Source organism: Nomascus leucogenys, chromosome 11, assembly GCF_006542625.1.
Source record: "Nomascus leucogenys isolate Asia chromosome 11, Asia_NLE_v1, whole genome shotgun sequence".
NCBI lineage: Eukaryota > Metazoa > Chordata > Mammalia > Primates > Hylobatidae > Nomascus > Nomascus leucogenys.
The window spans coordinates 72,324,034-72,468,212 of NC_044391.1; the positions used below are offsets into that span (position 1 = coordinate 72,324,034).

The 144,179-nt window shown below is 40.7% G+C and overlaps 2 protein-coding genes and 1 pseudogene across 5 annotated transcripts; 1 reads left to right on the plus strand and 2 right to left on the minus strand.

Annotated features, from left to right (window-relative positions):
* Positions 1-8,468: 8,468 nt before the first annotated feature.
* On the minus strand, positions 8,469-43,406 carry MINDY4B (MINDY family member 4B). The gene is made up of 12 exons (XM_030822718.1): positions 43,294-43,406; positions 43,029-43,056; positions 41,219-41,386; positions 32,223-32,342; positions 31,361-31,452; positions 28,959-29,124; positions 28,345-28,410; positions 23,378-23,448; positions 21,728-21,800; positions 20,925-21,086; positions 11,276-11,456; positions 8,469-9,282 (listed from the first exon to the last, which is right to left on the minus strand). Exons 1-12 carry the CDS (start codon positions 43,404-43,406, stop codon positions 9,140-9,142), a joined length of 1,383 nt encoding a protein of 460 aa, XP_030678578.1. The 3' UTR covers positions 8,469-9,139.
* A 20,258-nt stretch (positions 43,407-63,664) lies between these two features.
* CLRN1 (clarin 1) lies at positions 63,665-112,006 on the minus strand. Of its 3 annotated transcripts, none has more exons than XM_012510575.2 (4): positions 80,057-80,471; positions 77,815-77,994; positions 65,540-65,676; positions 63,665-64,375 (listed from the first exon to the last, which is right to left on the minus strand). In XM_012510575.2, exons 1-4 carry the CDS (start codon positions 80,079-80,081, stop codon positions 64,355-64,357), a joined length of 363 nt encoding a protein of 120 aa, XP_012366029.1. In that variant the 5' UTR covers positions 80,082-80,471; the 3' UTR covers positions 63,665-64,354. The 3 variants fall into 3 exon arrangements, with proteins under 3 accessions (XP_012366029.1, XP_003256342.1, XP_003256341.1); XM_003256294.2 differs by lacking the exon at positions 80,057-80,471 and adding exons at positions 76,693-76,731; positions 111,461-112,006 and having other exon boundaries at positions 64,072-65,676; XM_003256293.2 differs by lacking the exon at positions 80,057-80,471 and adding an exon at positions 111,461-112,006 and having other exon boundaries at positions 64,072-65,676.
* A 30,209-nt stretch (positions 112,007-142,215) lies between these two features.
* On the plus strand, positions 142,216-142,771 carry LOC100607403 (annotated as a pseudogene). Its single transcript, XR_004032329.1, has one exon. The product of XR_004032329.1 is annotated as a glycine cleavage system H protein, mitochondrial pseudogene (transcript).
* Positions 142,772-144,179: the final 1,408 nt, after the last annotated feature.

Consider the following 144,179-nt stretch of genomic DNA (forward strand, 5'->3'; position numbering starts at 1 on the left):
TGCAGGCAATAATGTGGAACAATGGAAAACCCTCACATACTTTCAGGTAGTTTAAATAGGTATAAATAGCCTTTCAACATGTGCTAATTTATGACCACAATATTTCTTCTCTACTCACTTTCACTAGATTGTGCAACCCTTCCCCCGCCCCCATACATATCAAGTATTTCAAGACAAACATCAGAGTGTTAAGTTCTATTCAGGTCTAAAATTGTATCCATGTGAGAGATGTTAATGGGTTAAGGAACTGGGGTTGTGTGGACACCTAGCCACTGGCTGGTGAGCATTCCCTTTTTTTTTTTTCCCTGCTCTGTGATACATTTCTAAGAAAATCAGAGTCTGATTTTAATCCTGAGGCTGTGGTATTTTCTATAGTAGGAGTGAGCAATCTTAAAGCAAGTGGGTCTGCAAGCCAGCTGGGGCAGCACCACAAATCCAGAAACTTCTATGTGTGGCTTCAGACATCTCTATGGTTTCCACCTGGCTGACTTCCTAGCCCTCTGTTTGCATGCGCTCCTGTGCCTTTTACAGCCTGCTGCTGGTTTGGGATTCGGGTGTTGGCTCTTGCAACTAGACTCTCACTTGCGTGCTGCCTGCTCCAGGCTCTGCCTCAGCCTTAGCTCTGCCTTGCAGGCATCATCATCATCTATGCGTAACTCCAAAGTACTGGGCATGGAAAATCAAAGCAGGACTAGGAGTGTTCACATTGAGGTGTGGTCAAATATTTCGTGGGGTAGGAGGGCAGGAGGAGAGCTTAATCAGGGCACAGAGGTCAAGGTAGCTGAAGTGAACATTCTTGTCAGCCCAATATCTGGTCACTTTTCTTGTAACAACACATTGTTTAAAGGAAATGTTGCTTCTGCTCTCTCAGTTAATATGATTTGGATAAAGCTAAATCCATCCCCAGTTCCAGGATGCTGAGGTGACTACAGACTGGCCAAACAGAACATTATGTTTCCCTGGCCACAGAAATGGATGCAGGCATGGCCATGTGACTCAGAGCCTTGGTAATATAGTTTGGGGAGAATTGATTTTTCTGCAGGGAAGTCTGAGAAGAGAGAATCAAAGTGTAGGATTTGGCTAGTAGGCATGGCCACCTTGCTGGTAGGAATGGATACTTGCCTTAGAAAGAAGACAAACTGCAGAACAGAGACAGAAAAGAGACCAGGCCCCAATGACAATGTTGGAACTCCTCAGTCCATCTGTGTGGAAAGGCAGGACTACCCCCAGACTTGTCAATTATGTGAGTCAACTAATGTTCTTTTTGTTTAAGCCAATTCGAATCGGGTTTCTGCTACCAAATAAATCTAATTCCACAGGCAGGACTATCAGGGGTTTTCAAAAATAGTTTCTGTAGGAAGGCACGGATTCAAGGAAGGCATCTGAGGCAGCACCATGAGTGAGAAAGGAGATAAAGTGGCCAGAACCATGGGCCCTGACTCTGCTTTATCCACATCGGCTTTGTGTGTATCTGTTGTGCATGTTGGGATTCCACATGAAATTTCATGTGAAAACTAGATTTTGCTACTAAAAAATTTGCAAACCCACTGGGTGAGATAACTGAGGAACAAGAAGAAACACCAGAATGTGATTTTTTTTTCTCAGAAAGAAGTCTATTTTTCTTATTTACCTGTTGTGTAACATTTTAATGACAGCTTCCCAATACTTAAAGGCTTTTCTGATGTGATTGGTGGTGATAGTAACTACTGTGAGTTTTTTGATATTATACTATAAAATATGATGATTTAATTTTCATAATACATTGAATCAATATACTTCAAATGACTAATGCATGGGGACGATCCATTCAAAGTGTAAGATACACCAATGGATTTTAATGAAACAGATTTGAAAAGTTCACTGATACAGTTTCAGGTTCTACTTTGCGACTAACCCTTAATACATTACCCTTGTAGAGTTTTGGTGTAGTATCAAAGAAGAATAGCCACAAAGCTATCAAAATTCCTCCTCCCTTTTTCAACTAAATATATATATGAAGTTAACTTTTCTTCATATATTTCAGCCTAAACAATGTATCACAACAGATTGAATGCAGAGGCAGATATGAGAATACAGCTGTCTCATATTAAGCTGGCCATTAAACAAATGTACAGAAATGTAAAATAATGCCATTCTTTTTCCTATTTTTTTCTTGGAAAATATAATTGTTTTCCATAAAATACTATTTTAGGTAAATATATAATAGGTTTTGTTGTTATTTTAAATAAATAGATAAATACTTAAACAATTTTTCAGTTTTAATTTCTAATAGGATAAATATTAACAGGTGTGACCCAGATAAACCAAAATGCTTTGAGGTCCTTAAGTTTTAGGTGCATAAAGGGGTCCTGAGATAAAAAAGTTTAAGAACCACTAGACTAGCGGATAGTTAGGTATTTAACACATAAGCATACAAATAGGGATATAATTGTAAACCTGGGTGTATTAGTCCATTTTCATACTACTATGAAGAAATATCTGCGTCTGAGTAATTTATAAAGAAAAAGAGGTATAATGGGTTCAGTTACACATGGCTGGGGAGGTCTCACAATCATGGCATAAGGCGAAGGAGGGGAAATGACACATCTTAAGTGGTGGCAGCAGGCAAGAGAGCGTGTGCAGAAGTGCCCTTTATAAAACCATCAGATTGGCTGGGTGCGTTGGCTCATGCCTGTAATCCCAGCACTTTGGGAGACCGAGGCAGGCAGATCACCTGAGGTCGGGAGTTCGAGACCAGCCTGACCAACATGGAGAAACCCCATCTCAACTAAAAATACAAAATTAGGCAGTTGTGGTGGCGCATGCCTGTAATCCCAGCTACTCAGGAGGCTAAGGCAGGAGAATCGCTTGAACCCGGGAGGCAGAGGTTGCCGTGAGCCAAGATTGCGCCTTTGCACTCCAGCCTGGGAAACAAGAGTGAAACTGCATCCCAAAAAACCGACCAAAAAAACCATCAGATCTTGTGAGACTTATTCACTATCATGAGAACAGCATGGGAAAACCCATCCCCATGATTGAATTACCTCCTGCCGGGTCCCTCCCAAAACGTGGGGATTATGGGAGCTATAACTCATGATGAGATTTGGGGGGACACAGCCAAACCATATCACTCAATGAGTGATATAAAGGAAAAGAACAAGGTGCTAAGAGATGAACCAGGAGACCTAATTTAGATGGGGGATGGTGTCAGAGATGGTACTACTGAAGAAGTGGTTTTTAAGCTGATCTGAAGCAGGAGATGGGGGTAAAGATTGTTGTGGGCAGTGGGAACAGCAGGAAAAAGCCCCCGAAGTGGGGACAAGCTTGGTTTGGGTGGAGCATGGTGGTGAGAGGAGAGTGGCATGAGAGGAGTCTGGCAGGAGATGCAGCAGGGGCTAAACCTTGCAGGCTCTTGTAAATCATGTGAAGATTTTGGCATTTTTGTCCTAAGTGCATAGAAATGATCATAATATGAATTACTCTAATATAATTCATCAGGCTTGAATTTTTTAAAGATAAAATAATCAGGATTCAATTTTTTTTAAAAAAGATAATTGATTGCTGTGTGGTGCTGTGTGGAAAAGGGATTGGAGGGGGACAAGAGAGAAGGTGAGGAGAGCAGTCGGACGGCTATTGTAATAGTCCAGGTGAGAGATAGTGGTACCTGTATCATGGAGACAGCAGTGCAAATAGAGCTATTTCAGAGCTATTAATACCACTTACAGGTTTTGCTGCTGCATTGGAGTGGAAGAGGGGATGACTCCTAGGTCAGAGCAATCCTATACACTATGCTTAGTGACACCAATCCTAAGTATCACCAAAACTAAATACCCATTACATCAATCTGTATAAATATTTTAGGTTTGTAGGCGTGTGTGCCTATGTATATGCATGTGATTAAATTGCCCACGTTTACTTTTATAATTATGTGGTTATGAAATTGAAAAAGTCACTCTCATAGCACCACCTTGTGGACAGTAATAAAAAGAGAGAGAGAGAGAGAGAGAGAGTGTGTGTGTGTGTGTGTGTGCACGCGCGCGTTGTTGGATTCAGTCACTAGGAGAAAACACAATACAAGTTCTCCAGAAAGTTTACCAGTTATCAGCCACCCGAAGTCCTTCTTGGAAGGAGAGGGGATAGGAGTACATTCGGAAGAGTTAAAGTTAAACTGACTATTCTGAAAATAACAGGTTAAATTCATTCAAACTAGATCCTCTCTGGTTGATTTTAACATAGTCATTGACTAAAAGTATCATTTATTCAGATAGCCCCTGACAACCCATAATAATACTTTTTGTTTTTATGCCGAAATGTGTTTTTTCAGTGCATTTACCACTTATCTTCATGAGATTACGGGAAGCATTTTTGTATAAATATCAAGCCTGATGGAAATGGATTTATCTTAATTCCTCACTTAAGTTCTGAACTCACCTAGAATTGTATCCTCTGAGACTGGGCTTTTCTTTTTTCTTTTTTTTTGAGACGGAGTCTCACTCTGTCACCCAGGCTGGAGTGCAGTGGTGCGATCTGGGCTCACTGCAACCTCCGCCTCCCGGGTTCAAGCAATTCTCTGCCTCGGCCTCCCGAGTAGCTGGGATTACAGGTGCCCACCACCACGCCTGGCTAATTTTTGTATTTTTAGCAGAGACGGGGGTTTCACCATCTTGGCCAGGCTGGTCTTGAACTCCTGACCTCATGATCCACCCGCCTCGGCCTCCCAAAGTGCTGGGATTACAGATGTGAGCCACTGCGACCAGCCCTTCTTTTTCCTTTTTTTGAGACTGGGCTTTTCTTGCCGCCATCTTGAATCTGTGGCGCTTTCTTGCTGGCGTCATTTTCCTCACACTTTAGCTCATCATTCTATCCTGTTCTATTGCTCTGGACTTCTCAGGAGCCCTCTTTCCTTCACAAGACTGGCTTATCTAGGTGTTAGAAAGTGCCTCTACATGTGAAGCAGATCCCTCTCTTAATTTCCTAAACAAAGCACAGGGAATATCAGGCTAGAATGTTTAACATCTTAAACACAAAGGAATTACAATGCAGGAAAACCTAAAATGTTACTTCTCCTGATCGTGTCTCTGCTTTAAAAAGCCCCTTGGACTTCTGACAACTTGCGGTTCTCTGCCACTTGGCCGTGTTCCCTAAATGTTGGTCCAGGCCCTGTGCGAGGCTCCCAGCTCTGGCAGCGGTATTGGGGTGGGGAGAGCCTTTCTTCCCTCTCCTTAGGCCTACTCCTTCCTGCTCCCACGATGATTGACAGAAGAAATGCCTGCCCTTACGTACAGGGCATGGTTTCTAGACACAGTTCAATTCTCATTTTTCTCCTCTGTCTCTGGCTGTTTTTTCTGCGCCTGCTTTCCAGGCTCTTCCCATGCTGCCTGACTGCTGACACGGGAATTCCTCAGGGCTCAGCATTAGGCCCAGCTATCTTCTTGCTTCATACTCTCCTTGGGCAGTCTTGCCCCAGGCCACCATGTTACTTACCCTTAGTGACTCCCAGGTGTATTTATTTCTCTGGTCCAAACCTCTCCATTGATTTCCAGATCCTTATTTCTGATCCATTAATCTACCTTTCCACTTGAATGTTTCATGTCTGAGACTAGATGTGTGATTTCTTGCCCTCAAAATCTGGTGTGCTTTGAGTGTTTCCAAGTTCTGTGAAGGCACAGCCTTCCATCCAGTTATGAAATCAGAAACTTAGAAGTCGTCGTTGATCCTTCTTTCTTTCTTCCTCATCTCCCTCCCCATGCAACCTATTTCAGCCTTCTCCATTTTACCTACCAAGAGGTGTCTCCTGAGAGGCCCACTTCGGTCTACTTCAATTGCCTCCACTCTGTTCTGACCATCTCTTGTCCACACCACTGCCTAACTAACTAGTCTCCGCATGCCTAACTAGTCTCCACATGCACTTGGGGCTCTCTCCAATCCACGTTCTACTCTGAGGCATGTGTTCAAAATGCAAATCTTACCAGGCCACTTAAAACCTTCCCAAGGTTTCTCACACCTCATAGTCTACACTGCCTTGCGGCCGCCCCACCTTTTGCTCCAGCTGCTTCACCACCACTCTCCAGCCCCACAGGCTTTTCTGTTCCTCAGGCACATTCACCACAGGGCTTCACATCTGCTCGCCCCTCTTCCCCTTACCCTGTTATCTCTATGCAGCCTTCTTACTTCAGCTAACCATCTCTTCCTCAGAGATGCCTTTTCCTTTTCTTTCGGTTCTTTATTATAAGATTGACACACCCAAAATCTCTTCCCTTAGTTTTCAAGTTTATCTTTATTAAAGTGCTTGTTGATTAATTGCCATCTGCTCAGAAGAGCCTAAGTTTCATAAGAAAAGAGGGTGTGCCACGTCTGATTTTCCTCGCTGTGCTGATTTTCCCCAGCGTCCAGCATAGTGCCTGGCACATGGAGCATGTTAAAAAACATTGAATGGCCAGGCACGGTAGCTCACGCCTGTAATCCCAGCACTTTGGGAGGCCAAGCGGGTGGATCACTTGAGGTCATGAGTTAAAGACCAACCTGGCCAACATGGTGAAACCCCATTTCTACCAAAAAATACAAAAAAATTAGCCAGCTTGGTGGTGTGCACCTGTAGTCCCAGCTACTTGGGAGGCTGAGGCACAAGAATTGCTTGAACCCGGGAGGTGGAGGTTGCAGTGAGCCAAGATCACACCAGTGCACTCCAGCCTGGGCGACAGAGTGAGACTCCATCTCAAAAATAAAAATAAAAATAAAAATAAAATAAAAAACATTGAATGAATGATTATGTCTCTAAGGCCCTGACAAGGGAATTACAACCATTAACAGAAAATGCAGGCCCAGGTGTGGCTGAAGAGTGCCCACAGCCTGGACAGCTCAGGACCAGTCTCAGCCAGTTGCTATTCATGGGTATTTCCACAGTGTGAAGTGAAGGGAATCTCAGGCCTCCCCCACCCTAGCCTGCTCCTACGGGTCTTGCGACATTGGTGAGAATGTTCTTGGAAAAATGATTCACACATCTTGTCTAAGAGCAAACAATAATTTGGGGGAATGTTCCAGTCTAAGTTGATATTCGAAAGAGGAAAATAGTTGCCATCTCCTCAAGGGTTCATTCCCACTAAAGACACAGTCAGTTTAGATGACTATTCAGAAAAATTAATATCCCCATCTTCAAGCAAACAGCTTTCTTCTGCTTTATATTTGAGAAGCTGAAAAAAAGTCATTTTTCTCAAAACAAAGTTTAAAAGTGAACTAATGGCTCTGAGAAACTTCCAGTTATTTTTAAATAACATGTCTCCACTCTGAAGAAAAAAAATCAAGTATTACCGGTTACCCTGTTTATAAGATAAAATAACTTATTTTCACTGAACATTGACATACAAAGTAATTAATAGTTTTATATATCAAAATTATACTTTTACATCTAAAACATAGGTACTTAATCTTTCCTCCATTATTTTACTTATTTATAGACTTGTTCCAGGAATAATTTAACCCAAATTACAACACCATATAAAATATGGCAAACTAACATAAATTATAAACAAATTAAAAATTCAAAGGAGGAATAAGGGAAGGAACATAAAATGGATACAAGAATGAGGTCAATTTAAAAATTGGCTTTTGTAAGGACCGATACCACTACCCAACAGTCATCCTGCTTTTCTTCCTTCTACAAAACCCTGATTTTGTTCTAATATCAAGTGCCCTGTTCTCAGACTCAGAGGATGAACCATGATTGATCTGAGTCATGGATTCCCTAGCTAGACAATTCTTGTTAAAAGGAATATCTTTATTGTTTACGACTTTTAGTGAGATCTCTTACTTGCAGCTGAGCAGTTCCTTACTAATGCACTGGTGTGTTTTTTAATTCGGCTCTAGCAGTCAACTCCAAAAGAGACATTCAGTAAGAAACAATGTGGTGTCCATAAAACAAAAAAACAGGCCCGCACCTCAGGAAAAGCACAATATAAGTAAGATTAAGACCACATAAGCCCAAAGTCTGTAGGGATCCACTTATTTGTCAGGTGTATAAAATCCCCAGTGAAAACACCAATGATAAAGATACTATAATCCGCAATCCAAGCCAAATTGCCTTTCTCTTCTGACATAATTTATTATTCACCTTGAAGTTTCATTTTCTACATGGTCCTTAAGTTAAAACATTATTCTTTGAGCCAAATGCAAATGCATTTAATAAATAAATTTGAATGAATGCAGAAAGATTGTTCTTTGGAAACCTTTGGATTGTGCATACACAGCCCTAAGTCTGTGAGGTGGCAGATTAGCGGGGTGGCTGGTGGTGTCTACATTATTCTCGTGTACTTCTTTTAGAAGGAGTATGTGTTTACTCTGTGCATCTCTTCAGAAAGAACACAGGCATTTAACAGGACAGGGAAAGAGCATATTCTAAAAAGAATTGTTTTCCCCTTTGAATAATGACACAAGAGATTTTATTTTTATATATAATTTTATGTAGAAATCAGAATTTTTCTCAGTTTGTCTGTTTGTGTATTTATATCCGGCATTGAAGAAAAGAAACAAACCTACTGCTAATAAAAAAATGTCTCCTTGTGGCTACTGAAACCCACATGTCAACTGCTATAGCTGCCAGCCTACCAGGAATAGCCCCTGCTTCAAACCCCACGAAGCCCATTTACTATTTTAATGACAAGAACTTGCTAATGTGGGCATATGAACTGTATCCTTGGAAAGGAATGCCGTCCATACCAGGAAGTCCTTGAGAAGGCTTGAGTTCTTGCCATAACTAAAAATCCGATGATGCATTACCAATGACTTCATCCCCAAATGAAAGCTAGCAGCCTGCTTCCATAATCCTCGTGGAGAGTTATACCAAGAAAAGACAACTTTGAAAAACATGCAAGAGAGAGGCTTCATTTTCTCTTTTGAATAGAAGAAAGAAACCAGTCTATGTGACTACAGAGGAGGCACCATGCAGGCCCTGGTGTGGGGGCCTGTGTTTCTCCTACAATGCTGACAGCTAGGGATTTACCAGAGACTTAAAAAATGAAAAAAACTGCTAATGGTATATATATATATATATTTTGGTGGGGCTTGTGACTGAGAAATATGGAAACGAATGGTCTCCCCCACATTAGGCTTTTGCATCCCAGCAGTTCTGACACTTCAGACTTCACTGCACGGCCTAGTTTTCCCTTTAAAAGAAGGGAACGGTCCCATTCCAGTTGATGGTGGCCTCGCTCCACTTGGTTCTGATTGCCATCTCCACTGGCGAAAACCGTCGTCTTGGTCCATGTTTCTCTTCCTGTTGGTCTCTTTCCCAGTGATGGGAGTGAGTATCTGAAGAAGGAACAGCCAGCATTTAGACCCAAGCCTATGAACGCCATTCCAGAGGAAACAACCAAAGAAGGACAGAAGGGTGGGTGGACAGGAGTCAGGCTTGGCAAGTTGCCCTCCTACAACTGGTTGAGCAGATGGGGATTCAAGCAGGTAGTGTGTTGAAATGCCCCATACAGAATGAGTCAATGGTAACCTGGGTTGTGCATATTGGGACGTAGCATGTGTGTTGAAACACCCCATACAGAATGAGTCAGTGGTAACCTGGGTTGTTGTGCATAACTATTGATAAGCTATGCAATACGCCTTCCCGTACCATGATGTGACACCTAGAACCAGGTATAGGTTACTAAATATTGTCAGGAAAAAAAAGAGGCCAGGCATGGTGGCTCACGCCTATGGTCCCAGTACTTTGGGGGGGCGAGGCGGGTGGATCATCTGAGGTCAGGAGTTCGAGACCAGCCTGGCCAGCATGGTGAAACCCTGTCTCTACTAAAAATACAAAAAGTTAGCTGGGTGTGGTGGCGGGCGCCTGTAATCCCAGCGGGAGGCTGAAGCACAAGAATCACTTGAACCCGGGAGGTGGAATTTGCAGTAAACCAGGATCACGCCACTGCACTCCAGCCTGGGCGACAGAGTGAGACTCCATCTCCAAACAACCAACCAATCGACCCCACTTCTCAATGCTTTTTAGAATACATTTGCATTTTTGGACGGAGGGCAAGGCATTCTAGTGGGGTAGGCAAGAACTGGGTTTGGGGCTTGAGTTTATCTCATATTAGCCAGGTGACACTTAAGAAGGTACTTAGCATCTATTGCTAAACTTCATTTATTCAATTAGTAACTACTTGTTGGGCACCACAGTTTCCACTTCATAAAAATAGAAATCTAGTACTTACCTCATGTGACCATTGGGAATGTTACGGGTTAATGCCTTTGAGGCTTTCAACACAATGCACAGAACAGAAAGCGAATGATTCTTGTGAGCTAATGAAAAATGTTGCTTTACACAAAGAAGGAAGTTGAGGTAGAAACAATATATTTTAAGGAACATATTGTCAATGTTATACTAAGTTAAGTGGGTTAATATGTATTTCTCATAATTAAAGAAAAAGAATTAAGAGCTGCACAGATAAAATAGTCACTAGATGCTTTTCCACATGTAATAATGGAAGATTACTTAACGCCAGGCTTGTGGTGCAAAGTCAGACATAGTAATGCTCCATAAATGCAGCGAAGGCTATGGATACAAACTCCCAGTTTGTCCAGTGTTAATACCTCGTCCGGGGGTCAATGTTTAAAGACATTTTAAGGTTGGTCTTTTTCCCTCAGGAGTTTATGACCGAAATGATCTGTTCGGTTGTCTGCTTCTCCTGTTGGATTTGAACATCCCTAAATGTTTGTGGAACTTTTTGGAATAAAAGAAACCAGTCTGTGTGACTACAGAGAAGCCACTATGCAGACCTGTGGAAAAACACATTGTTTTCCAGTGTCTAGCCCCGTGCCTGGCACACAGTAGTCCCTCAAAAATGCGTTTTCTGCTCATTTGAACAGAAATTTACTATCAGTTTGGTTACTTACGTCACCGGATGATCATCTGATGTTTGGTTGTGAGATAGCATCAGCCAATTCTTCCCTGGGTTTTCCCAGTTATTTCCTCAGGTATTAACTACCTCATGCTCCAAGATCAAAGGCCCTGGAGAATGGTTTTTGGAAATCTGGCTCCATACCTTTTGTTTTTCTCTCACCTAAAAGTTATTGGTTCCTCTGTGCTATTTCTAACCCCCCTGCTCCTAGGTAAAGCAGGTTTAGAATTCCCACATTGCAATACTTGGGTTTAGGGCCATGGGATTCATGTGTGGGCTTCATTTCAGAAACTGAGCCTAAGCATTTTCCTGCGGAGCTAGCATGAATGTCCACACGGTTGTTAAACGTCGGCAGCCGCATCTCTTTGAGCACATTAAAGTCCACAACACTTGGAGTCTGAAATGCTCACCTATTGTAAGATGCACAAGCTTTTTCTGTGAGGGTTGGCCACTGTAAAAGTACAGATCAAAGAGATGTTCTATTTTCCAGTCTGATAAGAGCCGCCTGTTTGTGCAAAAAAGGATGCTGTAATTTCCATTGATGTTGCACAGCCAAATAGGTAATTTGGGAGTCTTCAGCATGCTGCCCACCTGAAAGAGGGAGGGGAATGCAGATAAATATATAGATTTTGCCACATTGTGACACATCCCGATACATGATCGCGACCAAAAAGCAGCTCTGAGGTTTCTTGTTGCACTTGTCGCTGTGCAGGGCACTGTACATACAGCAAGATTTGAAACGAAGGCTTCGTCATGAATAAATTTGCATTTATGAATGATCTGGTGTAGTGGTGCTGCCATTTTTATCTTAATGGATTATATTAAAATTTTTTTGGTGGCCTCATAGAGGAGGCAAAACAACTTCAGTTTGGTTTTGAGGCGAGGTAAAGAATAAATGTATAAACTAAAATAGGAACGTAGTGGTGGAATAAGAGAACTAATTCTGTGTTTGTCACTGACTAGCATATCTGCTCCCATTCCCAAGATAAGGCAATAATTCATTCAGCAGGTGGTGGTAAGACTTCTGGCAACATCAACTATTTAGAATATAGAAAAAATGATATTTAAGATATATAAAATAGCTTCTGGAAAATAAGGGAAACACACACATCACACATATACACATATATCTACAGGTTAACATGATCAATTGTGAAGATGTTCCTAGACAGCAGCTTGTTAGCTGTTTTTTTCTAAATACCTGTCAATCAATTTAGCCTTGATTTTTTTTTTTTTTATTTTTAAAGACAGGATCTTGCTCTGTCATCCAGGCTATAATGCAGTGGTGTGATCTTGGCTCACTACAGCCTTGACCTCCTGGGCTCAAGTGATCCTCCCACCTCAGCCCCTGGATTAGCTGGGACTACAGGTGGACACCATCATGCCCGACTAATTTTTGTATTTTTTGTTTAGACGGTGTCTTGCCATGTTGCCCAGGCTGGTCTCAAACTCCTGAACACAAGCAATCTACCTGCCTTGGCCTCTCAAATACTGGAATTAATGTACCTGGCCTGGCCTTGAGTTCTTATAGCTAGTGAATGAGATTTGCAAAAACCAGCACGGGGGGGTAGGAGCGGGGAAGGGGATGTAGTAAAAGGGCCGTGGTCCTGCACACTTCTAGTGCGTTCCTATCAGTGATAGCCATCAGTTTGTTTACACAGGCAGGGAAGCACATATTTTTAAAAGCTTTCCATCAAAATTTATTGAAACTGTTTTTAAAAATTTGTTAAATTTATTTCAACTTAAAGAGATAAACATATACACATATATCTACATGGACAAACCCATGATTTTCCTGTGACGCCAAGGAGAATTCCTGAGCCCCTTAGCTTGGCCTTTCTTCCTGTAACTGAAGAAACCAATGTTGCCATTCTATTTCTTTTCTTCTCAGTCCTCAGAGTTGTACTGTTTGTTCAGGAACAAATTCTGTCTTGTGGAAATCCAGCTTTGAAAAATTATCACGTGCTTTATCAACCCAAGGCTAATAACTTGACATTTTGATTTCTCAATAACTCTATTCAAATCTCTTTGTTTCCTTGAGTTTAAATTCTTCAGCTGTGAGTGAGTGGGTGAATCAGAGATGCTTTTATCTGTAAGCGTTTCACTTTTAGCTACCACAGAAAAATTATATTGCTATGCTGAAAAGAAATGACCTCAACTGGTAGTTTACAAAAGAGTGGAAACCTAGCACCCCAATCAGGACATGTTCATAATGGGTGCAGGATTTGTTGGAGTTAGCTCCTCCGGGCTGAATATATTGTGAGCATTTCACATATCAAACACAGGGACCAGTCTGCCCACCGGTTACATCAGAAATAAAACAGTGAAGATGTGCCATTGAAGCAGTAGCATATGTTTTAGTTCCAGATATCCACCACCAGTTTCCAAGTAACTTTGTAACTATTCATTAGTTATAAAATAAGCACTTTCTTTCTTAGGCCTTCTTGCTATGGCACCCTTCTGTATTAAGATGATATGTAATCAAAATATGTTATGCAGGAAGTCATGGAATTATCAAGGTTGAAAAACGTGAATAAAACTAGGAGATTGAGAGCTGTTTGTAGTAAAAGGTAATTCCATTGGAACTTCAAATGGACATTCTGGTCAGTTTTAATTTAATGATATTCCCTGTAAATTAGTCTGGGTAGGTGTAATAGAATATACACATATATGATATTGTTTCACAGAATATTTGTAATGTAGGTGAAATTCACTTGGCACTCGGATAAACATATTCTGCCAGGTGCTGACTGACACACTATTGTTACTTTATGCAGCAATACAACAGTTTTCTTTCCTGAGCTCAAAGCTACTCAAGATTTTGTTCTAGTAGGAAGAAAATGAAGTAGTCAAAATGCAACCACCTTCAACCCCCCAAAAGTGGCCTTACAGAGCTCTCACAGTGAGCAAGCAGAACTTTGCTTGCCCTGAGAGATTCTGATGAAACGGGAAATGTCATGCATGACTGTTGCTGCACTTTGAGTATTAAGAGGCGAGCCTTAAGATTACAGTTGAGAACACATCTGGTTTAAAGTGTGCAAAAAACAAAACAAAGCACCTTCCAACTGAATCCAGCCAGAGATTACATCCCCCTTTCTTCTTGGCACACCGTATAAGCAGTTTGACTGGCATTTTTCGTTTTAAGCATTTGTATTGCTTTTGGATAAAAACAGTTTACCAGCTACTCCCCAAAAGCAGGATTCTAAATATGTTTTATTGGTGAGATTCCATCAATGCTGAATTTGTGCATGTTGCTTCATGTTGCCATGGTAAAAAGGAAATTAAATTGTGATACAGTGGTGCTATAAATAAAATACCTTTCTCCTTAAGTTCACTCATTGTGTAATCAGCCCAGTATTTTCAGCATCACATGCAGCAATCAAGCTTTTCATAACATATATCATTTAAGCCAATGTAAAATTACAAGGACAGCAGGGAGGATGGACAAATTCTACACATCAGAGTGCAAGAATTGAGTCCATGTAATTCTTTTTTTTTTATGCCGTCTAGGACAGTGGCGCTCAGAACATGCCTTTGCATAATGAGCATGATATTGCAAGTCCCAAGGCCCCAGGCTGGTAATCTGAACAAGAGAAAGGTGTTTGAAACGTTGTGCTTTCTTCGCTGATTTCTGGTGACAATTCCTGTGCATAACTGTTAATGGCCTGGCTCTCATCTCTGCCACCTGGAATACATACTTGATGTAACTTCTCTCACTGAGTTTGCAGGTATGTTGTAGAGACAAATTAGTTCATGTTTGCAGGGCGCTGCCTCAGAGACTTAGTGGCAGGGTGCAGTGGGTACTGCTTCACTGGGTACTTCTATAGTTGGATTTCTTCCTATCAGACTCTCTAAAGGGAAAACGTAAAGGGGGAAGAAGGTATGACTGGGATAGTGATGTGTGCTGCCAGGGCTGCCGTAGGAGTAATTCTGGCAAGACCTAAATGGCTTCAGTCCCTGAAAAATCAGAGTGGATTTTTCTTGTCAGTGGCAGGTGTGAAGATAATGTGAACCTCCCAAGGCTTTCCAGATGGTGTTAGACTCAAACTGCTTTATGTTCTCACTTAGGTATTGGAACCTCACACTCAAATCTGTACCTTCAAATAGAAAAGTGACAGGGAGGCTTCAAAATAGTGCCTCATCTTATGGGTAGCTGGCTGTGTTCTGCAGGAACCATCAGTCTGGTGGGCTCTGGGGGCTTGTCATGTCATCTAATGAGAGTACCATCTTTTTTTTTAAAGTCTCACCCACTGGGCTGTGACATTGGGACTGAAAGGCACATGTTTTTGCAATCTCTGCAATTTTATCACAGGGTAATAAGAGATTTACTTAGGGAAGACGGAGGCAGCATTACAGGATGGGTTTCACCTTGACAGCAGAATCTACCTGTCAGGCAGCACGTTGGTTTTCTTCTGAACTAAGAAATCTTCCTTATATTAGGTTTTTATTATCGGTACATAAAAATAACCTTCAGATTTGTTGCACCTACCATAGGCAGGAGCTACTAAATATCCACAAAGCACTTGTATACCTAGTTGGCATTTTCACGGGTCTCATACGGAATCAGAAAGGAAAGGTAGTGGCTGCAGGGGTCTTCAATCCGGTCATACTTAGAGCACTGTCCCAGAAGCACATCATGTTCTTTCTTGAGTGAACTTCTGTTCTGCACTATGTTTCAGTTCTGTGCTAGGATGTTGTGAAATATTAGACTTCTGGGGATAATATAGTCAAATGGTCTTCTGGTTAGCATGTCTCTGAGCACCACTGAGCTTGGTCTCCTAGGGTTAGGGATTTCCATACACCTGACAAGTGCGATTCGCCAAACCAGGAGGTAAAGTGGAGGCAGTTCACCATCAACACAAGCTCACAACCACTCTAACCTAGAAGTCAGTGGATAGAGTTTAGGCTTGTTGAGCACAACTGTCATGCTGTGATTTGCTACCATTTAAATGTTACCAACATGAGTATACCTATAACAGATATTATAGACCATATATCTATATATAGATATAATAGATGATAAAAGTACTGATGATAGAGTATAATTCTAAGAACTGGCATTTCTATATTTACCACTTTCTCAGAAAATAATCAAAGATGATAATGGCAGGCAGCATGGTCCAGTGGACAGAATGTGATCATTGAATGTAGATAGAACTTGATTCATATCCCTGGTTCTGACACTTGCCTAGCTGCTAGCTTTGGGTAAGTCCCCATATCTTTCTTATCTCCGAAATGAATGACCAAGCAATAGACCTTGGGCTTAAAGTAATACTGATTACAACTTGGAGTGGAAGTGGGGATTCAATAAATAAATGAAATGACCCATAAAGGGCCAGGCACACAATAGGTGCTATATGCACAAGGTTATTAGCACAATGAATAAATAAGCTCCATATATACTTGAATATAAATATACTTAAGTATATAAGTATAAATAAACTTGACTATAAATGTACTTCATACATATTTCCTGTATAATGAGCTGATATAAAAAAGCACCTTCAGGTAAAATCATCTTGATATGTATGTTTCTAACATATTCATACATGCCCGGAGTTCAAGTAAGAAAACTAACTGCCAGCCTGTATTTGCTCTTTAATACCTTTTTTTAAAACCAAACTTCAAGTGCATGACAGAGACAACATAATAAACATCCCCAGGGTTTCAGGCCATTAGTGTACAATTTCAGGCAATTTTCACTGAGGGCAGAATTCATAGGTATCTCTCTGGGGAGAGAACACCGAGTCCAAGAAAGAAGAATGAAAAGCCACATTAGTCACTTTTCAAAAAGATGGAAGCATTATAGATCTAATTTCTATGTAGATTTTTAAGCTAGCCTGGGCAGTTTCCATCCTTTGCCCTACTTCCAGTTTGTGAGCAGGCATTTGGGTGATGGTCCTGTGGTCTGGTAAGTTTTGCCCTCTTCCCAGCAGGAAAGCTCTTATTTTTTTACCTTGTGCTGTGGCCTCTTGACTGACTTTAAGGTCCCAGTAAAAATCCACTTTATCATTGGTGGATATTTTAGGCTTTGCAGGTAATTTTCTTTAGAGTATGATTTAGCAGTTCTATTGGTCTGAGCAGACTTGTGTAGAAAGAAATGTGATCCAGAAAAAACAGCAGTGCTGGATCCCTGTGAATTCTTGACTCTCTTTCTGTGGTGGCATATTCTCTGATATAGTCCCTTTTCTCACAACAACTTAGTAGGTATTTCACAAACACCTGTTTAATTTTAACTTAAGATAAAACCTGAAACTTGTTTCCAAAGCCTTGCAACTGTTAAAAAGGAACCGAAAGCTGTCAACCTTTCTAATACTGATTGAAGAAGATATACTCTTTCTTGTAAGTTCAGTTGAAATAGCTAGTTGGCCAATTCTGCACACCACAGATTTAATCAGCTAAGCCTAAAGAGATTTTTTTTTCCTCCTTCCTCTAAAGCAGAGGTTCTCAACTAGGGTCAATTTTGCTCCCCAGGGGAACATTTTGAAATGTCTGGAGACATTTTTATTGCCACACTGGGGACAGTGCTGCTGGTATCTAGTGAGCAGAGGCCAGGAATGCTGCTCAATAGCCTGCAGTGGACAGGACAGCCCTCCACAACAAACAATTAACCACTTCAAAATTTCAGTACTGCAGATGTTGAGAAGCCCTGCTTTGGAACAGAGGTTTCTAATCCTGGTTGCACTTTAGAATCATCTATGGGCTTTAAAAACTTCAGTTGCCCAGATGCTTCCCAGACCAAATGAAGCAGTCTTTGGGTAGTGTTGGCTACGTAATTTGTGGGGCCCAGTGCAAAATGAAAATGTGGGGGCCCTCGTTCAAACATTAACAATTTCAAGACAGTGACACCAGACACTAGAGCATTAAACAAAGTATGGGGCCTTCCAAGTGTGGGGCCCTGTTTGACTACACATGCTTATAAAGCTAACACTGTTCTGGGGGATGACCTGGGCATTGATAGTTGTAAAAGATTTCCAGGTGACTTCAATGTGCAGTCAAGGTTGACATCACTGCTCTCTAGCATTTATTGCCTGTATCCTTCCTGTAGCAATCAGTGTATGTGTGGTCAAGTATGGCTCATCTTTGTAACTGGACACAGAGCCTCCCAATTAGTATTCAGTTAGCATTTAGCTGTGCTGAACGAACATAGCTGAATAAAGCACTATAACATTATGCCTTGTTATCTTCTATTATAAAGTCTTATATGTCTATAGAATATTCTGGCCTTCCAATGAGCTTCAACATCCATGATTTCCTCTGCTCTTTGCGTCAGTCCTTAATCTGATCAGGTTGCAGGGCAGGTGCATGTGAAATGAATGCACCTGTGTTGTAGGTGAGGAAAACAGGCTCAGAGAGGGTAAAACTGGTACAAGTCACATACCTGTGAGTGGCATGGCAAGGCCTCCAGCCAAGCCTGCTGATTTCCAGGCCAGAGTTATTTTGCACATGCTGTAGGAACTTCCTCACCTTTGTGCCAGGTTCCCGTCTGTGCGTGTGTGTGTGGATGCGCGTGCGCGCCCATTGGTGACATGTGGCATGAAAGTGGATGGCACAAGGAGACTTCTACACAAGCAGACTTGCGTAGGGGAAGAAGTGGATGGCACAAAAAACAAATGTTTAATTAAATGTGTATTAGGAAAAAAAATCAACACATCAAGCCCATGGCATCTATTTCTGCTGCAGAAAAGGTTAGAACCACATCTTAAGTGAGTTGTTTGAAAGAACAACATTAAGCAAATAATAGCAGTGGTAGCACAGAGACATGAAAAAGCTTCTGAATTACCTACTCAGATGACTGAAATATGAGAAACGCTGTTTTAAATCTTTCTAGTTTATAGCGAGGATCCAGTGAAATAATCTTATGAAAGAGCTTTTGTAATAACAGACAAAATACTAAAATCATTATTGCATTTCTATGTTGTCACCACTAGAACTTGTTTCCAGTATATCACCCCATTTTCAAACCAAGTCTTGGCATATTACTGGGTTCTCATAGCTATAGAATGTTAAACCACGGACACCAAGTGACCACACATGGTTGAAAGAACAGAAAAGTATGTAAAATGAAATCTATAAATCCTCTATTTCTGGCTTAGTTTTACTCTTCATTATAGGAGTCAAATTTTAAGATGAATTCCCAAATTATCTGGAAAAAGTAATTAGGAGCTTTATAATGATAAACAATTATCTGTCCAAGGTGTATTCAAAGTATAGTCTTTCACACCCACACAATAGAACTCTTTGCAGCGTCTAAATATAATGAGAGGCCAGGCAGTGGCTCACACCTGTAATCCCAGCACTTTGGGAGGCCGAGATGGGTGGATAAATTGAGATCAGGAGTTTGAGACCAGCCTGGCCAAAATGGCGAAAATTCTATCTCTACTAAAAATACAAAAATTAGCTGGCCATGGTGGTGTACATCTGTAATCCCAGCTACTCGTGAGGCTGAGGCAGGAGAATTGCCTGAACCCAGGAGGCAGAGGTTGCAGTGAGCTGAGATGGCACCATTGCACTCCAGCCTGGGTGACACAGTGAACTCTGTCTCAAAAATAAATAAATAGAGGGTCATATACTCATATTTGATATTAAATGAGATATTTCTGTTAAACGAGAAAAGCAGGTTTCGGAAGAGTAGAATAAGACATATTGATATGGCTGAGCACAGTGCCTCACACACCTGTAATCCCACCACTTTGGGAGGCTGAAGCAGGAGAATTACTTGAACCCAGGAGTTCAAGACCAGCCTGGGCAACACAGTGAGACCCCTGTCTCTGTTAAAAAAAAAAAAAAAAAGACACATTGATGTGAGAAAGAAAGAGTATTTCTGAAAAGCGTTCCTGAAAAGATTGACCCCTAGGTAATGAAATTTGTTTTACTTCTTTTACTTTTACCTTGTCTATCACTTCGCATTTTTCTATGATGAGCAAAGAATACAAACTCAAGGAATAATACGCAAACTTTTAAAGCACACTTGTACACAAAATATGCCAATTCTGCTATAGTCAGACACTATTTTTTTTATGGCATCAGACATATGTATGTGTTGCAAGATGCTGGTTTCATGATAACATAGTAGCTGGAGACAATAGTAGAGGGACAGATGAAGCCCTATATACATGAAAGGCATTTTGAGTGGGAACCAGGAGGGCTGGAGGACAGGACAGACGCTGAGCAGCGAGGCCCTGTTTGCTGCTGGTATTTGGGAGAGGTGGTTGGCAGGCTTGTGGGGGTTTACATCCTCCATCAAATTGAATGACATCCGAACTGGTTTCAAGGCCATTCCAGAAAAGTGTTGTTACAGAGTCTGCCTCATCTTCCCTGGGTTTTAGGATGAAATTTTTGTGAAATATCACAGAAGCAGCTTTGATTTGTGGTTTGATGGGTATATTTGCTTTGTCACTCTTCTTCTGTTTGTTTTCGCAGAATCACATCTTACTTAATTCCCTGGTTGTGCTTTTCAACAGGACATTTTACTTTCTGGTTGTCAGAAGTTATAAATCCCCTGAGCTGGAAAGCTTTTTGACAGGAGTTTCAAACGTAGGGGCCCCCTTTTTTTCCCAGTGTTTTTTTTTAAGCTTTGAGCAATATGTAGGCTGTGTGCATTCATTTGCATAAATGAAGGATTGGGAGGACACCCATCAACTGCTAACAGTATTTATTTCTGTCAAGGGGGTGTGTAGCCACATGGGGATGACACAGGACTTTTCCTTTGTGTGTGTGTGTGTGTGTGTGTGTGTGTGTGTGTGTATATATATTTGTCAACCTCATTAAACAGGGATATCTGTATATTTCAAATATTGCTTTAAAAATGTATGTATTACTTTTATTACCTATTTTTATATACATAAAAATATGTAAAATAAAATATGAAGCAAGTAGACTGGGATATTTCCATCTGTGGAAATTTCCCTGAATGTCTGTGTGTGGCAGGAGGGAGGTACACAGGCAGACAGTAAGGGAGAAAGTAGGCTCAGGTTTGAATTGCCTAAATAGACAGACTTTTAAACTGTTAAAATATTGACATTCTGGTTGTGTGGTTGAGGACTGGAATGCACTCGCCTGTGAGAGTCTGTCATCTTCCGAGGCATCCTTACCCCACTGCAAATAGCCGACGTCACTGCGGGTCAGGACTCCATGTAGTGTTTCCTGAGACTTTCCTTCCTCACAGCCATTGAAGACATTGGGACTTGCTCTTCCAGTTAAAATCATGTTCAGAACTGCCTAGAGAGCATATTTGACAGATATTTATATTTTAGATAGCAATGAAACAATAACTTAATTTTTTCTCTTAAAAATCATTAAAAATTATTTTTAGTGAAAATGAAATCACATGATACATATTTCAGGAAAAGTATGTCCTAAATATTTGGTAGAGTTAAAACAATCATTTATTAGCTTTTTTTCTTAAACCTTACGCCATAACTCCCTCTGTACCCCACTCTGATCTTACTGCCCTTCCTCCTTTAATAGTTCTTTTAAACGTTGTTTTCCATGGTTGTGATTTAAGAAGCATGAAGCTAAGATGTTTTTATAGCACTTCTTTTTTCAGTTATTAGGGATTCCTGGTGGGTCTTGTCAAGATATTTTCTACTGTTGCTAGGATCTCAGAGATGAAGGGCTCTCGGAGGTAAACTAGGGAGGACTGTTATGAAAATTAGATGGTAGATTTTGATGCAACCCAGGGTAGTGTCTTCATACTCCTTCAAAGATAACTGGATTGCTCTTTACTTAAGGAGAGAATATATTTAATTAGAAAACAATCCTAATTCAGATTGTTTTTCTTTTTTTTCTTTTTCAAACTCTACATGTGGCATTCAACTAATTCAGATTCTACAATAGAAAGGCAGAGTCTTCCAGCTCACCTGCCTGCACAGGAAGCCTCCAGCATTTGGTTGTAGCAGCTGAGTGGTGGTGACATCTAGGTCCATTTGAAGCCTGCAGAATGGGAGAAGCCATCAGCATCCAGTCAGAGACAATGAGCGCACCGGGAGCTTGCAGTTTCTTTTCCCCCAAAACACAAAGCAGCAGTAACACGGGCTCTCCTAGTCACTGTTTCTCACTTGCACTTTTCCATCTCTCACAGGGAAAGCCTCTAGGTCTGGGGTTGCAGAGGTGGATGCAATTGGGGGAAGTGAGTAATAAGTGGTAAGGGAGAAGGTGCAGATGTCTCAAATGTTAGAATCCCTGTGTGTGTGCTCTGGGTGGATGCTGGGCTCAGTAGAGAAGCTCTTTGTTCTATGTGACAAGGAATGCACTTGGCTCAGGGTGGTGACACATGACCACACCAGAGAGTGCTGGTTCAAGGCAGATCTCAACAGATTGTCCAAATGGAAAACACCACTGTGGCCATTTCTTGGCTGCAGAAGGGCAGCTTCCACTGTTATGTCAGGGGCCATGGTCTCACCCTTGACAATATAAGGTCAAGGTGGAATGTGGCTCCTGCTGTCACTTAGGGGGAATTGCTGCATACTAGTATATGAACTGTATGTGCTCTTGAACAAATCTATTCATGGAACTGGAGCTTATGTCCTTCTGTGAATGAGACTTAAAGACTTGGGTCAAGCATGGTGAGTACCGTCGTGGCATCAGATACAACTCAGGATAATGCTTCTCAAAGGGTGGTATGATAGACTTGAACATTTTAGAATTTTAATAATGTTGTATTTATTTTAATACATTTATCTTTAGCATAGTACATGATTTAAAGAACATTAACGTTTAGGAAGAGGTTGATATTTAAATGTGTATTGATTTTCTTTGTAATGTTAAGTGAATGATAACATACAGCGTAAAAATGTGATGGTGGTATATGAAAAGACAAGCTTCAGGACCACTGCTGCAGGGCTTGTAATTCTTCCCTCCTGAGAGCCCTCTATTTCTGACTCTCCTTTCTTTCAAGGTTCAGAAGAAAGTCCATTTCTTTCCTGAAGCCTTCCCTGACCACCCTGTCAGCAGAGGCCCCTTCCTCCTCTGGAGCCCACTGAGACTCATTCTCTTTACATCTCATTTGGCACATCAGGTACCTCCTGGGACTTGCCCAGCATCTCTGTGTACACCCCTTGTCTTTTCCAGCCTGGACTCTGCAGGAGGACAGGGCCATATCTTCTCTTCTTTGTACTTTCCACTGTGCCAAGAACAGAGCTTTGCATATCGTAGAGGCAAAATGCATATTTGAGGATATACTTTATCATAGATCTAAATAATAAAATGTATTTATTTATGAAACTTGTACAAACAAGCTTTGGTGTTGTCCACCAATATTTATAGCCACAAGAAGGAGGAACCTACTAGGGTACTATAAGAACAGATTCAAACTTGACTGACGACATCCACTTGCCCATTAAGATGGCCAAACCAACTGTAGGAAAGTACGTGTCAACAAAAGAGAATCTACTAGAAAAAAAACATTGCATTCATGTTTCCAATATGGAGATTTTTCAACACAAAGAGTACATTGTTTATGTGACCCCAATCCTATAGAAATTACCTGTGTAAACATCTGTAGAATTTACCTTTCAAATGTTCTGGAGAAGATCAGGCTGTACAGAAACAGGATGACACCATGGCTTCCTTCCCCTCTGAACTGTTTGGAAAAGAAAAGAAAAGAAAAACATGTTGGTCTAAAAGCAACACAGACGCATATATCTGTGAGTATGAATTCAAAGATTTACAGGCTGAGAGAACTTTTTCCCCCTGGCTGCCAAAAGGAATGAGCTCCTCTGCCTCCCTAAGTCTTCCTACTCTAAAATTTATTCTCTTTCCCTGCTTCATGCCTGTCAATGGTGCAGTCATTCTCTTGGCCCTCACCTTATCTTTTTGTCCTGCACTTCTACCATGTGATTCTCTTCAAACCTTGGCCAAGGTGTAGTATGTCCTTTCTAGCCCACTTCACTGCTGCTCTTTGCTGCCCTTGGCTGCCCTCTCCTTATCCAGCCTCTTCTCTCCTCATGTCCTTCCTCATTGCCCCATTAAACTGAGGGAGAGCAGAGAGGCTTTGTAGAACTCGCTTTGGAGTTATACACCTCGGTTCTACTGCTTTCTAACTTCTACTTACTAACTTCTTTGAGTTTCAATCTAATCCACAATCACAGATAAAAAGAATCTTTCTCCAGGTTTATTGCAAAAGTTAAATGAAGTAATTAATTATTTGAACCTTCCTTGGTTCTTGGAATTTGCTAGATCCACAGCAAAATTAATATGTGTCCCTCTCTAATGCAACTCTCCTCTGCCTTTTCTTTGACAGGTTTCTTTTCTGCTTAGAATTTGCTGAAGGTGACTTGCAATCTCTAGGATCAATTCTAAACTATCTAATAAACATTCAGGGCTTCTCATCAGTTGGCTTTATTTAGCTTGATGTCAACACTCTACTTGCTGACAAGTAGAGTAGCTTCCCTGGCTGGCTTTCTAGGTGCAGAGTTAAAACATCTTTAAAGTCTTCTTTAGGGAGACTTTTGCTAAAATGCATATGCTTTTCCCTTTATGGATTAATTTATCCATTTTGCTATGTGTGACCTGACAGGGGCCAGGGCCCTCAGGTAGCAGAATAAGTTCCAGTGCCATAGGAGCCAGACAGGTACTGAAATGAGTGAGAGAAATGGGGAGGGGTGGGGCCTGATGCAAACAGATGCTTTTATATATAGGTTTCCTATTGCTGCTGCAACAAAGTGCCACAGGCTTGGTGGTTTAAAACAACACGAATTTATTATCTCACAGTTCTGGAAGTTAAAAGTCCAATATGGGTCTCACTGTGCTAAAATCAAAGTGCTCACAAACCTGTGTTCCTTCTGGAAGCTTTTGGGGTAATTCTGTTTCCTTTCCTTTTCCAGCTTCTAGAAGCCATCCTCATTCCTTGGCTAGTGGCCCCACATCACATAACCCTCCTCCTTCTGCTTCACTGGTCACATTTCTCTGACTCTCCTGCCTCCCCCTTTCCCTTATAAAGGCCCTTTCGATTAATTGAGCCCATCTGGATAATCCAGGATAATGTCCCCCATCCCCTCTCAAGATCTTTAACTTGATCATCTGCAAATCCCTTCAATCAGTTAGGTAACATACAGTAGTCTCCCTTATCCATGGGTGATAAGTTCCATTATCCAGTGGATGCCTGAAACTACTGATAGTACCAAATCCTGTATACATGATGTTTCTTCCTATATATACATACCTATGAAAAAGTTTACATTAGGCACAGTAATAGATTAACAACAATAATAATAGTGTGGAACATTTACAGCACTATACCGGGAGCACTATTCTTGTGTTTGGGTGTCATTATTAAGTAAAATAAGGGTTACTGGAACACAGGCATTGAAATACCACAATGTGACTGTCTGATAATAGAGAAGGCTACTGAGTGAGTGACTAATGGGTATGGAGCATCTACAGTGCGGATCCACTGGACAAAGGGATTATTCATGTCCCAGGTGGGATGGAGTGAGATGGTGAGATATTCCATCACACTGCTCAGAATAGCATGCAATTTAAAATGTATGAATTGCTTATTTCTGGAATTTTCTATTTAATATTTTTGGACCATAGTTGACCAGGGTAACGGAACCAGCAGAAAGCAAAACCAAGAATAAAGAGGGACTACTGTATTAATGTGTTTCTGGGATTAGGATGTGGACATCAGTCTATCAAAACTTGTCTAATGAGGGTAGCTGCCTCTTATGTCAGCTAATTGAGGACATGCAAGAATATAGGCCCTGTGTAGCCAGATTTTCTGATTTTTTGATAAAAGCCAAAAATCTAGGTTTTTATGTGGAATTTCCTGAATACTTCTGATTCACTGATTCAAATTTGTAAAAAACAACACTGTAGGCTAATGCTGCAGATCTCATATGACAGGTGTGTTTGTTTCCTGGGGTTGCCATAAAAGATTACAGAAAATCGAATGGTTTAAAACAATAGGAATGTATTATCTCACAGTTGGGGAAGCTAGAAGTCTGAAATCAAGGTGTAAGAGTAGGGCCATGGCCAGGCGCGGTGGCTCACGCCTGTAATCCCAGCACTTTGGGAGGCCGAGGCAGGCGGATCACGAGGTCAGGAGATTGAGACCATCCTGGCTAACATGGTGAAACCCCGTCTCTACTAAAAATACAAAAAATTAGCCGGGCATGGTGGCGGGCACCTGTAGTCCCAGCTACTCGGAGGCTGAGGCAGAAGAATGGCATGAACCCGGAAGGCAGAGGTTGCAGTGAGCCGAGATGGCACCACTGTACTCCAGCCTGGGCGCCGGAGCAAGACTCCGTCTCAAAAAAAAAAAAAAAAAAAAGAGTAGGGCCATGCTCTCTCTGAAGGCCCTCGGGGAGAATCCTTCCTTGCATATTCCTGGTTTCTGGTGGTTGCCGGCATTCCTTGGCTTGGAGAAGCATCACTCTGGTGTCAGCTTCCATTATCACGTGGTGTTCTTCCTGTGTGTCTGTGTTCAAATTTTTCCTTCTCTTATAAAGATACCAGCCACTGGATTAGGGCCCAACCTAACTGAGTATGGCCTCATCTCAACTTGATTACATCTAAAAGACTTTATTTTCAATAAGATTCATATTCACAGGTACCAGGGGAGGGGGTTAGAACTTCAACATATCATTTTAGAGGGACACAGTTCAACCCATAACAAAAGATCTGCTGCTCACATGTAGCCCTCAGACCTCCAGCTTGAGATCTCCGCCAAATGGAATGAGACACAGGATTGATGCATTTTGATAGTTGATGGGGGGTTGGTAAAGTTCTGGATGGGGTGCTGATCACAATGTGCAACCCCATCTCGGGGAGGTCCTTGAGAGGAATATATATACACCATCAAGCTCCCCTCACTCAGGAAATGGCACCAGCCCTTCCCTAGTGTGGCTAAGGTAATGTTTAGCTCTCATGCCAAGCCCACCTGTGTTGCAGAGTCCACTTCTGTGTAGGGCCTTGATTATTCCAGCTTAACCCTTAGTCTTTGACTGGGGAAGCCTGTGTATAGCTTCAGCTCTGATCCTCTGATCTCAACCGTGGCTACATTTAAGAATTTCTTGCAGATATGTGTGGGTGGAGGGGGTTCTTCCTATGGAATCAGACTCTCCCAGATTTGAGTGGAGATGGAAGACAGGGAGGGAGGGGTTTGCCTCTTTTTGCTGAAAGGGTCATTTCTTAAATGGGTCCTCTATATCTGTGTAATCCCATTCAATGTCTCCTGCCCACAACAAAGAATCCCTAAGCAGGCTTCTAGCTCAACATTTCACGTCAGGTACTTAAAATCTATCATACAGATTTTACTAGGTTCATATTGCCGCTGTAACAAATTACCATAAATTTAATAGCTTAAACACTATAGATTTATGATCTTACAGTTCTAGAAGTCAGAAGTCTGAAATGGGTTTTAATGAGCTAAAATCAAGATGTCAGCAGGGCAGCTTTCCTTCTAGCAATGCTGGAAAAGAATCTGTTTCCTAGTCCTTACCAGTTTCTAAAGGCCCTGCCCACATTCCTTGGTTCATGGCTCTTCTTTTCCATCATGGAAGCGGATCCAAGCCCGCAAGGGCAGGGGGGCACTCTTCTCCTATCACTTCTCTCTGACTTCCTCTTTTGCTTCCTCTTCCATATTACTGACCCTTGTGATTCCACTGGGCCCACCTGGGTCATCCAGGATCCTTCCCCTATTTTAAAGTCAGCTGACTAACAACCTTAATATCCCTTTGCCATATAATGTACCATATTCACAAGTTCCAGGTATAGAGTTTGGATTCCTTTGGGGGACTAGTCCTCTGCCTATCACACAAGTTAACAACAGACCTTGTTAACTCATTCAACAGAAATGAGATCACATTTCCCTGCTCCATGCAATTAACAGTCGTATCACTTCACGGTTATCCTGCTAATTTCCCTCTGCTTTCACATTGTAGGTTTCTGATTTTTCGGAAACCAAGCTTTTCTTTCTCCACAAAAGTTTCTTAAAAATGTCTTCCATTTTCTACCATCACCGCACCCTTCTTTGTCCGCTTTCCACCCTGGGGGTAGGGAAGAATCATTGCAGTGGAGGACATTGTCTGGAAGGTGCTGATAGACGAGGTGAAACAGGACCACCTTTTCAAGAAGCCAATTACTTGGAGTCCATGTGAATGGTCATTTTGGCAGCTTAGACAAGAACCTTATTTTATTTTATTTTTTCACTATTTTGTTTTTTATTCATTAATGAGACAGGACTGCTTGCCACAAAAGAAATACTGGTATATACTCTCTAAAGGATTATTCTCTGGTCTTGATTAACCAAAGAAAAAGATGCATTTGTGAGTGGGTCTGTGTGTGATCTGGCCTCTTTCTAGGTTGTGAGGAGGAAGAGGCAGATCTTTTTTGTTCTCTCATTCTGCCCTTCCTTAGCCCTCAAAATGACCTGGTTTTCTTAACAGGCATCATTAGAAATAGACTTTATGAAAGGAAGAAGATCCCTGTAAGATCAGTCAACATAAAGGAATTATCTCAACACTTAAACACTTACACATTGTAAGTGATCATAGATGAATTTCTCAGCGGCTTCTTTCTCTAAAAATTCAAACAGCTGGAGCTATAAATCAGGAACAGAAGATAAAAATGAAAAGGAAGATGAAAGCTACATCTAAGAGATGTCAACTCACTGTTATTACTGCAAGTGGGTTTTTTGTTTCATTGCATAATCACATTACTAAAAACTGACATATTATCTTACGCAAGGCCACGCAAAACATACACAGTGAAACTGGGTAGCTACCAGCTTCTACATTCCTCAGTTTAAAATCATGTAATATCTTGAGCAGTAAAACTAGAAAGAGATTTTTTCCTAATAGGTGAAATTTAACTGTCTTTCAGACAGTGGATATGGAAATATCATTTATGATTATTTCAGATGGGAGATATTCTTGATCCTGGTGAATTCCATAAGCAGGAATTTACAACAGGACTCTCTGTTGTGTCTGCTTGGATCACTTACAGCCCTTGATACCTGCCTCTTTGGAAGGCACCTCCGATCACATCAGGAGCATGGATGCGGCCCCACCTGCATATCCATGCTAAGTCTATTACATGCTCAGGCTTCACTGGCCTTTCGTCTGCCAGGACAGGGAGGACTGCACTTACTCGCTCAGTGAAATTGTCCACAGAGTAGTCCGGAGTCGACGCAACATAAATGTCCTCAGTGACAAGACAGATGGTGGCCTTCTGAGCTGCTCCTGCAGCCCATAGGATGCCAGCAAGCGCCGCAGCCAGGGCTAGCTCCTGCTCCTTCCTGCTTATTTCACGTAAGCTATAATGCAGAAGGCAGGAGTAGGAAACCATTGGAATGAACATCACCTAGCCACAGAGATATGAAGTAATTTGCTCCTGGTCATTCACCTTCAAAGTCAGAGAGCAGCGATTTACACCCAGCTCACCTGGCTCCAAAGTTCCTGCCCTTGACTTTTATACTGCATTGAATACACTGAGGGTCTGTCTAGCCTTCCCAAGAAGTGGGAGCCAGTCTTTACACAGTGGGAGACCTTTACTTTGCTTATTTCCTAAATACTTCACATTGAGAACTGCAGTCTTTATAAAGAAACGCGTGATAAAGATTTATTAATTAACTCAGCAATGATTTATACAATCCCTGTAGCTCTGTGGTGATACAAAAACGAGTAACAAAAGGTCAGGCACCGTGGCTCATGCCTGTAATCTCAGTACTTTGGGATGCTGAGGCAGGTGGATAACTTGAGGTCAGGAGTTCAAGAGCAGCCTGGCCAACATGGCGAAACCCCGTCTCTACTTAAAATACAAAAATTAGCCGGGCATGGTGGCAGGCGCCTGTAGTCCTAGCTACTTGGGAGGCTGAGGCAGGAGAATGGTTTGAACCGGGAGTCAGAGGTTGCAGTGAGCCGAGACCATGCCATTGTACTCCAGCCTGGGTGACAGAGTGAGACTCCATCTCAAAAAAAAGAAAAGAAAAAAAAAGTCAAGGAGCCTAATACTCCAAAACCATATTGCAAGATAGAATGAGAATAACAGAGTGCTATGAGAAAACACGGGAAGTAGAGACACTTTGTGACTGGGGGGCTCAGGAAGGCTTCGTGCAGCGTGTCTACAGACATAGTTACTTGTTCACATTTATTTAATATTTGCCATAGGCCAAGTACAGTGCTGCGCTAAGTGCATTACCTTTATGTGGCAAATGTGTGTGTTCCATTTGAATTCCCTGTGATCCATTTTACTTAGGAGATGGACTCATCCTCCAGCTACTTTGGGTACTGTGGCTCCCATTTTTCTCCTTTCTCCGAAGGATTGAAGCCACCTTGCCCAGAAGTGACCAGGAGTTATGCCTCCTCCCTAAGGATGGCCCACAGCCAGTGCCTCATTGGAGCAAGAGGTACAGAAGGCCTGCTCCCTCATCTGAAGATGGGGCAGGCTCTGCAATGCAATCCATGCACCCGAGCTCCCATGGCATCAGACTGACATTGCTGGAAGCCACAGTCTTCCTCAGCTTCTCCTTCCCTGTCCTGGTTCCCTCACTCCCTTATGGTTTTCTCCTGAGGGCACTCCCTTAATAAATCACTTGCGTCAAGAATCCACATCATGGGCTCTGCTTCTAGGGAAACTGGCAGTTCACAATCCTAGAATATATTATACATTTAGTTCCTCTTTGGGGGTAATAACTTTACCTGCCTGAGGGCAGAAGTATTTATATTTCCTCTAATATTTAGCATAGGGCTTTGCACATGATAGGGGTTTGTTAACTTCTAAGAATAAAGTAATTTGAATAAACTTGAGCTGATCTTTAAAAATAGGCAAAAACCAGATATCATACCTTATCAGCCTGGTTAAATAGGAGGATTGGCCGGGTGCAATGGCTCACGACTGTAATCTCAGCACTTTGGGAGGCCGAGGCAGGCGGATCACCTGAGGTCAGGAGTTCGAGACCAGCCTGGCCAACATGGTGAACCCCTATCTCTACTAAAAAAAAAAAAAAAAAAAAATACAAAAAATTAGCCGGGCGTAATCACAGCAACTCGAGAGGCTGAGGCAGGAGAATCACTTGAACCTGGGAGGTGGAGGTTGCAGTGAGCCGAGATCATGCCATTGCACTCCAACCTGGGGGACAAGAGTGAGACTTCGTTGCAGGAAAAAAAAAAAAAAAAAAAAAATGGAGGATTGATCATTTATCGGGTTTTTATATCACCCCTTTGTTCCTCCCTAATTATTAGGTTAGCGCTTTCCATCAAATATGGACAAGTAGGCCCACCTGAGACCTGGTGCTTAATTCTACCTGACAGAGTGGTCTGCAGTAGAGCATAAAACCTGTCAACATTATCCCTGCAACTGAACATTCAGAATGACTCCAGCAGAGCCCTTCCCAGTGGCAGAATCCAGCCTCTCTGGGACAGACAGGGCCATTTCTGTCTTAGGAGGTGGATTTCCTTTCTGAGACAACCTGAATTTTTCAGTTAAAATTATTTAGCATATCAAGATTCTAGTGACATAGGTAATTCAAGCACTTCTCACAGTCCTCTTACTTGCCAAGGTTACAGTCTTTTCCTTTCCTGGTAAACAACAAGTATTTGATGATGGATCCTTGCACAGCCATCTGAATGCTTCGGGCCCCTCCCTGAAATGAGGAGAATGAATGACGAGGTGAAGAACTCTTGGAAATTAATGTTATCTATTCTTCTCTGCAGGCTTTTCCCTCCTGGTATCCCCCAGAGCTTTGCGAAGGGACACCATGCTATATTTGTGCCACTCCTCCCTGCGGCCGTGGCTGGTGCTGTGGCTGGGCTGGATTCTGCAATGCCTAGCATCTTTGTGGAGACCTGTGGACTGGTGACTGGGGATGTATGGCTTCCTCCATCTTGCCTTCACCATGTCCCTGCTTCATATCAGTTTTTTTTGGAGGGGGCGGTGGGGGGCGTGCAGTCTTGCTCTGTCTCCCAGGCTGGAGTGCAGTGGCCTGCCCTCATCTCACTGCAACTTCTGCCACCTGGGTTCAAGCAATTCTCCTACCTTAGCCTCCTGAGTAGCTAGGATTACAGGTGTGCGCCACCACACCCAGCTAATTTTTGTATTTTTAGAAGAGAGGGTTTCACCATGTTGGCCAGACTGGTCTCGAACTCCTGACTTCAGGTGATCCACCTGCCTCAGCCTCCCAAACAGCAGGGATTACAGGTGTAAGCCACTGCACCCAACCCGTATCAGATTTTTAGATTTGTTACAAAGTAATTTTAAATAGTCTATTATCATTTAAGATTAAACTTTACATTATAAATATATTTCTACATATGATTATAATGAAAACATGCATTTACATGGATGTGGACAGGAAGGATATATGGATAAGGAACATGGGAATAAGGTTTTTTAAAATTATGAACTGGCTATTACCTTTCCCACTTCCAGAGTGAAAGCTAGTTCAGAAGAAGGATCATGGAACCTGAAATAGGCCTTTTTCCAGTTATAGCTGAAGACATGGACTGTGTTTCCAAACAGGATCTGCCGCAGCTTCTGAAAAAAGGGGAAAGAAATGATTCAACCAAAGAGAATTCTTCCTAGACATATTCCTCATGGTGAAGCCAAGGAGGTGGGCCTCATTGCCTTCTACAGTCAGGCTTACATATTACTCTAGTCCCCGATTTTAATTGTCTGAACTCCTGAGCAGAAGATGTCTAGACAACATTTGTCCCTCGTGTCTCTCCTTCCTTTGCCAGGCGTCTACCTTGTAGTTCACCGTGGCTGCTCTGTGTTTACAGCTCTTCCCCCATACCCATGACTTGTAACCCTTGCCTCTCCCATCTTTGGGCTTTTGTCTCTCACTCCAGAAAAAAGGAACAGTCAGGATCTCATGTTTCCAGCCTGGTACAGTAGCAATTTAAACAAGAATTCTCTCTGTCCCAGGGTCTTTGAGGTTTTCCTACACTCTGCAGCACGTTGAGATTCAAGAGGATGTGTTACAGCTTCCCAGAAAAATGGGAACAAAACTTTTTATAAACCAAGTGTATGAAAAAAGGGAATCTATTCAAAATCAAAGACTGATTGATCATTTAGCATGTACTAGGTCTTGTGTGGGATATAGTTATATAAAAAGTCTAATACCCCACAGCTATGTACAAGACAGAACATGTGACTTTCCATAAGATAAGTAAAAAGTACTATGAGAAAACAGAGGGAGGAGAGAGAACTTCTGACTGAAGTACTCAGGAAGGCTTCATGGAAGAACTGGCATTTGAACGAGGCTGGTCAATGGCATCTAGCATTTACTGAGCATTTTCTATGAACCAGGCACTGGGATAAGGGCTTCCCATTTATTCCCTTCATTTAATTTTATGAAGTAGGTGCTATTATCCAGCTTTTATCCAGATGAGGGAACCGAAGCCCAAATAAGTTAGAGTATTTGCCTTTGTTCACCCAGTTAGTAGACTCAGCTGGATTTTTACCCATTCCCTTAATACCTGCCCTACTTTAATCATGTAAGTGTCATCTTTATGATTTCTATCATTTTTGTGTACCAACCATTACCTAATTAATACTTCAGGAGGCTGAAGATAGGGCCCCAATCTGTTCTAGCTTGTAGGATTTCTGCTGAGAAATCTGCTGTTAATATGATAGGTTTTCCTTCATAGGTTACTTGGTACTTTGGTCTCACAGCTCTTTTTTTTGTTTTGTTTTGTTTTGAGACAGAGTCTCGCTCTGCTGCCCAGGCTGGAGTATGGTGTCACGATCTTGGCTCACTGCAACCTCAGCCTCTGGGTTCAAGTGATTCTCCTGCCTCAGTCTCCTGACTGAAACACACCTGGCTCGTTTTGTGTTTTTAGCAGAGACAGGGTTTCACCCTGTTGGCCAGCCTGTTCTTGAACTACTGACCTCAGGTGATCTGCCCGTCTTGGCCTCCCAAAGTGCTGGGATTACAGGCAGGAGCCACGACACCTGACCTTGTCTCACAGCTCTTAAGATTCTTTCCTTCATCTTAACTTTAGATAACCTGATGACAATGTGCCTAGGTGATGATTTTTTTGCAATGAATTTCCCAGGTGTTTGTGCTTCTTGTATTTGGATGTCTAGGTCTCTAGCAAGGCTGGGGAAGTTTTCCCCTATTATTCTCCCAAATACATTTTCCAAACTTTTAGATTCCTCTTCTTGTTGATTATTCTTAGAATAATAGAAGAATGCTGATTATTCTTAGGCTTGGTCATTTAACATAATCCCAGACTTCTTGGAGGCTTTGTTCATATTTTCGGATTCTTTTTTCTTTGTCTTTGTTGAACTGGGTTAATTTGAAGACCTTGTCTTCGAGCGCCTAATTTCTTTCTTCTACTAGTTCAATTCTGTTGCTGAGACTTTCCAGAGCATTTTGCATTTCTAGAAGTGTGTCCATTGTTTCTTGAAGTTTTGATTGTTTTTTATTTATGTTATCTATTTCCTTGAATATTTCTCCCTTCACTTCTTGTATCATTTTTTGGACTTCCTTATATTGGGCTTCGCCTTTTCCTGGTGCCTCCCTGATTAGCTTAATAACCAACTTCCTGAATCCTTTTTCAGGTAAATGAGGGATTTATTCTCAGTTTGGGTCCATTGCTGGTGAGCTAGTGTAATTTTTTTGGCGGGGGCATTAAAAAACCTTGTTTTGCCATATTACCAGAGTTGTTTTTCTTATTCTTTCTCATTTGGGTAGGCTCTGTCAGAAGGAAGGTCTAGGGCCGAAGGCTGTGGTTCAGATTCTTTTGTCCCACAGGGTGTTCCCTTGATACAGTACTCTCCCCTTTTCCTATGGATGTGGCTTCCTGAGAGCTGTAGTGATTGTTATCTCTCTTCTGGATCTAGCCACCCAGCAAGTCTACCAGGCTCCTGGCCAGTATTGAGGGTTGCCTGCACAAAAGTCCTGTGATGTGAACCGTCTGTGAGTGTCTCAGCCATGGATACCAGCACCTGTTCTGGTGGAGGTGGCAGGGGGGTGAAATCTATCTAATTAATACTTTTCACTAGCTTGGGACACATTTTGTAACTTAGAAACTATTTAAGAAGGACACTTTATATAACTTCCTTAAATGGAAATCAAAATCATTTGCCACACATGATAAAAATATAATGAAAATAAAACAATGTTATAAATCACAGCTAGAAACTGCTGCCTGTGAAAGCTCTGACTGGGCCTTGTACTCTTAATAATTTTAAAGGGAGGTAAGAAGTATTAAAGAGGTGTGAATGTGTACTGCCTTTTACTGTACTGTCCTTCTCTCTGACCTGTCAGAGTGGACAAGGGGATCACTTTCTCACTAGGTAACTCAATGATATGTAACACGTTACTTAATGCCATATCCCTAGAAGCACCCCTTGCTCACACTCTGAAACATGCCACACACCAGCCTGTTACCTGTAACAGAGGGGAGACTGGACAGAGAGAAAGACCTACAAACATGCACACATCAGTACCTGGGGTGTCCCTGGATGAGAAGTAAGTGTTCAGTGTGACTGGAACTGTGTGTGTGTGTGTGTGTGTGTGTGTGTGTGTGTGTGTAGGCCAAGGGGTAGGAAGAAGAGTAGAAGCTCAGATTGCAAAGTACCCTGGGCCTGATCCTGGATGACTTTGAATATCATATTCAGGCACTTGCAGCCAGTCAAAGAGTGTGGACAAACGGAGCATGGAGCTCAGTGGGCCTAGAGCTGAGGTACCTCTTCCCAGCTGTGCATGGAGCAGGCCCCGAGAGTAGGCTCTACTGGTTTCTAAAAAGGAAAGACGCGGGAGAAGCATGCATCTGTAACGTTCTTCCTATGTTGGCCCAGGGGCTGGTTTAAGGTTAGAATTTATTTCCCGGCCATCTCTGTACTTCCACCCTCAAAAGAAAAGGTTGTCTCTACTGAGAAAAGGGAGCAGGTGCACTTCAGGGTGAGCAAGGACCCACTTGAAGAAAAACTATGTGTTCTGTGTCTCAATGCAACAGCACTTCAAGGAGAGGCAGCGAACAGGCACAGAGGCTGCTCTGGAAGACACAGACTTGGTGTGTGCTATGGTCAAAGAGAGCCCTAGACCTAGAACATCCCCAGGACAGGCATTGAAAACTAATGGAGAATGTTTCCCTGACATTGAGATTGCACAGCACAGAAAGACTGCTCCTGACTCAAGGGCAAAGAAACCCCAGTTCTGCTCCTTACCGACCATGTGAACTTGGACAAATTACTGAACCTCTCTAAGACTTAATTTACTTATCCAGAAATGGGGTAACCCCTGCTTGGTCCACATCCTGGCTATTATTGAAAGAGAAGCATGGCAAAGGGCTTTGGGAACCGTAAGTGCTAAGTAAATGTAGGGTGTTATTACCTTTGTGAAAACACAGCCTGCTACGCAGGAACATCTTGTGCTGTATGGAAGAAAGTCCCAACACAGATGGGAAAAGACCAGAGACTGGCAGCAATAAGAGAGGAAAAGCTGTGTATAAATGTAGAAGATTAAGACCGTTGAGACTAAGAAGGCTTAGAATTTAAATCCAATTTTAAAAGTTCTGCAAGCCAAACCACACTCTTGTTTCTGTTGCCAGTTCCCACCTCCAACTTAGAAGCTTCTCTCTCCAGCTGTCCCTCTGAGGAGACCTAAAAACAGAGGGCTGCAGGTCTCTCTGGCCAGGCCCCATTGGCCAGTGTGACAAAGATGACCCAACTTACTTGTGTAATATTTACTTTCAAATATCAGATATTATTTATAATGAGATTAACCTAACACATAATTACATGTGCTGTTGGGCTGTCTAGTAACTAGAAACAGATGGTAAATGGTCCTCATAAGTGGCTGCCATGATTATTATTAACATAATCAAGCATGATTTATAGTTTTTCTCTTTGTGCTTTGCTAGTATTCTATATTTGTGAAGAATTCCTTTCTTTCCTGGCACTTTGTTCTGTTTGATTGCTGTGATGACAGTGATGGTGATCATCATTTACACACACATTCAAAGATAGAGGCCCTGAATCATTCTTTCCAACAGGTTTAATGTTCTTACCCTGACTGCCTTGTACTTTGTCCCGGGTTTAGAGCTTCCCTGTGACCACCTGCCCACCCCTAACTTGAGGTAGACTAATCCTCTTTAAAGCTCCTTCCCTTAATCTCTTCTTGCCTTATGAATTACTAGACCATCATGGAATCAGAGATTCCAAGATGTTCTAAGAAGACATTTCTATCCTAGACCAACTAACAGAGTAGTAGACTCTTGGTTCTGTCATGTTCGCCATCAATTTCTTAGCGTCTGGCATAGTGCCTGGTATGTAGTAGGCTCAAAATAGGTATTTGTTGAATTTTTAAAATTCTAATTTGACTCTTTCATTTTACAGTGAAAGGACTAGAGGCCTAGGTCAGCTAAGTGGCACATGCAAGGTCATGTATATAGTAAATGGCAGTGCCAGGACCCAAATGCAAGCCTTTCAACTTGTACCAGCCCAGCGTCCCAGCAGGAAACAGATGGCATTTCTCAAGTCAGATAATTAATTTTGAGGAACATTTAAGACAGAGACTATCTATAAAGATGTGGGCTCGGTGTGGGGACACCAGAATGGCTAATGCAGTGTCCCAGCAACAGTGGGAAGTCCTTATGACCCCTAGACCTGAAGGAGCACACAAAGGAATGGTGACTTGAACCAGAAAGGAGAGAGTCCTGGGGAATGGACTGCCATGAGAGGAGAGGGACTCAGCTAGCCACGAGCAACCCGACTTCACTTCCCTTCCCTCCTTTCAGGGCTTCCCATTGCTCAAACTCAACAGGAAGCCAGAGGAGGAGGGCACCCTGCTGATGGAGGTCAGTCTTGCTACAGGTCAGCCTCTCTACTGGGCAGAGAGTAGGTTGGAGAAGAGTGGACCATGCCTCTGGAGGGGCACACAAAGGACACCTCTACTCTAGCCTGAGGTGCACTAGAGGATTATCCAGAGGCACTGAATTTGTTAACTCACACCTATCAAGACCCATCTATGAGCTAGACCTTATGGGGGGGGCACCAGGCTGTGCTTCCTTCTCCCAAAAAGCACACCTTGCCTATTATCCCATTTCAGAGCTTCATTCATTTGAGTCTCTCCAGAATATTTTGGTCTGTTTGTATTACAATTTTACTATGATTCTTCTGGATAATATTGCAGCTACAGAATTGTGTTCAAGGCTGAGTCCAGAAAAGGGCCTGGGAGTGGGAGAGGATGGGAAACTGCCACTGGAGAGAAGGAAGGTCATTTGGTGGGGCTGGTGGAATAGCCTAGAGGCGATGCTCACCTTTCCCACGATTTCACCTGAGCCAGCAGCCTTGGCCAGGGTTTGTTCCACCACATATGTTCAAAGGTGTCAGGCTGGAGAAAGGAAGAAAGCTGTAGTATTGGAAAGAGGACAGCAAAAGGTGAGAAACAGGAGAGCTAAGGAAAGCGAAGGTGCGTAGGGTGCTTTACCCAACCCCCACTTTCAGAGAAGATTCCCAGCAAAGAGACAGTGTGTGCCAATGTCAGGAAATGCCATGCATCCATAATCCAAACAGAGAAGAGAAAAGAATAGCAGAATGACAACAAAAGGCATTTTGGAGTGGTATTAGGATTCAATAGCTCTGACAATTTGCCAGGTGGCTGCACTGCTGAAACATCGATTAGAATTGGTCAAGCTTCCAAACTGCCTCCCTAGAACAAGCATATTTAGAATCCCAAGCTTGTCATCCTGAATTCCCAGGATGTGTTTAATTAATGCTACTGCTATTTAAAGGACTCACGATCATCTGGCCCATATAATGGGAATAAATCCAAATTTATTTTTTTTAAAGAAAAATGAATTATCTCTATTTCTGGGGCTTTCTTAACACCCCATCAACTTCATTTCTAAATCTTTTGTCTCCCAGCCTTTTCCAAAGGGAGAACATTACCTTGGCATAGTCACAGGGCAGTCCCCAGTTGCATCATGTTTGTGTTTGTAGATAAGTGGGAATATTCAGACTCAGAGTTTTTCGCCTCCCCAATACAGAGAAAGACTAGAAGATTTTGCAAACATCTGTGAATACTTTTTCTATTTTTAAAATTTGTGTGTGTGTTTAAAAAAATAGTATATTCACGTGGTTCAAAATCCAGAGAGACAAAAAGGTATGTGGTGAAGACGCCCTGCCATCCATGTCTCCCTTGTACCCACTGTTGTGTTTTAGGAAGCCTTCTGGAATTACTTCTTTTACAGGCACGTATCAATATAGAATCATAATTGTCTCTCATTTTCACATAAAAGGTAGCCTATTTTTCAGATACGTGTAAATTTTAAAATGACATTCTCCAAAGAAATTTATTGCAGAAGCCAAGAACACATTTTTATTAAAGTTTTTCATTAAAAAATTTCCTTGTCAAGTAAAATGCAGATAGTTGCTCTAACTTCTGGTCTATACCACAGTGTAGGCAGCAGAATCACTGAGGCCTGGGGGCCCTGGCTAGGATTACATATTATCTGTCTTCATTGCTTGAAAGGACAGCGATTAAGTATCTATATAAGATACATTTAAGGCTCCATCCAGAGGCTTCAAGGCCACTGAGCTGAGTGCAGTGTTCCAGGAGCTCTGCATACCTGCCCATCTTCCTGTGACTTCAGGCATTTGAGCAAAAAGAGGGAAGCAAGGTGGATTAAGGCAGATAGATTTTCTTTCTTTTCTTTTCTTTTTCTTTTTTTTTTTTTTTTTTTTTTTTTGACAGAGTCTCACTCTGTTGCCCAGGCTGGAGTACAGTTGCGGGATCCTGGCTAACTGCAACCTCTGCCTCCTGGGTTCAAGCGATTCTCCTGCCTCAGTCTCCTGAGTAGCTGGAACTACAGGCATGTGCCACCATGCCTGGCTAATTTTTGTATTTTTAGTAAAGATGGGGTTTTGCCATGTTGGCCAGGCTGGTCTTGAACTCCTGGCCTCAAGCAATCCCCCTGCCTCAGCCTCCCAAAGTGCTGGGATTCCAGATGTGAGCCACCATGCCCGGCCAAGGCAGATAGATTTTCGACAATGAGAAAGAGCAAGTGAGGCCTCCCAGTGCATCTGTACTGCAAGTGTGATGGTGGAGAAAGTTGTTCAGTGAAGCCTGGGAGGTTTTGTATGATAAAAAGGAATCCAGGGTCTGTGTGGTCCCTGCATTTGATTGTGTCTTGTCTCGGGGAGCTTAAGGAAAAGTTATATCGAAGCTGGAAATACTGCAGTCAGGGTCACCAGCCTTCATGCTCAAAAAGCAGATGGAAACTCTGCGTTAGGCTTCATGTGATTTCCCCGGAGGGGATTTTAGTCCCCACTCATACTTTCAGCTGGAATCTTGTGTGCAGTGCACAAACTGTGCAACTCGATGTACATGGCAGGCCTGACTGCAGGGCCAATGTTGCTGGTCTTTGCCCAGATGCCTAGGCTGGTCCTGGGTTGTTTCTCCAAACGTGTGTGTGACAGCACGTCCTCAGGAAGAAGGTCCCTCTTCCAACTCTCATTCTTAAGGCCCTGAGTAGAGGTCCCTGCCTGAGCTTCTAGGATGTAATGTGGAGGTTTAGGAGATAGGGTGATGATGGGGAAATTGTCTTGAGAAGTCCCGAGTTTCATTATGATTTCAAGGGCCACACTGGAGAGCAATCCAATGGGAGGGGCATCTCAGCCTCTCTGGTACTTTTGCCTTGGCTTGACCCTTGCCTCTGCTTCCCAAGTTTCCAATGGCATCTTTTTGACCGTGACAGCTGGTCCTTTGGACATTTGCCAAGGCATTGCCTCCAGCTTTGGCCTATTTGACCCAATGAGATGCCTTTAGTTTTGACTCCTGGCTGGATCTCTGCCTCAGCCCCTTGCCCCCACCCTGGTGAAGTCTTGATTTGAGTAAATGGTCCCTGGGACCAGCAGCTTACAGATCCTGGTGATTTGGGTCCTGAAATGTCATGTTCTTTTCAAATCTGCATATTAATTGGTAGCCCCAGAAAACTGTTTCTTTCTTGAGATTAGCTACTTGCCCAGGACAGGGCCTCACAAGTTTCCCCAGCTCTCTCCCTCCTGCATGCATACAGGTGGGGTACTTTCTTACATTTCTACATCGTCTTTTGCATTTGCAGCACTCCACAGTCTGCCACTTAGAAAGTCTGTCCTATTCTACCTTCTATAGTGAGTTATTTGAATGTAACTAACTCATTCCCTCAAATTTCACTGTCAAATTGAGAAACTGAATAAAGAGAGACTCAGAGTTTGGGAGGAAAGGGCTGTACTACCACCAGTGTCCTTGAAGAATACCATAAATAAGTCATTTTAATTATATTCTCTTTTTACCAATTACAACCATCTGTAGTCTTATCTTCAATATACTCTTACATGACAGCAGATAAGATTCCCCAGCCTTGTTGTTTTGGGAAGATTACATTTCATTTCATGTTTAATTGACAAGCTATACTTACCGTGGCCATTGCTAGGGAGATAGGAAAGCCGCCCAAATTTGAAGAGATGATAGAGCAGTTGGGAATAGAACAAAGGCCCCTTGATGGCAAATGTCCTTGTCCTTTGGGCCGAGATATTCCTGTTCCATCTTCATTTTCATCAGCAGATGTATGGTTGCCTTCATGATTCTGTACAAATACCACCCCCACAAAAGACAAAGCAAACAGAGCTGGTGATGACCTTGTTTTAAATTTTCTCTTTCTCTCCCTGAAATATCAGTGTTCAGAAAATGTTGTCTCACTTTCAAAGATGTCTGAAAATTGTGATAAATAGCAATAAAAGAGGCAGAAAAATCCCAGCATCTGTGTCAAAGGGGTTTCTCGTAAGGGTTTATGTGACTTGGAGAGGTTAAATGTAACTATGGAAACATAATTAATGCCATCAAGACCTTGACTTGAAATTATGTTTAGAGAAGAATGTAAATGTCACTGTCTCTTGTTTTGAGAAGACAACATTTTATAAACTTTGAACGAATCTTTCCAGTCTACACAAAGTGTTTCTCATTACATTGTTAACTGGCCAATAAATGAAGTCAGGTTATCTCTTTTTAATTCTTTCAGATTCCTACTCCCCAACAAGTGAGTTTAATCATTCTTTTTCCTGAAAAAAATCCACCCTCTACCTTTAAAAAAATTTATTTTCACTTTTCTTGACTGATTCTCATGACATGTCACTATAAGTTAGCAACAACTCTTCTTCAAATATACTTAGCTTATATACTAATGTTGTGAAACAAATCTGTCCTATTGGTGGCTGAAACATGAGGGAAACTGCCTTCTTAGTTTTTCTGTATTCCTAGAGGCAAAGATTCTTTCTTATCTCAGAAGCACAGCATTCAAGTCACAGACTACTGATCAGCTAAGATGCATTTTGTAAATCAAATGGAAAATCTTTATATTTGTGCCAATGGGTTTTTCCCACCTTGTGTAAAGCATAACTTGACTTCTTTTTCTCTTAAAGATTGTTTTATCTTTTGAATGTTCTATCCCCCCAAATGATAGATATCTCCATTTAATACTTCCAAGACTAAAATAGAAGCATTATTGCTCTGATTCTAATTTAGACTGTGGTTAAGAGAGTTTTAGCATAAATAAGACTTTTGATCATAGGCTACTTGGGGCAAGAAGCTTTAGCATTATAGTTAAAATATTAATGATTCAATTGCTTGATCATATATACTAGTGCCATGAAAACCACCTTAATATTTTATGCTGTGTTTGCTCAGTGATTGAAGTAATACCTGAAATACAAAGTCCATTACCTTCTGACCTTTTCAGTTTACATGAGGTACAAACATCTTTCATCTTATATTGTATATCAGATTTTAAAATACCTTTTTAGCACCAGAATTCAGTCATCTTTCTCTTATTTTAAAACGGTAAAGGAAAATGATTTTTCACAAGCTGAATAAAGATGATAACTATTTTCAAAACTGCTTTTCTTCAGGGACACAGAAGCACTTAGTTGTCACAATCCAGTGTTATTTCACAAATGTGGGAACTTTAGATTTTAATATTACCTTTTTTCTAAAATAATAACCATATGATGCTCTTAATGATAAAAACATAGCTCTTAGAAGTAGAAAGAGAAATCCATAAAAAAGCACAAGAAAAAAATCTTCGACAGGCTTTCAGTTTTATGTTTTCACGTGTTAAATGCCAGTGCCTGAGTGACATTATGTGCAAAGAATAAATGCAGAGTATGCTGTTAATGTGATTGTTTGAAGAAGCAACTAAAGAAGAACACACTGGCTTTGGGAAAAGTAATTACCTGAGGAGTTGTATTATTGGTTCCCAACCTTTAAATGAAAGAGAAAACATCAAGTAAATTACTCACTCTCTTCAAACCTCACATCCACAAACCTCCCAAACCCCAACCTTGCTAGGGAAGTCTCTGTCCACGAATAGTTATGCCTGAAGCATTTTAAAGGTAAATCTATAAAGGAAATTTCTCATGTTGCAAGCTTATAAGTTGATTACTTAAACACGGAAAATTCCTTTGTTTCTAAAGAAATGAGAGAATGAGAACACCTTACCTGTGATAACTAAAGATGTCCCTCCATTTGTCAAGGAATGAAATTTTCCTTGAGATCTCCTCTATATCCAGCTGTTCGGAGCTTTGTTCCTGGCCCAAGATCTCCATATCCATTTGGAGAATGGGAGGAACTGAAAAAGGGAAGTTCTTATGATAGGAGAGAGAGGTTGGGCTGTGGAGAAGCAAGCGAGGTGGCTGAAACAGATGGCTAGAGGAAGTGTGCCACCCCTACTTTTGACCAGCAAAGAGATCACTCCACACAATTGCTGCTCTGAGCGCACTGTAAGCCCCTGCTATCAGATCATGATTAAACTTTCATTAGAGGTAAAATAGTCTGTGTGTTTTTGTTCACTATATAGGGACCATGAATGTTTAATCCAAGACACAGATTTATAAACGAAGGGATTGCAATTATCTGTATCAAAGCAATTGGGATAATTTAATTGGTGAGAGATACTATGCTGGTGGTGGAATGTGATAGTTTTTAATGCTATAATGCCTTCTTGGAAGTGTTTGTGGAGCAGAAATGCATAGCCGAAAGTGAGTAAAAACCATCCTGCTGACATCAGAAAACTTTATCAACTACTGTTGGATAATATATAGGCCAAAAAAGACACTGGCCAACTGGCATTTGCTGTAGAGTTTAGTACCCAGAAATCTTGCACAGTTGAAGAACTGGTCTGATTTGTTTCAGGGAGAAGTCCAAAAGTTATATCATTATGTCTCTTCTTACTGGCTTAGTGAATTATAGCTGCAGTCACTGGTATAATAAAGAATATTGATGGTTTTGAGGATTAATTTCATGTGTTAATTTGGCTAGGCTGAGTTGCCTACATGGTACTCATGTAAACACCAATCTAGATGTTGCTGTGAAGGTCTTTTTTAAAAGATGTTATTAACATTTACATCCGTTAACTTTGAATAAAGCCAATTACCCTTTGCAATGTGGATGGACCTTATCTCATCAGTTGAAGGCCTTAAAATGGTCCCCCAAGGAAGAAGGAATGCTTCAGACAGGCTTTGGACTCAAGACTGAAACATCAACTCTTCCCTGGGACTCCAGATTGCTGGTCTGCCCTGCAATTTTAATTTTTAGACTTGCCAGCCCTCACAATTGCATGACTGCCCTCACAATTGTATATATGTACGTGTGTATATATATATTGCCTACTGGCTCCATGTCTCTGGAGGACCCTAATATAATGGTGTTTATCAAAAACAATACTGGTTACCGGTAAAAGTTTTCTCTTGCTCCTTCTGACTTGGTTGAATATAAATCTTGAACCTCTTCAATAGGAGGTCGTTTTCTCTATAAACATTTCTAATCATGAGTTATATAAAATCCTGGGAATGCTAAGAGGTCAAGACAAAGAGGCTCTCTGGATTTATTGTGACTAGAGTGGTCAGGGTTGAGGGGACTGGTTATTTATAATATTGCAAAGACCTTGAAACGTAGCAAGGCACTAAAGAAACCAGAGGTGGGTTTAGGTGTCCACAGTCTTGCTTAGGAGTGCTCCACCACCAGTTTCTTCAACTAATTTTTGGTGGTGGTTTAACTACCTTATTTCCACAGGTCTCATAAATGTCCATCAGATTTACTATGTTTATTATAAACATAAGAGGCCTAAATAAATCATTTTTTATTTCCCTTCAGTAACCATAAAATCTTTTTTTAAAAAAAGACACTTCACTACTGTTTATAGTTTTATAATTTTAATAGTGGCATCAGTATTAATATTTATTGGGCACCCACAGTGTAGAAAAAAATAAGAAATTACATAATTCTTGTTCTCAAATAATATGATGAGAAATGTTCTGGAATTTCCTATTTAAAAAATCGTATTAAAAAATAAATTCTGGATCTGCCATTTAAATTATTTAACAACCCAAAACCAGAAGAGGGGAGCAGCTAAGGAAACTATTTTTTTAAGACTCATTATTAAATCTGTGTATTTTTGGCTACATCTGTGCCCTAATTTACAGAGAATTCTGTAAAGGTAGAAGCATAAATCCCAATGATTAGATAACTTACGAATAAACTATCTTGTTGAGTTCAATAAATGTATTTTGACTCTTCCCTACACACCAGGGACTTGGAGGTCCCGAGGTGAACCGGATGTGGTTCCTGCTCTTCGTAGTGCAAGAAATAGACACGCAGCGAGGAAAACGCAGTGGAACAGCAGGAGCACAGGGGATGGGCAAGACAGCAGGGTAGTTAAGAGCATGGGCTCTGGCCCAGACTGCTTAGTTTTGAATCATGGTTTCACCTCTTACTTGCTATACCACCTTAGACAGTTTATGTAATCTCTCTATGCCTCAGTTTATTCATCTATGAAATGGGGATAATTTCATATCTTTACCATATTGAGACTTCTATGAGCATTGTATATCACTCTATTTGTTTAGATCTTATTTGTCTTTCCATTGTTTATTTAGACTTAATCCCCAGAAGTGAAATGACTGAATCACATAATGTGGTCATTTAAAGACATTTGACACAAATTACCAGGTTTCAACACTGTTTGTGATCATCTCTTGCCCAGCCCTTTTATTACTTTTGTCCCAGGGAATTAATGATCTCACTTTTCAATAAAGAAAGTGTTGTCTTTCCTTCTCCCACCTTTCTCTCCTCTTTCACGTAGGTCCTTCATATGGAAAGGGCTGGTCTCTGGAATACACCAAGGGTTAAGAATGCAATTCAGCCACATCCAGAGAAAATCACCATTCTTTGGGGCATTTTATTAAAAGACTTAGAGCAGGAAGCCTGGCTGCAAGAAAAAGGTTGGGAAGCAGAGGTGGGGTTGGAGAATCCTGGACCAGGTCTGGAGAGAGGGGGCAAGGGAGGGTACAGAAATATGTGGAATATGAGATTTCCCTCTTCAATTTTTATGTCCTTGCTCCCTCCTTATAGCATATGAAGTCATCTAAAGCTCTTGTCCCAAGACTGCTCCTGATGCAGCAAAGGATTGGGACTGAATATGGGGTATCAGGCAGCAAGGGGTCTGCAACAGCAAAAAGAAAGCACAAGTACGAAGCAGGGGCCATGGTGGAGAAGGAGAGTTTCTGTGGCCCCGCAATGGGGGATAGATAGTGGAGGGTCCGAAATCATCCACCTATAAAGGAGATGCACTGTGTGAGTGCAGAAATCTGCAGCTGAGTCCGTTTGCTTTCTTTTTGGGTAATTTTTAAAAATATGAATGATATCATGAGAAAAGCTAGTATGTATTTCAAACCTGGAAATTAATACATAAAATTTAATGCCATTAACATTTGCTATAGTCTCCCAGAAAGCTCTGACTGATCTTTACAATTATTTACTCAATTCAGCCTTATAGTCAAAGTTGAAAACCTTGGGCTTGCAAGCATTTTGACTAGCTTGCAAAATCATCCCCAACCTTTCTTCTTGCTGTTTTCATGTGATGTTTCATAAACAGAAATCTGAAAGCAGAATTTTCGAGGCTTTTGATTTTTTTTAAAGCAAAATCTCGTTAGCGTTTAATTAACCTTATCCCTGGAAAGCTCTTCCTTAGGATTAAGTTAAATCCTTTATGCTTTAATTACCATGCATTTTCTTTAGTAATACTTTCTGTGGAGATGGAAATTTCCTGATTATATCCCTTCCTAGAAGAATTCTGCCAATCCACTGGAAACTAGAAGATGGCTGAAATATTCTCCCTTTGTTCTTTGGTGCTATAGGGAGGAGGAAGAAGGTGGAGGTCAGACCCAGGGTGAAATCCCAGCTCCTCCTCCATGACTGTATAGCCTTGGAGAAGTCACTTAGGGTCTCTGAGCTTCACTTTCCACACTTCTTTGACTTATAAAGTCATGATGTATATGACTTATATAAAAACTCCTAACCTTTAATCAACATTTTCTTGGCTCTTATATGTTAAACTTCTCCTTTAAACATTTTATTTTTTCTGGAGAAAAAAACCCATTTTATCTTTTATGCCTTTGTGTACTTTAGCAGTGGCGGAATGAGTCAGGGACACGGTTAGAAATCAAAAGTCCTGAAGTGAAGAAACATAGGCATTGGTCCCAACTCGGTACCTCAGTCATTGACCTTTGGCTGGTCCCCTAGTCATTGGTATGGGCCCCAGTCATCACCTTCAAAGGCCGTAAAGACCAGTGTGGTATAATAGGAAATCTATATTTGGTCTTTCTCCCTGGTTCCTAAAACCCTTGGAATTTCTTGAGTGATGGTAGTGATAGAAGCATCTTTTATTCTAATGAGCTACTCTTAGTGGGCCCCTAAGCAGCTCCAGAACAGGGTTTGTCCCCAGAAAGACCAAGCCTTGATTAGATGTTTGGAACTTTTAGCTCACAACCCAGCCTGTGGGGAAGAAAGAAGGGGTGGAGATGAGTTAATCACCAATGGCCGATGGCTTAATCAATAATGGCTATGTCATGAAGCCTCCACGAAAGTCGGTAAACAACAGGGTTTAGGGAAGTTCCAAGTTGGCAAACACATCCACATGCTAGGAGGGTGTTGCATCCCAACTCCACCAGAGACAGAGGCTCCTACACTCAGGACCCCCCACCCCAGACCTGGCCTTGCATACATCTTCATTTGGCTGTTTATTTGCATCCTTTATAATAAACTAGTAAGTGTAAAGAAAGTGGCTTCCTGAGTTCTGTGAGCCAGTCTAGCAAATTAACAAATTATCAGGGGGTCATGGGAACCCCTGATTCACAGCCAGTCTATCAGAGGTACGGGTGACATGATCCTTGCAACTGGCATCTGAAGTGAAGGCAGTCTGTGGGACTGAGCCCTGACACCGGGAGAGTGTGACACTAGCTCTGGGTAGTGTGAGATTGAATTGAATTGTAGGACACCTACTTAGTGTTGGGGGATTGGAAAACTGGTTGGTGTGGTAAAATACCTCTCTCCTTTGGTGTCCAAAAGAACCTGGTAACCAGCACTTGTCACACAGTTCCTGGAGTCACACTGGGTGGGAATCTCTGCTCCTCTTCTTTGATAGTTGTCCATTCTGTGTAACAAATTACCACAGACTTGGTGGCTTAACACCACCCATATGTTATCTCACAGCTTTCAGGGGCCAGGAGTCTGGGCATGGCTTAGCCGGGTCCTCTGCTCAGGATCTCACAAGGCAGCAGTGAAAGTCTGCAGTCACGTCTAGACTTGGGATCCTTTCCTAAGCTCACATGGTTCTTGGCAGAACTCATTTCCTTGTGACTGTAGAACTTGTTTCTTCAAGACCAGCAGGAAAGAGGGAATCTCTGCTGCTTGAAGTCTCTGATCCTGGGGAAACTGCTCTTATAAAGAACTCACTTGATGAGGTCAGACCCACCCAGGATAATCTCCCTTTTGATTAACTCAAAGTCAAACTGGTTAAGGATCTTAGTTACATCTGTAGAATCCCTTCACCTTTGCCATATGTAATCATGGGAGTGACATCTCATCACCTTTGCCATATTCCACTGGCAAGAAACAAGCACAGGTCCTGCCCACGCTCGGGAGAGAGGATTCCTCAGAAGCATCACTGGTTGGTATTGGGGTGGGGTCACCCTAGCGTGTGTCCACCACATCTATTTACTGGCAGTGATCTTGGGCCAACAATTTCACCTCTTTGCCTCAGTTTCTACTCTTATAAAATGTGGATAACAGTATCAGCTCTTTCACTAGGTCACTTTGAGGAATCATTAATTAATACCCGAAAAGCATTTAGAACAGTGGCACATAGCAAGAGTGCAATTACTTTTTGGTGTTTATCTTCAAAATAGGGACAATTCCTGCTTGGTTGGCCTCTTGGGGTTGCTATAAATCTTCCAGGGGCCTGGAAGTTTTCTGCTAACTGAAAAGGACTATGCAACCAAGATGGATTATTGTTTTAGGGTCTGTCTTTCATTTTATTTTGTCTTTCTTGTTTAACCAGGACTCTTGTCTGTAAGGACCAAACTCAGTTTAAACTGTTAAGTAAAAAAGGAATTTAGTGTCTCATTTGATTGCAAAGGAAAAACTCAGTTTAGATATGACTGAACACACATGCTCAAATGACACTGTTGGAATCTAGTCTCCCTCCACCTCTGGGCTGGCTTGCTTCTATGTGGGCTTTATTTTTAGGAAGGCTCTCCCATGATAGGAAAGATGACAGCTCCAGGCTTACTTGTATCAGATAAGCCACTCCAGCAAGAATACCCCTATTTCCTATCGGAAAATTTAGCAAAATCCCAGGATTGATTCTCATTGAGTCTTTTGCCCAATCTCTGTGACCAGGGCGATGGGAAGCACTAATTGGCCAGGCCTGGCTTATGTGCTCACTTTTAGAGCTGGAGGATAACATTACACCCCCTGACTGAGGGTGAGGAAGAATAGCTTTCCAATAGAAAATGGAAAAGCTGTTACCAGACTGGGTAGTGGATGTTTGCTTGTATATATATTTTTTAAAAAAAGGCTCACTGCACTCTTACAAAGTATGAACAACAAGACTAGAACTCCCCGCCAATAAAGCATAAACATAATGTAAGAGCTATTTCTGAAAATACATGTGGTCTTCTCCTGTTGAATCAGACTGTCACTGCTGCAGGGATCACACAAGCCCTCTAGTCAACCTCACCCTCCCATGTCCCCAGCAGATGGTCAGCCAGGCACCCCTGGAATACTGTCAGCTGCTTTATTTTCCTCTTCCTCTTTCTTCTGTATAAAAGCTATCCAGCATCTCAGGTCTGTTCATTTGCTTGCCCAGCATTCCTGAAGCCTCTCTTCTCGTCCTTGTTGCCTTGGCCCTCATTATCCATCTTGCATGTCTAAAGTGTACGTGGGGCATTATGGGGAAAAGCACTTGGTGGAAAATTGTAAGGGCAGTGTTTGATTTGCTCCTAAAATAATAACAGATTATTTTATAATCAATATGTAGCTGTTCACTTAAAACATGTATGTGTATATATTCATATAATAAAAAATACACCCCAAATCTTATTACATCATTAATCAGGATGGGGGAAAAGACAACCATTGCTTCAGACAAACTATACAACATTCCCGAGTGATTTCTTGTTTCTTTCTTCCAAAGAACAGACATCCCATGTGCACTTCCAGGGCCCCAGCTGAGCCACTAAACCTAAGAACTACATTCTACAAGTAATGTGTCTGAGGCAGCCATTGGATGCCTCCATCAACTTGTGACCCCACCTCCTCCGGTCTCTTTTTGTTCCTTATTCTTTTAACAAATGCCACCTCTTCTCCTATTTTCGTATAATTGTGCAATGACACATAATTATCTATTTAAATTTGTGGACAGAAGGAAACGAAGACTTTGCATTGATTCATCATGTTGGCGTTTCACATCTGTCCATTTGCCTGCTTTGAGATATTTTCTGCCTTGTTTTAGAAGCTGCTAAGGTATCAGAAATGTTATGAGGCAGTGAGTAACAAGATCTGGGTTCATCAAATCTGCTGTGTGATCTTTTATAAGTCACTTATCCTCTCTGGGCCCTAGGAGGTAAAATATGGGGTCGGACAACACTAGATAATCTCTGGGTAACCCCTTCATGGCTTACTATCTCTGACATTGGCTTAATTTGTCAATTCTACCTAACTCCACCCAGAATCTCTTGACTCTTAGAAGAGGCCAATGAGACCTCTTCTATTTATAGGCTGTTTGTGGTTTTCTAATGCCTTGTGTTCCCTCTCTGAACTTCAAATCATCCAATTTTCTATGGAACCAAGAAAGCCCCTTAAGAGGCAGCAGAGTTCATTCTCAAGAACGTAACTCTAGGAGCCAGAAGCATAGTCGTACTGACAAAGTCAAAAAAGGAGGCTAAATTAACAGATGCTCCAAGTAGCATAATGAACAAGGTGCAGAAATGTTTCTCATAATGACTGCCTCCATAGAGTATAAATAGGAATGCATGCCTTTCTTCCCTGTCTCCCCTTACACCATCTGTTATTTGTGTCAGGCAGTCCGTAATTGCTATATGTGACCCTTGTTGTTAGTAACAGGGACAACACTGTACATTGCAGCTTTCTTTGCTTTCTCCTATCTCCTGGCAGCTGTGGCTCTAAGGTTTGCAAGTATGCTAAGATGGTAGATAAGGATTTCCCTGGCTCTTGTGACTAAATATAATCAAATCACTCACCCTCCCTATTGGGAAATAAGTTATAAATAACAAGTCAGAGCAATCTTTCATCAGAGAGGCTGTGGTTACTAGGAAACGAGCACTGCAGTCAGGCTCTCTATTGTCGTGATATATCCATATGGCTTGGGATTTAAGCTCAGGTTCTCTGTCTTTGGCCTTTCAAATGGCTCATGAGTATACTGTTCTTGCTATTAAAGTATTCCTTTGTAAATGTTAAGGGATGAGGACTTGGGTTCTAACTTTGGCCTTTCTCATCAACTTGCTGTGTGACTTTGGGTGAATTAATTCACCTCTCTGGTCTCCAGTTTAAATCTCAGCAACAGATGAGAAGGTTGGGTTAGGTCAAGGCAAATTGTGGCCCATAGGCCAAATTTGTTCTACTATCTGTTTATGTATAGCCTGCAAGTTAAGAGTGGATTTTACATTTTTAAATAGTTGGAAAAAATCAAAAGAATAATTCATAACATAAAATATTCTATTTCATAGCATAACATATAATTATGTAAATATTTCATGAAACTTATATAAAATTCAAATTTGTGTCCATAAACAAAGATTTGTGAAAACACAGCCACATTCATTTGTTTATACGTTGTCTATGATTGCTTTCACACTCAATGGCAGAGTTGAATAGCTGGGGCAGAGACTGTATGGCCTGCCAGGCCTAAAATATTTACTATCTGGCCCTTTACAGAAAGTTTGCTGATCCCTGAGTTAGATCGTCTCTTAGGTCCCTGTAACTTTATTTTAAAAATTGACTAATTAGCACAGCTCCTTCTCAACCTGAGAAATTCCAGGCTGTAGGTGAACCAGGCCTGGGCTGCTCCTAGAGGGAATCTGGTACCTCTGCCAAGTCTTGAAAAGGATTGGGAAGTGTGTTGGCCAGAGACAGGATTGGATGTTGAACCCCAGCCCTCCTGTTCTTGCTCTGGGTCAACCCAGGCCTGGGAACCAGAGTGATGAGCCATGAGCTTGCCCTGAAAGCTGGGGCCTGCAATGGTTGTGGGCTTAGGATGTTGCTGTCGTGATAGAGAGATCCCAAGGAACAGTGACCTAAATGAGCTAGAAGCATATTTATCTTTCCAACAAAAGTCCTGGTAACTTATACACTAAAAAAGACATATCAATTGATTGCAATGTATGGAATTTATTTGGATCCTGCAAAAAAAAATTATGAGATAATTGGGGAAGCTTAAACACTACATTTTGATAATAAAAAATTATTTATTTATTTTTTAGGTGTGATAATGGTATTGTGATCATGTTTTCAAAAGAGAGTCCTGGGAGACAATTTTATGGATGAAATGATATGAGGTCTGAGATTTGCCTCATGATAATCCAGATGGGGAGGGTTGGAAAAATTGTCCAGGAGTTGGTAGTTGAATACATGTAATGAGTACCTAGGATTCATTATAGTACTTTCAATAATCGTGTATATATTTGAAATTTTCCATAACAAAAAGTTTAAAATATTTAATGTTCATAACCAGTGATTAAAAATTTATACTTTAAAGAAATTTAGTCCATGAAAAAGCTCACGTAAGTGCCAAAAATATATCATTACAGTCATCATAGCTGGGTTTATAAAATACCTGGGAAGAAGTTTCCCTAGGAGAAAAAATTTCCTGAAGAGGAACAGTTGTGTCAAAAGTTTCAAGCATTTAAAAATTTTAATTGATTGAATATACATTATTAATAATTGTTATCGATATATAGTCATTTATAATTTTTACATATATAAATAAAGAGCAGATAAATTCTTATTCCCTAATCAATTATATCTACTTTTTTTTTTTTTGAGACGGAGTCTCACTCTGTCACCAGGCTGGAGTGCAGTGGCGCGATCTCTGCTCACTGCAACCTCCGCCTCCTGGGTTTAAGCGAGTCTCCTGTCTCAGCCTCCTGAGTAGCTGGGACTACAGGTGCATGCCACCACGCCTAGCTAACGTTTGTATTTTTAGTAGAGATGGGGTTTCACCATGTTGGCCAGGATGGTCTCTATCTCTTGACCTCGTGATCTGCCCGCGTAGGCCTCCCAAAGTGCTGGGATTACAGGCGTGAGCCACCACGCTCGGCCAATTATACCTACTTTTTATTTTGTATTTTTAGCCAGTATATTAATCATGAAAGCATTTAGCAATTATGGGATGTTGACTATGACACCATGCATGATATATGGTATTTTATTATTTCTTTACTATGACTGCTATGAAATTATTTCTTAGACTTGAAAGTAAGTCTGGGTTGACAGGATTGGTGTGATGGTTTCTCAATTATGAGGCATCCAGGCTCCTTACATTGTTTCCCCGCCATCCTCATACTTGGCTTGCATCTCATGGTCCAATATGGTTGCTTTGTTTCCTGCCATTAACTCTGCATTCCAGAATGTAGAAAGGGTAAAGGGAGAAAGGATGTGACCTACAAGGGCATGACACTGAATTCGTACATGTTACTTTTGCTCATATCCCTTAGGCCAGAATCATGTGGCTGCTGGTTGCAAGGGAGGTTGGAAATGTAGCCTTAGGTTGGACAGCCATCCATTCTACTAAGAATACTATTACTGCATAGGAAAGGGAAGATAACTGATGGGGGGCCATGAATAGCCTCTGCCTTGGATGCCTTACAGATGTGCTTATATGCGGACTCGAGAAACCTTCCTCTTGATCTAAGCCTATTTCTTGCCTTTCCCCTTCTTCCATCTGTATTCTTGTCCTTCCTCCCCTTCTCCCTGCCTTCTTGTCAACAGCTTGGTTGGGGGGCCCAAGTAAGCACATTCATTCAGTCCTGGTGGTTCTGATATGGACGCCCACTCACCTATTGCTCGTGTATTTCTACTGGTTCAGTCACTTGTTCCCCATATCCACATTCACATAACTGGTTTTGCAGCCCAGGAGATGTGGATAAGTCCTGCCTCCCTTATTTAGTCTACCTGCGACCTTGGGTAAGTTGACTAACCTTTGTAAGCCTCATCTTCCTCCCTCTGAAGAAGGCATCATTGCATCAAAGCAGAGTCCCTGCTTAGCCTACCTTATGTGATCATTGTGAGGATTCAAAGAAAGTCATGGAGACTTGGGGTTTCAAAGGGTAAAGAGCCACATGGCTGAGAAATAGGGCAGGGAGGGGGCTCCAGTGTGCTGTGTACTTTCCCCCAATCTGACCAGCTCCTTTCACACAGAGGGAGCCCCAGGAATCTGCACAGGACCCCAACCTTGACCACAGCTCATTGGTTCAGGCATGGAATCTTATCCCTAACAAGCTTGATTATTTCTTTTGGGGATATAGCATTTTGACTCAAGGGTCATATAACGATGACAGAGTCCTACTAGTGGCTGAGGTCTGTAGAGAGACCACCAACATACCTGGGGTACTCGAGTCTTCCTTCCCAACTCCTGGAGGTCAAAAGTCCTCATACTCTGAGAAATACCTTATTCCTTCAGTACATTCATTTCTTTGCTTAAATTTGTTAGAGTAATTTCTCTTTCTTACAAGAGCCTTAAGTAAGCAATTTTATTATTGGCAAAATTGACAAAGTTTAATATTTGGTGCTTTAGTCTTATAAATCTGTGCCCTTTTCACCCCCTCTGGGTGAAAGGTAAATTGTGGTTTCTTCCTTATTTCCATTCTCTTTCTCCAATCAAAATTAGTCATTCAAAAAGATTCCAACAGCAATCACTGACACTGTAAAAAAAAAAATGAGAATTTGTAGATCTCTACCTCTCCCAGAGTGACTGTGTAGCCTTAATTCCATTACATAATAAAATATATTTTTCCCTGATAAAGAAATTGTGTACATTGGGAAAGAGAGGAGGAGGTGGATTTTCTGAAGAAAGTGAAGAGCTTTCAACTCCCCACACCTCTGCTTAACATCGTGTGATGCAGGGGGCTACTTAGTTTGCTTGTGTGCTTGTCCACATAGGGGCATCCTCACAAATGTAAGTAGCCACATCACACTGCAGTACCAAGCAAGCTTAGCTACACTGGGTTTGAAGGCAGAAGACCTGGCTCCTTGACCCTACTCTACCTCATTCAGCTGGCTATTGCTCCTAGCCCTTTGAGGCACCACCCAAGCATTTTGAACTCTTGCATGAAATCTCCGATTGCCTCACTGAACTTTGGGTCCCACTTTGAGGCTTCACTTCTACCTTCAGTATTTTCACTCCTCATCCACTTGTAACATTTGGGTGGCTTGTCTGTGCGTAATAGAATTTTTTTTTTTTTCATTGAACACTCATTAAAAACAGCAAGACAGATTTTATTAGGTTGCTGCAAAAGTAATTGTGGGTTTTGGCATTAAATGTAATGGCAAAAAACACAATTACTTTTTCATCAACTTAATATTTGAGCTGCTGCAGTAGGAGAGACTTCAATTCAGAACAGAGCTTGACTTCAAATAGTCTGTTCCTCACTCTTTGCATTTGATCCAACATCAAATCTCGACTACACGTTTACATGATACACATTTCTGCATCCATCTACTGTCTGAGTCTGACTCTCATAATCTTTTGGGTGACTTTCTGTAAAATGTTCTCATTGGTTGACTAGGTTCTGTTCCTATCCCTCCTCGACAGGCCGACAACACATTACCTGTTGTTCTGTAATGCAAATCGAACTATGTCATTTTCCTTCAGTGATCTGCTGGATAAACTCCGACATGCAGAAGGCCTCCCTTTCCAGGATCTGTGCTTGCATCCTCTGTGCTGCTGCTGCAGAGTTAGCCTCCGTCAGAACACCGAGCACCTCTCCACGGTTGGATAGATTTAAATCAGCATTGCCTGTGCCTTCCTTGGCTCTATCAGCTTGCTAAATCAACACAGTCCTCCCTAGGTGTCAGGATGATACTTCAGCTGAAGACAGTGATTAATTTGACTTAGAACCCAGAGTATTTGCAACTCATGAGGTACTGAAGATATAGCTTTGAACTTCTGAGCAGGGAGCAGATTTGGAAAGCCCTCAAGGTGCCCTACAGAGAAACTTCCAATTTCTCAAGCAAGCCATTTTAAAAATATGATATCAACCTTTTACTGCTTAAAGAAAAAAAGAGAAGTCATGCTAATATAAAAGAAGAAGAGAAAAGGGACAAAGAAAGCTTAACAATGAGTAGGGCATAGTGAGGCTTAAAATACTGACTGCTCATCTTCTTGTCTCCTTGGTCTGCATGGTGGGGCAATGTACAAAACGGAGTTGCAAATGCCCAACTGATTATTGTGGGCCCTGGACCCCTCTGCTCACAAGAGCACAGCGGAAATAAACGCTCCTACGATGCGCTGCACCATCTGGTGGTTCAGTGCTCCCAAGGAAGTACAGGATTCCTTGGAATCATTGGCCCTGTAGAGATCTTTTGGGTGGATCCTCTTTCATGTAGTGGATAATCCAACTGTGTATTGAATCCTGACTCTACACAATGTGGGCTGGGGACCCTTCTGGATGCATTGATAAGACATTAATGAGAGCTGATGGGCATGAGGCTTCTCCTTTTTGATCATAGAGGGAAATGTAGCTAGGTACCTGGAGAGGAGAAAAGAGGGACCTGTCACAAGACAGAATGCAAGCAGACATGTGGCATCTCAGACAGAAGCAAGGCGGATGGGGCACAGAAGACTGGAAGTGCCACAGCAGTGGGAGGAGCTGTTCTTTACCCCGACCCCACCCTACCCCAGGCTGCAGTGCATTCTAGAACCCTGGGTTGCAGAGCATCCCTCAGTGAACAAATCCTTTGCTGCAGCCAAGCAGTCTTCTCACAGAAGCCTCAGGAGCAGGTCAGCTATGAGCTGCCTTGATGTGGAAACTGGGATGACAGACTTGTTCCTGGGTACACAGGAGGATTTACAAACTCCAGAATGGAAGGGGAGGCACGTGGGGAGTGGGCAGGGCTGGGGAGCAATGCCCTGGTTCTCTACTTGGAGGGGCTTGTAAGAACCAGCAAAAATTGGAAATTAAGGCTAGTGTGATGGTTATTTATGTGCATATATGGGGGCAGTTTGGAGACATTCAGATTAGTTTCTCATAGGTAAACATAGTTCAGGAAAAGTTAGGTGACACCCCAGACTCACAGAACTGGTGAGATGAAGAGTTTGGGCTTAAACCTAGTGCCCTTTCCATTTCATCAAGCTGGTTTAACTTGAATTTACTTACTGAGAAAACAATCTGTACTTTAGTAGCAGTATAGTTTCTGTGATTTTTGGAAAGTGATTTGAGTTCTAAGAGCAGGGGCTATGCCCTGTGTTTTTCTTTCATGCAGGACACATGGGTGAAGCTTAATCAATACCTTATGAGTCATTTGATTCATTCATTAGAACAAGCATCAGCATCTTCTCTCGAGTGCTGTGGGCAGTTACTGGCAAAGGATCAGGAAGATATTGCAGGACAATAGATCTTATGACTCAAAATAGTCACCTCCTTCAAAATGAAGGTGTGAAAACTCCATCAGATTTAGAGTTAGATGGAAGTTAAGGAAAATGGCAATGGCAGGAAGCTGACTGTGTATGGGAACCTCAGCTGAGGTTGGAAACAGATCTCTGCAACAGAAAGGAGGATTGACATTGGCCCATAGTCATTCAAGTTAGTAAGTGCTCAGCACATGTTAGGCATTGTTCTAGGGAAGAAGATTTAGCAGTGGACAAAACAATTTATGTGACGTAAAAGCATTTTGAGAATTGGGTTATAATTTACTTACATTTCTTCTTATTCTCATGTAGCTTTAGTATGGTATGATGGTAAGATTTGGATTTGTAAAATTTGTATCCCTTGCTTTAAAAAACTTAAAGCAGCCTACAAAGGTGTATGTGATTCTTGGAAAGATTGTAAATTAGGAGTTGAAAAGATAGATGAGTAAGAAAAAAATGGAATAAAAAGCATCAGAACCCAACTGAGTCAGGAATAAATCTAGTTCCCAGTACACAAAAGACACCCATGAAATTCTAGATGCTGCCACAGGTGAGCCACAGAAGTCACCTCAGGCTTTGCAGTGACTAATCCACAGCGAGTGATGATATGATCCATTAGGACAAACACGTAACAACAAAAACAAAACCCTTCTTTGGCAGAAGAACAGCTAATCCTGATACTGAGACCAGAAGGAAATGTTTCTAAGAATCCTTCAGAATCAGGATGCTCTGTGGCGGTGCTGCAGGACTACGTCATGAGCAAAACACCCCTCATGAGGCTGGAAGAGGTGTCACTTTGAGTTCAGCAACTGAATCTTTCTGAATTGATATTGAGTCTCCAGAAAATAATGAGGGACAAGTATGCTATGGTATAAATGAGTCTCTAGATTTGTGTGGCAAAGACATTGCACATGTCTCCTGAGCAAAAGAATGTATTGTGATTCACAGAACAGCTGGGGGAAAGGCGAGAGGGGAGAAGGTGGCTTGATGTCTGTGTCTTACAGAGAAATGTGAGTTTGTAAATTTGATCAGAATAATCTCAGCTCAGCCCAATTGGTTTGCCCTGTTCCTTATATATGTGTGGGGTTGGCCATAGGTCTGCTATAATGTGGGTGAGGGAAGACCAGGGAAAGAATGAAAACCCATGTTAGAATAGAAGAGACGTCTAGAAATACTAATAAAACTGCTTTGTCTGCTCACTAGAAACCATCTAGAGTGTTTTTGTTTTAAATTACGTAAGTATCAGTCACTCAACTGATATATTGAAGAATTAGATACACAGAAAAAGTTTAAACCCTGTGGAAAAATCTCAATGTCTTTCTCTGATTTTATAAAACAATAAAATGGGTTAGAAATTGGGAAGACAATTTGGTCAGTCATTATAAGGCGTAAAACTGTATGTATAGACTCCTGTAAATGTTAATGTATAGGATGCAGAATCACATCTTTATTTTACCAATCATGATGGACAGTTTTGGGGTATCTGCCAAGCTCACATCCTCTTCTGGGAGACCCCCCCCCAACACACACGCACACACGCAGACACACACACACACACACACACACACTCATACATTCACACCCGCATGCACGCCATGCCAACACAGTGGTGAGGGGAGGAATGGGAGGGAAGGGAAATTTGTTTCTACTGACTTTCCAACTCCTGGATCCACCCCTTCGTGAGGTCTGAATGCACTTACTCCCCTAGTATCCTAGTGCCACGGGAGATGCTGCTGTATCTTTCCATTGGATCTCTAATTCTCATTCTCTCGCTCTTTGCTTAGGATGGTTTAGGTAGATTTTTTTTCTCATGTTAAATGCTTCCTGACTGAAACATTAAGTAAAATAGGAAGCTTTTCCTTTGTGGTAAAGGATAGAGAGGTAATTGACAGGACATGCGTGCATTTTCTATTTTTTTATATTTACGTATTTTTCAAAGGACATAAGCATATTGTGTAGGGTGGAGGGCATCTATGAAGTTTGTTAAATACTTAGAAAAAATCAGAAGGAGTTTCCAGTTACTGTGTGTGGTGAAAGGATATTTCACTGGTTCTTTTGGATATGCTCTCGTGCTCCCCTGTGCTTGTTTTGCTTCCCTTATACTCCAGAAACCTCTGCTTAGTCCAGGTAACTGTTCATCAGCTTTGGGGAGAAGCGGGTGACTCTGGATCCAGGGAACAAAAGTGATTTTTAAGTTCAATAGTCACTAGTTTAGGTTTAAAATAGTGACATTATTGCAGGATAAGCTAGAAAATACCAAGGGTTGGAGATGGGCAGAAATTTAAGAGGGGGTACTCCTAGAATAAATCTAGAATCTCTGCTAGAACAAGTACCATCGTTTTCCAGCACTAGAGGACGTTGGGGAAACTGAGTCAGCACCCAATGCCTCCTCATTTCTGCCCAGAAGAGGACCAAGTTGACAGCATGGAGCAGGTCTCCTCTCCACCAACCAGCAGGAAAAGCATTTCTCTGGACCTCAACATGTAGTCTGACGCAGGACTGCGGAAAATTCCTCATCTGAATGCCCCGCCCCTTAGGGAGGAGGGAGCAGCCACGCCTCCTAGAGGGAACCCTTCCAGATCTGGGTGGTGATGGAAGCCTCCCTCCTATCTCCCAGTCGCTCTTCTTGATACATTCTTTTTAAGTTTTTTTTTCAGTATTATTTAATTAAGTTAACAGTTCTTACAGCATTTTGTGAAAATTGAAACTCTAGGATAATTTTTATTTTTTTTAATGATTTCCTTTGTTATAAAATTTCATCAGATTTTCCTGTTATGGGTAAACTTAAAAAGCCTTTTCTTAATACTATACTGAAGTTTTAAACAGAAACTAAAGATAGAAAGTCTTAGAGGATATTATTCTCTGCTCTCAACCAAAAATCAAGAAAAAAAATGTATTCTTACCCTTTTTACATTAGCTGTCCCAATATTTGGTGCCTTACACACAGCTACATCTGTAGGAGATGCAAGATAAATCCTTTTTGAATAATGAAAAAGGGTTTATTAACCCACATTTGGAAAGAATCTTGAAGGACAGCAGCATAAGCAAAAGTGTTTATTTACTCTTTAGTTATTGATGTAGACAATTCACTCTCCAGTCTTCATTTCAGTAGGTGATGGGTAATGTGACCAGAGGGCCACAAAGGACAGAGGCACAGAGAGGAGCAAGTGGAGATGGTGCAAGGTGCACTGGCATAGACTATGCCTTGGGAGCCCTAGAGAAGCATCTCCCTGGCAGACAGCAGAAGAGCTTTCTTGGAGAATGGGGTCCTATTTGCTAGGCTAGGCTAAATTAGGCTAAGCTACAGTCACAATCGCCAAAAATCAGTGGCTTTACAGAGAAAGTTTATTTACTACTCTTGTACTCTAGTGCAGGGCAGGAGGCCCGCCCCAGTTTTGCAGCCTTCTGTCTGGATCTCACAGATTCCAAGGCTGCATGCAGCACCAGAAGAAGAGAGAGCTGGAGGATTGCATGGGATGTTTTTCAGGGCCAGGCCTGAAAATGGCACAGGTCACTTCAACCAACATGTCATTGGTACAGCCATACTCACATGGCCCCAACTCCAAAGGAGACTGGGAAATGTAGTTTAGCTGTTTAACTGTGTGCCAGAGAAGAGGAAACGTGAAAACCACATAGAATTTCCATGGGGGAAAGGGTGACTGCAGAGGAGCAGGGCAAAGGGGGCAGCTATATGGCAGCAAATGAAAGTCTATACAGCTGATTCTCTTGGAGCTTCTGGCCTGGGATGTGCAGCAGACACCGTCCTTCCCTATATTAAGGCACACTATTCATTACACTTGGCTAAATAGAAAGATGGCAAATTTAAGTGCAAATCAGACAGCCATGGCATCCTGGAATCCACACCTCTGGATTAGCTATGCTACACGTTTTTGCACAGGCAAAGTTCATGATAAATTGGAACCTGAGGAGAGTGCAACGACAGGGTGGCAGATGCCGTGCCCTGAAATTGCATGTTTCTGGTAGGGCACTGGCTTAAATTACTTGAGGGGCCCAAGCCTCCTCCTCTGTGAACCCTCTTACAAACTATACCAGAGGAGAGAGAGAGAACACTGCTAGCAGGAATTCCCAAGTCTCTCACTCTTCTCTTCAGTCGGGCTCGTGGCTCACAGAGGGAAGAGTGGAGTTTTGATGAATGAGGAGCGCACCAACTTGTAACTCATTCTGTCTACTGCTTTCAGAGTGGGTCAAAATCCCTCAGACCAAGATTCAAGCAAAGAAACAATCTCTTAAGACACTTGCCTTTTAGCTGCACCATAGCTAACCCTCACCTCACTTCCACCCTGGGGTCTCTATAACTATTGCCTGATACTGTCCAGCAGGACTGGCAGGGGAGAGTCTGGAGATTTCTGACTTGGGTCTTTGGACTTTCCAAATAGGCTAGTAAATCCCAGCTCTGAGCTGTGACACCCATGGATGTGTCTGATTGCCTAGGTGGGAATTTATCACTAAGTCTGTAAATCAAAATATAATTTAATTTGGTTTCCATCAATATTTACAGGAGCAAGAGGGCTTTTTCCGAGGGGAGATTTTGGCCCAAAAGCAGAAACCCCAGTCCTGCCCAGTCTTTCTGTCTGCCCTTTAAACTGACCAGCATTGCTGTGTCCCTTGTCACTGATGGTGGTGGCCCATCAGCCCTGAGCCGGGACCAACTGCCACGTTGACGGGGCTTGAGAATGGGCACGTCTGTAGAATAGATACTGAACACGGAACTAGTACAGGCCCCAGGATATCTAAATAGAAGGTACGAGGGGCAGCAAGTCCATTAGAGAAACATGGCCGGGCTTGGGCCTGGTCTTGAAGCAGCATTTCTATTATAACAGCTGCACTGTTTTAACTACACTGGATCTTATTGGAAGGGGAGAGGGTGAGGAAAATTGAGAGGCAAGTTAATCCTCCCCCGACCCCTGCCCCAGTTTCCACCCTCTGGAGTCTACCCCTCTGTTCTCATTCAGGTTTCTCTAGGTAAATGGTTGGGACAAATATCCATTCTAACGGCAAGCCATGCTTACCTTGGAGCTGGTGCACCCTACCGCTGCCAGTGTGCACCCTCTGTCTCCACCAGGGTTAAGAAGGGGTGGTGGTCTCCCTCTCCTAGCCTCTTACCAGGTAAAGGGGCAGAGGGAGAGGAGAATAATAGCACTGTCCCTTGCCTTGATTGTGTAAATGTGTGATACTCTGGCCTCATTGAGGGGCCCTGAATACCTGGAATGTGACATGGAAGCAGCTTCCCTGGAGGAACAGATGGGACCACAAGAGCAAAAGACCTCTGCAAACTGTAAGACGCCCAGATGTAAGGAGTGCCCCTCCTCTTCATTCTAATGCACCATCTGCATCTGTTTTCGCTTCATTCTGAAGCTTGCTCCTACTCCGGTGAACACGTGTCGCCTTGGCTGGGTCCACCTGGACGAACCTAGGATGATGTTCATACATTCTTCTTGCCATTCTTTCTGGCAGCATCATGAGCACTGATGTTCTCACTGATGACATGAAGGTGTCTGAGACAATGAAACAGGCTCCCCACCTGGCATGGTGTTCGCCTCCCCAGGGCCAGCAGGGGGCCCCGCGACCTTGTGAGAAGGCTGGCTGCCACCTGGGGAAGGAGGGCGGGTCCCAGCAAAATGAATGTCATTCCCGGGGCCTTTGATTCCCACCGAGTGGGAGCCGCCAATGAGCGTCCTGGCCAGACCCTTCTTCTAAGGGCTCCCCATAGACCTGGGGACTATGCGTTTCATCTGCGAGAAGAGAGGGAGACTGGTGCGCTGCTGGTGCCAGGTTGTTTCCTGCTTTATTTTGTGTGCGGTGTGCTCTGCAGGGACCTCCTTTTGAGTGTCTGTCACAGCCCTGCTTCTCCTTTCCAGCCAGGGAACATGGTGGGTTTGCCTTTTAGTTCCTCCTCATTAGATTTTCCAGCAGCTGCTCCAGGTTGTCTTTCTCTTTTTACAGAACATAGAACAATTGGAGACTTGTTTTCTAAAGAAAAAAAGCCTGGTGTTCGAAGGAGTTTTTCAAAACTCCAAGACAACAGAGAGGAATCCCATGAGAGTGCAGGGGGTACCTGGCCTTGGGGACCTCCAGCCAACTCCTCACACAGGAGACGGTCCTTGTCCTCCCAGCCCACTCCTCATTTCCAGTGCTTTTGTACTGGACCATTTCAGCTGAGGACTTACAGAACTGGGCTCTAGCCTGTTACCAAAAAACATCCCCTTTGTGGCTAGACTGAATTGTAGTCTTCTAGAAATTCTCCAGGTGTATTTCCTGATTTAAGGGGAAAAACCAGCATCTGGAAACTGTGTGTCCTGATGTCTGTTGTCGAATAGCGAATTGACACCAGAGCAAGTTAGTTCTCAGGTATATGGTTGTTTCATCCTTGTAAATAGTTCCAAAGGGAAACAGTGTTTTATTTTAAGGAGTACTTTCAAACCTATTATATGAGGGCTGCTGAGTACCCAGCACCTGTGTTCAGAGGCCTGGTGATCTGTTTGTTGTCATTCTCTGCTTTTTCCTTGGTGCTTTCTGGAGGACAGCAGGTTGAGGATGAAGGAAGGGTCAGTTCCAGGCTCAGCTGTGGCCTTTAGTCAGCTGCAGATCAATTTGATGGGTAATTCAGGGAAAAAAAAGTTGACCTGGGTCATGCTTGGTGACAGCCAGACCAAAATGACACAGTGATACCATCATAATCCCAGATTTAATATAATTTTCATAATTGCATATTAGTACTCGAGACACTATAGCTAGAAAAACAGCCCCCAATGAGTCATTTTGCATCAAATGTACTAGTAGAGATCATTTTTCATGATTCCTCAGTGGTCCTAACAATTATGTTCATTGAAAGTACTGTCGTGAATGTAATTGGGACTCAGGCACAGGAGGAAAAATACCCTAAGCTTGTTTTTTTCTTCTTTTAGAGTTTGCAAATTTTGACCAACAGACATGGTTAAATAAGACTATGCTTTTTGAAAACCTATATTTTATATTTATTTTAGTTTTTAATTTTGTCCTTAGTGACAGGGTCTCACTTTATTGCCCTGGCTGGTCTCGAACTCCTGAACTCAAATGATCTTCCCACCTTGGCCTCCCAAAGTGCTAGAATTACAGGTGTGAGTCACCATGCCTGGCCTAAGACTATACTTTAAACAAACTTTTTAAAAAAGTGTGTTGATATATTTTATAGATGTTCATTTAATACACTACTGTCTTAGGAAAGCGATTGCAGCTCAGTTTTCTGAAATCTGGCAACAAATGTGTGGATGTATTAGAAATATAATTTGTTTTTATTAAAATATATTCCATGTGCCTTTGATTTCTTTTTGATGGTCTTACACACACACACACACATATATATATATATATGGAGTAACAATTTGTCGATTCTAGTCAACTGCCTTTGACTACCTGGGTCGAGCAATTTCCCACCAGATAAAACAACTTTTCAAAGCCTTCCTTCTGCTTCTCTTACTTTCCAGCCTGTATCCTTAGTACATAATTTGTAAACATTGTCACGAAGTGTCCCGATGTTTTAATATATGCAGACTAAAAGGATATACAAAATTAACCACATCTAAAAGTGACCAAAGCAAGTCTACTCCCTTGTAAAATTATAGAAAGGTTTGCCTTTCAGTACATTAGATCTGCAGCTACATTAGTTGTTTCTGCGTCTTTAGATTTTGCAAAAGGGAACTGAAATCCAGCAAGTCGTATTAGGAGCCCATTCAGAAAATGAACAAAAAAGCAAATGAAAACGACCCAGAATGAGGTGGTATATTTTTCACTTTGCGTTTTGTAGACATAAGTCCCTTCTTTATAATTTGCAATTTTTTCTGAGAGGTGGTGGATTTTCACTTCAGAGGCAAACAATACCATGACAAGACAGCCACAGGAGCCTGCAACAAAAGAAACAACGTGTTGGGACAAATATTTCCTGATTGTAAGGGACAGGGAAGGGGGTCAATGTGTAAACCAAGGAATTCTCTTACCATCATCCCCATTTACATTACCCACAAAAAAAATTATTGCATATTTGTAATCATGAGCCTGATTCTTCAGTCTCCAGGTGGTAGTGCTTGGGTTATGGTTCTGCTCTGAGTGAAGAAGATTTGTGTGTGTGTGTAGGAGTGCAGTGGGGGGTAAGGAGGTGGTTAGAATTAAGCTGATCTTACAAAGACTGGGAGATATTCCTCTTTGCATGATGTGAAGGCTGAATTGCTAGGCACTTTAAAGGCATAATGGTGGAATCAGGCTACAAAGCAGCCACTGCTAGATGTGGCTTCAAGAGAAAATATTTCTCTGTACTTCACAGGCCATGCAGGATAAATACCAATCATGCGGCCTCTTGTGAAAGGCCCCAGGCCTCCCTTCAGAAGGGTTACCACGGCTCCTTCAGCTTTCACTTGGCCACAGCTGCACAAAGGAAAACCTGAGCAAAGGTAGCTATGGATAAGGTGTTGAGGTGGTGCACATCTCTATTCTCCTTGTTTGTAACAGAATTCAGATTTTTAGCTAGACATGTGAGTGTCTTGAATTAAGACAGCATTGTTCAACTAAGGGTGGTTGGGATGTATGGGCGGGAAAGTCTTCTTGAACTATACAGGTATTAGGGGCCTGTCCTTTCATCCCCACTTCCTCCTTCCTGTGGCTGAAATATGGATGCAATGGCTGGAGCGCCAGCATACATTTTGGACCAATGTGGCCCCAGAAATGGAAGCCATATGCTGTGGAAAAACAAGAAAGAAGGAGTCTAAATCTCAGATCCTTGGAGCCTCTGGACCAGCCCTGGACTTCAACCTCTAGATTTTTATGTGTGAGAAAAATAAACATTTGTTTTGTTTAGTACACTATTGTTATTTTTCCCCTTCATCTATCACTCATTGGTAGCCTAATTTTAACAGATGTAGCTGTGATTTCAGTGAGATTGCTGTGAGACAGGGGCACTCCATACTGGCTGGAAGCTGGAAACTCTGGTGAGTGTCTCCCCTGAAGATGGACAATGGGAGACTTCTAGATGGGCGGATGGCACAGGGAGCAGAAGCAGGTGGCAGGAGGGACCAGATCAGGAGCACACAGGATGGCCAGGACTCTACAGCGCTTCCACAGCTACTGTTATACCCCAGGCCACCACAATAGGGTTCCAGTTAATAGGAGACTTGCTGGGAATGGTTTTCTGCCTTAGGTGAAACCAATTTGGGTTCAAACCCTGATTCCTTTACTTACTACGTAAAAGTAGGCAATTTTAATATTCAGGTCTCAATTTCTTCATCTATAAAAGGTGGTTAATATAAATAAAGCATGATTTGCATTTGGTGTTGTAATTGACACATATAAATGCTTACTAATTGGTAGCTATTCATATGGTTTTTATGGATTCCTTTTTTCTTGCAAGTCCTTATCATAATAGCTTGATTTAGGTCAAACCAATTTGGTTTCAAATCCTGATTCCTCCACTTACTATGTCAAATTAGGCAATTTTATTTCAAATCCTCAGCCCACCCCGTATCAGGAACACCTGACTACATCAGGGTAGGCAACACAAAAGAACGTATTACAGTGTCTTTTTTTTTCTCCAAATACTCTCCCACTAATTTTATGTCTCCTTTAGGACAGGTAAATGCTTTTCACTCTTCAGTTAAGTTAATCCAAATATTCTAGGAGTGGCAACATAATGGCTTGAGTTTCTATTCATTAATTCACTCATTCATTTATTCTTTAGACTTATATGGGGGATAGTTGTGGAGATTTAAACATTAAAGAAAATACCCATGATTTCTGCTCTTAGGACATAAAATCAATTACTAACCAATTACAGTGCATGTAATCAAGGGATAGTAGAGGGGCTGTTACTGAGAGGGTGGGCAGCATTATGGAAGGTTCCTTAGAAGTAGCCAGAAGGAGCTATAGGAAAAGTTAGCTGAGCAGAGGGAGGCTGGACTGTGTAGGGAGAGCACTGCAGGCAGGAGGAGCTACGGTGCAAGTGACAGCCCCCAGTCCTTTCCCAAAGGTCAGGCTGGGTTTGGGGTAGAGGCAGAGATTTCGGGGTAGGAATGAGGGGAGAGGTGAGCAGAAAAGGCGACGTCACGTTTCTTCTACTTTAGAATTTCACATAGGACTGGCCCATCAGCTTAATCATCATCAAATAATCAAATAATATAATTTTCTTGAAATTTCACTTTCTACCATCCTCAGAGTGGTAGCTGAGAATATTCCTTTGTAAAATTTTGTCAGCCTATTTTTGTATTCTGAGCTTAAAACCAGAGCTCTCCCCTGGCAAAACCGTATTATTTCTTTATTGTTAGATCCTAACAAAAAGGCTGCAGTGCTGTTTTCTCTTTATCTTTTATTCGAAAATTGTGGAGAAAGTGCCATTCCTTTTACCATAAGAGCCTTCTTTGTCTGAGGAGATGGTGAATTTCAGACAGAAGTGAAACACTGTTTCCTGAGCACCTGAAAGGAAAATTCAAGCTCGGTTTCCTTTTCAAGTTGTTAAATATTTTAAAGGTACTACTTTGTTAAGGAGACAGCATTACAGCAAGGCTATATTTCAAATTCCTAAAGTAAAAGTTACTTGGGGTGTCATAAGACTCAAAGCCTTTTGCCATAGCTAATATTTCAAGCACACAGCCCCCAAAACAAAGTGTGCTTCTAGTGGTAGAGAGGACAGTCTGAGATCTTGCTCTGGATTCTAGGGTTGATCACGAGGTCAACATTGTCGTTTCAGGGACAGAGGATAGAAACCCAGCCTGAGTCTCATAACCTTTCAGTGACTGCTAAGAGATATGAAGGGAGACAACTCAGTGTGAACTTGGGATATTTTTGCTTCTCTCTGTCCATGGCTCTAAAAAAGACATGGGATCAAGGATAACTATTTATGACTTATGGACCAAAAGATACGCATGAAGAGTTTATCTTTGTGGCATGGCTGCTAAGGCTATAAAAGAAGTGTGTCAGGGATATGAGTGATGTGAGAATAGGACTCAACCTGCACTCTTCCAGTACGACACTTTGAATCCGCAAGAGGGGCTCCTGCTTTGTGCCCCACATTTAGAGGATTCTGCTCTGTCTCTCTTCTGGAGAGGTTCCTTCCCACAGCATGAGGAATCCTTGAAGTCAATAGAACATACCCATCTGGCGTGCCTGACTCACATTTTAGTCCATACTCCTGGGACCCTGGAATTGACTTCGTGAATAGCCCTGAGCCCATTTTCAAGACCTATGTGGTCATTTCTCCTGGGTCAGTCCTCCCGGGGTCAGAGGTTGGCTGAGGAATAGCTGTTTCAAGAGGCATGGTCAGAGCTTGGATACATGGTGCAATGTCCACACACCTATGATTGAGGCTCTTTACCGTGTGCAGTGGAGGCAGGCAGGGGAAGAGAAGTGGGTTTTCATTCATACTTTTGCCCAAGACTTCACAAATGGTAGGATCAGTCCTACATGTCTCTCTCCTCTTTTTCCCAGTTATCCATGTACACCAAGAGCCCAAATTCACATGGTGCCAGTTGGACAGATTCCTTATGTGTCTGTCCATCTGACCAACACTTCTCCTGCTCCCAAGAAAGGTTGGAATAAACCAGGACTTTGGAAATCCTGCCAAACCTTGCTGGAGCTATAATTTGGAGTATAACCAGGCACAAGGCCCAGGTTTTGCTGCCCAGCATCTTACTCAATGACCTACAGCCATTTTTCCTTTCATCTGTCTGATTTCCCCACCATCTGGCTGGTACTGTAGGTTTTTTTTTTCTTCCTTTTAATGACTTTGATTACTGAGTTAATTTCTGACTGAATAGGATAGCTGAGTTATAGGGCTGTCACACCATGAATGATCAGTCAATTAACAAACGTTTGTAATGTGCTAGACACTGCACATTCATGACTCTCCTCTGACAGCTGTCTGAGACTGCAGAATTGAGCACTGGTCTCCTCCAGTCCTTACTATATGGAGAACGTAGGACATGGCCAATGAGAGTTGCTTCTTCATCCCTGAATCACCCTGAGGGCACCTATGCTTTTATGAGTGGGAACACCCTGCCAGGATCTGTGGGAGTCCAGAGGTCCTATGGGTTTGGGTCCTCAAAGGGGAAGAAATCTCTGAAATGTTATCCTATGATCAGTAAGATCATATTTTGGGAAATAATAAATTGGAATTTCAATTCCATTTAAAGTAATGATCAGCATTTTCAGAAAGCTTTCAACACATCATCTTCAATTGTCCTATAGGTGACAGATATTAGGGGCATTTCATTGCCAATATAGAATGATAAATTGATAATTTCCTTTTCAAGGAATATTGAGAGATGATAAATTGGTGTGGGAAAGCCACAACTTTACAAGTGTAGGTGTTAATTTTCTCTAAAATTATGTAAATGTCACTAGAAAGTTAGTAATTGAGAGTAAGGTCACCAGCAATGATTTCTTCCCCAAATAGAAGTTGTTCTGACTCTACACTGCTCCAGAGACCGATGGCTACCATCTAAAAAGAGACAGAGGGACAAGTGAAGTGAGTTAATACCAAAGAGTAGATTTTGAGATTGTGATGGCAAGCAATTTGGTCATGTGTTTCCAAAGGATAGATGTAGATGAAGGAATAACACCATTGGGTCTAGCCTTTTCACTTTATCTTCTGTAATGGAAAGTTGAAGAGCCCATATCTAACCTAAGTTTTACAAATGTTATGTTACTGAGAAGGATGATTAATGCAAAGAAGAAATGGTCTAAAAATACAATATTTATCTGATTTGAATTTATTTTCAGAATTATGTCTGAAAATATGACATTTTCAGAAGAATGTCATTTGTTACCAGAAAATATGCAGCTACTTCTGTTTTATTCACTTATTCAACAACTATTTATTGAGTGCCTGTTGCACTGTTGTGGGAACTGGGGGTACAGCACTAAATGAAACAGGTCCAAATCCCTTTCTTCACAGAGCCCTCAGTGATGGAGACAATGGAAAGGGAGAGAGAGGCAATAACTTGATAAGTACATTCAATGGTTTATCAGAGTGTGATATATATTAAGGAGAATAAAATAAAGCAGAGGGGGGGGGATAGGAAGGCTGGGGAGGGATGGCCAGGGGTGGCCTCATAGGGAATATAACATTTAAGTGGATCTTGAGAGAAGCGAGGGAGTGAGAAGGTAGATATTTGGAGGAAGATTATTTCAGGCTGAAGGAAGAGTGAATGCAAAGGAAGTAGGTGGTTTGAGTGAAGAGGGGAGGAAGGTAAGGGACAGAAATAGGTGAGTTGTCTGTGTGTGTTTCTGAAGTGGATACATAAAGTGGTGCTTTGGAGGTCAAAGCAAGGACTTGGGTTGTGACTCTAAATGAAACAGAAGAGAAGACATACATTCTGAGTAGGGTAAGAATCTCTTTGCAACTGTGATAGAAAATGATTCAGCATTTCCTTGCACAAGGTCATGGCTAGGCCATGTACAAAATAAATGAAACACAGTCCTCCTACCACACCCTGGACATTAATGACCTGGAATGTGATTCTTCACAACACTTCCCCTTTAGCCACTGCCCTGCATATGAAAATGAAATTCTTTGCCCATTGCCAACATCAGCCGTCTAACATTACTTCTCTTTTCCTTCTGTGGCCTCTTTTCTAAGTTCTATGCTGAGAAACTAGCAGAATATTTTCATTACTGGGTTTTCCTGCCACAAATTCTTTATCCTTCCTCAGGCTCTGTGGCTTTGATGACTGGACATCCCTGTGTCTCTTTCTTGAACTCCTGAAAAACGGCTCCTTCATAAGAATTGGCATAGAGATAAGATGCAGATTTTTTTCACCACCAATTGCAGAATAATGTGCCCCAGACCTATTTCAGAGTCCAGGGTATTATTCCTACTGAAACTGATATATAATATAAGTGTCCTGTTTTTGAACTGTTCTTTATTTTCTTGTCTTTGTGTATATGAATGTGCTTATGTTCCATGCCATAGCTGTAATTATCATAATTAATTAGGCCCATACTAGGAGCATCCTCTTTTTAAAGAAAGGCAGCAATTTTGTTTGCCCTGCTTGGCATAACTCATAGCAGACAGTATATGTAAGAGAAGGCGTAACTCGTGATGCTATGTGTAAGAGAAGCTGTGTGTAAGAAAGCCTATATATAAGAGAATAATTATAATCATCGCAAATGGTAACAAATACAATTTGCAATAAGTCCACATTTTGGTGGTTTTTATCACCTCCAAAAGGCCTGAACCAATACCTTTCATGTCATTCTCAGAGAGTATTCACAGAACTACTAGGATGTTCTACCACTGATCCATGTTAAGTCTGTCAGCTGGCCTACTCTCTTTTACATGCAGATCTAGGTAAGACTCTCTCCCATCAACTGGGAAATATCTAGAATGGAATATGTAAAAGGCCCCCACTCAAATATCACTGCTGCAACTAAAAACTATGAATCTAATTGCTTCTATACTCAGATCCCTCTTTTTTGGTTCTCTGTCTTCCTCTACCTCCTTAAGTTCTCTCTCTCTCTCTCTCTCTCTCCCTCTCTTTCTCTCTCTCTCTCTCTTCCACTGTATTACAAATCTTGAGGGAAGTTTTTTTACCCCCTTTTCCCTATTCTGCCTTCACCTGCCTGCACCTCTATTACAGGTGGCCACCTTTACACAAAGCTCACTGCTGACAGTACTCTTGAAACATTCCCTCTGGGACACCCATAATCTCCCAGTTTCCTTTTTCCTCTTTCTCTTTGGATATTGCTGCTCAGTGTCTTTTGCTGGCTTCTCCTCCTCCTAAACCAAAAAATTAACTGTCAGTGTTCTTCAGGAATTGGTCCTAGGTCAGTTTTTATCTATGTGCATTCTCTCCCTACGTGATCTCATCCAATTTTATTGCTTTACATAATATCTATATCCAAATAATGCCCAAATGTACATCTTTCTTCTAGACCTCTTCACTGAACTCCAGATTCATGTAACTGACTATTTACTTTACATCTCCACTTGGTGGTCTCATAGCATCTCAGACTCGATGTGCCCCAAAAGGAACACATGATTTTTAGTGCTGAGCTCTTCTCCCCACCTCTTTCTTGCCCTAAACTGCAAGCCTGCTCCTCCCTTGTCTTATCCATAATGCCACCACTATTTATTAGTTGCATGAGCTGCCTGAAAAACATTTTGAATGTACTTTCAGAATGTTTTTAGAATCCATTCATCTTTTTCCATCTCCAATGCGATAGTATTGTCTTTCACCAGACATTTCTTAAAGAGGTAAATCAGCTATCAGACATCTTTTTAAAATCTTTCAAAAGCTTTTCATTGCAATTAGAATCAATTCTAAAAGACTTACCATGGTTAATGTTTAAGGTCCAACATTAACTGGTATCAACTGATCTCTCTAACCTCATTTTTTCCTTGTGCCATTTCACCTCACTACCCAGCCCCTAGCCACATTGGCCTTCTTTCAGTTCCTACAACAAGCAGACCTCTTTCCCTAGAGTCTTCAGTGTGCTTTCTCTTCTACTTGGGACATTCTGTGAAGGTTCTCAGTTCCTTCTTAGCTTTAGAACTCAGCTATTGGAGCAGTCTTCCCTGACCACCATCTCAAAGCCAGATCTCTGCTACCATTCTCTTTCATAGCAACTTGTTTATCACCCTCATTGTAATTATTGCAATCTGTAATCACTTAATTATTGATATACACTTTTGTTTGACTCTCCCACTAGACTACAAGCTCCATGAAGACAGCACTGTGTGCCTGATTCACCATGATCACCAGTGCCTATTATAATGGCTGGCACATAGTGGGCACTCAGTCAATGTTTGACAAATATGTGAAATATATTCACCTATATTGCAACCCTCAGCACTGGCTACAAATTAGAATGACTCCAGAGAGCTTAAGGTAAAATAGCAGTGCCCAAGCCCTACCCCCAGAGACTATAATTTAATTAGTGTTATGTGAGGCCCAAGATCAGTAGTTTTAGAAAGTTCTTCAGATGATTCTAATGTACAGTCAAAGAAGAGAATCACTGCCCAAAATGAACTATGGGGGATGCTGAAGGTATTACTAAAATCCTACCTTGGGAAAAAGACTTCTCAGCATCAGTTTATAAATGACAAGATGAGAAAGAGCAAATTGGCTGACTTGCGTGGGTTTCATGCAACAATATTACATGGAGAATGCTGAGGAATACGAACTAAACTGGAGGTTATGAGAATGGAAGAAATGTCTGGTTCAGGAGGCAACAGAATATGAAGCCATAAGTATGAGCGAGCTGTGTGACTGAAGCCATTGCTGGCCTGGTCCAGTGGGTTGCTTTCTTTCCTTTTCTACCTGCAGGGTCTGGCATGCACCACATCGGGAGACATAAGGAGATGCCCATAGCAGTACTCTGGGCAGTGTGGAAAGGTCCAGATAGATAATTGGGAGGACTTCTTTTCTCTTCCCTTCCCTTTCCCCCTTCTACATGCCCCAGGATGCCAAGTCTTGAGTGCCCATCCAGCAGGGAAGTAGACAGTTGAAGAAATGACCATAGAATGACTTCAGCACAAGGAGCGGGGAAGCTTAGGGAACCTGAATGTGAGTAGGGAGGAGAAAAAGAGAAAATAGGTCCAAGGAGGAAAGCATTTTTCTTCTCTGCTGACGGTGAGCACTGCCACCTGGGCAGCACACACTGGCAAGAGAAACAAGGGAGGAGAACCAGTCAGTGGAAGAGAGCTGACCTCTGGGGTCTCTTAATGGAATGTGACTCATATGTGAAATAAAGGACCCCTAATACAGTCTCTGGCCTCTGAGTGTGTGATGCATTGGCTCACATTTACAATGATTGGGATAAGGGCTACAAACCTACCCTTACACAATTGGGGCTTAGAGCCAGGGTCTGCATGGACATTACAACTGTTAATAAACACCTTCCAAAGTTCCAAGGGCTTCTGGGTACGATATGAGATTTAAGGGGAATTAGGAAGTCTGTGATTCCAAAGTGGCCTGTTTATCCCCAGAGGTCACAAATTGTCAGTCCATCTGCCCCTCAAATATGTTTTGTTGTCGTAACAGTTTTTTTTTTGAGTTATTGAACATTTTGATATTTAAAAATAAGTATTGGAGGCTTAAGAAAACACTGGGTGATCTAAAAACACTCGGCCTTTATCCTCTGCAAGACACAGATCTGGAGCTGGCTCCTTCCCTTCCTTTCTCCCCTTTTCTTCCTTCCCTGATTCACAAACCTTTATTGAGCCCATGCTTTTACAACAAATTTGAAGGTGGGTGAGACAGAATAGAATGCAGGCACAGGTCCTGATCATTCCCGCATATATTTGTGTGCTCAGGTTTTCCTTGCATTAGGCCTGGCCAAAGGCAGAGATAAGATCTGGAATTTGGATTAAATTCTGTATTCTCTGAGTCATCTTGCTTTTCAAATGCTGTTAGTTTGGTCGTCTGTCAGATCTGTCAAATAATTTGTCTTCCAAATGCGCTGTTCTTCAGAATTTCATTCAGAAGCTGGAGCGCTAGACGGCTGTGCTGCTAATAAGCTGTTGCGTCTCACCTTCACTCCAGCTTTGCTTTTCTCTGCTTTATGATGCCAGGTCAAGACTCCCCAAACTAGTTCTGCCTTTTCAGCTGTTTTCTGTCAAACATGAGCACCAGGGGGAGAGAGAAGACAAGAAAAGAAAAGGCAGAAAGGCCCACACCTTCCACTTCACTTGTAGTTCTCCCAGATGGCAGCAACTGGGGAGTTTCCAACCCTTTCCCACACTACTAGAAACCCTTCATGGTGTCCCAGTGCCAAGTCCTCAAGGTCTGAGACACAATGCTCTGGGGCCTCTCCTCAAGCTTCTAGGTTCTGGCAATGCCAAACTCTTTTGTTGGTTCCCCCAAGCCCTAGGGGTGGTAGCTGCTTTCTGACATTACCGTCTTGGAGTTACCTTGGAGTCTCCTTTTTGTTTGTCAGTCCACCAACACCTGTTGAACCAACTCCCTGTAGCTCAAACTTGAGCCAGCCTCAGAATCTCCTGAAGGGCTTATTAAAATACAGATGGCCATCCTCCCCCAGACCCCCAAGTTTCTGATTTAGTGGATCTGGGGTAGGGCCTGAGAATTTGCTGCTTTATCAAGTTTCCAGATGATGCAGATGCTGCTCATCTGGGAACTCCAGTTTGAGAACCACTGCTTTACATTCCTTCTGTTAAAATTGTGTGTAATGGTCATCAGTAAAACAGCACACCACCCGGATCCACCAGTTTGGTTTTGGATGTTTGGTGAGCAGAAGTAATCCCAACTCTCTTTTCTCATCTGGACTTTCACATGTGATTGAATCACTTTCTCATTTGGTCTGCCCACACCCTGAGCCTGTGCTCTTGGCTCTTCTGCTCTGATTGCAAAGCCCTTGGCCTTTGTTTATGATATTCCATCCCTCTCCTCACTGGCTCATGTCTTATTGCTTCAAAGCGCCTGTTCTACCAGTTCCATCTCATCTGAATTCTGATTGCTGAAACCTGTTCTGTCTAAATGACCAAGTTAATATCTCCTTTCTAGGCTTGCTATTTCAAGTCAGCAAATTCATATTGAATTGTCCACTGTGTATAGAGCTTCATGCTGAATGCTTTTGTTAGAGATACAAAGATGTAAAAGGCTTAGACTCTTCCCTTATAGGATAATCATCTGTACAATTTAAAACTGTATTATATACTTGTGACAAATCTAAAGAAAATATTAGCAGAGTCTCCACTGGAGGGATCTACATTAGTTGGGTGAATAATGTGATTAGCAGGATGTGGATGGGGTGAGACCCTAAGCAGTGTGCACAAGTAACAATGAACAGAGGCTACACTGCGAGTGACCTCCTGTTAACTACAGGGCTTTGTTTTATAGAGAGAGAGATCTATACACGTTTGTGGCTGGGGTTCAATTGTGTGAGAGAAGGGAGTAGTGTCAAGAGCAAGAAAATACCTTGAGCCTGGTGCCTGGTGGCTGGCAGCCAAAGGGCAACTTCAGGAGAAAAAGAAACAGTCGAATAGAGATTTTCATTACATTGTTTGCTTTATGTGAGTTGTTATCTTTCTGTATCCCTCCATGAAACCATCAATAAAATTACTTGCCTCCCAGGAATCTGACAAAGTGTTGGATCTTTTTGCAAATTTAGAATGAGGTGAAGTCAGAGATCTCCTACAGAACAGCTACATATAAATTATACCCACATTTTTCATTTTCTCATCTTTCTCCTTCTCCCACTTGCAGATAGTAAGCACCATTTGGTACGAACTGGGTTTTATATTCTTTTCCATCAGCCCTGGCTATTGAGTAGCACATGTTTATTGATGAACTAATTTCTGGCTTTAGAGTTTATCCTTGCCCAGATACACCTAGCATTAGGCTACACAAAGTGTCTACAGGCTTGAATATGGCTGCTCATATGTGGGTGGAACACTGGCCCTTTACTCTTTTTTGATGCCATTTATTTATTTTTATTATTATGTATAAATAATAGCACATTATTGAACACTGAGGAATATTGAAAAGTATGAGCAAAAATAAAAGTCCCCCATAGTGTCGTGGGTCAGAGACAACCACGACCAACAGACTGGAGTCTCTATTGTTTTCTGTCTGTCTATCTATCTATCTATCTATCTATCTATCTATCTATCTATCTATCATCATGTATCTATCTCTTTCATATATATATATAGCCCCCATATATACATATATGTATTTTATATGTATATTCTCTTTATTTTATATATATAATCAAATTAGGTTCACAATGTTTAGATAAGTTTACATACTGCTTTTTCCATGTAACTTTTTGAGACAAGCGTTTATCCTCTTGATTACATCTTCAAAAATATAATTTAATATCAGCATCATAGTTATTCATATAGGTGTCCATAAAGTATTTATTGAATTCCCTACTGTTGAGCAAGTGTGGTATTTCCACACTTTTTGTTATTATATGTAATACTACAGTGTGCATCCATGTATATATGTTAAGATTATTACTTCATATTTAGGTAGACCGTCTTTTTGACATATTGAAAAGCACATTTGTCTTCAGAGGTAGAATTTTGTACTTACTTGAAATGAAGCTCAAAAGGTACAACCCTAGGGGACCATGCAGAATTTCAAAGGGTTTTCCAAAAGCATTGTACATGAAGAAGGCTGTCCCCACCATGGTTAACACAATAAGGATGGCAGAGAAGAGAATGACATTGACGTGGATGCTCACTGGGATTGCTTTGAGCAAATCTGGAAAAACTGAAGATAAGACAAAACTAGGGTTAGAAGAAGTTTCATTAGCAGTAGTCTGCAAGTATAATTTTAAAAATCAAATCTCTCTTTTTTAATTTCAAACATCATTAAAATCCTTCTGATGAATACATTCTCACTTACTAATTTATAAGGTGTTTACAAAAAGGTTTAAAGATAGGATCATTTTATAGAGTTTACCAGTAAAAATTAGCAAAGAGGAGATTTGAGGTAATTTATTTTCTGTAAAAAAATATTTACATATTGGTCATATGTAATGATTTAAACAAATAATTGCTGGCTTTATAACCCAAATCTGTACATTTTAATAACCAATCTTTCAATGACCTTTCTCGGTAGTTACTTAAAAAAATCTATCTTAACTTGCAATGATATTTTAAGTTTGGAGATATCTGGGGAGTTCAAACATCAGGAAGTTTTCATATTTACTTTGTTAACAAAAAAATTGTTTCTAGTCTACACCAAGATTAAAGAATGGAGATATTTTCAGTCAACTTCAATATTTTAATGTAGCACAAAGCTGTGGGAAAATAATTCTGGTACTATGGGAAATATTTCCACGTAGAAAACATGCCAAATCTATTTCTAGATTTTGTGTTCAGGGCAAGTTTTTCTCGTTTGCAGAGAAAGCAAAACCCTACATTTTAGGGCTTCTTTCATCTGGTGAAGCATCAGCATGCTTGGCATCAGCAAATCTGGCAGGACCAATCTGGAGAAGTTTAATTCAGTTCATTTTAGTTCCCCAAACATGTATCAAGTGCTTAAGTTATTTACTGAGCACCTACTGTGTGCCAGGCATTATTCTAGGTGTTGGAAGCAGAGCCATAAAACAAGATGGACAAGATTCCTGTTGTCTCACAGAGCTTATAACCTAATGGGAGAAGACAGACCATTAGAAAGTAAACAAACAAATAAACGTGATAGCTTATCTCCAAAGATGGCCACAATCAATGTTTTTCCCCCTTTTACACATGTGTCACTTCTCATTTAAGAGGTAGAATTTTTTCCCCAATGCCTTTGAACTTGGATTGGCCTTTGATTGCTTTGACCTCCTGAATATGGCAGCAGAAGTACATTGTGCCAGTTCCAGGCCTGTTTGATAACAGAACCAGCAGTCTCTGCTGTTTTTTTTGGAAGCTTGAGTTGCCAAGAAGTTGTCTACTCTTCTGGAGAGAAAGGCTGCCTGGAGGAGCACTGAGGCACCAGACACACAAGGGAAGAAGCTGTTTTGGATGTCAAGCCCAGAATAGATGACTCCAACCCAGTTGCTATGTAACTGCAACAGTTAGGAGGGGCCCTATCAAGAACTGTCCAGGTGAATTAGTAAATTTTTGTTTTAAGCTCCTGAACTTTATAGAGGAGCTGTTATCCAGTGGTAACAATGATAGAGGTGTAGAAATTTTAGGCAGACAGGGGCAGGCCCCTGGAAAAACCTCACCTTTGAGCTGAAAAGCCTGAAACCCACAGCCCAAAGTGAGAACTTCCATCCCTGTGTGCCCACTCTTTCCCTATTGGTTCTTTCTGAATAATGTCTTTTTACCAATAGCATGTTGCTTTTTCCAAAATTATGTATGGCCCGTCCCACCCCCTATCCTCTGCCTATAAACACCCCAGTCTCCGCCAGTAGAGAAGAGAAGTGGCTGGACATCAGAGAGAGGCAACTTGACTTCAGAGATGGTGGCTGGACATTGGAGAGATGTGACTTGACTTCAGGGGAGAGTGACCTGCCCTTCCCATTCCCTTTTCAGCTTCTCTCTCTGCTGAGGGCCACTTTCATTGCTCAATAAAATTCTCTGCATTCACCATCCTTCAGTTTGTCTGTGTGACCTCATTCCTCTTGGGCACCAAACAAGAATTCAGGATGCACAAATTGTGGGTACCCAAAAAGACTGTCACCCTGGCCCTTTGCCCTCACTGGCAGAGGGCAGCCACCCCACATGATGAAGCAAAGGGCCCACTGAGCTGACAACACACTGCTGTCCACAGATGGCAGAGCTACGAGAGCATTGCAACACACCCTCTGGGGCCCTGGGGTTGCAGGCACCCCCACCAGGATGCTGCCGCAGGGCCTGCATGGAGTTCGCTCCTGACAGCACTAAAGCAGCCAGCTGGTTCCTACACTCACTCACTCATGTGCTCCCTCCTGCAAGAGGTTGAGCAGGGCAGGCCGAGTAAATGGGGTACCCCTGTTGGGAGTCCCATGAAGGGGTCAAGAAAATAGCCTCCATCAACAATAAGATAGTTTCAGATAGTGATACATATGATGGAGAATTAAAATAGGGTAATGGGATTTTGAGTGATCTGAGTGGATGGCCGTGGTCAGGAAAGTGACACAAGCTGACACCTGAATGTTGAGAAGGAAATCACCCTTTAAAGATCTACAGGAAGAACTTTCCAGGGAAAAGAAGCACAACTGAGGCAGGAATGAGCCCGTGCAGTGGAGCCTGGTGAATGGTGGGGTGGCAGAAGTGGGATTATTGTGCTGGGATCAGATTGTTGTACCCACTGGATCTTGGCCTGTTGACCATGGCGAGGAGTTTGCTTTTTATTCTAAATTTATTAGGAAGCCACTAGAGAGTTTTAAGTAGGAGAGGGACACAATCTCCTTCATGATATTAAAAGATCATTCTGAGTGCTGACTAGTGATCACAAGGGGGTGGGGAAGGACAAATGTCCAGAGATCTAAGGGAGGCTATTTTCAGAGGTGAAAGATGGGGGCTGGCCTACGAGGGGAGAGGTTGTCAGATTTGGGATACATTTTGGAGATGGAAGATAGGACTTGTTAAAAAAAAAAAAAGAATCCAGGCTGGGCACGGTGGCTCACGCCTGTAATCCCAGCACTTTGGGAGGCCGAGGCGAGTGGATCACGAGGTCAGAAGGCTGAGGCAGGAGAATTGCTTGAACCCAGGAGGCAGAGGTTGCAGTGAGCCAAGGTCTCACCACTGCACTCCAGCCTGGGCAACAGAGTGAGAATCCATCTCAAAAAAAAAAGAAGAGTCAAGGATTACTTCAAAATTTTTCTCCCGAGCAACTGAATAAATGGTGATGCTGTTAACTGAGATAGAGTAGTAGAAGAGACACGCTTGGGCCCCACGATGGGAAGTGATGCAAGAGTTCTGTCTTAGATATTTTACATTTGAGTTGCCTTAAAACCTCCAAGTAGAAATGTCAGATAGGATTTATGTTTCTGGAGGTCCGGGGAGAAGACTGGGGTGTTAAAGAGGACTGGGACTAGGGTAAGGCAAACAAGGTGCCTAGGGTGGAAAAGGTAAGGTGGTAGTCACCCTCCAGGGCCAGTCCTGCACTTGCATGGGCCCGATAAAGAATGTTTCCTTAAACTTTATGTGCTAGGTGCTCAGTGACCTCTCCCTAGTCCTAGCCCTGGTATTTAAACCCATTGGAATAGACATCCCAAGGAGATGAACCCAGGGAGAAGCTGTAGTTCAAGAAAGAAGCCCTGGGGCTCCCCCATGTCTACAAGCACAGAAGAGGAGAAAACCCAACCAAGAAGACTGGGAAAAGAATAATTTGTGAATTAGGAGCAGACCCATGAGTGAGACAGCAGGGAAGCAAATGAAAAAAAATGTTTCAAGGAGGAGTAAGTAGTCATCTGTACAAATGCATGCCTCATGGCCACAACACTCTACTCCTGACCATATGCTGGAAGTGGGCCAGGAGAGAAAGTTTGATTGGTTCAGAACAAGCCCTTTGCCACTGCTGGATGTAACTAACTACACATGTACATACATGAAATAAGCTTAGTGCTATCCAATAGGGAGCATCCTCTTCGTAAATACAGAGGTGTTTGGATCCTGATGGTGTTTACCAGTGTCCTCACTCAGGAGTCATGGCCAGGTCATTTGACTGCTGAGGTTCAGTTGCACTACATTTCCTTTATCTTCTCACAATCAGAGAAATGCACATTAAAACTATGAGATACCACTTTCAACACATCATGTTTACAAAGACAAAAACATTTAGCAGTATCCTGTGTTAGCTAGGGTACAGGGAAATGGGGACCCTTGTGCGTTTTTTTTGGGAGTGTAAATTGTTATAACCTCCTTTGAGGCAGCTGGGCAATATCTATAAAGCATTAAAATGCACATACCCTTTAGCTCAGCAATTTAACTTTCAGGATTTTATCCTATGAATATTTTTGCACATGAATCCACTAAAGTATTACAAGGATATTCATTGCAGCATTTGTTGATAATAAGAAGAGGTTGGAAATAACATACATGTTTAGCAATAGTATATTCATGCAATGAAGTATTAGTCAAAGAATGAAGCAAATCTATAACAACATGTATGGAATTATTCATCAAAATGTGATGTGAGGTGAAAAAACAAGCCAAATAAATGAAGACATATGTGCACCATTCTGCTATTTGGGAAAAAAGCCAAAAGGGAATGTGAATAATAACAAATATTAATAATTCTTTAAGTACTTATCTGATTTAATTCTCTCAACAGCCCTATGAGATAGGTACCATTATTAAAAACTGAGGCACAGAGGCCATGTACCATGCCCAAGATTTATACTTAGTGAGTGGCATAATAGGAATTCGAATTCATATTCTCACTCTTAACCACCTTGTTACAGCCACCTTAGGGACTGGCATGTGTGTCTAGGCAGAGACTATTTGTACAAAAGTGGTAACATTGCTTCTGGGAAGGGAGACTGAGGAACAGTTCACTATGTACCTTTTTGCACTAAAATATATATTTTTTTACTTTTCTGCAAGCATTGTCTATTCAATGAATACAAAAATACTTTTTTTAATACTTGGAAGAATAAATGAAGACATAAAAATTCCTATGACTGTAATAGATTAAAAGAAATTTAAGTGACATATTAATAAAATGTAATGTATGGCTATTGTTTCTGAATCTGGTTTGTGATTTGAACAGACCGTTTCTTTTTTTTTTTTCTCGCAAATATCAGTTTTCTTTTTTTTAGTTTTATTTTATTATTATTATACTTTAAGTTTTGGGGTATATGTGCACAATGTGCAGGTTTGTTACATATGTATACATGTGCCTTGTTGGTGTGCTGCACCCATTAACTTGTCATTTAGCATTAGGTATATCTCCTAATGCTGTCCCTCCCCCCTCCCCCCACCCCACAACAGTCCCCAGACTGTTCCCCTTCCTGTGTCCATGAGTTCTCATTGTTCAATTCCCACCTATGAGTGAGAACATGCAGTGTTTGGTTTTTTGTCCTTGCGATAGTTTACTGAGAATGATGATTTCCAGTTTCATCAATGTCCCTACAAAGGACATGAACTCAACATTTTTATGGCTGCATAGTATTCCATGGTGTATATGTGCAACATTTGCTTAATCCAGTCTATCGTTGTTGGACATTTGGGTTGGTTCCAAGTCTTTGCTATTGTGAATAGTGCCGCAATAAACATACGTGTGCATGTGTCTTTATAGCAGCATGATTTATAGTCCTTTGGGTATATACTCAGTAATGGGATGGCTGGGTCAAATGGTATTTCTAGTTCTAGATCCCTGAGGAATCGCCACACTGACTTCCACAATGGTTGAACTAGTTTACAGTCCCACCAACAGTGTAAAAGTGTTCCTATTTCTCCACATCTTCTCCAGCACCTGTTATTTCCTGACTTTTTAATGATGGCCATTCTAACTGGTGTGAGATGGTATCTCATTGTGGTTTTGATTTGCATTTCTCTGATGGCCAGTGATGGTGAGCATTTTTTCATGTCTTTTGGCTTCATAAATGTCTTCTTTTGAGAAGTGTCTGTTCATATCCTTTGCCCACTTTTTGATGGGGTTTTTTTTTCTTGTAAATTTGTTTGAGTTCATTGTAGATTCTGGATATTAGCCCTTTGTCAGATGAGTAGGTTGGGAAAATTTTCTCCCATTCTGTAGGTTGCCTGTTCACTCTGATGGTAGTTTCTTTTGCTGTGCAGAAGCTCTTTAGTTTAATTAGATCCCATTTGTTAATTTTGGCTTTTGTTGCCATTGCTTTTGGTGTTTTAGACAGGAAGTCCTTGCCCATGCCTATGTCCTGAATGGTAATGCCTGGGTTTTCTTCTAGGGTTTTTATGGTTTTAGGTCTAACATTTAAGTCTTTAATCCATCTTGAATTAATTTTTGTATAAGGTGTAAGGAAGGGATCCAGTTTCAGCTTTCTACATATGGCTAACTAGTTTTCCCAGCACCATTTATTAAATAGGGAATCCTTTCCCCATTGCTTGTTTTTGTCAGGTTTGTCAAAGATGAGATAGTTGTAGATATGCGGCGTTATTTCTGAGGGCTCTGTTCTGTTCCATTGATCTATATCTCTGTTTTGGTACCAGTATCATGCTGTTTTGGTTACTGTAGCCTTGTAGTATAGTGATGCCTGAAGCTTTGTTCTTTTGGCTTAGGATTGACTTGGCAATGCGGGCTCTTTTTTGGTTCCATATGAACTTTAAAGTAGCTTTTTCCAATTCTGAGAAGAAAGTCATTGGTAGCTTGATGGGGATGGCATTGAATCTATAAATTACCTTGGGCAGTATGGCCATTTTCATGATATTGATTCTTCCTACCCTTGAGCATGGAATGTTCTTCCATTTGTTTGTATCCTCTTTTGTTTCATTGAGCAGTGGTTTGTAGTTCTCCTTGAAGAGGTCCTTCATGTCCCTTGTAAGTTGGATTCCTAGGTATTTTATTCTCTTTGGAGCAATTGTGAATGGGAGTTCAGCTCATGATTTGGCTCTCTGTTTGTCTGTTATTGGTGTATAAGAATGCTTGTGATTTTTGTACATTGACTTTGTATCCTGAGATTTTGCTGAAGTTGCTTATCAGCTAAAGGAGATTTTGGGCTGAGACAATGGGGTTTTCTAGATATACAATCATGTCATCTGCAAACAGGGACAATTTGACTTCCTCTTTTCCTAATTGAATACCCTTTATTTCCTTCTCCTGACTAATTGCCCTGGCCAGAACTTCCAACATGTGTTGAATAGGAGTGGTGAGAGAGGGCATCCCTGTCTTGTGCCAGTTTTCAAAGGGAATGCTTCCAGTTTTTGCCCGTTCAGTATGATATTGGCTGTGGGTTTGTCATAGATAGCTCTTATTATTTTGAGATACGTCCCATCAGTACTTAATTTATTGAGAGTTTTTAGCATGAAGTATTGTTGAATTTTGTCAAAGGCCTTTTCTGCATCTATTGAGATAATCACGTGGTTTTTGTCTTTGGTTCTGTTTATATGCTGGATTACATTTATTGATTTGTGTATGTTGAACCAGCCTTGCATCCCAGGGATGAAGCCCACTTGATCATGGTGGATAAGCTTTTTGATGTGCTGCTGGATTTGGTTTGCCAGTATTTTATTGAGGATCTTTGCATCAATGTTCATCAAGGATATTGGTCTAAAATTCTCTTTTTTGGTTGTGTCTCTGTCCGGCTTTGCTATCAGGATGATGCTGGCCTCATAAAATGAGTTAGGGAGGATTCCCTCTTTTTTTATTGATTGGAATAGTTTCAGAAGGAATGGTACCAGTTCCTCCTTGTACCTCTGGTAGAATTCGGCTGTGAATCCATCTGGTCCTGGACTCTTTTTGGTTGGTAAGCCGTTGATTATTGTCACAATTTCAGAGCCTGTTATTGGTCTTTTCAGAGATTCAACTTCTTCCTGGTTTAGTCTTGGGAGGGTGTATGTGTTGAGGAATTTATCCATTTCTTCTAGATTTTCTAGTTTATTTGCATAGAGGTGTTTGTAGTATTCTCTGATGGTAGTTTGTATTTCTGTGGGATCAGTGGTGATATCCCCTTTATCATTGTTTATTGCATCTATTTGATTCTTCTCTCTTTTCTTCTTTATTAGTCTTGCTAGCGGTCTATCAATTTTGTTGATCTTTTCAAAAAACCAGCTCCTGGATTCATTAATTTTTTGAAGGGTTTTTTGTGTCTCTATTTTCTTCAGTTCTGCTCTGATTTTAGTTATTTCTTGCCTTCTGCTAGCTTTTGAATGTGTTTGCTCTTGCTTTTCTAGTTCTTTTAATCGTGATGTTAGGGTGTCAATTTTGGATCTTTCCTGCTTTCTCTTGTGGGCATTTAGTGCCATAAATTTCCCTCTACACACTGCTTTGAATGTGTCCCAGAGATTCTGGTAGGTTGTGTCTTTGTTCTCACTGGTTTCAAAGAACATCTTTATTTCTGCCTTCATTTCGTTATGTACCCAGTAGTCATTCAGGAGCAGGTTGTTCAGTTTCCATGTAGTTGAGCGGTTTTGAGTGAGTTTCTTAATCCTGAGTTCTAGTTTGATTGCACTGTGGTTGAACAGACCATTTCTAAGAAGACGATTTTGAGATAGCGAGGGAAAATTGGACATGGACTGGGTATTAGATGATATTTTATCATTGTTGTAGATTTTGTTGGTTATGTTAATGGTGTTGTGGTTGTGCCTTTAAAAGTCCTTATTGGTTAAAAATGATATGGATGAATCAATGGCTGGATGGCTGGATGGATAGACAAAGATAAAATATGTAAGGACACCCATAGGTCCAAAACAAAGGGATGGAGGAAAATCTACCAAGCAAACAGAAAACAGAAAGAAGCAGGGGTTGCAATCCTAATTTCAGACAAAAAAGACTTCAAACCAACAAAGATAAAAAAAGACAAAGAAGGGCATTACATAATGGTAAAGGGTTCAATTCAACAAGAAGATCTAACTATCCTAAATATATATGCATCCAACACAGAAGCACCCAGATTCATAAAGCAAGTTCTTAGAGATCTATAAAGAGACATAGACTCCCACACAATAGTAGTAGGAGACTTCAGTGCTTCACTGACAGTATTAGATCATTGAGGCAGAAAATTAGCAAAGATATTCAGGATCTGAACTCAACATTGGACTAAATGGATCTAATAGACCTCCACAGAACTCTCTACCCAAAACCAACAGAATATACATTCTTCTCATCACCACATGGCACATAGTCTAAAATCAACTACATAATTGGACATAAAACAATCCTCAGCAAATGCAAAAGAACCAAAATCATATCAAACACCCTCAGACAACAGTACAATAAAAATAGAAGTCAAGACTAAGAAAATTGCTCAAAACCATGCAATTACATGGAAATTAAACAACATGTTCCTGAATGACTTTGGATAAATAATGAATTTAAGACAGAAATCAAGAAGTTTTTTCATACTAATGAGAACAAAGATACAACATACCAGACTCTCTGGGACACAGCTAAGGCAGTGTTAAGAGTTAAATTTATAGCACTAAATGTCCACATCAAAAAGTTAGATCTCAAGTTAACAAACTAACATCAGAACTGAAAGAATTAGAGAAGCAAGAACAAGTCAACTCCAAAGCTAGCACAAGACAAGAAATAACCAAAATCATAGCTGAACTGAAGGATTGATACATGAAAAACCATTCAAAAGATCAACAAATCCAGGAGCTTGTTTTTTGAAAAAATTAATAAGATACATAGGCCACTAGCTAGCCTGATAAAGAAGAAAAGAGAGGATTCAGATAAACACAATTAGAAATGATGAAGAGAATGTTACCACTGACCCCATGGACATACAAACAACCACCAGAAACTACCACAAACACCCATATGCACACAAACTAGAAAACCTAGAAGAGCTAAATAAATTCCTGGATACATACACCTTCCCACGACTGGACCAGGAAAAAATTGACTCCACTTCTAAAATCATTATTGGTCTATTTAGGGAATCAGTAATAAATACCCTATCAACTAAAAAATCCCAGGACCTGATGGCTTCACAGCCAAACTCTACCAGATGTATAAGGAAGAGCTGGTACCATTCCTACAGAACCTATTCCAAAAAAATTGAGGAGGAGGGACTCCTCCCCAACTCATTCTAGGAGGCCAGCGTCATTCTGATACCAAAACCTGGCAGAGACACAACAAAAAAAGAAACTTCAGGCCAATATCCGTGATGAACATCAATGCAAAAATCCTCAACAAAATACTTGCAAACAATCCAGTAGTACATCAAAAAGCTAAACCACCACAATCAAGTAGGCTTCATGCCTGGGATGCAAGGTTGGTTCAACATAAGGAAATCAACCAATGTGATTCATCACATAAACAGAACTAAAGACAAAAGCCACATGACTATCTCAACAGAGGCAGAAAAGACTTTTGATAAAATTAAACACTGCTTCATGTTAAAAACGGTCAATAAACTAGGTATTAAAGGAACATACCTCAAAATAATAAGAGCCATATATGACAAACCACCACAAACATCATACTGAATGGGCAAAAGATGGAAGCATTCTCCTTGGAAACTGGCACAAGACAAGAATGCCCTCTCTCACCATGCCTATTCAACATGGTACTGGAAGTCCTGGCCAGGGAAATCAGGCAAGAGAAAGAAATAAAAGGCATCCAAGTAGGAAGAGAGGAAGTCAAACTAAATCTATTTGCAGAGAACATGATTCTATATCTAAAAAGCCCCATAGTCTCAGCCCAAAAGCTCCTTCAGCTGATAAACAACTTCAGCAAAGTCTCAGGATACAAAAGTCACTAGCATTCCTATACACCAACAACACCAAGCTGAGAGCCAAATCAGAAAAGCAATCCCATTCACAATTACCACAGAAATAATACAATACCTAGGAATACAGCTAAGCAAGGAGGTGAATAATCTCTACAATAAGAGTTACAAAACACTGCTTGAAGAAATCGGAGAAGACACAAACAAATGGAAAAACATCCCATGCTCATGGATAGGAAGAATCAATATCATTATATGTTATTCCTATCAAATTACCAACGACATTCTTCACATAACTAGAAAAAAAAACTATTTTAAACTTCATATGGAACCAAAAAGAGCCCAAATGGCCAAGGTAATTCTAAGCAAAAAGAACAAAGCTGGAGGCATCATGTTACCCAACTTTGAAATATGCTATAGGGCTACAGTAACCAAAACAGAATGGTACTGGTACAAAAACAGGCACATAGACCAAATGAACAGGATAGAGAGCCCCAAAATAAGGCCACACACCTACAACCATCTGATCTTCAACAAACCTGACAAAAACAAGCAATGGAGGAGATACTCCCTACTCAATAAATAATGCTGGGATAACTGGCTAGCCATATGCAGAATATTGAAACTGGACCCCTTCCTTACACCATATACAAAAACCAACTCAAGATGGATTAAAATTTAAATGTAAAACCCAAAACTATAAAAACCCTAGAAGACAACCTAGGCAATATCATTCTGGACATAGGACCTGGCAAAGATTTCATGACAAAGACACCAAAAGCAATTGCAACAAAAGCAAAAATTGACAAATGGGATCTAATTAAACTTCTGCATGGTAAAAGAAACTATCAAAAGAGTAAGCAGACAACCTACAGAATGGGAGAAGATATTTGCAAGCTATACATCTGACAAAGGCCTAATACCCAGCATCTATGAGGAACTTACACAAATTTACAAGAGAAAAACAAACAACCCCATTAAAAAGTGGGCAAAGGACATGAGCAGACACTTTTCAAAAGAAGATGTACCTGTGGCCAACAAACATATGAAAAAAAGCTCAACATCACTGGTCATTAGAGAAATGCAGATCAAAACAACAATGAAATACCATCACACTAATTAGAATGGTTTTTATTAAAAGGTCAAAAGATAATAGAGGCTGGCAAGGTTGCAGAGAAAAGGGAACACTTATACACTGTTAGTGGGAGTGTAAATTACTTCAACCACTGTGGAAAGCAATGTGTTGATTCTGCAAAGAGCTAAAAGCACAATGACCATTTGACCCAGCAATCCCATTACTACCAGAAGAATAGAAATCATTCTACTATAAAGACACATGCACACAAATGTTCATGGCAGCACTATTCACAATTCTGAAGACACAGAATCAACCTAAATGCCCATCCATGACAGATTGGATAAAGAAAATGTGGTACATATACACCATGGAATACTATGCAGCAATAAAAATGAATGAGATCATGTCTTTTGCAGGAAGATAGATGGAGTTGGAGGCTATCATCCTTAGCAAACTAACACAGGGACAGAAAACCAAATACTGCATGTTCTCACTTATAAGTGGGAACTAAATGATGAGAACTTATGAACACAAAGGAGGAAACAACAGACACTGGGATCTTCTTGAGGATGGAGGGTGGGAGGAGGGAGAGAAGCAGAAAAGAATCTGTACAACAAACCCTCATGACAGGAGTTTGCCTATGTAACAAACTTTTACAGGTACCCCCAAACTTAAAATAAAAGTTTTTTTAAAATAAAATAAAATTCCTCAGCTATATTAGTCCATTCTCTCATAGTCTCAGGTAAAGAAATACCTGAGACTGAAATACCTGAGACTGGGTAATATTTTTTTTTTTGAGACAGGGTCTCACTCCATTGCCCAGGCTGGAGTACAGTGGCTCCATTTTGGCTCTCTGCAACCTCTGACTCCCAGGTTCAAGCAATTCTCCTCCCTCAGCCTCCCAAGTAGCTGGGATTCAGGCACCTGCCACCATGCCTGGCTAATTTTTATATTTTCAGTAGAGATGGGGTTTCACCATGTTGGCCAGGCTGATCTCGAACTCCTGATCTCAAATCATCTGCCTGCCTGAGCCTCCCAAAGTGCTGAGGTTACAGGTGTCAGTCACCATGCCCGGCCTGAGACTGGGTAATTTAAAAAGAGATGAGGTTTAATTGGCTCACGGTTCTCCAGGCTGTACATGGCAGCATTAGCTTCTAGGGAGGCCTCTGGGAATTTAACAATCATGGTGGAAGGCAAAGCGGGAGCCAACACTTCACATGGCCAGAGTAGGAGAAAGAGAGAGATGGGAGGTGCCACACACTTTTAAACAACCAGATCGCGTGAGAACTCACTCACTATACAGTACCAAGGGGGGACGGTGCTAAACCATTCATAAGAACTCTGCCCCCATGATCCAATCACCTCCCACCAGGCCCCACCTCCAACACTGGGGATTACAATTCGACATGAGATTTGGGCAAGGACGACATCCAAACTATGTCATCAGCTCTGTTTGGAAGACTGTGGTAGTGCCAATGTGGATGTTAAAGGTCGCAGATGCTGATCTCTTGTTGTCAGTACTTGCAGTTGTCTGCTTTGCCCCATCTTCTGGTAGCAGTCTTATACTTCCGGCAGTGTAGTTCGTCTTATAGGATGGATCCCAACCTACGATGGTTCGATTTTTCAACATCATGATGGTCTGAAACTTATAAGCATTCAGTAGAAACCGCACTTTGAGTTTTGAATTTTGATCTTTTCCAAGGCTAGTAATATGTGATAAGAAACTCTCAATGCCGGGTAGCGGCACGAAGCTCAGCTCCCAGTCAGTCACAGCATCACAAGGGCCAGCAACCTATACTCTACAGTGTCCTGTGTTGCCAGGTGATTTGGCTCAGCTGTAGGCAACGTGCGTCCTGAGCACATTTAATGTAGGCTGAGCTAAGCTATGATGTTCGGTAGATTAGGTGTATTAAAAGCATTTTCAATTTAATGATGTTTCAACTTATGACGGGTTTATCGGGAAGTAACATCATCATAAGTCGACTCACATCTATACTACAATAACCTGCCTTCTGGAGCCTCCCTTACACTCAGTCAGCTATTGACTTGGTTTTTATTAGCAGTTATTAAACAAACAAACAAACAAACCCTGATTCCTTTCATCTCCCCACCTGTTAAAAAGATGGCTACTTCATCATCTCTGATAGGGTGGCTAGGTTTAGCCTGTCCTAAAATTGACGGTTGTTACCAAATTGAAACAAATGCAGAAAGAAGTTGCACTGATTTGCCTCCTGGAAAAGCCAGAAGGTAAAATAAATTGTCATGTGGCGCAGTTTAATTCTTATGAAATCTCTGAAATTCTCACTGTTGTGAGAACATGACCCAGCAGGACACTAATCCCCACATGCTGTATTTACACTTTATCAGGTTTCTTCTTCTTCTTCTTTTAATCAAAAATCCCCGAGTCTGTAATGATCAGCCAGAACTGTCGTAACACCGTTCTGTTTTCTGACCAACACTAATATGACTTTTCCTTGGTTGAAGCTGAGAGCAGACCATTCAAATAAATATTGAGAGTTGTCACTTTAATGATGTTGGGAGGTAGATTTGCTTGGTCTTTCTGTTCTTTTAGATTTAGGATTACAACACAGAAAAAGGATTTGAACATTTTGATCTGTGGAGGAGTTGTCATTGATCCAGCAAGTCACTTCTGGTCTCCAGAAAGTATTTGATTAGCTATTGACAAGTGAAAGGGAGTTATTTATTAAAACACACAGCTGATGCCACATTAGTAACATAACTTTGTGCATTCAGAATTACCCTCCCTTTCTTTCATTCTCTTTTCTTTGATTTCTTCACTCTATGAGTCAATGTGTCTAGGTCTCCTCATCCTTAAACCATCCCAGACCCCTAATTACCCTTTTCTCTCCATTATCACCAAACTTCTTCAAACAGCAATAATGCAAGTAATAACAATAAGAAAAAAAGCCAATAATTATAAAACATTTGCTATGTTTCAAGTACTTTTTTTTTTCCTTTGAGATGGAGTCTCGCTCTGTCACCCAGGCAGTGGGTGGAGCCCACTGTAGCCTCCACCTCTGGAGTTCAAGTGATCCTCCCACCTCAGCCTCTCAAGTAGCTGGGATTACAAGCATGCACCACCAAGCCCAGCTAATTTTTGTATTTTTACTAGAGATAGGGTTTCACCGTGTTGACCAGGCTAGTCTTGAACTCCTGGCCTCAAGTGATCCACCCACCTCGGCCTCCCACAGTGCTGGGATTACAGGTGTGAGTCACCACACCCGGCCAAGTACTTTATATATATAAAACATAAATTAGCACATTTAATTCCAACAATATGAGGAAGGTATTATTTTATCCTTAATGTATAGATTTCAAAACACCAAGGCACAGAGAAGTGAAGTAACTTGCCCAAAGTCACACTGTGGCATTGATTTTATTTTTTCCTTCCTATTTTTAAGATTAATGTAAAATTAGCAGAGCATAAAAATATCCCTTTTTAGTGTACAGTTCTGAGTTTTGACAAATGTATACAGTTGTGTAACCACCACAATAATCAAGATATAGAACAATTTCACCATTCTAAAAACTCTCCCCACCCCTACCAGGAAGTTTTGTCCCTTTGCAGTCAACCCATCCTCTACCCCCAGGTCCATATGTGTAACTATAAGAAGCTGCCGAGTGTTTTCCAAAGTGGCTGTACCATTCACCTTCCCACTAGCAATGTACGAGAGTCCTACTTGTTCCACATTCTGGCCGGCACTTGGCAGGGTTTTTAAAGTGGTAGCCATTTAATAGATATGTAGTTTATCTCAGTGTTCTTTTAATTTGCATTTCCCAAGTGTCTAATGATGTTGAGAATTTTTTGTGAGCTTATTTGCCTTTCATAGGTCATTTTCAATGATGTGTTTGTGTCTTTTGTGCATTTCTTATTGGATTGTTTATTATTGAGTTTTGAAAAGTCTTTATGCATGCTAGATACAAACCCTTTATCAGATAAGAAGTTCACAAATATTTTCTCTGTCTGTGGCTTGTATTTTCATTCTCTTATCAGTGTCTTTTGAAGAGTAGTTCTTATTTTTATGAACTCCAATTTATCATGATTTTTTATGTGTAATGTTTCAAATGTCAAATCTAAGAAGTCTTTGCCTAATGCAAGGTCACAAATATTTTCTGCTATGTTTCTCTCCTTGAAGTTTTTAGTTCTAGGTTTACATTTACATCTGTGATCTCATTCAGGTTATTTTTTTGTATATGGTACAAGTTTGAGTCAAGGTTAATTTTGTATTTTTGCATATAGATATCCAATTGTTTCAGAACTTAGAAAACCGAACATAGATTAACATATAACCCAGCAATCCCATTGCTTGGTATTTACCTAAGAGAATTGAAAACATGTGTCCACACAAAAATCTGTATGCAAATGTTTACTTTATTCATATTTGCCAAAAACTGGAAACAACTTAGTATCCATTGACAGGTGAATGGATAAACAAGTTGTGGCCCATCCATGTGATGAAATACTAGTCAGCAATAAAAAGATGCTGCTACTCATAATAACTCGGATAGACCTTAAATAACTGTGCTAACTGGAAGAAGTCAGACTCGAGAGGCTGCATGCTGCATGATTCCTTATATATGACATTCTGGAAAAAGCAAAATGATAAGGACAGAAAACAGATCGGTGGTTGCCAAGGGGTTGGGGGTAGGAGAGGAGATGGACCAAAAAAGGGACAGGGGGAACCCAGGAGTGATGGGTGTGTTCTACATCTTGGTTGTGGTAGTCATTATAAGCCAATATGCATTAGTCAAAATGCATAGACCTCTAAATCTAAGAAGGATGAATTTTACTGTATGTAAATTATGCCTCAATAAACCCAACTGAAAACAAATCAAAGCTGGGTGGAAAGAGGTTTGGAAAGAATTCAGGGCAATGGAGAAAAAATAGTAGTAGCAAGAGGGGGTGATAGGACCCAGTGTGTTTTTGTTTTGTTTTACTGTGTTTTTAGAAGTTGAAAGAGGCAGGTTGGCAATTGAAATGGAATTTCAAATCCCCTTATTAAAAAAAATTATTCCAACACAGTTGGGAGATTGTTAACATGTTGCATGGAAATTGACTCCTGTTTAATAGTAGGTTTAAAGTTCTAGATTTGGAAAAAGAATTCATTGCACACCTGAACATGACAAAGCTCTTTTTTGTTTTGTTTTAAGCAGAGAAAGGGGATTGAAGGAAGATGAATTTTCTTCCTACCCTGTTTCTGTTAGTTTGTCCCAAAGACCAACTGTCTATGGAGGACCTTTTTTTATGAACAATTTTATAACTATAAAATTAAAATTAAAATTGGAATTTCACCCATATGCCTACCAAAATAAAATGCAAAATTTTTCTTTATTTTTGTTCCTCTGAAATCTTTGTTCATCTTACTATTTCCTATATTACTATTATCCCAATGCAGTTTTGAAATCACCTTCTGTTCTTTTCACTCAGAATATAAGCATTTTCTGTGTTATACATATTGTCTTCATAACTATCATTTAGATAACTGCATAAGTTTTTTGCCAAACGGATGCCCTGCAATCTGTTAGGTCGTCTTCTATTGGTTCAGTATTACAGCTCATGCTTCCAGGAACATCTCTAAGCACGTACCTCTTTCTTTTTTATTTTGGAGATAGGGGATAAGTGGGAATAACCTTTTTGGGTGAATTCCCAGGAAAAGGATTACTCCGGTAATGATGCTTTCTAAAAGAATGCTAGTTGTGGTATAGATACAAGGTAACCTCAAGAACGTGAGTGGCATTTTGTAACATAGATATTAAGCTCTACTTTTTCAACCCTGATTCAAAGCTTGATTCCCTCTCCATGAAGTCTGGTAAGCAGAAATTTCTGACAAGATACCTAGTCAGAAAAAGACAGCTAGAAGAAACTAGTCACCGGGTTCTCTATCCTAGTAGCAGAACAGAAGGCACCTAAGCCACAGGAGAGAGAAAGCAAAAAAGGAAATCCACGCTGCCTACATTGGCATGCAGAGAGGCTGTCATACCCTCACTACTCGAGTCTGCTATTACGAAACAGAGCTGAGTAAGTCATAAGTTAATGACTTGGAGTGAAAACAGTGATAGGGATGCTCTCACAGGAAAGCTGCCCTCCTGCAGTCATTTGGTGGGGAGCTCTATATTTTGGGCTGCGACCCTTGCCTCCCTGCCCTTACTCTCCTGCTCAAATGGGGACCCCTTAGCCTCTGATCTGTGGGCCCCCATTCTGCAAAGCCTTTTCTAGTTTTCTCCTCTCTGTCCGTTGTCAGATTTTCCAAACCTCCCCTATTCTTAAGGACCTATCACACTCCACCTCCATTTCTTTCAGTCTGCGAACCTGGCTTACAAAGTGCTCAAAAATATCTTGTAAACTAAACTCTCTCATTTCACAGAGAAAGGTGAGGCTATCATGGAATGCCCTCAACTTGACAGAACTCCATTGCCACCCATCTACACCTTCTTCGTGGTGTATACCCAACCTTCCCTTTATTCTTAGTGAAAGAAATGTTTTCTCCTGTCCAAGCCAAGGCTGGCCCTTCTCCCTGTGCTTTCAGACTCATCCTTTCTCATCTTTGCAGGGACCTTTCTAATTCACTGTTTACCCTCTCATCTGTCTTCAGCCTTTTCCTCTCTACTGCTCTATCTTCTTAGTACAGAATTATACTCAAGGTCTTCCCGTTGTATACACACACACACACACACACACCACCCCACCCGCAGCCTGGCCTTAGGGATCCTCTGGCTATTTCCTGACCTCAGTCTTTCCCTTTTATACCTGCAACACTTATCTCTGGGTCATGATCTCCCAGTCCCTCCTTAGCTCCTTAAGGGACCTCCCTTCCCCACCACTTCATCAAGACTGCTTTGGAAAAGGTCCCCTATGATGTTCGGGCTGTAACATTCAAAGAACCATTTCCAGTGTCTCTCATTTGACATCTCTGTGGCATTTAGGCCTGTTGACTGTTACTTCCTTGGTGAAGGTCTGTCCTCCAAGGTTTCACCTCACTGACTCTCCCCTCAATCTCCTTGACAAGTCTCCCCTCTCTACCCATTCATATTAGTGTTTTCTAGGACACATCTTTGTCTACCTTCTTTTTTTGGAGGGGTCGTGGGGGACAGAGTCTCGCTCTGTTGCCCAGGCTGGAGTGCAATGGCACGATCTTGGCTTGCTGCAACTCTGCCTCCCGGGTTCAAGCAATTCTCCTGCCTCAGCCTCCTGAGGCTGGGATTACAAGTGTGTGCCACCACGCCCGGCTAATTTTTGTGGTTTTTTTAGTAGAGACGGGGTTTTACCATGTTGGCCAGGCTGTTCTTGAACTCCTGATCTTGTGATCTACCCACCTCAGCCTCCCAAAGTGCTGGGATTACAGGTATGAGCCACTGCACCCAGCCTTTGTCTACCTTCCTGTTCAACTCCCCTCCCTGGGAAATCTCATCTTCAGTTATGGTTCCAACTACTGCCTCTAATCTGCTGATTCCCACTTCTCTGCCTCTACCCCAGGCCTCTCTCAAAATGTACAAATTGGTGTAACTGATGGACATCTCTGGTTGATATTCTGCAAGTGATCAAATTAAACATGATTAAAAATAATTTCATATTCCCTCTCAACTTTTTCCTTCTGTATTCTTTATCTCAGAGAATGTAACAACTGTCCATCCAGCAGAAACCTGGGCTCATCTTCTGTCATCAAGTTCTCTTGGTTTCTGTTTTGAATATTTTGGAAATATTTCCCTTCCTTTCTATTTCTCTGCCAATGCTTTGGTTTGGATCCCCAAATATTGGAAGAGACTTATGACTGGTCCCCACTTCTCTTTTGATTTTCTTCCAATCCATCTTCTGTCCTGTCACATAGCTGCTTGCCTTCTTTAAAAGGCTTCATGTTGCCTACAAGATAAACTTAACTGCCGGACAGCGAACACAGTCTGTCCTGTTCTGGTTCCTGCCTTCCTCTCCAGTCTTACCTTTTCCCTCCTCCACACTCTCACGCATCGACTGTACTAGGGCCACAATAAGTTCTTCATGCATTTGCTTATGCTGTTCATTTACTTGGAATGTTTCTTCAATTCCATCTAGTGAAATCTAGCACACCTTTAAGAACTTTCTCTGATTTTCCTATGCCTATTCCTCACATAGAGTACCTCTCCTTCTTGGAGTTTTTATAACAAATAAAATAACTGTGATAATAATGAGTGCTACTCAACCATCTATAGCTCATGGTAGGATTTGCTCATCTTGACCTCTCTGAAGTTAGATGCGGCTGTGTAACAAGCCTTGGCCAATAAAATATAAGTGGAGATGGCATGTGTCAGTTCCAGGTCAGCGAATTTAATTGCCAGTGTGAGAGCCTCCACAACTCTTTCTCTGTTACAGTAATTGTCAACATTCCAGATGATGGCCGCATCTTGGAATGAAGCTCCAGCCAATCTCCAAAAAATATGAACTGTGAGCAAGAAACACATCTTTGTTGTTTCAAACCTATAAAGTTCAAACTTACTTGTTATTGAAACATAACCCAGCCCATCCTGAATGATATGCTAGTATAGCTCTCCCAAGTGGCTGGTCATTTCAAAACACTTCTGCTAGATTCTGGGTCGTTGAACAAGTATCCTCTAATTCCTTTCACATTCTCAGAGTCTACCAGAAGGCTTAGGCACATCATGGGCACTCAATAATCTTTTTAGGGGAGGGAGGGGTAGGAGCACTGAAGGCACATAAACTCTTTAACTTACAAATAATTTGTCTCACATGTCAAGTAATGTTTTTTCAATAGCTTACAGCTGGGCTTGGTGGCTCATGCTTGTAATCTCAGCACTTTGGGAGGCTGAGGCGGGTGGGTCACCTGAGGCCGGGAGTTCGAGACCAGCCTGGCCAACATGGTGAAACCCCATCTCTACTAAAAATACAAAAATTAGCCAGGTGCAGTGATGGGCCCCTATAGTCCCAGCTACTCAGGAGGCTGGGGCAGGAGAATCTCTTGAGCCCAAGAGGCAGAAGTTGCAGTAAGCCGAGATCACATCACTACCCTCCAGCCTGGACGACACAGCGAGACTTTGTCTCAAAAAAAAAAAAAAAAGGTTACTGGAGGGTAATAAGAATAAGATAAAAAGTGTTTTCACTAACTGCTAAGTATGTTCCTTTATTGTCTGCCATTAATCTGTTTTATTTGATATTTCTAAATGTATGGCTTTCATTTCAGTTGCCTAACATTCGCTTTACTTCTATCTGCTGGGGTTTTCTATTATATTTTATTCTGAAACTTTGTTATCCCTCTATCTATTACTGATACCAGTCTAACAGTCATATCTCTTATCCTACAAATCTTAAAAATCCTAGTAAATTCAACCTAAGTCTATATGTAATGGCATTAACCAGGAGTCTCAGGCAGTTGGAATACAATGTGCCACCAAAGCACAATGGGTAGAGGGGCCAGTGGGGAGACAAACAGCCAGGCATTAACTGAGCGGCAGCATGGCGGGGTGGGCAGAATGTGGCTTTTGGAGTTAGGAAAGTTTAAAATTCATCCGGTTTTGCCATTTACTATGCATGTTGGTCTCTATATCTCAGTTTCCTTAACTATCAGCATAGATGATAATAGAAATAAATCACAGAGCTTACAAGAAACATAAGTGAGATCATTTATGTGGAAGATTGCTGTAAATTTTAAGTAATTGTCTAAATATTTTTAACATCATGAGAAGAGCAGAAGGGTTGTATTTCCCCTGAAAAGAGTGGGGAATATAAGAACTCAATGTAGTGGGGGTCCCAGGAGGAATCGTTGAGGGTGGGTAAGAGGGATTTGGCCCATGGGTGGTCAGAGTACATGTCTCTGCATTGGGACCAGGGAATCCTCCATGGGAGTCCTTGAAGTACATGGAATTCAGGCAAACTTTCTATCTTGCAGCTCAGGCTTTTACTTTTTTTTCCTGACCAGGTGGGTGACTATTGCTATAAATAATGCAGGAATTTTGGATTTATGGTTAATTACTTATTTGAAACCAGTCACATACTTTCCTTACTGTCTGATAAATTGCTCTCATTCTTGCTTCTATTTCCCTTGAACAATTTCTTGGACATCCTCTGTAATGTCTGGCCTAAAATGATCTTTGGACTGATAACACACCTCTAAGTAGAACCCCTGAGAGTCTCTTTGGAAGGAGCAGAGCCCTTCCACAGGAGACAGGGAGATGGAGGTCAAAAGTTAACTTTATTTTTGATAAAACTGTTAGAGAACATAGCTTAGATCTTCCATCAAGTTCCCCAAATTAGGCAGCTTCACCCACGCAGTCACAGACAGGGCCAGACAGCTGAAGGCCTCCCTGCCAAGGACAGAGCCCACTCCTTTAACCCAACCAGTTGGTGAGCAGGCTCCTGTAACTGGTGGGCAGATTTGGAAACAGGGGAAGCCACTGGGGCTGACAGCCAAGTATGCTCAGTTTCTTACTGCAAATTCATCAATCAGATTGCTCACTGCCCTGAGGCCAGGTGGCTGTGGACAAAGCATAAGACCTTCATGAAAATGGAAGTGAAAGATCCCAGCTTAATTTTGATCAGAAAACCCCCAACTGTGTGGAAGAAGTGCTAAGTACTGCCCCTTCCCCCTCCCCTCCTCCTTGTGGCTTCTGCCTTCCCTAACAGTAAGGGCTTCTAACTCTTGGCCTCACCTGTCTTGGCCACCATCCACCTCAGTCATCCTCAGCCTTGGCTGCACATTAGAGTCCCTGAGGAACTTTTAAAGCATTCCAATGCTCAGGTCCCACCCGCAGAGATCCTGATTCAATTGGTCTGGGATGGAGCCTCAGGATCAGTAGTTTTAAGGACTCCCCAGATGATTCTAAAGTGCAGCCAGAGTTATGGACCACTGATCTAATAGTTTTGATTTCATCAACCTTTTTGCCTTCATCTGGCCAGATGTAAAATACAGAAAAGGCCATCTGTGAAGCTCTCAGAACTAAGGCAGCCTCTGATAATGATGTCAGCAACGGTGCATCAATTTCTTCCTAGATTAAAGCTATAAAGGCAGTTTCAGAGGTCCTGTTTTTCGTCTCAACTTGTCCTTCTCTACATAAAAGGATGTGTTTTTTAAAAAAGTATTTGGCCTCTTGGTGCTCAGCTATTCATTTTCTTGAAAGAGAATAAGAGGGAAGATTTCTTTCTTCTTACAGAAATGCTCTTGATCTGACTTTCCCCTCAGCCCATCTGCAGCCAGTCATTATGAAAATCCAGTAAAAGACATTCTCTGACATCAGCTCAATGCATTCATCTCCTTTAATATCACCCATAATCTCACACTCAGGTATTGAGCCAAGCTTCCAAAGGCTATGTGGTCAGGTTGAATGAAATCCATGACCCCAGCACTTAAAAGGAGACCTGATGGTATGATAAAACCATTCAAAATCTGATTTTCTCAGCTCCTTACCTGAATTTCTCTCAGCTGAAGTGTATCCACCTCACTCAAGCCTATTCAGAGGCAGCCCCATCAGTGAGTCTTAATCACCCATGGTGGCTTAGGGATGACAGCTGCTGTGGCACATATGTGTCTATGATAACGGGACCCGTTTAACTGCTCCTAATCCACAGGGGTACGATTATGTTGGGGTAATAACTCCTGAGAATGGCTTTGCCACAGTTATAACATGCTGAGAGGGAGCGAAATATGAACCCTGCATAAATTAGACTACCAGGTACAAAGTTTGCTATTAGTCAGTTCTATCATACCTCTAATAAGAGTGTATCTCACCATAGACAATTGCATTCAGCTGCACGACGAGATGACAGGCAAATTTGTCAGTTTAACGTATATGAGTTTTGTTTTTTTAAAAATACACCTACAACTTTATGAAACCCCTAATATATTTCAGGGATAAAAATGGATGTTTGTTTTTATTTTTTTCAAACAGATTTTAATTGATGCTACAATTCTATCCCCTTGGCTCTTAATACAATACTAGTTTTTGAAATGAATCAAATGCTATGTGCCTGCTTTTCTTTTGGTCCTTGACTTTGTTTTAAAACTGTTCATGCCACCTCAGCAAAGAGTCTGCCATTTTGTTAATTGCTGTGGTGAAATCATTGCTGTGGTCAAAGTAGCTAACTTTGAAGATCATACCATGAAGATTTTAGTTGGCAGTGATCTTAAATTAGCTAACCACACATGTGATCAGATATCTCTGCCTTACACCTCAACTGCCAACATTAAGGTAATATAATTACATAACCCAAAGATTGATCATAAGCATGTAACTTCCTCAACCAATATTATTAAACAGGCTTGACTTGGCTATTTTACCTTGCAAGGATCAAAGATTAAGATTTAGACATCAGGATCACTAAAATGTGAAATAAAAAGGCAATGAATGAATTCAAGTCATAAGGCCAAATACTGTCAGATGGTTACATGAGAACCAGCTTTTGTGAGGCTTCAATACTATTCTTAAAATAGATGGTGAACACTCCTATTCAACACAGTATTGGAAGTTCTGGCCAGGGCAATCAGGCAAGAGAAAGAAATAAAGGGTATTCAAATAGGAAGAGAGGAAGTCAAATTGTCTCTGTTTGCAGATGAGATGATTGTATATTTAGAAAACCCCATCGTCTCAGCCCAAAATCTCCTTAAGCTGATAAGCAACTTCAGCAAAGTCTCAGGATACAAAATCAATGTGCAAAAATCACAAGCATTCCTATACACCAATAACAGACAAACAGAGAGCAAAATTATGAGTGAACTTCCATTCACAATTGCTACAAAGAGAATAAAATACCTAGGAATACAACTTACAAGGGATGTGACGGACTTCTTCAAGGAGAACTACAAACTACTGCTCAAGGAAATAAGAAAGGACACAAACAAATGGAAAAACATTCCGTGCTCATGGATAGGAAGAATTAATATCATGAATATGGCCATACTGCCCAAAGTAACTTATAGATTCAATGCTATTCCCATCAAGCTACCGTTGACTTTCTTCACAGAATTAGAAAAAACTACTTTAGATTTCATATGGAACCAAAAAAGAGCCTGAATAGCCAAGACAATCCTAAGCAAAAAGAACAAAACTGGAGATATTACGCTACCTGACTTCAAACTATACTACAAGTCTACAGTAACCAAAACAGCATGGTACTGGTATCAAAAAAGATCTAGAGACCGATGAAACAGAACAGAGGCCTCAGAAATAATGCCACACATCTACAACCATCTGATCTTTGACAAACCTGACAAAAATAAGCAACAGGGAAAGGATTCCCTATTTAATAAATGGTGTTGGGAAAACTGGCTAGCCATATGCAGAAAACTAAACTGGACTCCTTCCTTACACCTTATACAAAAATTAACTCAAGATGGATTAAAGATTTAAACATAAGACCTAAAACCATAAAAATCCCAGAAGAAAACCTAGGCAGTACCATTCAGGACATGGGCATGAGCAAAGACTTCATGACTAAACACCAAAAGCAATGGCAACAAAAGCCAAAATTGACAAATGGGATCGAATTAAACTAAAAGAACTTCTGCACAGCAAAAGAAACTATTATCAGAGTGAACAGGCAACCCGCAGAATGTAAGAAAATTTTTGCAATCTACCCATCTGACAAAGGACTAATATCCAGAATCTACAAGGAAGTTAAACAAATTTATAAGAAAAAACCCCGTCAAAAAGTGGGCAAAGGATATGAACAGACACTTCTCTAAAGAAGACATTTATGAGGCCACAAACATATGAAAAAAAGCTCATCATCACTGGTCATTAAAGAAATGAAATCAAAACCACACTGAGATATCATCTCACGCCAGTTAGAATGGCAATCATTAAAAAGTCAGAAAGCAACAGATGTTGGAGAGGATGTGGAGAAATAGGAACGCTTTTACACTGTTGGTGGGAGTGTAAATTAGTTCAGCTATTGTGGAAGTCAGTGTGGCGATTCCTGAAGGACCTAGAACCAGAAATACCATTTGACCCAGCAATCCCATTACTGGGTATATACCCAAAGGATTATAAATCATTCTACTATAAAGACATATGCCCACATATGTTTATTGCAGCACTGTTCACAATAGCAAATACTTGGAACTAAGCCAAATGCCCATCAATGATGGACTAGATTAAGAAAATATGGCACATGTATACCATAGAATGGTATGCAGCCATAAAAAGGATGAGTTCATGTCTTTTGCAGGAATATGAATGAAGCTGGAAACCATCATTCTCAGCAAACTAACACAAGAACAGAAAACCAAACACCGCATGTTCTCACTCATAAGTGAGAGTTGAACAATGAGAACACATGGACACAGGGAGGGGAATATCACACACTGGGGCTTGTTGGTGGGTGGGGGGCTAGGAGAGGGATAGCATTAGGAGAAATACCTAATGTAGATGGCAGGTTGATGTGTGCAACAAACCATCATGGCACGTGTATACCTATGTAACAAACCTGCATGTTTTGCACATGTATTTCAGAACTTAAAGTATAATAAAAAAAACTTTAAAAAAATAGATAGTGAAACTGAAGGATAATCTTACATATTTTCTTCATCTCTTTGTATTCCTTTTTCATATTCTAAGGGGGCAAAATGTAGCAGAGGAAGAGCATGATCTACCATATGCATATGAATTTGAATCCCAAGTCTGCCACCTATTAGCTATGTGACTTTGGAAAATTGTGGTGACCTCTCTGTTTCCAGTTTCCATATTTCTTCAAGAGAAACAGCATCATAACCTGTCCCATGTAAGGGTTATAGATAATACATACAAAATGCCTGGCACCTATGAGGCATCCAATAAATGGGCAGCTGAAATAATATTCATTATTGAATATCGGTTTTATCAATATCATTCTATCATTACATCGATATCATAATATGAATTAAAGTAATTCAATATTAATGAGTATATACTGATATACTTTTATCATTCTCAAAGTCTAATCTTTTGCGAGTGGCAGAGACCCACCCAGTATTTTTTTCTTCTGAGATGTCTGAAAGTCCTTGGGGAAGATGAGTCACCTTCAGAAATTAGAAAAGAAAGCAGAGCAGCAAATTGTGAGAACAGTTGAGGAGTCGTCCTTCAACAGGTGAAGTTCATATACACCAGGGTTACATTCCAGAAGTGCCGCTTAGTACCTGCCCCTGTCAGACTCCTCTTCCTCTCCCAGGTATGCTCGGGTCAATGACTTTACTACTATTAGGGTGTGGGATGATTTAAAGGGAAGGAAGATATATGGGTGTGCATGTGCACATGTGCTTACATGTAAAATTATAATTCTTGAATAATGTTGATTCTGCACTTTTTTAATATGAATATGGGAATGTAGTTACTAGGGGAAGGGAGAAACAAAACTTCTTTTTCTGGATTAGGTTGGCAGAACCAGAAGTTCCTTTGCTCAAGTCATTTTCTCCATATTCCTCACCAATTGGAGGATAATTTCTGCCAAGTTCCTCTTCTGGGTAAAGAATGCCCTTGGAGAGGTCAGGCGTAGTGGCTTATGCCCATAATCCTAGCACTTTGGGAGGCCAGTGCAGGAGGATTGCTTGAGCCCAGCAGTTTGAGACCTGCCTGGGCAACCCCATCTCTACAAAAAACTTTTTTAAAAGTTAGCCAGGTGTGGTGGCACATGCGTGTGGTCCCATCTACTCAGGAGGCTGAAGTGGGAGGATCCCTTGGGCAGGAGAGGTCAAGGCTGCAGTGAGCTGTGATTGTACCACTGCACTCCAGGCTGGATGACAGAGTGAGACCCAGTCTCAAAACAAAACAAAACAAATACTCTTGGAGTGTTAAACATATTGGTTATTCCTAACTTCTTGCCATTATCAGTTTAAGAAATTAGATTTAGGAAAGTGGAGTTTTTCAGTGAGGCTGGAAGAGGAGTTTCTTGGAAAAACAGAGAAAGCAAAAATTGGAGGAAGCAGGATGTCAGCTTCTTCTTGCTTTTGACCTTCTTCCATTTGTGCTTTCTCAATAATACCATCTCATTTGTTTCGGTATTTGCGGCTGCCCCTACTTTCTGGAACCCACTAATCCATCTTGCCAGAATTCCAAAGCATCCCATTCTTCAATTTCCCTTTCTTTAACATGCAATTTCCCACACAAAAAGTAAAAGATTGTAATGAGAGAGAAAAGAAACATCCACTTTGGTCATGAAATCCATCTGGATCCTGATAAATGGTAGATATTTCAGAATACTTTAAAAATCATGAGTTTTGAGGATCAGAGCAAAGGCACACGTAACTCAGCATGTCCAATGATGGTGGCCAAAAATCTGTCAGTGGAGTCGTCACGTGACTAAGATTAGAAGGGTTATGCAACTGTAAAGCTGGAAGGAACTTGTCTAGAACAGCCAGCCCCTCATTATATAGATCACAGAGGATTTAAATGGTAGGAGATGTCAGAAATCACCTAGTATCGTCTCCCATATACAGATGCAAGAACTGAAAATCAATGAAGTGATGGAATTTTCTCAAAGTGTAATCTCTTGTGAGTGGCAGAGACCCACCTCAAATCCAGGTTGCTTAATTTCAATAGTGTCAGTTTACCAAACATTTATTAAGTACCTCTTTGGGCCATGCACTGTCTGAGGCCCTGGTTTGAAGGAGCACTGGGATGAATAATGCACAGCTCCTGCCTTCTTGAGGATTAAGGTCTCCTTGCAGAGAAATACACATTCTCAAATATTTATAATATAGTTGTTTTGAAATAACAGAGCAAACATCAAGGTCTGGGAAGGACAGAGGAGGAAGCAATTATTCGGCTGAGAGAAGTTGAAGGTTTTTCTTTCACAATAGTGCTTCTCATACATTATTATCTTCTATTCCATTAATTGCTTTTTTAATGGGAGGTAAACAAAACCTCTATTTGCTGGACTGTTTTAATAGGTGAGTGAGACTAGACAACAGGACCCCTAAGCTAAAAGGCAGAAGAGCCCATGCTTGCTGGTGAAATGGTGCATATGGCTTCTTCCTCTCTTCCCCTAACCAGGCAGTCTTTGCAGATGAACTTCATAGGCTTCCCCTCTGCATACCCCTATACCTACTTCCACACAGACCATAGGAGGAGACACAGGATATCAGACAGAGCTACATCAAAGACCTTTGTAGCTCTGCCATTGGCAGGGTGTTAGGAGAGATGCAAGGTGTGCAGGGTCATGACCAGTGAGTCACCTGGGGCAGGTCAGGTCAGCAAGAGACAAGAGTCACACTTGGAGGAGACCATGGAGATAGAGAGTGCCAACTCTCAGTGACAGGCACTGAGACCCTGAGGCCCAACCATTTCATCCCAACATGTATTTGAGAAGCCACCTGCTTGCTCACAGAAGTAGTTTCAACATTTTCTCTCCAATCTGGGTCAAATGCCTCATTTAGTAAAGAAACTCTGCTTTTCTAAAATATGAAGTGAACTAATTTCTGTTCAGCTTTTTATAAATTTTCAATCATGAGGTCCAAATTAAAATGCTTTTCAAAGTATGACTAAAGTTGTGAGCTGTGATACATGATTGGTTAAATTTTATTTTTCACATTTTAAGAAAATAATTCCATATGTTTTTGCCAGCTCATTGAACTTTCTTGGCGATGAATAGATCAGTATATCTAGGAATGATTGATACCATATGATTCTTGGGTATCATATTTTGATGATATTCTGCAATGTTTCAAATTACCGAAACAGAAACCCACCCACACACGCTGAGCTCAAAATTTGCAGTTTTTGTCTTGATGGCTACATTTAGAGTTTAAACATCATCATTAAAATTTTACAGGTGACATATCAAGAAAAATTAAGCCCACTAGTTGTGTCTCTTTGAAGGGAAAACATTCCTTCATTATAATGAATGAAATTGCAGGCTAGGTATGAATGCTGGTGACCTCTAGAAAATGAACCACTGACCCATAAGTGGATGAGAATCAGCCAGAGTAAATGAGGCAGAAGTTTTCCCAGCATAACTGTGCATGCTGGCAGGGCAGATTCTTGTTATAATTAAAAGAGATAGAGTGGTCGATAGGGAACATTTAATAGGAGCAAACATGACTACATTGCCAAACTATTTTTCTGGTCCATTTTTCATTCTCATGTTATGCCATATATGTGGGTTTTAAAAGTGACACAAGCATTGCACGTGAAAATAACACACATGGACTTGTACAGCAGAACCCAGGAAAAATTCAATTAAAATATGAACGCCATCAATGACCAACTTGTTCAGAGCAAATCCCCATCTAAATCTATACTGACCAATACAGTAGCCATAAAAATGAGCATGTGACCCTATGCAAATCAGACATCCCCTCCTCCAGACTCTGCATATATTACTGGCTGGTGTCTACCACACTTAGGGACTTCTTCTTTTGGCTTTGGAGCCCCCCTCCCTCTGTCTCTGTACAGGGGAGCCTCTTCCTTCTGCCTTCTCTTTTCTTTCTTGCCTATTAAACTCTCTGCTCCTTAAAACCACACACACAAAAATGAGCATGTGAAATGTGGCTAGACTGAATTAGATGTAATGTAAATGTAAAATACACTTTAGATTTCCAAGACAGTGTCAAGAAAAAAAAAATGTAAAACATCTCAATAAATTTTTAATTGTATGTTAAAATGATAATATTTTGGATATCTTGTGTTTAAAAAAATCATTAAAATTAATTTCATCTGTTCCTTTTTACTTTTGTTTTCTAATATGGCTGCTAGGACATTTAAAAGTACATATGTGGCTTGTGGCTTGCATTTGTGGCTTGTTTTATATATATATATATATATATTTTTTTTTTTTTTTTTTTTTTGAGATGGAGTCTCTGTCGCCCAGGCTGGAGTGCAGTGGCGAGATCTCGGCTCACTGCAAGCTCCGCCTCCCGGGTTCACGCCATTCTCCTGCCTCAGCCTCCTGAGTAGCTCGGACTACAGGCACTCGCCACCACGCCCGGCTAATTTTTTGTATTTTTAGTAGAGAGGGGATTTCACCAGGTTAGCCAGGATGGTCTCGATCTCCTGACCTTGTGATCCGCCCATCTCGGCCTCCCAAAGTGTTGAGATTACAGGCATGAGCCACTGCGCCCGGCCTGCTCATAGTATATTTTTATTGGCCAGTGCTGATATAAGTGAAATGTTTAGGTATGCAAAATAGTGTTTATCCACCTAACAGAGCTGAAATATAAATTCCTATTAATTGATGATAGCAGGACAACACAAAGAAAACTGAGACCAGCCTGGCCCACATGGTGAAACCCTGTCTCTACTAAAAATACAAAAAAAAATTAGCTGGGTGTGGTGGTGCATGCCTGTAGTCCCAGCTACTCGGGAGGCTGAGGCAGGAGAATCGCTTGAACCCAGGAGGGGTAGGTTGCAGTGAGCCAAGAAAACTGGCCAAGAAGTGATTTTTACCTTGATAAGTTACCTTTTCCATTCCTCCTACGCTGGTAAGATTCTGCAAATTCAAATGTTTGCTTAATAACTTTCTAAAAGCACAATAAGAAAGAAGACATTCTGGGAAATGAATTGTGCACTAATTATAAGTTGAGCTCTGGAAGAAACAGAAAAGAGTCATCCACCTGAGCTCTGTGGAGGTCCCTGATTTTTGCTCCAAGGAAGCCACTACTGAGAAAATAAGGTTAGACCTTTTATTCATTTATATGAACAGAGCTTATACATTTCTATCAGGAAGAATATCAGAGGATTCTCATCCAAGCAAACGTTGATGAAACATCATTGACAGGGTAATGACATTTTGAATGGAAAAAATGTGAACCATGAAGCTGCGTTGCAATGGGTGTGTAAACTTTGAGGGTGCAATGTGTCCCAAAGCCATGTTGATTAGAAAGTTTTAAGGCTGAGAGGGATGTTTATTTAAATGAATATTATCCTCTCTGGGGAGTCCATTGGATCTATTTATTTTGGTTTTCCCAACTCTCTCTCATGCTGCATTGAAAAAGATACTTTTATGCTTAGAAAAAAAAAAAGCTCTACTGTAAGTATTCTTTGCTGGGCCTCACCAAAATGAATGAGATTTTAACATGTATGGTATATACAATACACTTAATATGTATAGTCTATTGTATATAGATGGAGCTGTCACTGCAGAACAAACAAGTAAATGGAAGATTTTCTTCACTAGGCTAGGGGGAGAATGTTAGGGGTATCTGGGAACTAATGCAATTCTGTGAGATAAGTGAGGGTACTGTTTAAACCCCACCAGTTCTGCGAGTCCTCACAGAAAGCAAAAGGAGGGGCACCCAATTAGAACAACTTCATCCTTAGACAGGACCAGCATAGGACACAACCATAAAAATCATTCGCTGAACCCCAGAAGAATGTGGCTGTGTAAGGATTAAATGAGACAAAGCATATAAAGTGCTTACTATGTAGTAAGCATTCAGAAAACATCTTATTATTGTTTTGAAACACGTCGTATAGCATGAGTGAAGTTTATCTCCATTTCACTGCAGAAAATGTAAAGGCTCCAGAAAATTTACTAGTACCTTCTCTGCTTTTGTCTAAATTCATTTGTGAGAAGCTTTACTCAACGCTTTGGCTGCCGGTGACTCATGGTTAAATCATCTCTCTCATCTTTTTTCCTTTTCAGTTTTTTAATACAGTTGCATATCACATGACATTCTGCTTTGTTTTCTTCCTTCCCCTTCCCCAGGAAAACTAAGCAACTCTAACAGCCCCATTACCTTAATGAATAAAAGCCATTCAGTGAAAAGAACTGGTATCCACTTCAACAATTAAAAAGCTAACAACTAATTCTTGGAAATTTTCTGGAGCCCTATGAAAATTCATATCACTTAGTAACCTACGTGAGCTGAAGGTTGGTGTCCAATGACTGCTAAGAAGATATAAGGAATGTTGCAGAAATATAAATAGACCAGCACTGAAATTTAATTAGGCACTGCATATGTTAATAATAAATTCAATTAATTTAGCCTTCTACCTATACTAGAAAGAAAAAAAAAACCTGGGCAAAATAATAATTCATTTTAAATGCTTCAATTGGTAACCTCCTTTCCTGAAGAGTGATTTATGCAGTAATTTACTGACTGTGTCTTCATAAGATTGTTGCAAACCAGCCCTTCTGAAATAATAATAACTTCTGAATGTGTGTTGTAAGAGATATAACAAATGACTTCATATTAATTTTCATTTAATGAGTTGCCTATTCACATGGTAATTTTTAAAAATTCTCTTCTTAAGATAAACAGGTTATAAATACTGTGGATTACACTTCCATTTCACAAAAATCGCAACAAGAAAATCTCTCTCATATTCTCTACATGATTTGCAGGTCAATCAGTTTAAAATGTTCTATACTAAATAGGCATCCATTTCTTTCCCAGGTAGCACAGCAGATCATTTTAAATTTCTACAGCCAAATGATTCCAAATTAGTTAAAAATGAAAACTGAATATTTAGCAGCAGGAAAGGTCTTAGCAGGAATAATGGAAGGGAGTGGGGAGCAGGAAACAAAATCACGAAAAAGGTGGCAAAGCAGGTAGGGTTAAATAAGGAGCCCATGACCTTCGTTCTTTTTATAAAGAACAAAAGGCATAAAGATCATTCTTTACAGCTTTCCTATTTCCCCAAGTTTACTTTTTAAAAAAGACTCCATAATTTTTTACATAAATGTTAATACTTAAGCATCTTAATTGCTAATATTTCCAAAAACCTTAATTATGTAACAATGAATTAACTCTATAATAAAAAGAGCAAGTATAAAATAATAAAAACTAGGAAGAAGAAATTGCTCAGAATCATAGGTTTTTCATATGGTTCACACCGATTTAAAAAGTTCTGCAGTAAACATGGCAAAATTCTCAAATATAATTCCTCGCAACACTGGGAAGGGTCTGCCTAAAGTATTAAATAATTCAAATGCAATTGCTACTTACATGAGAACCGAAAGGGCCTTGCTCCTAACCCACACTGCCTCACACCCTCTCCGTGGAAAAGCCCGTACTGCATTTCACCCATAAACTTGTCCAGCTCCTGCCCTGAGGCATTGACGAGCAGAGCTCCCGTTTTGCAGAGGATAGTGACTTTGATCCACAACGGTGTCCCCAAGGCTGTCACAACTCCGAGGGCACATGCAAAACTTAACACTCCAGCCATGCAAAAAATCATTTTCTTCTGTTGGCTTGGCATGATGAGAAGCGGCCTCTGTGAGGGCGAGGTTCAAAAACAAGACCTTTGTGAGCAATGGGAAGGGACTGCCCCTTTGACTGCATTTATTACAGAAGCTGAACGGACAGCTCCCAGCTGAAAAGGCAACTTCACCATCGACGGTTCTCGCCAGGTTAAATGTCAGTAGATGAAGGCCTCATCATCACTCATACTTGGCTTTTCTCCTTTTCTGCTGCTTCTTCTCCCTAATTGGAAATCTTTGGACTAAGAATCTGTAAAATAAAAGTCTTTCAAACTGCCTTCAAGTGTCTCCTCTGTGTCACTTGGTAACAAAGGTCTAAGATAACAGATGGAGTCCTCAGTGTAACTTGATAAATGTTTCCCTTCCTTAGCCTTTTGTCTGACTGGGTGAGTTGAAACTTTCAGAAACAGGCTTGAATCTGATGGTAAATTTTCAGCAACTTGAGAAGTTCATTTATCGATGTTTTTATTTTTGTTTGTTATTGTTTTTAGTGGTGGGGGAAGGAGCTTTAGCAGAGGTAGGGAGAACGTATGTACCTGTATTGATAGTTGATGTCAAAAATTTTTAATTACAGCAGGATAAAAATATTAAACAGAATTGGGTCCTACATGAATATTAAGTGCTCTAGATCAACCATGGGTCGTTGTCCTTCCAACTTAATTTCTCCCAGATCCATGGTTTATACCTAATGTATCAATAGAGAATTTGATTCACATTTTTCTTGGCATAGAGAAATATGAAAATGCAGGAGCAAATATCTAGATTTCTAAATGCTTTCCTTTAAGAAGCTTAGCTGCTTTAGGATAATAGAAGGGAATGTGTTTCTGGGTCCAAGGAATACCAGGATCTGTAAAGATAAGGGCATATTGATGGAAAGAGGGATGGTGGTCAGATAGGTGACTCTATGGATTCATCATAAAAATGCACAGGTCTCAGCAAAGGTAACCTATTTGGGAGACTAGAGACAGTTATGAACAAAGATTAAGCAGCAGGTAGGTCTGGTTAAATGGTCAAGACCTGGAAACTAAAGTTCAGAATTCAGTAACAGCTTTTTAACTTTGCATTTCCAATGAGATTCCTCCTTCTACAGACACAGGACTCTCTCTATGTGTGTGTGTGTGTGTGTGTAAGTGTCTAGTGAATGTTTATTATATGCCATGTTATTGTCCTGAGCGCTGACCTACAAAGTTAATGTTTAGTAAGAACTTATGTCTGGCAACATGTGAAGTATTCTACCTAAATTATCTTATGTAATTCTCATAATTAGCATATAAAGTAATGAAGAAGAGGAAGAAAAAGAGGAGGGAGGAGGAGGAGAAGGAGGAGGAGGAGGAGGGAAGAAGGAAGAAGAATAAGAAAGAAGAAAGAAGAAAGAAGAAGAAAAAGAAATTATTCCTATCTTACATATAAGGAAATTGAGGCTCAGAGAGTTTAAGCAACTTGCTGAAGAGAGTGGTGGAGCTGGGATTCAAATCCAGGTCTTCTACTTCTGAGGTTGATGTTCTATTCCAAGCAAAGCCCCCGACCTTGAAAAGACGGCAAACATTTCAGTTTGGGTTGGGTTCGTCTGGGAGTAACAGGGGCAGACTAGCCCATTATTAGTTACACATCTTGAGTGTTTGAAGAACACAGACATCAATAAATAGAAATTTTTCAGTTGGCCAAAAGCACATGTGTATGCTAGCTTCTATTCTTTTGATCCACCTTTAAGCATGACATCTTAGAGGAAATTAAGAAATGAAGACGTATTTCACACCATTTTCACTATAAATAAGTCTCTACGTTATGCACACTTTGAAGGGAATTTTGAGGTATAGACTCAGAGTACTGACAAACTTCCCTCACAGCTCGCCTCTCCTAGGAGTTGCAATAGCCAGTCTCGTTGAGGACAGACAACTAAGTATAGAAGTCATTCTAGAATGCCAGCGTACCTTCGGGGAGAAGAGGGGCAATATAAAACATGGCCACAGAAGAACTGGGCATATAGAAGATTCCAAAGAGGCACTTAAAATAAAGTTTACAATATTAGTAAGTCTTTTTTATTTTGTATAACTTAACACAGAATAAGCAACTCATCGCAGTTTATTTGACCCTCCAATGAATTCTCCACTGGATTTAGAATAATTGCTATCATGATCCACTAGCAAAACAAGTGGGTGCCAGTGCCCCCAATAAGTGGTTATTTGGGCATAGATGTGCCACAGTCACCCCAGAAAACTTAGTTTAAGATGTCTAAGCAGAGCTGAGCTTACTAAATCAACATATTCTGTAATTGGAAGAGACAGAACATTTCCAAAGCCTGGGAGAAGAAATCACCTACAACTTAATCAATACTATTAATAACCTCTACTAAAGGATATGGCAAGAGAATGATAGTTAGCATAGGACAGTGGTTTAATTAACCCAAACTCAGCCAACTATATCTAAAGCTGTCCAAGGAGGAAAGCCTTGATTATGGGTGTAGAGAGCAATTAGATCACATCAGTTGCATCAGTTTGCATCAGTCTGTAGTGACATGTTCACTTGTCTGTAGAGACATGGGAAAAATAAATACAACATACTGAGTTACTCTTATATCCTGAAATTAGGCCATTCCTAATTTTTATTGTTAAAATTTTCTTTCTTTAATGAGATAATGGTAGTTGAATTTTTAATGATTTTATTTGACAAATTTAGAAACTGGCAAACCTATGTCTACTCCTGATTTAAAACAAAACCAAGTCAAACACTGGTCTATGACATAAAAGATCCCTGAGTGGAAAGGGTGAGACTCACCCTTTGAGGCCTAAAACCCCACCCTTTGCTCTGACACAGTGGTTCTCAGTTTTGCTGCTCATTAGAATCACTTGAGAAGATTTTAAAAGTACTGATGTCTGTGTCCTCATCCCTGAGATTCAGATTTATTTGATTTTAGAGTATGGCCTTAGCGTCGAATCACCCCAGGTGATTGCATTGTGCAGCCAAGGTTGGAAGCCACTGCCCTTATCTCCTTTTCACATAGCTATCTACTGATTACAAACCAGGCTTTGCAGGCATCTCAGTGCTGGAATGCACACAGACATGAGCATCTGGGTTGCTTGAGAGGAATATGCTCATAGCAAATTAATAAATAGGCACTATCATTTACAGCTCAAACTTTCCTACATTTTTTCAGCACTAGGTTTCAGCATATCCACAACTAAAGACCAGGCCCCGATTCATAGATTTACCCCCAAATCACCAAGTGAATATCAATGGTGCTGTATCCTGTTCATGTGAGGCAGCACCCCCTCACCTCTTCTCCATGCAGCTTCCTTTCAAACTTCAGCATCAGCCACCCACAGGCTGCGTAGTAGTGTGTGTAATCCACCCTCTGAGAATGATATAATGGAACCTGGCAGTCATTATGCCTGACAGCCTTCTTTTGAAATTTCATCTTAAATGTCTTGAATGACAGTGATGACACCATTTTCTTTGCAGTCTCTCTGAGAATTTGAGTCATTAATGTCAGCAAGTTTTCACCAAGTATCCTGCTGAAATCTTTACTTCTCTCAATCTTAATAGGAATACATTTGGTGACATAAGAAAATGGAACTAGGCCTCCCCCTCCTCTGACCCCTTCCAGGTGCTGGATAATGATATAATTCTTCAGAGTGACTAGAGATTCTGTAGAGAAAGGAGCACAATTGCAGACTCTGTTTTCGCTTCCAGTGTAGCATTTGTGCCTCTTCTCACACTAACTTGGCTGCATCAGTTTTTCCTTATAACCATTTGAAAACAAAAGAAAAAAAAAAGCAGCCACATTCCAAAGGCATGCAAATTCTCACCTGGTTTGTTCGCCAAGTATAAGAGACAGTATGGCATGATATGGGAAGATCCTGTCCAGGGTCTATTTCCAGCTCTATCGCTAAATTAAGAATTCCTTCTCTGGCATTAATTTTACATATTTATGAAGAGTGGTCTGGGCTGCATAGGTGATTCTGAAATCATTTTTAAGAAGAAAAACCATTCCCTCAACACAACTCTTGTGTGAAATAAAACAAAAATTGAGCTGCTATACTGGGAGGGTGGGTGGTCAAGGAGTTGTCACTGGGCTCCCCAGCTCCCTACTCCCTACAGTGTCCTATCCCCAACGCGAAAGACAGCTTTGAGAAGCACAGTTTCTTTTTAACTAAAGAAAAAAAAATTTAATAAGCCATAGAACTACAATTTGGCCGTTTGATAGATTATGTCTCTTTTTTCTTTGCTGTGCTAACCTGTCAGCTATTACGGAATATTGCATTGCCCAGGGACACTGCATGGCTGATTATTCCAATTATTAATTTTTAGATGATTTAATGAGAGCTTCTATGTTTTGTCTGATTTGTCACTGGTAGTACTGATTTTGATTTTCCTCCAAATGGATCATTATACTCCAAGGCCTCTCTAAGAGAGATTCAACAAGGGTCTATCAAGCTTCCTATTCTAAGACAAGAGGCCTTTGTAAATCTACCCCATTTTTCTCATCTTTAAAGCAAAATCTGGCAAATTTGATTGACGTGCCTTGACTAATTCAAGTTGCTGGTGATCCTCAAGTAGCATTGTAATTTTCTAATGACTGTAAGGGAAAAAAACACTCCATGGAAAGAATTGATTGATTTATTAGAGAGAAAATTACCACATGTGCTAGACCTTGATTGCAGCTAATATTTGTAGAGCTAATTGCTTGAACTAGAGGATTAAAAGGATTGAGGGAAAGGAAGAAAAAGAAAACAAAGTTCTCTTGGAATACAGATGAACCCGCAGTGGATTTGGACTGAGAGGGAGAATTCAGTACAGGGATTTTTGGGGCTGATGATGGTTGTGGAGACATTTAGAATAAGTGGAAGAATTGTGCTTCTGACACAAAAGCCACAGAGAGGAACCAGGGAGTGGAGCAAAGTTGCTGCCCATGCTGTCTGTTAAATAAGATCTCATGGCGCGGTGGCTCACGCCTGTAATCCTAGCACTTTGGGAGGCCGAGGTGGGTGGATCACGAGGTCAGGAGATCGAGACAATCCTGGCTAATATGGTGAAACCCCGTTTCTACTAAAAATACAAAAAAAAAAAATTAGCCAGGCGTGGTGGCCGATGCCTGTAGTCCCAGCTACTCGGGAGGCTGAGGCAAGAGAATGGCATGAACCCGGGAGGCAGAGCTTACAGTGAGCCAAGATCGCACCACTGCACTCCAGCCTGGGCGACAGAGCAAGACTCCATCTCAAAAAAAAAAAAAAAAAAAAAAAAAAAAAAGATCCAGTGTGACACCTTTGGATTTGTCTGGGTTTCTTGTTGGTATCTCACATTAAGGCTATGTTGATACTTAACCTTCACCCAGCAGAATGTCTGAGCTATTACAGAAAGGAGGAAGAAGTTACTTAACCTAAAGAGGTGAAGAAAGAAGGCATAGTTTAAGACACATCCTTTAACGATAATAGGCAAACCACATTCCTAGCACAGGGAAACAGTTAATAATTTTCCTCATTGATATAACTTAGGATAGATGTGCTAAAATAGTACATTTTGGGGTAGTTTGATTTGGTGATTACCAACTTTTGTTTGTTTGTTTGTTTTAAGACAGGATCTCACTATATTTTCAGGCTAGTCTTGAACTCCTGGGCTTAAGTGATTCTCCTGCCTCAGCCTGTCAAGTAGCTGGGACTACAGGCACACACCACAGATATAAACTCTTTGGCAGCCACATTTGAACAATGTGACCCACCCTCTCTAGCCTACTTTGATTAGGATTAGACATCTAAATCAACCAGATTGTGTCTCCTGAAAATGTAAAAGTAATATCGAGAGATGCAAGTCAAATCACTGGAAGCCAGTCTGCAAAAATTGAGAAGGAAGCAATTTTTTTCCCCCACCAATAAAGCCTTAAACTGCCCTATAGTGCCCAAACTTATTGTTCAATTTTTCTCCAGCTGTCGCCATTCTCCTTCCCAGCAGTCAAGTGCAGTTCTCTGTTTTCAAAGTTTTCTTTGTCTTTTACTTGTTTTGTCTTCTTCCTATTTGTGTACATTCTAAAGAAAGCTTCTGGGAGGCACTGATTTTCAGCTCTCCCCACCATCTGGCTCTTGGTCCAGGGAACTGGGTGAAACCAACTGTGATGGCTGCCTAGTGAAGGGACAGGTGGTAGCTACTCAGACCCTATGTGAGGTACATATATGTGTTGGTATCAACCGTCCCCAGTCACAAGGTCTCTGTGGCCAACACTGCCCTAGCTTAGTGGGAGCTTTCAATCAAGCTGGCCTTGTCTGGTCGTTCCTTCATCAGGGATGGGTATTGCCCTTTCATACTGTCACTACAGGTGTTCAGGGCCCCACCCTCTTATCCTGGAGGAACCATAAGAGTCCTGGGCTGCTGAACTTCCTGGGATTGACTTCATGGAGAGAAGCAGAAGGAGTAGGGAGGGCTGAACTGGGTCCTGGAGCACAGCCCAAGCTGGGTTGCTGTTGGTCAAGGCTGCTGTCTGGGGGCAGGCCTCACTAGCTGGCCACGAGAAGGACTGGATAGCAGCACAACTGGGTAAAATCATCTTGGACTTGACTTCCACTCTAGCTCCAGCTTAGTTTCCCAATACACTCCCTTCTGACTACTAGGTGCCTTCCTCCTTTTTACTTTCCCAGGCTACAGTAACCTTTAGCAAATTGGCAGGCAGCAATGTGTGTCCTGCTTAGATCTGACTCTTTCTGCCTCCAACCCTCAGGGGAGATATAAAGGAATCAGACATGTAGAGAGGAGAGAACACATATGAATTAATATTTCAAATATCTTCTACCATAACTGTTCGAGATGTGCACACTTTCTCCTCCTTTAGTTTGATTATAAAGAATAAATACTTTGCCCATCTCTGAGAAGATGAAAATCCTTAATGAAATGCATATCTGTGTACCTTCGAAAAATAATACTGTTCCTTTGGTAAAATATAGGCCAGTCACTAGGGCAGTGAAGTATTAAAACTAAATATTTTAAACCTGATGGCCAAGACAGTTTTATTAAGCACTAATAAAGCAAGACAAAATTTCTAGGTTGAGTCATTTTCCAGGAAATTCAGATCGAAAGGAATATAAGATCATTATTAATTTTTACTTCTCTGTGTATATTTTATATGTGCAGTCCTTATTTGAAAAAATTATGTGAAGGCAGTTGTAGACAAAGAAACCCCAGAGGGGATTATGAATGCCTTACCTATAAAGTTTCTTTCCAAGATAAGCAGCCACAGCTAGGTAAGGAGGTGGTGAGCACTGGGAACCCTAAGCTGGAGTGGGAACTGTCTATGCAATTACCATAGTTGGGAGCCAAAACTCTTTGACTTGTCATGTACTGACAATCACCAGCAAGCTAGATCAGACATGGCATTGTGTCTTTAAATGATATATAATGCCTGGGCACCAAGCCATAGGCACTACTGAGAATAGATGTAAATTCAACAAGCCTGAAGTCCTTATGGAGGAGAACTAAGCTTCACCCTGTGCCTTCACTTCTACTGGAATGAAAGCTAAGCTAGCTGATGACATTGTCATATTAATTATACGAGAAATATTTTATCATTATGAAAAAGATTATCTTAAAGATTTTAAAAGGAAAACCATATCATATGCAAAATTTATTAGATATGTATTATAGATCTAAGAATAAAGCCTAAAATGTAAGGCTTCTAGAAGAAAACATAGACTAAGGTCTTTGTTTCCTCTGGTACAGATTGCATAGATAAAAAGAGTATGAACCATAAAATTAAAAACAAGTTGATAAAATTTTCTGTTCTTTGAAAAACACTAAACAATGAAAAAAAAACAAGCCACAGACTGGGCAAAAGTATGCAAAAAATATATACATGATAAAGGACTTGTATACAGATTATATAAAGAAATCTCTAAATTTAACAATAAGAAAATGAATACCCCAATTTAAAATGGGCAAAATATTTGAAAGATACTTCCTCAAAGAAGAGACATGGGTAGAAAAGAAGCCCATGAAAGGATGCTCCGTATCATTAGTTAGAACTGCAATGGGATACCACAGCCTACTTGTTAAAATGACTAAAATTTAGAAAACAAACAAACAACTGACAACACCAAATTCTGGCGAGGATGCAGAGCAACTGGAATCCTTTAGAATATTGGTGGGAATGCCAGATGGCACAGCCCCTTTGGGATACAGTTTAACAGTTTCTTTAAAAGTTAAACACATACTTAAATATGACCTAGTAATCCTACTCCAGATATTTATCCAAGAGAAATGAAAGCAAAGTCCACATAAATATTTGTACATAAATGTTTATAGTGGTTTTATTCATAATTACCCCAAAATGCAAACAACCCAAATGTTCATCAACTGGTGAATGGATAAACAAACAGTGGTACATCTATGCAATGGCACACTACTCAGGAGAAAAAAGGAACAAACTAACACATGCACCAAAATGAATAAATCTTAAATGGTTTTTGCCAAGTGGAATAAGCCAGACTCAAAAGATCATAAGTGATTTCATTTATATGACATCTGAAAATGGCAAAGCTTAGATCAAGGACAAAAATTAGATCAAAGGTTGGCAAGGGCTGAAAGTTGGGGGAGGGTATTGCCTACCAAGGGGCAGGAGGGAATTTTGTTCAGCGATGACTGTGGCAGGATTATGTACCTGAAAACATTTGTCAAAAATTCTTGAACTGTACACCTAAAAAAGGAGAATTTTACTATATGTGACTTATATCTAAATAAAACAATTAGAATATCTTTAAATGTCACCACTCAGCATATAACTCTCTAGTTATTTTCTCATGCAAATGAACAACCTCTTTCAATATGAATTAACCTTTTTCTTAGAATAGAAAAACAGGATATTCAAGTCAATTTAATATTTTGTTTAACATAGGTGTTATATATACTATTACATACAGGGAGCATTGTTTGCAAAAGAATTATAATTTAAGAAATGCTTCCTTCAAAAATTGTTCTATTGTAAACATTCAGTATGTTTTGGAAGAAGCAGTATCATCAAGATACCTGGGTTCAATAGAGGTACTTCCTAGTGCTAACTTACCATGACCACATTCAAGTTAACTTTCCTCCTTGGCTTTCATTTTCTTCCTTCTTCAGATGAGTAGGTTGACATGATTTGTGCTTCTGGACCTTTTCTCTGCCTATACAGGTACAGATAAGGAACACTGTCACCAGGAACAGTTCTTATCACAGACGGTGATTTTCAGCGGGTTAAGGAAAGCAGCCAAGGGAGGAAATAACTCCTAAGGGATTATTTTAATATCTTTTGGGGATGTAGAGATATTTTTAAAGGCTTCGCACTTCTGAAATTCTTGGGGGGAGTTACCTCCTACTTGTTTGAAAAATTATTAGATTAAATAATCTCCACGAGGCAACTTGGTGCATTCCGGGATTCTGCCGAGGGCATAATATGTATAAGGCAATGTCTACCTACTACTAATTTCATGCCACACATATGTTTTTATTTTTGTGATGATGCAGAAGACACTCTAATAATACTCCCTTTGGAAGTTCTAGTTTTCGCTTTAAATAAGTAAACTGGTATTCTGATTAATTCTTCAGTCAGATGCGGTGGCTCTTGCCTGGTATCCCAGCAACCTAGGAGGCTGAGGCAGGAGGATAATTTGAGGTTTGGGCAACATAGTGTGACCCCGTCTCTAAAATAATAATAATCATCATCATCATCATAATTCTTCAGTCTCTTGTGACCTTAGTAGGAAGAGACCCATTTTCAGAGCCCTAGCAAAAACAAGTCAATGAACTTGTAATGCTGAGGGCTCGACTCTGGAATGTGGTGCCTCTGGTCAAGCAACACTTCTACACTATCCCCTTCCAGTTTCTTTTCTTTTTGTTACCTCTTTCCCACTTCCCCACCCCTCATCTCTCTCATTTCTCTGGTTGTTTGTCTCTTAGGATCCCAATAGGAACCTTTGGCTCACTCAAATATAATCTGAAAGGGACAGTTTAATACAGGGACAATTTACAAAGATGTGGGAGGGGTTTAGGGAAACTACCAGGGATGATAGAGTCCCTATCAGAACTGAAGGGGGCTGGGGAGGGCATAGTCCTTGAACCTACAGATAGAGAAGCCTGTGTGGAGAGGGCCACCTGAAAAGAACTATGCCCTTCTGTTGACTTCTGGAGTGCACCATAACCCCACAGGGAGGAAGATGACAGAATAGACAGCTCGACCTGACTCTTTTCCTTTTCTCTCCTCTGATCTGCTGCTGGTGCTCCCGTTGACCAAACCCAACAGGAAACCAGAGGTCAGCCTCTCAAGACATAAGCAAGGTTAACAAAATAGATATGGAAGGGGCAGATGTAAGAAATCCTACTAGCTATTGCTATTTATCTATCCGTCTACCTGTCACCTGTCTTATCTGAAATAGTTAATACACACACATGGTTTTAGAAATTCAAAAATTGTAAAAGAGTAAACAGTGAAAACAAAGTCTTCTTTTATCTGTGACCTTCAGTCTCCCAGGCACTCTTCTGCCAAGATAATTTCTTATGAAACTTTCCTGTTATATTTTCTGATCATCTTAGCATAGATGTAAATACATCCTCCTTCTACCACTTGCCTTCTAAGCCAACGGCAATATGCCATGCAAACCCTTCTGCTTCTAGGATTTTTCACTTAATAAAATGTCTTTGTGAGGATTCCAATGGATACACGTACATGGTTGTTTTGGTTGTTTAGTCTGTCTGATTGTTTTGACAGCAACAAATTCAACTTTTAATAACTATTGTGTAGGAGGTCACTGAAGATACATGTGCTGTTGTTCATGCATGCATCCACAGCCACTCACTGCAACTCCCCAGGAAATATTAATACACACCCTTTCCTTAATTTGCGATCTGGAAGCAATTCTCATCGGCATCCACATTTGCCACCCTATGCTAGAAATGACTAGTCCAAGATGTACCAGGGTAGTGTTTCTGAGTTTAGATTCTCTGTGTGTCAGGGGTGGAACCAAATGATAAAGTTCGATTTTATACAGTACCCAACCTGGGCAATTTACTCTCAGCCAGGGAACAGTTCCAAATATTTGATTTGGACAGGGCCTCCTTACACATACTTTTTTTCTTCTTTCTTCCCAATATGGATGCCTTTTATTTCTTTTTCTTGCCTAATTGCTCTTGCTAGAACTTGCAGTACTATGTTAAATGTAAGTGGTGAAAGCTGGCATCCTGCTTCATTAGAGGAAAGACTTTCAAATTTTCACCATTGAATATGATGTTTGCTGTGATTTTAAAATATGGCTTTTATTATGTTGAAGTGGTTGCTTTTTCTTCCTAGTTTATTGAGGTTTTTTTTATGAAAGGATGTTGAATTTTGTCAAATGCTTTTTCTGCATCAATTGAGATGATCATGTAGGTTTTTCTTTCATTCTGTTAATAGGGTGTATTGCATTTGGTGATTTTCATACATTGAATCATCCTTGCATTCCAGGAATAAATCTCGTTTGGTCATGATGTATAATCCTTTTAATATGCTGCTGAATTCAGTCTTCTACTATTTGTTAAGAAATTTTGCATCAGTATTCATAAGGGATGTTGGTCTGTAATTTCTTGCAGTGTCTTTGCCTGGCTTTTGTAACAGAGTACTTGCTGGCTTCATAGAATGAGTTAAGATGTGTTCCTTCCTCTCCATTTTCTGGAAAAAGTTTGAGAAGAATACTAGTTCTCTAAGTGTTTGGTAGAATTTAGCAGTGAAACCATCAGGTCCAGGGCTTTTCTTTGTCAGGAGATTTTTGATTACTGATTTAATCTCCTTACTGATCATAAGTCTATTCAAATTTTCTCTATTTTTTTATGATTTTGTCTTGGTAGGCGTGATGGTTAATACTGAGTGTCAACTTCATTGGATCGAAGGATGCAAAGTACTATTCCTGGGTGTGTCTGTGAGGTTGTTGCCAAAGGAGGTTAACATTTGAGTCAGTGGACTGGGAGAGGCAGACCCACTCTCAATGTGGATGGGCACCATCTAATCAGCTGCCACCATGACTGGGATAAAAGCAGGCAGAGGAACATGGAAGAACTAGACTGGCTAAGTCTTCCAGCTTTTATCTTTCTCCCATGCTGGATGCTTCCTGCCCTCAAACATCAGACTCCAAGTTCTTCAGCTTTTAGATTCTTGGACTTACACCAGTAGTTTGCCAGGAGCTGTCAAGCCTTTAGCCACAAAGTGAAGGCTGCACTGTCACCTTCCCTGGTTTTGAGGTTTTGGGTCTCAGACTGGCTTCCTTGCTCCTCAGCTTGCAGGTGGCCTATTGTGGGACTTCACCTTGTGATTGTGTGAGTCAATACTCCTTAATAAACTCCCCTTTATGACAGAAAACCAAACACCGCATGTTCTCAATCATAAGTGGGAGTTGAACAATGGGAACACATGGACACAGGGAGGGCAACATCACACACTGGGCCTGTTGGAGGGTGGGGGCTGGGGGAGGGATAGCATTAGGAGAAATACCTAATGTAAATGACAAACTGATGGGTGCAGCAAACCAACATGGCACATGTATACCTATGTAACAAACCTGCAGTCGTGCACATGTACCCTAGAACTTAAAGTATAATTAAAAATAAAATAAATAAAATGCATCAAATATGTTTAAAAATAAATAAATAAAAATAAAAAATAAACTCCCCTTTATATATACATCTGTTCCATTAGTCCCATCCCTCTAGATAATCTTGACTAATACAGTAGGTTTTGTGTTTCTAGGAGCTTATCTATTTCTTTCTTCTAGGTTATCTAATTTGTTGGCATACACTAATTCATAGTACTATATTCATAATCCTTTTTATTTCTGTAGAATCAGTAGTAATGTCCCCATTTTCATTTCTGATTTTAGTAATTTAAGTGTTCTCATTTTTTTCTTAGTTCATCTGACTAAAGTTTTGTCAATTTTGTTGATCTCTTCAAAGAACCAACATAGGTTTTACTGATTTTCTCTATTGTTTTCTATTCTTTTTCATTTACCTCTGCTCTAATCTTTATTATTACCATCCTTCTGCTAGCTTTGGGTGTAGTTACTTCCTCTTTTACTAGTTCCTTAACTTGTAAAGTGAGATTGCTGGTTTGAGATTGTTCTTTGTTTTTAATATAAGCATTTATGGTAGTGCCCTCTCATCTGTGGTTTTACTTTCTTTAATTTCAATTACCCACAGTCAACTATGGTCTAAAAATAGGTGAGTATAGGACAATAAGATATTTTGAGAGAGAGACACATTTGCATAACTTTCATTGCAATATATTGCTTAATTGTTCTATTTTATTATTGTTTATCTCTTACTATGCCTAATTTACAAATTAAACTATCATAGCTATATATGTATAGGAAAAAACATCGTACATATAGGATACTAGCTGAGGTTTCAGGCATTCACTGGGGACCTTGGGATATACCCTCCATGAATAAGGGAAGACTAATATTTAGCTATAAATTTTCCTCTTTTCAATGTGTCCCGTAAGTTTTGATATGTTGTATTTTATTTTCATTTGTCTCTAAGTACTTTCTAATTTCCCTTGTGATTTCATCTTTGATCTATTGATTAAGAGTATTGTGTTTAATTTCCACAAGTATTTGAAGTTTCCACCTTTTTTAAATTATTGATTTCTAACTTTATCCCTTGTAGTCAGTGAAGATACTTTGCATGACATCTACCTGTTTAATTCTATTGAGACTTGAGACTTAACTTGTGGCCTATTCTATATTCTATCCCGGGCAATGTCACATGTGCACTTGAGAAGAATATGTATGCTCGTATTTGGGGAGTAAAGTGTTCTATATATGTCTGTTTCATCTAGTTGGTGTATTGTGTTGTTTAAGTCCTCTACTTCCTTACTTATTTTCTGCCTGGTTGTTCTATCCATTACTGAGAGTGGGATATTGAAGTCTCTGACTATTATTGTAGAACTGTCTATTTCTCCATTCAGTTGGATTAGTTTTTGCTTCATATATTTTGACAGTCTATTATTAGATATGTATAAAGGTTTATAATTGTTATCTTTCCTTGCTGTATTGAACCTTTTATTAAAATGTTATGTCCTTCTTTGACTCTTGTAACGTTTTTGTATTTAAAGCCTATTCTGTCTGATATTACTATCACTGCTTCTGCTCTCTTTTAGTTGCTATTTGCATGAAATATCTTTTTCCAACTGTTCACTTTCAATCCATGTCTTTTTCAATCTATTTGATCTAAAGTGAGTCTCTTGTAAACAGCATATAGTTTAATTATGTGTTTTTTTTATCTAGTCTGCCAATCTTTCTTTTGATTGGAGAGTTTAATCTATTTATATTTATATTAATCACTGCTAAGAAAGAACTTAGTTGTGTCATTTGACTATTTGTTTTCAACATACCTTGTAAGATTTTTGTCCCTCATTTCCTGCGTTATTGTCTTCTGTTATGTTTCATTGGGTTTTTTTGTAGCTAAATGTTTAAATTATTTTCTCATTTTCTTTTGTGTATATTCTATAACTATATTCCTTGTAGTTACTATGGGAATTACATTTAACACAGTAAAGTTATAATACTCTAATTTGAACTTATACCAGCTTAACTTGAATAATAAAGAAAAAAATCTCCTTTTTTACAGCCTCATCCCTACCTCTTTTAGTTGCTGATGTCACAAAATTACATCTTTTTCTATTGCATATGCCAAAATATATGCTAGTAACATTTTAAATACATTAGTTTCTTAAATTACATAGATAATGGAATGTGGAGTTACAAACCAAAGTTACAAAAATCCTAGCTTTTAAACTAATAATTGTTTTTTTCAATGTGTTAGTCTCTTAAACCATGTAGAAAACAAAAGGTAGTGTTACAAACTGTTGTTATGATAATATTGACTTTTATAATTGCTTGTGTGTGTATCTTTATTGAGATTCTTATTTATTTATAAGATTGTGAGTTACTGTCTAGTGTCCTTTTATTTTACCGTGGCTGACTCCCTTGAACGTGTCTTACAGGGCAGGGCTGGTGATGACAAACTCCCTCAGCTTTTGTTTTATCTGGGAATATCTTAATTTCTCCTTCACTTTGAAGGACAGTTTTGCCAGATATAGGAATCTTGGTTGGCAGTTTTTTTTTTCTTTTCTTTTAGAACTTTGGATATATCAGCCTTTTAGCCTCCAAAGCTTCTGATGAGAAATCTGCTGATAATCTTATTGAAGATTTCTTGCATATGATGAATTATTTCTCTCTTTCTGCTTTCATGAGTCCCTCTTTGTCTTTTGAAAGTTTGATTATAATCTGTCTCTGTGTGAGTCTCTTTCAGTTTATTTTACTTGGAGTTATTTGAACTCCTTGGCATTTACATTTCTATTCTTCATCATATTTGTAAAGTTTCCACCATTATTTCTTTAACTGTTTCCTCTATCCCTTTCTCCTTTTCTCACAGTATGTATGTTGGTGGTGTTCAACAGGCCCCTTAGGCTCTGCTCACTTTTTGTTAATCTTTTTTCTTTCTGTTTCTCAGACATGGTCATTTCCATTGTTCTATGTTCAGGTTCATAGACTCTTTCTTTGACCTGCTCAAATCTGCCTTTGAATCCTTCCAGTGAATTTTTTATTTCACTTATTGTACATTTCAGCTCCAGAATTTCTTATTGGTTTCTTTGTAGGTTTTCTATTTCTTTATGGCTATTTCCACTTTGTTCAAATATTATCTTCTTGACTTTCTCCATATCTCCCTTTAGTTATTTAAGCATCTTTAAGACAGTAATTTTAAAGGTTTTTGTCAACTAGATCTACCATCAGATTTATTTATTTATTTATTTATTTATTTAGAGACAGAGTCTCACTCTGTCACCCAGGCTGGAGTACAGTGGCATGATCTTGGCTCACTGCAACCTCCACCTCCTGGGTTCAAGGGATTCTCGTGTTTCAGCCTCCCAAGTAGCTGGGACTAGAGGTGTGCACCAGCACACCTGGCTAAGTTTTGTATTTTTAGTAGAGATGGGGTTTCACCATGTTGACCAGGCTGGTCTCGAACTCCTGGCCTCAAGTGATCTGCCTGCCTCGGCCTCCCAAAGTGCTGGCGTGAGGCACTGGTGTGAGGCACTGTGCCCAGACACCATCAGATCTTTTTCAGGGGCTGTTTTGTTTATTTATTTTTTCCTTTGAATGGACTATATTTTCCTATTTCTTTGTGTATGCCTTATAATTTTTTTTTATCAAAAACCAGACATTTAAATCTAATAATGCAGTAACTCTGGAAATCATATTCTTTCCCTTTCCCAGGTTATACTATTTTCATTATTTTTTTATTTTCTAAAAAATTGTTTTAGGTAGGTTGTTTATGTGCCAAGGATAAGCCTGAGGTGTAAAATTAAGGTCTTCTCAGGTCTTTTCTGAGCCTGTCTTTCTCTGGGCATGAACAGTTGTTCTAATTGCCAATGTATATGCAGTTGCTTTTGAATGTCCTAGTCTTCAATGTCTGCCTCCCGAAAGGGAAAAAAGAAAACTAAGGATGTGGAGAGTGGTGCCAGCCATTTACTCCTTTGGAAGTCACTTCAACTGGACAGGGAGGGGCTTGCCACAGTGGGAGAGGTGCAGCAACAATGGCCAACTATGTTTGTCTGCACCTCTGTGATCAGAAGCTGCAATCAGTGATGGCTGGGCACAGTGGCTCATGCCTGTAATCTGAGTACTTTGGGAAGCTGAGATGGGAGGATCCGTTGGGGCCAGTAGTTCAAGACCAGCCTAGGCAACATAGTGAGACCTTGTCTCTAAAAGAATTTTAAAAATTAGCTGGGTGTGTTGGTGCATGCCTGTAGTCCTAGCTACTTGGGAGGCTGAAGTGGGAGAATTTCCTGAGCCCAGAGGTTCCAGGCTGCAGTGAGTTATGATCGCACGACTGCACTCCAGCCTGGGTGATGGAGCAAGACCTGGTTTAAAAAAAAAAAAAATCCACACACAGGTTATTCAAAACAGAACAAAACAAAACAAACAAAAAACAGAAGAAGCTGCAATCAGCAAGCAGAGCACAAATGCACAAATCCCCAGCGTTTGGAGGTGAGGGTCCCCTGGCTCCCACAAACTGTGTAAAAGCTGCTTCGGGAACAAGTACACACCTGCATACCATGGGGCTGGGGGTGAAGGATGGATAGCTGCTACTGCACTAAGAGCTGAAACTGACCACAGTTAACCACAATTTACTAAGCCTTCCCTAGACATTGCAAATTTTCAACAGACTCCAGAGTTCCTAAATAGCTACATCCGACAGATTTTGCCAGTGAAATGGTTTCTAGGTGGGCAGACAAATTCCTGTTGCTTCCTACTTTGCCATCTTCCCAGAATTCCCTCCTTGCACAAAAGGTTTTGAAACCATTGAATCTTTTGTCACCTCCAAACAACACCCTAAATAAGCAGATCTTTAGTCTCCAGTAATTCTAAAAGTCAGGAGTAGCCATATGTTTAAAATGAGTGATAATAATGTGCTGTGAGGATGAAATGGAATAATATAAATACCTTGAAATAGTGCTTAGCATATAATAAATGCTTAATAAATGTTAGCTATTCTTTATTATAATAATTTTTATTTAAATTATAATTACTTTCTGAACTGGGGAGATGCCTCACCAGAAACAGTTAAAATATCAAGGATGTTTTAAGAAAACTGCTGGACCAAGAATTAACACTTGCTACATATTTGTTCCTATTTTTATACCAAATTTTAAAACATTAAACATAAGACTTAAATTTTTGACAATTTCTTGCTCAATATCCTAGTATGCCTAGTATTCTAATATATCTTTTCATACAGGTTCTCTCTGAAATACATAACTTTAGAAAGATTTAGAGTTCTTAAGTGGGGCTATTTTATTCCATTTTAGTCCTTGGCAGTAACTTCCAACCAATGAATTCCCTGTAGGAATACTCACAATTTAGTGTATGCAATATGATTAATTTTAGCTCCAGAAAAAAGGCAGACATTTTTTCTTTGAAAATTTGAGCGGCTTTAATGTATTGTGAATATGCATGTAGGATCTCATTCAACTGCAGTTTCTTATCTCATCAAAGTTATCTCCTCACATCCTTATGACATTTGCCTTATTTTTAATTTGTAGGAGTAATATTTTCCAGGTCAGAGGAGAGAGTAAATTTTCCATAGCTAATTTTCCAACTAAAAGCTGATGTACATACAGACACAATTCTGTTGGCATTTCCAGGGCATTGAATACCAAAGAAAATATATTTTATGATTATCTTTGGGACATGAATGTACCTATATTATAGGAGAATTGGTAATAAAGAAGATTTATCAATTTAATTACTGGTGTGTTACACTTGGGCACCGTGTAGCAATTTTTTGGTCCTACAAATAACTGTACTGAACAGGGCTGAATCTATGATGTAGCCCACGATGAACTCTCAGAGGTGTGGTTCCTGGAAGAAGTCTCATTGCTGAAACTATCCCCTTGCCCGAAACTTTGCCCAACATTGTGATACACATGGTCAAGTGCAAACATCTTCTTTAGAAATTTCAAAGATTTGGCAGGATGTCTTCGCAGTAGAAGTACTCTTTGTGTTTGAGAAACTAATCAAGTTCAGTATAGGCATGGAAAAACATTTGGAGGAATATGCCAAAATGTTAACAGTGGCTATACCTTGGGGAATGGCATTGAATGTGAAGGAGAAAAACCAGAAGGGAACTTTCGCTGATTATTTCATCTGCTTCTGTATTATTGAACTGTTTATAACCTGAATGTATTAATTGCAGAAAAAAAGGCAGCAGCCTTTACCAGCTACCTGGTCTCCCAGCTCAGAAACCAGGGAAGTAGACACACCATTTCTTTTTTCTTCACTCCTCATGCCTGATCAGTAATTGGGCTCTGTGAGTTTTCTTCCTAAATATCTCTCTAATGCATCTCTGTTCCCCATCTTCACAGCTGTGCCTCAGCTCAGGCACTCAGGAGCACTCCTCTGACTAACAAAAAGAGCCTCTGAACCTGACTCCCTGCAACTCCACCCATCTCCCATCAGCTTCTGAGAGGCACCACCACCACCACCTCCCCTAACTCCCCCACCTTCCCCACTGCAACTCCTACTCTGACCCAGAGCAAACCTGACCTGGTCACTGCCGTGCTGAAAATCCCCCACCCAGATACTGATAATTGGGGAGGCTATACATGTGTTGGGAAGGAGGGTAGGTGGGGAATCTCTGTACTTTCCTCTGAGTTTTGCTGTGAACCTAAAATTGCTCTTTTTTTTTTTTTTTTTTTTTTTTGAGACGGAGTCTCGCTCTGTCGCCCAGGCTGGAGTGCAGTGGCGCAATCTCGGCTCACTGCAAGCTCCGCCTCCCGGGTTCATGCCATTCTTCTGCCTCAGCCTCTCCGAGTAGCTGGGACTACAGGCGCCCGCCACCACGCCCGGCTAATTTTTTTGTATTTTTTAGTAGAGACGGGGTTTCACCGTGGTCTCGATCTCCTGACCTCGTGATCCGCCCGCCTCGGCCTCCCAAAGTGCTGGGATTACAAGCGTGAGCCACCGCACCCGGCCCTAAAATTGCTCTTAAAAAATAAAGTCTATTAAGAAAAATACCCCACCTAGCACTCCTACCCAGCTCTAACCTCTTCTCTACAGACTTTAAAAAATTTGATTTGTTTATAATTGCAAATCTGACCAAGAACACCCAAGACCCATAGAAAGCATCATTCCTCAGTCTGGCATAAAAAATCCTCATGATCAAAACTGTCCATCTTCCTAGCTTCACCTTCTCATACCCCTGTGTCCTCATCTGTGTAGTTTCTTCCCAGATTTACCCCTCCCTGCTTTGGTTTCCTTTGAAAGCTTTTGCTCTTTCTTCTCTTTGAAGTCTTCCTGGCACCTCTAGACAGAGATGGTTCCACCCTTTCTAAATGGCTGATTAGCCCATTATCATGCATTACGGTAATGATTTAACTCCTTTCCTCCTACACTATTGTTTTTTGAGAACAAAGAGCTTTATTTATTTTGCCTATATATTTATAGAGGCATACCTTGGAGATATTGCAAGTTTGATTCCAGAACACCACAATAAAGCAAATATCACAATACAGCAGGTCACACAAATTTTTTGGCTTCCCAGTGCATATAACAGTTATGTTTATGCTATATTGTAGTCTATAAAGTATGCAATAGCATTATGTCTAAAAAAAGTTCAAACCATAAATAAAAACACTTTATTGCTAAAAAAAAAATGGTAACAATCATTACAGCCTTCAGCAAGTCATAATCTTTTTGCTGGTAGCGGCGCTTGCTTCAATGCTGATGGCTGCTGATTGATCAGGGTGGTGTTGCTGAAGGTGGGGTGGCTGCGGCAATTTCTTAAAATAAGACAGTAATGAAATTTGCCACATCAGTTGACTCTTCCTTTTACAAAAGATTTCCCTGTAGCATGCAATGTTGTTTGACAGCATTTTACTCTCCTTCAAAACTGCCATCAGTCCTCTCAAATCCTGCCACCGCTTTATGAACTAAGGTTATGGAATATTCTAAATCCTTTGTTGTCATTTCAACAGTGTTTGCAGCATCTTCGTGAGGAGTAGATTCCGCCTCAAGAAACCACTTTCCTTGCCCATTCGTAAGAAGCAACTACTCATCCCATCCTTAAAGTTTTATCAGGAGATTGCTGCAATTCAGCTGCATCTTCAGGCTCTACTTCTAATTCTAGCTTTCTTGCTGTTTTCATCACATCCGCAGTTATTTCCTCCATGAAAGTCTTAAACCTCTCAAAGTCATCCATGGGGTTGGGAATCAACTTCTTCCAAACTTCTGTATTAATATTTTGACCCCCTCCCATGAATCATGAATGTTTTTAATGGAATCTAGAATGGCAATTCCTTTCCAGAAGGGTTTCAATTTTCTTTGCCCACATCCATCAGAGGAATCACTGTGGCAGCTATAGCCTTATGAAATATTTTTCCTAAATAGTATGACTTGAAAGTCAAAATTACTCCTTGATCTATGGGTGGCAGAATGGATACTGTGTTAGCAGGCATGAGAACATTCATCTCCTCTACATCTCTATCAGAGCTCTTGGATGACTAGGTCCATTACAAATGAGCAGTAGTATTTTGAAAGAAATCTTTTTTTCTGAGCAGTAGGTCTGAACAGTGGGCTTAAAATATTCAGTAAACCATGCAGTAAACAGATGTGCTGTCATCCTGGCTTTGTTGTTCCATTTATATAGCACAGGCAGACTGGATTTTGCATAATTCTTAAGGGCCTTAGGATTTTCAAAATGGTAAATGAGCACAAGCTTCAACTTAAAGTCACTGGCTACATTAGCCCTTTACAAAAGAGTCGGCCTGCCCTTGGAAGAGAAGCTTTTTTTTTTTTTTTTTTTTTTTTTTAGTTGGAGTCTCACTCTTGCTCAGGCTGGAGTGCAGTGTCATGATCTCATCTCACTGCAACCTCTGCCTCCCAGGTTCAAGTGATTCTCCTGCCTCAGCCTCCCTGAGTAGCTGGGATTACAGGCACATGCCACCATGCCCAGCTAATTTTTTGTTTTTTTAGTAGAGATGGGGTTTCACCATGTTGGCCAGTCTTGTCTCAAGCTCCTGACCTCAAGTGATTCACCTGCCTCAGCCTCCCAAAGTGTTGGGATTACAGGCGTGAGCTACCACCCCCGGCCTGCCCTTTGAAGCTTTGAAGCCAGGACTTGACTTCTCATCTCTAGCTATGAAAGCCCTACATGGCATTTTTTTTTTTCCAACAGAAGGCTGTTTCATTTTCACTAAAAATCTGTTATTTAGTGTAGTTACCTTCATCAATGATTGTAGCTAGATCTTCTGGATAACTTGCTGTAGCTTCCACATTAGCACTTCCTGCTTCACATTGCACTTTTATGTTCTGGAAATGGCTTCTTTCCTTAAACCTCATGAACCAGCCTCTGCTAGCTTTCAGCTTTTCTTCTGCAACTTCATCACCTCTCTCAGCTTCTATAGAATTAAATAGAGTTAGGATTTTGCTCTGGATTAGGTTTTGGCTTAAAGGGAATGTTGTGGCTGGTTTGATCTTCTATCCAGACCACTAAACAGCAATAAGGCTGTTTCACTTTCTTATCATTTGTGTGTGAGCACACGTTGTTGGAAAAATGGCACCAATAGGCTTTCTCAAGGCAAGGTTGCCACAAACCTTCAATTTGTAAACAATGAAATATCAGTGAAGCACAACAAAGCAAAACACAATAAAATGAGGCATGCCTGTATTTTTTTTAATGTAGGCAGCCCCAACATTTTCCATATGTAGTAAAAGAACATTCTCTATGTTCATGAATGCTTATGACAAATGAATGATAGAATGAATGAATAAATGAATGCAAAGAGCTCAGATTGGAAAGTAGCAGATGTGTGATCTAGTTTTATTTCTGATACTCTGACTGGTTCTCTTTTTTCTCTCATCTTAATTGAACACTGGACATTCCAGTTGGCTCTTAAATTATATAAGTTAAATATAATAAATTTTCAGCCAATGATTTCATTAGATACCTGGCTGTAACTCCTAAGACCTATGAAGAGCCCTAGAAGCCAGCTCCACCTTGGTTCCTCTAATAGTTTTTTTTGCTCCATGGTTTTCTTCAACTTAGCATCTGTGTCACCTTGAACAAGTTGCTTAACTTCTCTACACCTTAATTTCTTCAGCTGCAACATGAGATTCATGACGTGGCTGCTTCATAGAGTAGCAGTGAGGATTCGATCAGATAATGTATGTAAAGTGCTTAAAACAATGCCTACGATACTAAACACATAATAAATGTTTAATAAATATTGATGATGGTGATGATGTTTCCTTGATGTTTTTTAGGGCACTTTTCTGCATAGGAGGAAAGTAAACTCTGAGGCTTCCGGTATTCTCTAATGATTAATAAAGTACTGTATCATTGGGTCATATAGAGCTATATAGGCGTGGACAAATTCATTTGTTTGCAATGAATTAGACTTCAAGGACTGTGCAGTGAACTAAGGCAATTTAAAGGATACTTTGCACCCTTTGGAAATGTAGATATTTTAACAAATAGGAACATATGAGTCATATAAACCTTAGAGTGAACGAATTAACTAGTTCTTTTCCTCAAAGCAGTGTTGATGGGAGGAAAAGAGTTGGTGCTAAGAGCCTGAGGGGTGGTGGAAGAGGAAGGAAGAGTAATCTGCAAGACTGTCAAGTGTGAAGGGTGTGGGGACTGCAGCAATTCTTGCAAGGTCAGCAGAGTGGGCCAACTTTTTCAGTTGCTGGCTGACCTCAGCCAGGGATTAGGTTCTGTTCAAGGGCAGCATTGCTGCAATATCAAGGGGCCATGCTCTGGTTGCTGAAAGCTCATGCCCAGGACTGCTAGCCTGGGTTCTGGCTGTCTGACCATTTACTCTTATTTTCTTTTTATATCTGTCATATTTTCTCAGTTAGCTAGGATTTTTGGTTGCAAGTAACAGAAATGCCAACCTAAACTGACTTAGGCATGAAGGGAATTGTTCGTGCTTATATAACTGAAAAGATTGGGGGTAGTGCTGGTGTCAGGGTTCAAAAGAAGTCATCCAGGTTCAGTATTACTCCACCTTTTCTCAGCCTTTCACTGTGTTCATCTCTACCTCAAACTTCATGGCTTGATGGTGACAGTAGCTTCATCCCCTCAGGTTCAAGGCACAGAGAAAGAGAGTCTGCCTTTGCTTCAGATATCTGAAGAAAAAGCTTCCTTGTGTCCCAGTGGCTCTGAAGGAGCCATGTGCCTGTCTCTGAAGAAATTACTGTGGCCAAGGGAAACACAAGCTCTGATGAGCCATTCCTCAGTCTCAGGCCACCCTCGGTACAGAGGCTGGAGGCAATTCCATCAGAGCTACTTGGGCAGCAGATGGGGAAAGATTAGCTCTACAAACAGGAATCAGAGCTGGTTATCAGAAGTAGAATGAATGCTGGGGAGTATTTTTTTTTTTTGGTCCATTACCTCTTCTAGTATTTGTGTCTTTTTGATTCTGAAAACCCACGCTTGATGTTTCCATCCCCTCACCAACTGTGGCTATCAAAAGAGTTAACCCCTGATGCTCAAGTTTATCCTCTCCAGCCCTGTCGAGAATCCATGAACACTTAGTCACCAGTATCAGAAACTTTCTTGTATGCTCTAGGCCCAATGGTTTGAGACGATGACCAGGTCTAGTAAAAGCATTCTATTGAAGCCTACCTTCATAGCTTTCACTTTGGGGCCTAAGGTGCCTTCCTGATTTTCACTGCTCCAGCTTTTCTGGGATGAGGGAAATGAATCCCTAACCCAGTAATTCTCAAGCCTGGATTCAAATTAGAATCACTTGAAAAGCTTTTTAAAAATTCTCATTCCTCTAAGATCAGAAATAAGAAAATTTTAAAAATTCTCATTCCTCTAAGATCAGGATCAGGATCAAGGCAAGCACAGCTGCTCTTACTCCTTCTATTTAACATAGTACTGAAGTCCAAGCCAGAGCACTTGGACAAGAAAAAGATAGAAAGGTCATCCAAATAGGAAAGAAAGAAGTAAAATTATCTGTTCACAGATGACACGATTTCATATATAAAAACCCTAAAAATTCCATTCACACACAAAAAGGTCTGTTAGAACTAATAAATGAATTCAGCTAAGTTGCAGGATACAAAATCAGCATGGAAAAAATTGACTACATTTCTGTTCACCAACAATGTATAATCTGAAAAGAAAATTAAGAAAACAATTCTATTTATAATGAAATCAAAAAGAATAAAAATTCTCAGCAATAAACCTAACCAAAGACATTAAAGACTTGTATACTAAAAACAAACCATTGCTGAAATAAATTAAAGAAGATACAAATAAATGAAAAGACATCTCATGTTCATAGACTGGAGGACTTAATATTGTTAAGATGTCCATATTACTCAAAGCTATCTACAAATTCAATGCAATTCCTATCAAAATTCCCATAGCATTTTTTGCAGAAACAGAAAAATTCATCTGAAAATTCATATGGCATCTCCAGAGGCCCCAAATTTTGAAAAGAAACAAAATTAGTGGAATCACACTCTAAAGGACACACACTTTGTAATATGCTATTTCAAAACATATCACAAAGTTACAGTACTCAAAACAATGTGAAATTGGCATAAAAACAGACGTGTAGACCAATGGAATAGAATAGAGAGCTCAGAAATTAACCCTTGCATATCTAGGCAAAAGATGTCCAACAAGGGTGCATACCAATGTTCATAGCGGCACCACTATTCACTGTAGCCAAGAGATGGAAGCAACCTAACTGTCCACTGACAGGTAAATGGATAAACAAAATGTGGTATATACATACAATGGAATATCACTCAGCTTTTAAAAGGAAGGAAATTCTGTCACATGCTACAGTATGGATGAACCTTGAGGATATTATGCTAAGTGAAATAAGCCAGTGACAAAAAAGACAAATACTATACAATTCCACTTATACGAATATCTAAAGTAGTCAAATTTATAGAAATAGAAAGTAGAATGGTGCTTACCACGGGCTGAAAGGAGGGGGAAATGAGGAATTGTGGTTTAATGGGTATAGAGTTTCAGGTTTGCAAGATGAAAAAGTTCTGGAAATTTGTTTCATGACCATGTGAATATATTTAACACTACTGAATTGTGCAATTAAAAATCAGGAAGATGGTAAGTTTTCTGGGGGGTGTGTTTTTACCACACAAAAAAATACACATCCTGAGCCCAACACCAGATCAATTAAATCAGATGGAGTGGGGCTAGGGCTTCAATATTATTAAAAGCTTTCTGAATTATTTTATGGTAAAGTCAGTGTTGCAAGTGACTGCCTTAATCACTTAATCATGAATTGAATTTATCGACCCAACTCTTCTTCCTTGGCTGATTACGGCAAGGGGTAGGCCCTTACCCTTTTGCACAGAGTAGAAAGAAGTTCGTTTATTGAACACCTTCACTGAGAGCTGGATTGGGGTTCAGATTCTATATGGGTCACCAAATCAACCCAAATAGGTTAGAAGCAGGACATCAGTTCGCTCAGATTTCCATACACACCTTTTGTATAATTTCTGGGCAGGCAAAAAAGAGGAGATCCCTAGTGTTGCTCAGGGTGAGGTCCCAGACACAGCGAGACCCTTCCTAAGGGATTGTTAGGAGAAAAAGATGGCTGGCAGAGAGGAAAGAGAGAGACACTAGTAGCCCAGGGTGCTGCCAAGGAATGGAAAGCCACAATGGGCAGCTGGAGGAAAGTGGCCACCTGAGACAAGATGGGTGGGGTAAGGACAGAGAGAAAAATTCCAGAAGCCCGAAATGGAGAGCTGAAGGGAAAAGGGGAAACAATAACATTGTTTTTTTTTCTAGAACTGGGCCTATTTAATTTGTTTTAAAATAAATCTGCTATGGTAGGGAAAGCATCATTCCTTATTGGGGAGAGAATGCGGAGCAGATAGTGAAGTTTTCATGCAGGGAAGAATAATCAATATTCAAAATCTTACTTCTCAATACACAGATGGATTGAATTCAGGCTTCAGCATAATTTAATTAAATGGACTATTGTTTCTCTCTCACTAGTTTTAGTGAGAGCATGGCAAGTATGAGAGGAGGATTAGGTTCTAATTGAAGCAGATCTATCTGCCTCAAAGCCAAGAAGTACTGTATAAACAGACTGAGAAGACTTTTATTTAAATTTCATATTCAAAAGGGTGTGGGTGCACAGATGGGTACACGTTACCTCCTTGGTTTCCAGTTTTAGAAGCAGGGGAAAAAAACGTTGGGTGAGTTCAAAATTTTTTTTTAATTACAGCTGGGTTTCTTCATAAAGCATATTAGCTGGGTGGTATTGAAAGGGTAGTATGTAATTTGTGCTTCTGCAATGCTTTCTTCCAGAAAATGTGTTTAGATTTTATTTTCTTTTATAATGAAAACCAATTATTTAAATGCCTGTTATGAAGTAGCAGGTCAGGAATTTTAAATGCACTAAGATAATTCCTACAATAACACTATTATTCCCATTTTTACAGTTGATGAAACTGAGGCTCACAGAAATTTTATGCATTTTTCAAGGTCACTTAGCTAATAAATAGCAGAGCTGGAATTCAAAGCCAGTTATTTATGGTCCCCAAACCAATATTCTTTTTATTAGGTATTTCAGTTTTTGAAGGAGATGAAGCCAAGGTGTATAATTCCTTTGTTTCTATTTTCACAGAGTTCAAATTAAATAGCAAATATAAGTCTTATTCTTCAAACTCTGTAAACAAAATTAATTTCTTTAATTTTCATAAATCAATTTAATGATAATTTCAGGCCGCCACCCTGCTAAGTAGTTTACTAATTGCTGAAATGCCCCACTGTCTCAGCCCAAGTGTTTCCTTGAAGTCTGCAGTCAGCTATTTCCACACTATGTTTTATCTTTGGTCATCCTTGGCATGCCATGGCGCCGCCCTTGGGCCCAGCCACTGAGGTCTGTTCCAGTCCCTGGGACGTCATCTTGAGAAAAGTCTTGTTTGATCACACCTCCCCAGAAGTACTCCTCTCTCACCTCAAATTCTGATCCCAATAATAAGTTTAGGCTTTTGAAAGTAAAAGACAGGGCTGGGTGCAGCAGCTAACGCCTGTAATCCCAGCACTTTGGGAGGCCAAGGTGGGTGGATCATTTGAGGTCAGGAGTTTGAGACCAGCCTGGCCAATATGGTGAAACCCCATCTCTACTAAAAATACAAAAATTAGCTGGGCATGGTGGCGGACACTTGTAATCTCAGCTACTTGGGAAGCTGCAGCAGGAGAATTGCTTGAACCTGGGGGGCGGAGATTGCAGTGAGCCAATATTGTCCCACTTCACTCCATCCTGGGCAATAGAGCGAGACTCAGTCTCAAAAAAAACAAAACAAAACAAAAAACAAAAAAAAAGAAAAGCCAGGAAGAGGATAACAATACAATAGCACCTACTTCAAAGGGTTGCTGTGAAGATTAAATGAGTTAATACCTATAAAATGCTTAGCACAATGCCAGATATAGTACATGCTAGTAAATATTCGCTATTATTACATTACTTTAGAATATACTTACATATATCTTTTTCTCAATTTTACTTTGGTGGCCTGCAAAATACATGATAAAATGTAGAATTTGTGAAGATTTGCATATAAGTGGTGCTGATATTGGTATATGCCCTCCAGGCACAGAAATTCTACTCTTCTACTTCACACAATTCTCATCAAAGAAGGAGAAAAAAGTACAGTGCTGTTACAATTGTATGCACTGAATTTTACAGTATATTTTTGCCAAGAAAAAAACTTCCATATTGTCTAGTTATCAATGAGAATTCCACCCTCCCCTTACAATTTTACACGTACTATGATTAGAAGAATTCCACAGAGGCTAGCTTCTGGCTCGAGTTTTTCAAATCTCGTGTCTCCTCTGTAGCCGTATGTCCAGTATTACGTGCTGTATCTCACTTTCGTACCCCGACCCCTGGCCGTGAAGCTTGGTTCCATGACGAATCAGCACAGTAGATAGAAGGAGTGTTCCTGGACGCCGTTTCTACACTGGTGTGATTGAAAACCACCTAAAAATCTCTTACTAAACCCAACTTAAGTGTAATCCCACCTCAACATCCCGTTAGCCATATCCAAAAAATTCCCACACTCAGTGCCACCTGATGGGAAGGGAAACATAACAGCAGCGAAGTCTGATTGGAAAGAGATAGTAACTTTAATTAATTAAGGTAAACATATCTTACATTTGCAAAATTTCCATAAGCACTGTGTAAATTTATGGCTAGGGTCCCTCTGAGGTCCCCGAAAGGTATCTGTGCAATAGAGGGGCCTGAAGCTTCAACTTAGTTGATTTCACAGTAAATCGCATCACAAGTATGAAGTGGGATGATTCACGTAAAGGGCATAGGACTGTGCCTAGCACATCCAACAAATGTCAACCCTTGTCTGCAGTCGAGTAGTAGTAGGGCTAGTAGGCATTATTTGTGTTGATTTTTGTCCACATGCCCTCTCCTCCTTGTCTGCCCATTCTTGGCCCTTCTGTAACCTGCCGTGCCTCAGGAAGCTGACCCCTGTGCTCTTTCTTACACAGACTTCCTTGCCCCTGGTGCTTTCCTGTGGCCAGTGAGAAGCATCAGCAAGAAACTGGTAGGCAGGAAGAAAGAGAGTTTGGGCTACTTATATGAGTTCCCCCCATCTCCATATGCTCTCCCTCCAATTTCCTCATGGTTCGGGCTCTGTCTGCACATAGCTGTAGCTCCTATTGGGTGAATTCTCTCCAAGGACTATAGATTGTGCTGGTTTTGATAACACAACTTCCGCCCTTTGCTCCCTTCAGGCCTAAAAGTAGAACAGGCTTCCTGCTGCTGTTAGTCCCTGGAGGCCTCACCATCCTTTGTTGGTTCCCTTAACCTGTCTATACCTTTGTAACTAGTCGATTAGTGAAATCCCTTTCAATAAGTTCTTTTGAGTGTCCTGTTTCCTGCAGAATCCCTGATTAATACATTGTTTGTTCTGACCCCAACTGGTATGCCCCATGGTCATCCTTTTTCTGTCTCCTGATATCCTGAGATAAAAGGTGTTGCCTATTTTCTCCTTCTCAGAGTAAGTCATGAAAAATGTGTACATAAAGTCATTTTCCCCTCCAGTAGTATGGCCATAAACTGTATGAAATCCATGTGTGACTTAGAGGAGAGCTCTGCTTGTTGATCTAACTGTTAATTTCCCCTGGGGGTAACATGTCCCTCGGAGTGCTTAGCCTGTCTTTAAAATTTTTACGTTTCCATATGTGTTTATGTAACCACTTAGTTCTGTCCTATGTCGCTCTAGGCATATTTGCTACACTCAGTGGAAGTTGAATTGTCCTGTCATATTACATAAGATGAAAATCTGACTCCATTCAACTGCCAGAGCAATAGCCAGAGAAGACATTAAGCGAGAACTGATTTTTGGCCTGGAGATCCTTTTCCATTCATGAGTCCTCTAGGGTTTCTCCAAAGCTGCACAGATGGTCATTCTTCAAAAGAAATACAGTTTTTTCTCCCCTTAGGAAATACTTAATCTGGACATTAGAACTGTTTCTGAGAGTGGGGAGGAACGCAGGAAAAACTCACCAGCACAATGTTTATTTTTAATAAGAGAAAGGGAAAGGAATGTGCAGATAGAGAACATTCTTATGTTTTCTTCTTCATACAGCTGCAGGTGAGATCTCCAGAGACTCTGACTTTAGAAGTGCACCAGGCCAGGAATCTCTGTAGCAATACTGCCTGTGAAGAGCATAGCTCAGGCCTTGTTTGATCTGATAGTCATGGCCACCCATGAAGGACTTGTATTTGCCGAGTATTCCAAAAAAATCTCACATCTGATTCTATCCTAGGCTGAACTGTTAATCTGTTCTTTCGTCCCTTCAATCAGTATTTGTTGAGTGCCCATAATGGAGGAGGCCTTGTTTGAAGTGCTAAAGATACAGCTATGAATATGACAAAGTCCTTGCCCTCATGAGCTTACATTCTAGTGGTAGAGGCAGAAAATAAACAAGTAGCTTGCGAACATGGCTCTGCGAGTGGTGCGGAGCGTGCGGTCCCTGCTCTGCACCCTGTGCGCGGTCCCGTCACCCCCCGCGCCCTGCCCGCCGAGGCCCTGGCAGCTGGGGGTGGGCGCGGTCCGTACGCTGCACACTGGACCCGCTCTGCTCTCGGTGCGTAAATTCACAGAGAAACATGAATGGGTAACAACAGAAAATGGCATTGCAACAGTGGGAATCAGCAATTTTGTACGGGAAGCGTTGGGAGATGTTGTTTACTGTAGTCTGCCTGAAGTTGGGACAAAATTGAACAAATAAGATGAGTTTGGTGCTTTGGAAAGTGTGAAAGCTGCTAGTGAACTCTATTCTCCTTTATCAGGAGAAGTAACTGAAATGAATGAAGCTCTTGCAGAAAATCCAGGACTTGTAAACAAATCTTATTATGAAGATGGTTGGCTGATCAAGATGACACTGAGTAACCCTTCAGAACTAGATGAACTTATGAGTGAAGAAGCATATGAGAAATACATAAAATCTATTGAGGAGTGAAAATGGAACTCCTAAATAAACTAGTATGAAATAATGCATCCCAGCAGAGTTGTCTTAAATTAGTGGTGGACAGAAGACTTAGAATAGCAACTTTTAGCATTATCGACGGGGAAAAAAAAACTACTGTTAACATTGCTAATGAAAGAAAATACCCTTTAACTTTCTAATGGTTATAGATAAATATAATAACGCATCTTTTTCACAATATCCTCTGATTTTTAGACTAGGCTGTAGTGTTCACAATTCATGAAATTATGCATGGTAAAAACTAGTTATAAAAATTACATAATTCAAAGATAATGTTGTTATTCTTAAGCCTTACATAATATTGTAACTTCCATGTATCTATACCTGGATTTGGGATGAAATACTTAATGATCTTTCCATTGGAAATAACTGGAAGTGAAGAGGTTTTGGTTGCTTGTACAGTGTCAGATGAGGAACACCACTATCTTAATTTTGCAGTACACTGCATTTGCTGGTGCTATTTTTATACAGCGAAGCAACAGCTTTGCAGCAAAATAATAAAATACTTCTTCGTTAATCATTTTTTTTGTTTTGATGTTAATATTTCATTTAGTGACTCTGCTAGTATTCGTGAAAGTGCTAACTTACGGAAAGTTACTTTTTAAAAGGAAATTTAAGCCAGAACAAGGAAAAGCTACAAGAAAATGTTTCCTTTAGTCACAAATCTGGTTTTTCTTAAGCCAAGATCTGTCACCTTTAACATAATAAAAAATAAATCACCAAAAAAAAAAAAAGAAAATAAACAAGTAGGTAATTAAATACATATATACATATAATACCTTATAATTTTAATTAGTGATAAGAGCTCTGAGGCAGTAATGCAAGGTAAATTTGTTGTAATCAATCAATATCTTATTAATGTTGGTATGCAGAAAAGAATGAACAATAGCAGGCCTGAGGCTGCAATGCTTAGACCGGCTGCTTGCAATGTTGACCCTTGGCTGGTATCTGGAAACCTGAATAGTAAACAGTTCCCTAGACCGACACAAAACTTTCCATAAGCGATAAGAATGGTTCACTGTAACTAAACTGTCTATGCAAACAATATGGTTTCTGTCAAACACCTGCTTTCCTTCTAGGAGTCTGAAATTCAGTATGTGCTGGGCAGAAGGTGCCAGTGTGACCAGCTACCAGCAAAACTTTGGGTGCTGAATCATTAATGAGCCTCCATGGTAGACAGTATTTTCACATGTGTTGTCACAATTCATGGCAGGAAGAATTCAACATGTCTTGTGTGAGTCTGCTGGGAAAAGACTCTTAGAAGCGTGTGCCTGGTTTCCTCCTGACTTCACCTTGTGTGCCTTTTTCCTTTGCTGACTTTTCTTTGTATCATTTCACTGCAATGAGTCACAGGCGTGTGACTATTAGCTGAGTCCTGTGAGTCCTTCTAGTGAACACCAAACCTGGGATGGTCT

What these genes read in the sequence shown, in the direction of transcription:
- CLRN1 (XM_003256294.2), bottom strand. Translation starts at nt 111,713, where the DNA reads ATGCCAAGCCAACAGAAGAAAATGATTTTTTGCATGGCTGGAGTGTTA. An exon ending in AAGGCCCTTTCGGTTCTCAT is followed by an intron (nt 77,995 to 111,460) that starts GTAAGTAGCAAT and finishes TCTTATCTTCAG; the next exon opens with TTTTTCCAGATTTGCTCAAA. An exon ending in CACCAGGCACCAGGCTCAAG is followed by an intron (nt 65,677 to 76,692) that starts GTATTTTCTTGC and finishes CTTTTGTTGCAG; the next exon opens with GCTCCTGTGGCTGTCTTGTC.
- MINDY4B (XM_030822718.1), bottom strand. Translation starts at nt 43,406, where the DNA reads ATGGATATGGAGATCTTGGGCCAGGAACAAAGCTCCGAACAGCTGGAT. An exon ending in TCTCCCTAGCAATGGCCACG is followed by an intron (nt 32,343 to 41,218) that starts GTAAGTATAGCT and finishes CCCTTTTTTCAG; the next exon opens with AAGCTGCGGCAGATCCTGTT. An exon ending in GAGGCTTCCTGTGCAGGCAG is followed by an intron (nt 21,087 to 21,727) that starts GTGAGCTGGAAG and finishes TATGCTCTCTAG; the next exon opens with GCAGTTCTGAACATGATTTT.